The following is a 144,179-nucleotide window of genomic DNA, read 5'->3' on the forward strand; positions in this document are numbered from 1 at the left end:
GCCCAAGTCCGGTTCAAAGGTCGGGCTGGCCTACTCCCGCCCGTACGACGTCGAGGTGTCCTGCCAGCCCGTCGACTTCTTCACCGCCGCGGCCGCCGGTACGAGGATCGGCTGTGTTGCCTGACAGATTGATCGATCTATGCCTAGCTGTTTGTGTCGATATGTGAATCTCTGTAGACCTGCAGATCCATTTGTTTCGACAGCCCAAATCATATGCTATTTTAGTTCTCCAAATGAATGCTTCTGCTTTGCTACCACGAGGATCGGCTGTATTCTTCTGGTTTCCCTACATCTTCAGAATAGGATTATTAAAGAAAATTGTTCATGGAAGGGTTATTAATTGTTTGTTTCTATGGTGTACTTACTCCACCAAGAAATGCAGAGAGTTTCGGCCCGTCTAGAAGTCAGTCGAATGAGACTTCGCTATGTCTCAGTCGAATGACATCCGGACCTCCTATTTGACGCTCTTTGCATTGAACAGAAGGGTTGCCGCACAGGGGGGGCATTTGGATGCGTCCGCAAACGGGTGAGGAGAATTAGGTAATCTAGCGAGCCGAATGTATTTTATCAAGTCGTTGTACAGTAGAGAGAATATATACTGTAATGACAGGTACTACATCGAACCGATGTACTACAGCGATCAGTTCTTTTGTGTGTGTTTTCTAAATAATAAATATTTCTATAAAAGGCAAATAATTGTTTAAATTTTAAACATTTGTTGAAAATCTTTTTAAAACAATTGCAAAAACTTTTTGAAACCATGAAGTTTTTTGAAATATTAATTTTCATGGCAACACAAACATATTTTGGAATTCTAAAATATTACTGGAAATTTAATTATATTTGTGAAAACATGAACATTTTATACATGCTGAACATATTTTTTAAAAATGACATTTTCTTGAAATTCTAAACATTTTTTGAAAAGTGAATGTTTTTGTTAAAACAGGACATATTTTTTATTTCATTTTTTGTCATTCGAACATTTTTCAGAATTTCGAAACAATATCTGAAATTTCTGAAGATATGAGAAAAAAACACAAAAGAATCCGTACGTAGAAATAAAAAACGTTCTAAAATGTCCCCGTAGAGTTTTTTAGTGGTATGTGCCTAAAACAGTTTAAACTGAACTAGAGGAGCGCCTATACAGGGCAGTACGCGCCTGCAGCCACGGGAGCGCGAACCCTCTCTCTGCTCCCCCGCGCGCCCTCATGTGCCGGCCCATGTGCGGGGTGGGAAGCCCCTTGTTTTTTAGCCTTTTTTCTATTTTCAGCTTTTTTTGTTTTTAAAAATAATTAATATTTCCGAAAAAGTTACGGATTGTCCAATTATTCTTGAATTCAAAAATTGTTTACAATTTGAATTTTTTTCAGGAAATGATAAATTCTCAAGGATTCAAGAAATGTTCGCAATTTCAAAAATAATGTTCGTCTATTCAAAAAATGGTTATAATTTTAAAACATGTTCACAATTTCAAAAAATTGTTCATGATTTCAAAAACTGTTCATGATTTCAGAAAAAAAGTTCACGATTTCAAAAACAAATGTCATGATTTCAAAAAAAGAGAAATAGAACATTAAAGAAACGAGAAAAAGAAAAATGTTCACAATTTCAAAGAAATGTTCACGATTTAAAAAAATGTTCACGATTTCAAACAAATGTTCATGATTTCAGAAAAATGAGAAACAGAACATTAAAGAAAAGAGAAAAAGAAAAATGTTCACGATTTCAAAAAAATATTCGCAATTTCAAAAAAATGTTCATGATTTCAAAAAAAGAGAAACAGAACATTAAAGAAAAGAGAAAAAGAAAAATATTCACGATTTAAAAAAATGTTCATGATTTCAGAAAAAGAGAAAACAGAACATTAAAGAAAAGAGAAAAAGAAAAATATTATTCAGAAAAGGTTCAAATAAAAAGGAAATACAAAATAAAAAAGCGGTAAAAAGAAACAAGAAAAAACCGGTTCTGGGAAGGTTCTAGAACCTTCCCAAAACTGGTGGGGAGGAATCCCTATATGGGCCGGCCCAAAAAGCTGCGGACGCTCAGCGGGGGGGGGGGGGGGGGGGGGGTACGTGCCAACTCGCCAGCGGGCGACCTACGTGCCGTATAGGAACCCCGCTGGACTAGAACCTTCTAAAAAGTTCACAAAACGGGAATAATGTGCTATGCTGCTTATCAAATGGGCTAGCCCAGTTACATCCCCTTGCCTGTGTGTGTTTCAACAACGTTTTGATGCGAAGGCGAAATCCTATTTGACGCCTTCTGCGCCCGATACAGTGCTTCCAACAACCGGGCGCATAACCCCATCTCCTCCCGTCGCGTTTTTGGGCCGCCCCATTTCTGGCTTTTTCCTGTTGGAAACGGCTAAAATTTGAGCAGCCATAGGGTTCGAACCCACAAACCCTTTTGTTCGGAGTGCTCGGTGATAACCACCAGGACTTCACCTGCTTGTGTGAAACTAGTTTGTTTTCCCTTCCTTTATTTCGTTCTTCAATTCCGCTTATTCTTTTTTTCTCATCTCTTTCTATTTTTCCATGCGCGGTTTCGTAAAATTTGTGAACCTTTTTTTCTAAATTTATGAACTTTTTTCAGGTTTGAAGAACATTTTTAAAATTAGATGAATTTTTTTTAAATTCGATCAACTTTTTTGAAATTTGATGAACTTTTTTGAAATTTTTTAAAATTTGATGAACCTTTTTTGAAATTTTTTGATTTGTTTTTCAAATTTGACGTTTTAAAAAAAATCAATGAAGTTTTTTGAATTCGATGAACTTTTTTTGAGATTTGATTAACCTTTTTTAAATTGTATGAACTATTTTCAAATTCAACGACTTTTTTCAATAAATTCAATGAACTTTTTTTGAATTCGATGGACTTTTTCCATTTTTGTGAACATTGCTTTTCATTCATGGTTTATGTGAATACTTTTTCAATTTTCAATTTTATTTATTCAAATAGTTTATACTAGGTATACAATATTAGTACATGTTTAATGTTTGTACTAAATGAAAGGTCAAATAGTTCTGGTTTCATGAAAAAGTAAGCAAACAGAGGTTGGTCTAGTGGTTAACGCTTACTGTCATTCACTTGGGAGTCAGCAGTTCCAGTCCCGATCCTCCCTAATAAACGTTGCATTTCTCCTTCGTCAATTTGCTTTTTCAGCAGTTTATTGGGTCGGCCCATAAAGAGGGGCGCGTGAGTGCCAACTACACTCCCTGGCGCTTAAGGCACTGGGAGGAGCTCTCGATGCAAAGTGCGTCAAATGGGAAACACGACGACACCTATTTGGCGCATAGGACATTGTCTAGTGGGGAGTTCCTAGGCTACGCATTCTGCGTCAACTAGTCGGGCGTTCGCACAGGGGAGTTCGTTTGTGCGCTTACTGTGCCGCGATGCGCTGGTTTCTCCGTTTCTTTGTTTGGATGCGTTTCTCTGTTTTTCTCGTTCTTTGAAAACTGTTTCACGCGATGTACTGCTTCTGCTGTTTCTCTCTGTTTCTACTGTTTGTGAGAAGAAGAGTTCCAATAAAAGAGAAAGCTAATGCCAATCTCGTTTCTATTTGTGAAACTTGAGAAACAATAGTAAAAGAAGAGTTCCAAGACACCAAGATAGTGAACCTTGTTTAAAAATCCAAATGTTCAAGAAAGTACCAGTACAGGAGCAGAAAAAGAAACATACAAAAAAAACTATATGGAAATAAGTATATAAATGTTTGAGCTTCTTTACAAACTTATTCTGCAGATTTAAACCTTCTTTACAACTGAACGTAATGCAAGAAAGTATCACTAGGAAACCATGTTAAAGAAACAACAGATTAGTTTCCTCATGGTGTTCTTTTGAGTTGAAAAAAATTCTTGAATTGGGACCCTTGATAATAAAAAAGGGAAATATGTTAGTTGGTACAATGAAAAAAAATGGATGCTGCACCGACGACATGTGTATGAAGTTACCTAACTGTGTTCATATGTGGGTTCAAAAATTATTTCAACACGGTTTCATAAGTTGAAATTTTGACACATGGTTCTCTTTGTCATAGAAGTACATATATTTACAAAAGCGAACATTGTCAAAATTTGATAACAAACTTTTAAAAACACAAACATTTTTTGCGAAACCCATCAGTTTTCTTAAAATGTGAACAATTTCTAAACAAATTGAATATTTTTTGACATTGTGATTTTTTAAAAAGAAACATTATATAGAATTCCTAAACATTTTTTTAAACACGGACATTTTTCTGAAATAGTGAACAAATTTTGGAAATGCGAACATAGTTTGACATTCCTGTACATTTTCTGAAACATGAAAATCTTATGAATAAAACTCTAAACATTTTTTCATAAAGAGAACATTTTCTGAAATTCCTGAACATATTCTGAATGCATTAACATAACAAAATTTGAAAACGAGAACATTTTTTTGAAATTACTGAACATTTTTAATAATTGTGAACAAATTTTTTCAAGACACGGACATTTTTCAAGAACATTTTATGAAATTTCTAAAAAGACTTTTTCAAACATGAACATGTTATGAAATTCTGAACAAAATTTGAAAACGAGAACCTTTTTTCAAAACTACCGAACATTTTCCAAAACAGAAACTTTTTTTGAATGTGTGAACAAAATTTGAAAAGAAGAACATTTTATGAAATTTCTAAGAAGATATTTTGAAATACAAATATTTTTTAAAATTCTGACCAAAATTTGAAAACGATAACATTTTTTTTGAAATTACTGAACAAGTTTTTGAAGTTGTGAAGAAAATTTGATAACAAGAACATTTTATGCAATTTCTAAAAAGAATTTGTCAAACATGGACATTTTTTGAAATTCTTAACAATATTTTATAACGAGAACCTTTTTGATTTTTTATTTTTTAAAATAAATTGGGAGCTAATTTCGAAAAGGAGAACTAGTTATAAAGTTCTGAATAAATATTTGAAATTTTCAACAAAGGAAGAAAAAGAAAAACTATTAGGCAAAAGAAAAGAAAAGACACAGGGAAAAAACTTAAACGAATATTTTTTATAACAAAAATATTCTGAACAAATTTTGAAAAATGAGAACAAAAAAGTTGACAAACAATTTTTGTAAACATGAATTTTTTTAAACTCTGAACCTTTTTGAAAACATGAACAAATTTTAAAATCACAAACAATATTTGGAAAACTTGAACAAAATTTTAAAACTTCGAACTTTTCAGAAAACGTGAACAATTTTGAAAATTCTGAACTTTTTGAAAAACATTAACAATATTTTAAAACATAAATAAAATTTTATTTTTGAAAAAATGTAAAAAATGAACAATTTTGGAAGATGTTAAACATTTTTTAAACTTGTGATTTAAAAAAAAGGCAAACAAGAAAATATGAACCTGAAAAAGAAACAAAAAACAAAAACAAAGAAATGAAAAAAAGAAACAGAAAAAAGAAATGAAACAGGAAAACGAAAAAAAGAAGAGAAAGAAACAATCACAAAAAACCGTTAAACCGGTATAAAAACAAAAAAAACAGTTCAGAGAACCTTCTGGAAGGTTCCCAAAGCCGACTGCCTCGGTATGTGATAGTGGGCCGGCCCAGTTCTCGCGCTCGGGGGATCGCCTGTGAGAACCCTCGACAGTTTGACGCAGTTAGCGTCAGATAGGATTTTCCAATGACATTATCCATGTGTGATCGTCCTGTTTGATCGTTGGTCTTATCGCGAGAGCAACTAGTTAACGAGCGCTCCTTCGGGAGCCTCGCAACGATCAGCGCCACTTGGCGCGCTCTCAGACATTCGCCATGTGTCGCGCTCCTGGCGCTTCCTCTGGATTTTGTTTTTTCGCACACGTTTTCGGCTTGTTTCGACGTTTTAGTTTTCCCCCGGTCTTTTTTAGCTTTTCGATCAAAAAAAATTCCAAAAAAAAATTCCTGCGAAAAAACACGTTTTCTTTTTCTTTCCTTTTGCGAGAGTCGCGGTTTTGCTTCCGCGAGAGGCACGGTTTTGTTTTTGCAAGAGTCACGATCATGCCTCTCGGAAACGAAAAAAATACGTGTTTTTCTGTTTTTTTTTCTTTCGCGAGAGTCATGGTTTTGCATCCACAAGAGACACGGTTGTGCTTTAGCGAGAGTCACGGCCGTGCTCTACGAAACAAAAAAAACGCGTTTTATGTTTTTTTTCCTTTCGCGAGAGTCACGGTTTTGCTTCCGCGAGAGACACGGTTATGCTTTCGCGAGACTCACGGCCGTGCCTCTCGGAAACGAAAAAAAACACGTTTTCTGTTTTTTTTCGCGAGAGTCACGGTTTTGCTTTCGCGAGAGGCACGGTTGTGCTTTCGCGAGAGTCACGGCCGTGCCTGTTCGAAAACAAAAAAACGCGTTTTCTCTCACGTGACCTAGGTTGGAAAAGGAAAATGCCCTCCCACGTGACAAATAAAGAAAGAGAAATGGTCACGTTACAATATTACACACTGGTAGACACACAAGCTAAGAAAACCCAATAATAACTACAAGTGATAGAACGCTTGAGCTAGAAAAATAAAATGAGAAAGGGTAAATGATGGTATTTCTTTTGTGTAGACCAAGGAAAGTGGTAGAAAAAAAGGACAATCAAAAAAATAAAATGAGAAAGGGATAAATGACAGAAACTCTAATTCAAAAACGATGAAACGGTTTCTAGTCCTTTAGTAAGAAAAAAATGTTAAAATAAAAATAAAAAACAGATCCACACCACTTGTGTGGTTGTTGCGAGACTTGCAGTTGCAAGTCAAAAAAAAGAAACCAAACGTCGGTTGGGTAGGTAGACATGCAATTACAGTCGATGGCGACACTACAGTTGTGTGCCTAGTGTCAGACATGCCACTAACCCCCTCCCTCTCCCGCCACCCTGCAACATAACGAAAGGTCAGTTGTAGTCGGAATGGTGGACACGCGGTTGCAGTCGAGGATGATACTTGCAGTTGCATGTCAAACATGCAACTCCCCTTCTCCCGCCGCCGCTCTCCAACAAAACAAAGGTCAGTTGCAGTCATTTGAGTAGACATGTAGTTGCAATCAAGGGTTACATGCAACCGCCCCTCTCCCATCGCCCTTCGACGAAACAAAGGCCAGTTGCAGTGGATGGGTAGACATGCAAGTGCAGTTGGGGGTGACCCTTGCATTTGCGTACCTAGTGTCATACATGCAACTGACCCCCTCTCTCGCCGTCCTCCGACATAAAAAAAGGTCAGTTGCAGTCGTTTGAGTAGACATGCAGTTGCAGACGAGGACGACACTTGCAGTCGCATGCCTAGTGTGAGACATGCAACTGCACCCCTCACCCGGTGCCCACCGATAAAACGAAGGTCAATTCCAATCATTTGGGTAGACATGCAATTGCAGTCGAGGGCGACACTTGCAGTTGCATGCCTAGTGTCACACATGCAACTACCCCCATCCACCCTCTCACGCCGCCCTCCGACAAAACAAAGGTTAGTTGTAGTCGAGGCCGACCCACACAATTGCATGCTCTGTGTCCCATCGCCCACCAAAAAAACAAAAGCCAATTGCAGCGAGTGGGTTGGCATGCAGTTGCGGTTGAGGGCGACACTTGCAATTGCACGCCTAGTGTCACACATGCAACTAGGCCCCTCTACCACTGCCCACCGATAAAAAAAGGTCAGTTGCAGTCGGGTGGGTAGACATGCAATTAAAGTAGGGGCAACACTTAAAAGTTACGTGCCTAGTGTCAAACATGAAACTGCGCCCCCGCTTCTGCCGCCCTCCAACATAACAAGAAGGTTAGTTGCAGTCGGGGTGGGTAGACATGTAGTTGCAGTCAAGCGCGACACTTGAAGTTGCATGCCTAGTCAAGGACATGCAACTACCCCCTCTCCCGTCGGCCATCTAAAACAAATGTTAGTTGCAGTCGTTTGAGTAGAGATGCAATTGCACCCGAGGACGGCACTTGCAGTTGCAAGCCTAGTGTTAGACATGCAACTGCCTGCCTGTCCCGTCGTCCTCCGATAAAACAAAGTTAGTTGCAATCAACGGCGACACTTGCAGTTGCATGCCTAGTATCAGACAAACACTTCACCCTATCTCGCCGCCCACTACCGAAGAACACCAGCTGACCCTTCCCAAGATTGTTGTCTGCAACAAAGCTTCTCCACCATCTTCCATATGTTGCACTCTATTGAGGACCCTTGTGCAAAACAGTGTACGATCATGAATTGGCCTCAAAATGTGAGCTTCTCTCCCGTTATCGGTTGGAAGGACCACTTTCGTTGCATTTTACACCCTATTTTGTTGAAGACACACAAAAAAGAAAAAAATATATCATGAAAAATAACTTAAAAATAAGATAAGAAGGATGAAAATGAAAAAAATAGGTTTGCTGAGTTAGCGCTGCATTTTTAAACTCCCATGCATAGATGCCAAAACTGTTGCACTTACTCTTATGGTTGCAATGGTTCAAGCATACTTCATAGGCCATCTCTTGAGGCATAAAATAATAGGGATACTGACAGACATGTAACTACCCCATCCCTGATGAGACATTACATAGTTGCATGCCTAGTGGTAGACATGCAATTGCGTACCAACTACCCCCTCTCCTGATGAAACACCATATAGTTACAGTCGCATTGAAGACATACAATTGTAATCGAGGTGGGACACTTGTCGTTGCATATTTAGTGATAGAAGTGAAACTATGCTCCTCACCCTCGACAAAACACCGCTGAGTTGCGGTCGCATTGAAGACATGCAACTGTGGTAGGGAGCAAATTGAGCAACCACAAATTTCAACCCTCTCTGCCTGGAGCATTTGGACCACGAGGAATGATATGATCTTCAGGCATATTAGGCCAACCTTTGGCAGATGGAAAGCCAAGTTCATTCATGACATCACTCTGCACTCTCATAGGATGAAGGCTTCGATCAAGCCACTGCTCCTACAATGGATCAATGCTCTGCCTTAATCATGTGGCACCTTCTATTGTATATTTGTATATTTTGTTGTACATGTATAGGTAGGTTTTCTTTCCTCATAGATAGACTTTGCTAGTTTTATTTTCTTGTGAACTTTTTGGCCCAAGTTTAATAAAAGGCTGTGGGGCTGTTGCCTCACAGTGTTCAGTTAAAAAAAAACAAATTTCAAAAATAAAAACTATTTTTAATAAAAAAAATTAAAACAAAAGTAGAAAGTGTTTATTTTTTAATAAAATAGAAAATAATAATAGAATGAAAATATAGTTAAGAAAACTAATCAATGCGACAAGGAACACATGCAAAAGAAAATTAAATCTGAAATCCTCTATTTTAAAAATACCATGTCAAAGGATATGAACAAAAAAACGAAGAAAAGATATACAAAAAAATTGTTGCATACATAATATACATACCTACCTTTGAAATAAACATAATCAGCGTGTATCTCATGACAAAAATATGGGCTGCCGTGAAACTTGCAGACCAAAAAACAAACAAACAAAAAGAATGTCTTGCTAGAAGATATAATTTCTTGGAACAAGAGGATATCTTGATTCGTTAGAAATTGAACAGGTAAATAAATTTCTGGTCAAATTCTAGACATCTTAAGGTACGTGAATCTAACTGGATTTATTTCTTTGCTTCGGAACAAAACCCTGCAATCAAATAGATTTTCAATAAAACCCTCTCGTAGAAGTATTTTAACAATGTTTTCGGTATTATCTTATTTATAGTGAAACAAGTTGAGAAGAGGAAAAAAAATATGACAGAAAAAAATAGGAGAGAAAAAAAAACCCCATTGTCCATTGAGCCTGCTCTGAATAATCCCCCTTTTGCCCAGGGGAAGACCAAAGATCTTGCGCGGCAGGTCCGCCAGTATCGCAATTCTTGGCTTGGATGAATTATCGGAAGAGGATCTCAAAATATTTTCCGGAGATATTCATTTTCCTGAAGAGGCGGATAAGATATTAAAGAACAGTCTCCTCGCAAAAAAGGTCTCCTATAATATTTTGCGGCAAGCCCACCACATGTGCCTGCCCAGGCCCCTCCGACACGAGTATATAAAAAATACAAAAGCAAGCCAGCTGCCTTCAACATGGGCCGGTTTCTCATCCAACAAACAGAGCACACAGATCTTAAAGCACCAAAAAGATCCAATGGTTATGGGACTCGACTGATTTTTAGCAGCACCGTTTCTTGATTACCTGAACTTATGCATTTAGACGTACAATATCAGAAAAGAGCTTGATGTCTACTACACAACTTATTCTTGCAGACTCGTGTTGGGCCTCCAAGCGCAGAGTTTTGCAGGACAGTAGCAATTTTTCCTCAAGTGGATGACCTAAGGTTTATCAATCCGTGGGAGGCATAAGATACAGATGGTCTCTCTCAAACAACTCTGCAGTCAAATACAAGAAATCTCTTGTGTCCCCAACACACCAAATACAATGGTAAATTGTATAGATGCACTAGTTCGGCGAAGAGATGGTGGTACAAATGTAGTATGGATAGTAGATATAGGTTTTTGTAATCTGGAAACAAAAAAACAGCAAAGTAGCAAGTGATAAAATGGAGCATAACTGGTATTGCAATGCTTGAAAACCAGGCCTAGGGTTCATACTTTCACTAGTGTAATCTCTCAACAGTGCTAACATAATTGAATCATTTAACAATCCCTCAACGTTCGACAAAGAGTCACTCCAAAGTTCTTATCTAGCGGAGAACATAAGATGAAATTGTTTGTAGGGTACGAAACAACCTCAAAGTTATCCTTTCTAATCAATCCATTGAGCTATTCCTATAAGTGCCACAAACAGCCCTAGAGTTCATACTAAAATAACACCATATGATACACATGAACCAACTCTAATGTCACCAAGGTACTCCAATGTCACCACAAGTATCTGTGAGTGGATTATACGATATGCATCAAACAACTTCAGATTCATAATATTCAATCCAACATAAAGAACTTCAAAGAGTGCCCAAAGATTTATATCGGAGAAAGTACGACAAAAATGTGCATCAACCCCTATGCATAGATTTCCCAAATGTCACCTCGAAAACCCGTGAGTTGAGTGCCAAAACATACATCAAGTGAATCACTATAATACCCCATTGTCACCATGAGTATTAATATGCAAGACATACACCAAGTGTTTTCTCAAATCCAGAAAAGTATTCAATCTGATAATAGTGAAACCTCAAAGGTAAAACTCAATTCATCACAACGAGATAGAGAGGGAAAAACACCATATGATCCAACTATATTAACAAAGCTCGCGGTACATCAAGATCGTGCCAAATCAAGAACATGAGAGAGAGAGAGAGATCAAACACATAGCTACTAGTACATACCCTCAGCCCCGAGGGTGAACTACTCCCTCCCCATCATGGTGGCCGCCAAGATGATGAAGATGGCCTCTAGAGATGATTTCCCCCTCCAGCAGGGTGCCGAAATAGGGTCTCCATTGAGTTTTCGTGGATACAGAGGATTGCGGCGGCATAACTTCTCATCTAGGATTCTCTATGGGGGTTTGGGTATTTATAGGATTTTTCAGCGTTTCACATCAGGGGCCCCATGAGGGAGCGACATGCTCGGGGGGGGGGGCGCCCTAGGAGGGGGGTGTCCCCTTGGCTTGTCGTGCCCTCATGGCTCTTCTGGCCTGGCTTTGGTGCTCCGTTGGTTTCTTCTGGTCCATAAAAAATCATCATAAAATTTCAGCCGATTCTGAGAACTTTTATTTCTGCACAAAAAACAACACCACGGTAGTTCTACTGAAACAACATCAGTCCGGGTTAGTTCTAATCAAATCATGCCAAAACCATATAAAATTGTTGCAAATATGGCATGAATACTTCATAAATTATAGATACGTTGGAGACGTATCATGGACACTGATTAGAGATACCAACCGAGCTCAAGCATGTTCAAAAACTCGCTGGTTGCGTGGCGGCATTAAGCCGCTTCATCTCAAGACTTGGGGAAAAAGCCTTACCTCTGTATAAGTTGCTGAAACAAACCAAGAGTTTAAATGGACCGAGGAGGCGGCGGCGGCCCTAGAAGATATTAACGCCCTCCTTGCCACAAACCCCATCCTGGCAGCACCAGGCATGTGTGAGCCGATGATATTGTACATCTCGGCCACGAACCAGGTGGTCAGCGCAATACTTGCGGTCGAACGAGATATGGAGGGCCACAAGTTCCAAGTCCAAGAACCTGTTTATTATGTCTCCGAGGTCTTAACCCCATGCAAGGCATGCTACCCTCACTATCAAAAGATATCTTACACCATCATTATGGCATCACAAAAACTTCGACACTACTTCCAAGAGTGCTCGGTGATCGTGGCATCCGACGTTCCCTTAAGCGACATTATTAACAACCGGGATGCAACAGGGCGTATAGACAAATGGGCCATAGAGCTCCTACCTTTTGAAATAACATACCGGCCACGCCAAGCCACACTACAAAAAAACACTTCCATGATGATGCATCTTTGTCACAATAGGTCACGTTTTCTGTCATGCATGTACATCCATGATGATTTTATGACAGAATCAAGATATTCATACATGTGCTGTCGTAGAAGTGTTCCATGACAATACTCAAATTATCATCACGGAAGTGTCCACTTCCATGACGATAAATGGTGCGTCATGGAAGTACTTTCGTCAAGGGTAACCGACACGTGGCATTCACCGTAACGGGTCGCCGTTATGCTATCGGGTCAGGTTTTGGATCCGATAACCCGTTAACAGCCAAGACCAATGGTGATTTTCCACATGTAAAATTCCCATTGGCCGGGTGAACCACGTGTCAGCTCCCCGTTGGGACAAATGTCAACCGTCCAATGGACAGGACTCGCCTATGATACGTTGACATGTGGTGATTGCGGATAGAAACTGTGTTGGTATTTCCCCAAAGCGGAAGGGATGATGCAGTATAGCTATGGTAGGTATTTCCCTCAGTTATGAGGGGTTGTCAATCCCTCCTCGGGCAAAAGATATATTTGTTTGCATGATTTTGGATAAATATATCTAGCAAGAACACAAAAAATAAATAAAGAAAAAGTGCCGCAAGGTATTTTTGGGTTTTTAGAATAATAAGATCTGAAAACAAGAACGAATAAAAAGTAGATCGGAAAGCAATATGATAAAAGATAGACCCGGGGGCTGTAGATTTCAATAGTGGCTTCTCTCGAGAAAAATAGCATACGATGGGTAAACAAATTATTGTTGGGCAATTGATAGAAGATCAAATAATTATGACGATATCCATGCAATGATCATTATATAGGCATCACGTCCAAGATTAGTAGACCGAAATGGTTCTGCATCTACTACTATTACTCCACATATCGACCGCTATCCAACATGCATCTAGTGTATTAAGTTCATAGAGAAACGGAGTAATGCAATAAGAACGGTGACATGATGTAGACAAAATCTATTCATGTAGGAATAGACCCCATCTTTTTATCCTTAATAGCAATGATACATACGTGCCTTGCTGCCCCTTCTATCACTGGGAAAGGACACCGTAAGATCCAACCCATCGCAAAGCACCTCTTACCATGGCAAAAAAAATCGATCTAGTTGGCCTAACTAAACCAAAGATTCGAATAAGAAATACGAGGCTATAAGTAATCATGAATAAAAGATATCAAAGAACTCAAATAACTTTCATGGATATAAATCTGGTCATAAACTCAAACTTCATCGGATCCCAACAAACACACTGCAAAAGTCATTACATAAATAGATCTCCAAGAGACCATTGTATTGAGAATCAAGAGAGAGAGAGAGAGAGAGAGAGAAAGCCATCTAGCTACTTCCTACAGACCCATAGGTTTATGGTGGACTACTCACGCATCATCAGAGAGGCACCAATGAGGATGATGAACCCCTCTGTGATGGTGTAGATAGGATCTCGTGGTTCTAGAACTTGCGCCGGCTGGAATTGTGTTTCGACTGCTCTCCTAGGGTTTCTGGAATATTTGGGAATTTATAGGGTGAAGAGGCGGTGCGGGAGGTCACCGAGGTGGGCACAACCCATCTGGGCGCGCTTGGGCCTCCTGGCGCGCCCAGGTGTCTTGTGCACACCTCTGGTACGTCTTTGGCCCACTAGGTGTCTTCTGGTCCAGAAAAAATCTCCAAAAAGTTCCGCTGCGTTTGGAATCCGTTTGGTACTGATATTCTGCGAAGTAAAAAACAAGCAAAAAATAGCAACTGGCACTGGGCACTATGTCAACAGGTTAGTCCCAAAAAACGACATAAAGTTGCTATAAAATGATTGTAAAACATCCAAGAATGATAATATAACAACATGGAACAATCAATGATTATAGATACGTTGGAGACGTATCAGCATCCCCAAGCTTAATTCCTGCTCGTCCTCGAGTAGGTAAATGATAAAAATAGAATTTTTGATGTGGAATGTTGCCTAACATGTTCATCACATATTCTTTTCTTTTATAGCATGGATATTTGGACTTTTAGATGCTTCAAAGAAATAGTCTAGTTTTGACATGAAGATTTCAATACTCAATCTTATCAACAAGCAACCATATCTTTCAAAATATCAACACTAAAGAAAGCTATCCCTAGACCATCATGCTCCATTCACGAAGCACACTAGAATATTAGCTACACCCAATGCTCAAGTACGATCATAGTGCCCCTTAGTTGGTGCTTTATAAGAGAAGATGGAGACTCAAATAAAAATAAAAATTGCATAAAGTAAATAGATAGGCCCTACGCAGAGGGAAGTAGGGATTTGTAGAGGTGCTAGAGATCAAAGCGAAAAATAAGATATAATTTTTTTGGGTGGCATGCTTTTCCCGTCAACAAAAACGATCGAGTAGTTCCCAATACTTTCCATGCTAGATACATCATAGACAGTTCCCAAACATAAAATAAAGTTTATTCCTTTTCCACCATTCTTTCACACTCCACGGCTAGCCGTATCCACGGGTACCGTCCATACCAACACTTTCCCAAGGAATTTATTATTTGATAACATAAAGTAAATTCATTTTTCATTTTGGGTCTGGGCATCCCTATTACCTTTGCCATACTCTCGTGCAATGACAAGTGAATAAACACTCATCTTGAGAATAACGCATCTAGCATGGAAAAATATCGGCCACCCCTACCGTTTCATGAGCGGTACGAACACACAAAAGGGAACTTTATTTGAATAATAGAGTTGGCACATACAAATTTGCTTAGAACGACACGAAAATACCGCATATAGGTAGGTATGGTGGACTCATATGGCAAAACTGGGTTTAAGGATTTTGGATGCACAAGTAGTAGTTCTACTAGTACAAGTGAAGGTTAGCAAAAAGATTGAGAAGCATCCAACCAAGAAGCGAAAAATCTCATAAACGAGCATTAAGCATAACTAACACCGAATAATGCACCACTAGTAGGATGTAATTTCATTGCATAACTATTGACTTTCGTGCTTGCATAGGGAATCACAAACCTTAACACCAATATTCTTACTAAACCATAATTACTCACCAACATGACTCACATATTACTATCATCATATCTCAAAACTATTACAAAGAATCAAGTTTAATTTGTCCAATGATCTTCATGAAAGTTTTTATTATATCCCTCTTGAATATCTATCACTTTGAGATTAGTTTCATATGTTGAAATTTCTTTTGACAAGCTGAAATAGATTTAAGTGAAGAACATGAGCATAAAGACTTTCATGTCTCAAAATAATTTAAGTGAAGCATGAGAGAATTTCTTCAAAATTACTAACTCTCAAATAAATCTAAGTGTTGCATGAGAGTATTTCTCCAAAAATATTAAAGCACACCCTGCTCAAAAAGATATAAGTGAAGCACTAGAGCAATTCCATAGCTCAAAAAATTTAAGTGAAGTGTAAAGAGCAATTCTAACAAATCATAGAATAATTTGGCTTTCTCAAATAGGTGTGTCCAGCAAGGATACTTGTGACAAATTAAAAATCAAAACAAGCAAAGATTCATATAATACAAGATGCTCCAAGCAAAATTCATGATATGTGACGAATAAAAATATATGTCCAAGTAAAATACCGATGTTCGTTAGAAGAAAGAGGGGATGCCACTCGGGGCATCCCCAAGCTTAGTTGCTTGTTACTCTTTGGATATTATCTTGGGGTGCCATGGGGCATCCCCAAGCTTAGGCTCTTTCCACTCCTTATTCCTTCATCCATCGTGATCTCACCCAAAACTTGAAAACTTGAATCACACAAAACTTAACAAAACCTTCGTGAGGTCCGTTAGTATAAGAAAGCAAATCACCACTCTAAGTACTGTTGCAAACCCATTCATATTTTATTATTGCATTATACCTACTTTATTCCAACTTTACCATGACTTATACCCCCCGATACAATCCATAGATTCATCACAATAAGCACACATTGCAACGAAAACAGAATCTATCAAAAACAGAACAATATGTAGTAATGTGGACTTTAACCATACTTCTGTAACTCCAAAAATTCTGAAAAATTAGGACAATGTAGGCAATGTGTATATAAATCTTGTGTAAAAAGTTCAGAATTGTTCGTCGCTTCTGTGAATTTTAAAAATTATGCTATAGCCGCAAAAGTTTCTGTTTTCCAACAAGATCAAATCAACCATCACCCAACATGATCCCAAAGGATTTACTTGGCACAAACACTAATTAAAACATAAAAAACACAATCATAACAGTAGCATAATTGTGCAAACACTCAAGAACATAAATAAAAAGTGCAAAAATAGAAAGATATAACTGATCATAAACTCGAAGTTCATCAGATCCCAACAAATACACCACAAAAGAGTTACATCATATGGATCTCCAAGAGACCATTGTATTGAGAATCAAGAGAGAGAGAGAGATGAAGCCATCTAGCTACTAACTACGGACCCGAAGGTCTACAAAGAACTACTCACGCATCATCGGAGAGGCACCAATGGTGGTGGTGAACCCCATCCGAGATGGTGTCTAGATTGGATCGGTGGTTCTGGACTCTGCGGCGGCTGGATGAATATTTCGTTGATGCCTCTAGGGTTTTGGGATTTTTGGGGTATTTATAGAGCAAAGAGGTGGTCCGAGGGGCACCCGAGGTGGGCACAACCCACCAGGGCGCGCCTGGGCCTCCTGGCGCGCGCTGGTGGGTTGTGCCCCCTCGGGGCACCCCCAGGCACAGCCAGGGCCCGTTGTGTTCCTTCTGGCCCATAAAAATTCTCCGTAAAGTTTCGTGGCATTTGGACTCCGTCTGATATTGATTTTCTGCGATGTAGAAAACACGGAAAAAATAGGAACTGGCACTTGGCACTATGTCAATAGGTTAGTGCCAAAAAATGATATAAAATGACTATAAAATGATTATAAAACATCCAAGATTGATAATATAACAACATGGAACAATCAAAAATTATAGATACGTTGGAGACATATCATGGGTCATCAAGGCTATTTTCTGGCACCGTTGCGAGGGAGTGAAGCGCCTTTGGTAAGGAAACATTTATATTGTGTACCAAAATTTATTGTCACTTGTTACTATGGAAAACAATCCTTTGAGGGGTTTGTTCGGGGTATCTTCACCTTGACCGGAACCACAATTAGCTACCCCTCAACCTACTGCACCTACTGAAAATATTGAATATGAAATTCCTTCGGGTATGATAGAACAACTACTAGCTAATCCTTATGCAGGAGATGGAACCGAACATCCTGATATGCACTTGATATATGTAGAACAAAATTTTGGATTGTTCAAGCTTGCAGGTTTACCCAGGAATGAAGTTATGAAGAAGGTTTTCCCTTTATCTTTGAAGGGAAAAGCATTGGCATGGTATAGGCTATGCGATGATACTGGATCTTGGAATTGGAATCGATTGAAATTGGAGTTCCACCGAAAAAATTATCCTATGCATCTAGTTCATCGTGACCGGAATTATATATATAATTTTTGGCCTCGTGAAGGAGAAAGTATCGCTCTAGCTTGGGGGAGGCTTAAGTCAATGTTATATTCATGCCTCAATCATGAGCTCTCAAGAGAAATTATTATTCAGAATTTTTATGCTCGGCTTTCTTGTAATGATCAAACCATCACTGGTGCGCGTCGGTCCTAAACAAACGGTTTTTTACCCCTTTCCGCGACGACATTTGGAACCGTCGCCAAGTGAGTGTGGGCGATAGGGGGGTCCTTCCCACACGACCCAGAAACCGTCGGGGATATGCCCTCCTGGCACACATGTTCAGCAAAATGAGGTCGTGTGCGACCGACGAGCGCTCAAATACGGAAATACGTATAGTAGAGCTAAAAAAATAATTATACGCGAAATTGTTTCCGGTCAGAAGTACATCCCACACAGTCAGTCCCCGCTAAACGTTTCCGTTCGTATGCACATCCCACACAGTCGCTCCAAGGAAAACGTTTCTGTTCACAGGTACATCACACACAATTTTTCCCGTTAAATCGTTTGCGTTATTCAATGTATCACACATGGTCCATAGAAGAAACTGTGTGGCAAAGGCTGTTCATCACACACAGTTTTTATGTGGTAAACGTTTGCGCAAGGTGGCCTAACACAAACAGTTTTCAAGAGAAAGTCCTGTGTGATTGTTCATTGATCCAACACGGTTTATTCCTAGAAACTGTGTGCGTTGCCTGAGGTCATCGCCCACGGTATTTTTTCAACAACCGTTTGCAATAGCAAAACCCAATTAGCAGGCAAATTCGCCATTAGCAGGCTAATTATCCGATTATTCATAATCCATTTATTAATCTAATTGACATGTCATATTAAGCACACAATATATTTCATTTCCATATTAAGGAAGCAGAATTTCATAATTGAAATACATCAGAGTACAACATGATATAGCTTCAGCACTCAGCTACCCCATTACACAACTGCACCAGCAGCAAGTTCAATATGCAACATGTAGAACCTTTCGAAATTAGCATCATAGACAGTATATAGACAGATGCATCTCATCTGCAAAACTGCTGAAGCGGAAGGCGAATATTGAGCCTTCATTCATGTTGAAGGTCTTTGCAACTTTAGGCCAGTGCCTGTGGATGATTGACCGTCCGTCCTTCGTCCTCTTCAGGAACACTTCAATATTGAACCATGGGTGTTGTATGAAAACCTTCCTCGCCTCCTGACCATAGAGGTGGTTTGAGAGGTAATCATCAATGAACTGCTTTGGAAAGGCCTGAAAACAAGGATGTGCATAAATATCTTCTCTATATTGGAAATGGGGCAAAGGGATAAAAAAGCAAGGTATAATAGTTAGTACCATCTTGTAGTGAACTGATGTCTTCTTCATTGTGCAGACAAAGATATTGTTGTTTTTTGTCGCTAATTTCTTTATCCTAACAATCTTTTTGAGTTTCTTGATTTGATTGATATTCATGGACAACTCATTTCCCCATATGCAAAAAGGGTCGAACAGTGGATCAAAACCTCTAACAGCAGGACCTACATGTGCAAGAACAAATTGTTAAAAACCTAAATATTAGAATGGTTCCTACAATTGCACAATAATGTGCTATTAGACAATGGACCATGAACGTGCTAACCTCGATTGTAAACCTCAGTGCTTCCCATTGTTTCCCTGCAACACATATAAGGTAGTTAGTCATCAGGTTAAGTAAGGGTTCGCATGCTATCAGTAAAATATGTTGATGAAAAATAATCACATTGCAGATTCATCAGATTAATTCAAGCCACACGGAAAACCCATTTATCCAAACCAAGCATGATTAAGAACTAGGAAATATAGCACTTGTATATGTTTCTCATGTATTAAGTGCAGCCAAATTCGATTTATTCCTCACATGCACAACAATACAAAATTCTACCCACGACAATTGGACATCGCATTGCAGAATTGAAGCAAGCAGTTAACTAAACACCACAACAAATGAACCAAACATTAACTGAGCACCACATTGCACAATATAACATACTCATAATAGAAGATCAGACAGTTAACCAAATAGTTAACTACAACCAATTGTAGCAATTGTATTCATTTCTCATGTACTCCCTCCGTTCCAAAATAGATGACCCAACTTTGTACTCACTTTGTACTAAAGTTTGTACAAAGTTGAGTCATCTATTTTGGAACGGAGGGAGTATTTACTACAGCCAAATTCAATTTATTCCTCACATGGTATACAATAACATAATCCACCCACAATTTTGTAAAGATAAATTTGATTTATTTCTCACATGGAAGACAATACAAAATTGCAGCCTGAAGAATTGAACATCACATTTGCAGAATTGAACCAAACACTTAACTGTAGACGACAACTAATTAACAAAACAGTTAATAAGTGAGCACCACACTGCACGACATATAGAACATATACACTAGAGCAACATATTGCATGGTAAAATTAGATAGCACAATTCACTAGAATTTGTGAAGGAAAGGCAGGAGCAGCACACACAATGGGTAAACCGAGCATGCTTAACCGGTGTAGGTAGCAAATGGCAAGGTGCTCCTTCAAGATCTGGGGGTAGGCACGAATGGCAGCCATCGCGACCTCATCCGCGCATGCGGCCGCGATTTGCTTCTCCGCTACCAAATGCTCCTTGAGGTCCTAGCTATACTGCGTGCACCATGGCTTAGGCCGGCGCTTATTTGGTGGAGGGGTCGGTGATTTTGGTGGAATGTGTCGCGCTCGCACCGGCGGTCGGGGCATGTGGGATGTGGAAGGAGGAGGAGGATGGGGGTCGGGTGTGGATTACCTGCCTGGATAGAGGAGGCAGAGTAGTGTGAAGGAGGGTCGCCGACGAGGAGGCGGCGCTGCAAGCAAGGAGTGAAGGTTTCAACTTGGAAAGGAAGGCGGAAAGAGGGGAAATGTGGCTTTTGGTAAGGGGGAGGGGGCGGGGAGGTAGATATTTCCGCGGAAGCCGAAAATTTGGAATCGCTTCAGCGAAAAAACTGGCGCGCAAAGTGTCATCAGACACGGTCCCTTATTCAGAACTGTGTACGATATGTGGACATCACAAACGATTCAGATAGCTTAACCCGTGTGTGATGAGTTTGAACGTCAAAAGTTTTGGTTCGAATTTCCATGGTTACAGTGGTCATCCACGTCATTGCATAATTTGGGTACACAAAGGAGACTACAACACACCCACACTTCTTAATCGAGCAAGTTCAGCAATTAAACCGAGCTAGCTGACCTAAACATTACTCTAACAAATTAAAGACCGGCACTCTTAATTAAACAAAACAAAGAGTACTACTACGGCCGCTGCTCGTCGATCTCCGCCGCCGCCTCCATGTCCAGCTCGCGCCCGACGGTCTCCTAGGGAAGGGGCTCCATGGCATCCATCGCACCATACTCGGCAAGCATCTCGCCATCCGTGTCCGCCATCTCTTTGGAAAAGGTCGCCACGAGCTGGGAGTGGGCGGACACGATCTGGGCTTGGACGGGCTCCGTCGTTGCAAGGTATGCGGCGAAGGAATGGACGGCTGCTCGAACGCACTCGGCGATTGCCAGCTCTTTGGCCGTGGGTTGCCGACCGTTGTCGGAGAAGGTTCGTTCAATTTGTGCGGTGACTGCCAGGAGCTGGGCGTGGGCGGCCTCGACATGGTCGTGGGCGGCCTCCATCAGGGCTAAGGCCGCCGCTGCGGAATGGACAGCTGCTGTACCGCTCTCGCCAGTTGCTATCCCGAGGCAGATGTTGCTGCCGCCACCTATGAAGTAACAGCGGCCGTTTGGGCTGCCTTTGCCGCCTGGTCGCAGATTGCGGCCGCGCTGATGCACCTTGTTAGCACGCACATGGTGGCTGCGGCCGCACTCTCGCCGGAGTGGGACATCGAAGTTGCCCTCACGAGCGGGTCCACGTGCCCATCTTGCATCGGCAACGATTGAACAGTGAAATGTTATTTGGGGAGCGAGCTAGTGTGCTTGAGACGCCGGCTGTGGACTGTAGCCAACGCACCTTCTCGCGTAAGCCATAAGCGTACTATACACCGACGGTGCTCCAGGATATTTTGTGCTGCATCTCACACGGTTGCTGATAATAAACTGTGTGTGATCTACTTGATTTTTCATCTTGATTTGAATTCCATAATGGGGTCACAGCGGCAATGGACGGTGTTTGAATTTCTAGACCTTTTATCTGGAGTGAACATGCAACTATATGTGTGTCGTAAAAGAATTGGAATTATTCAGGGTTCGTTTGAACATTTTATACATTAAATTGGTTTTCTAGCCATTTCAGGTGAACAATTCAAATTTGAACTACATGCACATGATCCAGTGCATATAAATTGGTTGACAAATCAAATATGTGTCCTTGGGTGCATGCTTATAGGTCCCATGCAAGAAATGAGAATGAATTTCAAACACCAGGGCACCGTTGATTGCCGGCAAAACATTGAGATGCCTGGTTTCTAAATTCTAGTAAATCCAAAACTCGTTTGAAATTCATGAAACTTGGCATGCTATCATGGAGCGGCATCAACATGCCGTGGTACAAATTTTGCCCCATTTGGGGCAGGTTTGGGTACATGCTTCTCACAACAAGCATGATGGTTTTCGGTAGGGAATGTCCCACCTTTGGGGACGAAACGATATCCATTATCTCTTATTGCTTTCAAACTTTTTCTCGTGTCAACATAGAACAACAGGAGTGTTGTGTGAATTTTTGTGATTTTTGGGGGTTCGTTTGGACATTTTATGCATTAACTGAGTTTTCAATGCATTTATTGTGCACAATTCAAATTTGAACTACATGCACATGCCCCAGTGCATATAAATTGGTCAAAAAAACAAATCTGTGTCCTTGGGTGCATGCTTAGGTCCCATGCAAGAAATGGGAATGAATTTCAAACACCAGGGCACCGTTGATTGCCGGCAAAACATTGAGATGCCTGGTTTTTAAATTCTAGTAAAACCAAAACTCGTCTAGAATTCATGAAACCTGGCATGCTATCATGGAGTGGCATCAACATGTCGTGGTACAATTTTTGTCTCATTTGGGGCAGGTATGGGTATATGCTTCTCACAAACCGGAGCTTCTCACAACAAGCATGATGGTTTTCGGTAGGGAACGTCCCACCTTTGGGGACGAAACGATATCCGTTGCCTCTTATTGCTTTCTAATTTTTTTCTCATGTCAACATAGAACAACAGGAGTGTTGTGTGAATTTTTGTGATTTTTCGGGGTTCGTTTGGACACTTTTATGAATTAACTGAGTTTTCAATGCATTTATGTGCATAATTCAAATTTTAACTACATGCACATGCTCCAGTGCATATAAATTGGTCGAAAAATCAAATCTGTGTCCTTGGGTGCATGCTTAGGTCCCATGCAAGAAATGGGAATGAATTTCAAACACCAGGGCACCGTTGATTGCCGGCAAAACATTGAGATGCCTGGTTTTTAAATTCTAGAAAATCCAAAACTCGTCTGAAATTCATGAAACTTGGCATGCTATCATGGAGCGGCATCAACATGCCGTGGTACAAATTTTATCCCATTTGGGGCAGGTTTGGGTATATGCTTCTCATAACGGAGCTTCTCACAACAAGCATGATGGTTTACGGTAGGGAACGTCCCACCTTTGGGGACGAAACGATATCTATTACCTCTTATTGCTTTCAAATTTTTTTCTTGTGTCAACATAGAACAACAGGAGTGTTGTGTGAATTTTTGTGATATTTCGGGGTTCGTTTGGACATTTTTATGCATTAACTGAGTTTTCAATGCATTTATGTGCATAATTCAAATTTGAACTACATGCACATGCTCCAGTGCATATAAATTGGTTGAAAAATCAAATATGTGTCCTTGGGTGCAAGCTTAGGTCCTATGCAAGAAATGGGAATGAATTTCAAACACCAGGGCACCGTTGATTGCCGGCAAAACATTGAGATGCCTGGTTTTTAAATTCTAGTAAATCAAAAACTCGTCTGAAATTCATGAAACTTGGCATGCTATCATGGAGCGGCATCAACATGCCGTGGTAAAATTTTTGTCCCATTTGGTGTAGGTTTGGGTATATGCATCTCACAAACCGGAGCTTCTCACAACAAGCATGATGGTTTTCGGTAGGGAACGTCCCACCTTTGGGTACGAAACGATATTCGGTTGCTCTTATTGCTTTCAAATTTTTTTCTCGTGTCAACATAGAACAACAGGAGTGTTGTGTGAATTTTTGTGATTTCTCGGGATTCATTTGGACATTTTTATGAATTAACTGAGTTTTCAATGCATTTATGTGCATAATTCAAATTTGAACTACATGCACATGCTCGAGTGCATATAAATTGGTCGTAAAATCAAATCTGTGTCCTTGGGTGCATGCTTAGGTCCCATGCAAGAAATGGGAATGAATTTCAAACACCAGGGCACCGTTGATTGCCGGCAAAACATTGAGATGCCTAGTTTTTAAATTCTAGTAAATCCAAAACTCGTCTGAAATTCATGAAACTTGGCATGCTATCATGGAGCGGCATCAACATGTCGTGGTACAATTTTTGTCCCATTTGGGGCAGGTTAGGGTATATGCTTCTCACAAACCGGAGCTTCTCACAAGAAACATGATGGTTTTCGGTAGGGAACGTCCCACCATTGGGAACGAAAAATATCCATTGCCTCTCATTGCTTTCAATCTTTTTCTCGTGTCAACATAGAACAACAAGAGTGTTGTGTGCATTTTTTGATTTTTCGGGGTTCGTTTGGACATTTTTATGCATTAACTGAGTTTTCAATGCATTTATGTGCATAATTCAAATTTGAACTACATGCACATGCTCCAGTGCATATAAATTGGTTGAGAAATCAAATATGTGTCCTTGGGTGCATGCTTAGGTCGCATGCAAGAAATGGGAATGAATTTCAAACACCAGGGCACCGTTGATTGACGGCAAAACATTGTGATGCCTGGTTTTTAAATTCTAGTAAATCCAAAACTTGTCTGAAATTCATGAAACATGGCATGCTATCATGGAGCGGCATCAACATGCCGTGGTACAATTTTTGTCCCATTTGGGGCAGGTTAGGGTGTATGCTTCTCACAAACCGGAGCTTCTCACAACAAACATGATGGTTTTCGGTAGGGAACGTCCCACCTTTGGGGACGAAACAATATCCATTGCCTCTTATTGCTTTCAATCTTTTTCTTGTGTCAACATAGAACAACAAGAGTGTTGTGTGATTTTTTGTGGTTTTTCGGGGTCCGTTTGGACATTTTATGCATTAACTGAGTTTTCAATGCATTTATGTGCATAATTCAAATTTGAACTACATGCACATGCTGCAATGCATATAAATTGGTTGAAAAATCAAATCAGTGTCCTTGGGTGCATGCGTAGGTCCCATGCAAGAAATAAGAATGAATTTCAGACACCAGGGCACTGTTGATTGCCGGCAAAACATTGAGATGCCTGGTTTTTAAATTCTAGTAAATCCAAAACTCGTCTGAAATTCATGAAACTTGGCATGCTATCATGGAGCGGCATCAACATGCCGTGGTACAAATTTTATCCCATTTAGGGCAGGTTTGGGTATATGCTTCTCACAAACCGGAGCTTCTCACAACAAGCATGATGGTTTTCGGTAGGTAATGTCCCACCTTTGGGGACGAAACGATATCCATTGCCTCTTATTGCTTTCAAATTTTTTTCTCATGTCAACATAGAACAACAGGAGTGTTGTGTGAATTTTTGTGATATTTCGGGGTTCGTTTGGACATTTTTATGCATTAACTGAGTTTTCAATCTATTTATGTGCATAATTCAAATTTGAACTACGTGCACATGCTCCAGTGCATATAAATTGGTTGAAAAATCAAATATGTGTCCTTGGGTGCATGCTTAGGTCCCATGCAAGAAATGGGAATGAAGTTCAAACACCAGGGCACCGTTGATTGACAGCAAAACATTGAGATGCCTGGTTTTTAAATTCTAGTAAATCCAAAACTCGTCTGAAATTCATGAAACTTGGCATGCTATCATGGAGCGGCATCAACATGCCGTGGTACAATTTTTGTCCCATTTGGGGCAGGTTAGGGTATATGCTTCTCACAAACCGGAGCTTCTCACAACAAACATGATGGTTTTCGGTAGGGAACGTCCCACCTTTGGGGACGAAACAATATCCATTGCCTCTTATTGCTTTCAATCTTTTTCTCGTGTCAACATAGAACAACAAGAGTGTTGTGTGAATTTTTGTGATTTTTCGGGGTTCATTTGGACATTTTATGCATTAACTGAGTTTTCAATGCATTTATGTGCATAATTCAAATTTGAACTACATGCACATGCTCCAGTGCACATAAATTGGTTGAAAAATCAAATATGTGTCCTTGGGTGCATGCTTAGGTCCCATGCAAGAAATGGGAATGAATTTCAAACACCAGGGCACCGTTGATTGACAGCAAAACATTGAGATGCCTAGTTTTTAAATTCTAGTAAATCCAAAACTTGTCTGAAATTCATGAAACTTGGCATGCTATCATGGAGCGCCATCAACATGCCGTGGTACAATTTTTGTCCCATTTGGGGCATGTTAGGGTATATGCTTCTCACAAAACGGAGCTTCTCACAACAAACATGATGGTTTTCGGTAGGGAACGTCCCACCTTTGGGGACGAAACAATATCCATTGCCTCTTATTGCTTTCAATCTTTTTCTCGTGTCAACATAGAACAACAAGAGTGTTGTGTGAATTTTTGTGATTTTTCGGGGTTCATTTGGACATTTTATGCATTAACTGAGTTTTCAATGCATTTATGTGCATAATTCAAATTTGAACTACATGCACATGCTCCAATGCATATAAATTGGTTGAAAAATCAAATCAGTGTCCTTGGGTGCATGCATAGGTCCCATGCAAGAAATGAGAATGAATTTCAGAAACCAGGGCACCGTTGATTGCCGGCAAAACATTGAGATGCCTGGTTTTTAAATTCTAGTAAATCAAAAACTTGTCTGAAATTCATGAAACTTGGCAAGCTATCATGGAGCAGCATCAACATGCCGTGGTACAAATTTTGTCCCATTTGGGGCAGGTTTGGGTACATGCTTCTCACAAACCGGAGCTTCTCACAACAAGCATGATGGTTTTCGGTAGGGAACGTCCCACCTTTGGGGACGAAACGATATCCGTTGCCTCTTATTGCTTTCAAATTTTTTCTCGTGTCAACATAGAACAACAGGAGTGTTGTGTGAATTTTTGTGATTTTTCGGGGTTCGTTTGGACATTTTTATGAATTAACTGAGTTTTTAATGCATTTATGTGCATAATTCAAATTCGAACTACATGCACATGCTCCAGTGCATATAAATTTGTCGAAAAATCAAATCTGTGTCCTTGGGTGCATGCTTAGGTCCCATGCAAGAAATTGGAATGAATTTCAAACACCAGGGCACCGTTGATTGCCGGCAAAACATTGAGATGCCTGGTTTTTAAATTCTAGTAAATCCAAAACTCTTATGAAATTCATGAAACTTGGCATGCTATCATGGAGCGGCATCAACATGCCGTGGTACAAATTTGATCCCATTTGGGGCAGGTTTGGGTATATGCTTCTCACAAACCGGAGCTTCTCACAACGAACATGATGGTTTTCGGTAGGGAACGTCCCACCTTTGGGGACGAAACGATATCCGTTGCCTCTTATTGCTTTCAAATTTTTTTCTCATGTCAACATAGAACAACAGGAGTGTTGTGTGAATTTTTGTCATATTTTGGGGTTCGTTTGGACATTTTTATGCATTAACTGAGTTTTCAATGCATTTATGTGCATAATTCAAATTTGAACTACATGCACATGCTCCAATGCATATAAATTGGTTGAAAAATCAAATCAGTGTCCTTGGGTGCATGCGTAGGTCCCATGCAAGAAATGAGAATGAATTTCAGACACCAGGGCACCGTTGATTGCCGGCAAAACATTGAGATGCCTGGTTTTTAAATTCTAGTAAATCCAAAACTCGTCTGAAATTCATGAAACTTGCATGCTATCATGGAGCGGCATCAACATGCCGTGGTACAAATTTTGTCCTATTTGGGGCAGCCTTGGGTACATGCTTATCACAAACCGGAGCTTCTCACAACAAGCATGATGGTTTTCGGTAGGGAACGTCCCACCTTTGGGGACGAAATGATATCCGTTGCCTCTTATTGGTTTCAAATTTTTTTCTCGTGTCAACATAGAACAACAGGAGAGTTGTGTGAATTTTTGTGATTTTTCGGGGTTCGTTTGGACATTTTTATGAATTAACTGAGTTTTCAATGCATTTATGTGCATAATTCAAATTTGAACTACATGCACATGCTCCAGTGCAGATAAATTGGTTGAAAAATCAAATCAGTGTCCTTGGGTGCATGCGTAGGTCCCATGCAAGAAATGGGAATGAATTTCAAACACCAGGGCACCGTTGATTGACAGCAAAACATTGAGATGCCTGGTTTTTAAATTCTAGTAAATCCAAAACTCGTCTGAAATTCATGAAACTTGGCATGCTATCATGGAGCGGCATCAACATGCCGTGGTACAATTTTTGTCCCATTTGGGGCTGGTTAGGGTATATGCTTCTCACAAACCGGAGCTTCTCACAACAAACATGATGGTTTTCGGTAGGGAACGTCCCACCTTTGGGGAGTAAACAATATCCATTGCCTCTTATTGCTTTCTGAAGGAAATATGCCCTAGAGGCAATAATAAAGTATTATTTATTTCCTTATATCATGATAAATGTTTATTATTCATGCTAGAATTGTATTAACCGGAAACATAATACATGTGTGAATACATAGACAAACAGAGTGTCACTAGTATGCCTCTACTTGACTAGCTCGTTAATCAAAGATGGTTATGTTTCCTAGCCATAGACATGAGTTGTCATTTGATTAACGAGATCAGCTCATTAGGAGAATGACGTGATTGACTTGATCCATTCCGTTAGCTTAGCACCCGATCGTTTAGTAGGTTGCTATTGCTTTCTTTATGACTTATACATGTTCCTATGACTATGAGATTATGCAACTCCCGTTTACCGGAGGAACACTTTGTGTGCTACCAAACGTCACAACGTAAATGGGTGATTATAAAGGTGCTCTACAGGTGTCTCCAAAGGTACTTGTTGGGTTGGCGTATTTCGAGATTAGGATTTGTCACTCCGATTGTCGGAGAGGTATCTCTGGGCCCACTCGGTAATGCACATCACTATAAGCCTTGCAAGCATTGTGACTAATGAGTTAGTTGCGGGATGATGTATTACGGAACGAGTAAAGAGACTTGCCGGTAACGAGATTGAACTAGGTATCGAATCTCGGGCAAGTAACATACCGATGACAAAGGGAACAACGTATGTTGTTATGCGGTTTGACCGATAAAGATCTTCGTAGAATATGTGGGAACCAATATGAGCATCCAGGTTCCGCTATTGGTCATTGACCGGAGAGGTGTCTCGGTCATGTCTACATAGTTCTCGAACCCGTAGGGTCCGCACGCTTAACGTTACGATGACAGTTCTATTATGAGTTTATGTATGTTGATGTACCGAAGGAGTTCGGAGTCCCGGATGAGATCGGGGACATGACGAGGAGTCTCGAAATGGCCGAGACGTAAAGATCGATATATTGGACGACTATATTCGGACTTCGGAAAGGTTCCGAGTGATTCGGGTATTTTTCGGAGTACCGGAGAGTTACGGGAATACGTATTGGGCCTTATTGGGCCATACGGGAAAGAAGGAAAAGGGCCTCAAGGGTGGCTGCACCCCTCCCCTTGGTCTGGTCCGAATTGGACTAGGGAAGGGGGGCGCCCCCTTCCTTCCTTCTCTTTTTCCCTTCCTCTTTTCCTATTCCATATGGGAGGTGGAATCCTACTAGGACTAGGGAGTCCTAGTAGGACTCCACACTTGGTGCGCCCCCTCCTAGGGCCGGCCTCCTCCTCCCTTGCTCCTTTATATACGGGGGCAGGGGGGCACCCCAGAGACACAACAATTGATCCTTGAGATCTCTTAGCCGTGTGCGGTGGCCCCTCCACCATATTACACCTCGATAGTACCGTTGCGGAGCTTAGGCGAAGCCCTGCGTCGGTGGAACATCATCATCGTCACCACGCCGTCGTGCTGACGAAACTCTCCCTCAACACTCGGCTGGATCGGAGTTCGAGGGACGTCATCGAGCTGAACGTGCGTAGAACTCGGAGGTGCCGTGCGTTCGGTACTTGATCGGTCGGATCGTGAAGACGTACGACTACATCAACCGCGTTGTGATAACGCTTCCGCTGTCGGTCTACGAGGGTACGTGGACAACACTCTCCCCTCTCGTTGCTATGCATCACCATGATCTTGCGTGTGCGTAGGAATTTTTTTGAAATTACTACGTTCCCCAACAGTGGCATCCGAGCCTGGTTTTATGTGTTGATGCTATGCACGAGTAGAACACAAGTGAGTTGTGGGCGATATAAGTCATACTGCTTACCAGCATGTCATACTTTGGTTCAGCGGTATTGTGAGATGAAGCGGCCTGGACCGACATTACGCGTACGCTTACGCGAGACTGGTTTCACCGTTCGGAGCACTCGTTGCTTAAAGGTGACTGGCGGGTGTCTGTCTCTCTCACTTTAGTTGAACCGAGTGTGGCTACGCCCGGTCCTTGCGAAGGTTAAAACAGCACCAACTTGACAAACTATCGTTGTGGTTTTGATGCGTACGTAAGAACGGTTCTTGCTAAGCCCGTAGCAGCCACGTAAAACATGCAACAACAAAGTAGAGGACGTCTAACTTGTTTTTGCAGGGCATGTTGTGATGTGATATGGTCAAGACATGATGTGATATAATGTGTTGTATGAGATGATCATGTTTTGTAACCGAGTTATCGGCAACTGGCAGGAGCCATATGGTTGTCGCTTTATTGTATGAGATGCAATCGCCATGTAATAGTTTTACTTTATCCCTAAGCGGTAGCGATAGTCGTAAAAGCAATAAGGTGGCGAGACGACAACGATGCTACGATGGAGATCAAGGTGTCGCGCCGGTGACGTGGTGATCATGACGGTGCTTCGGAGATGGAGATCACAAGCACGGTGCTTCGGAGATGGAGATCACAAGCACAAGATGATGATGGCCATATCATATCACTTATATTGATTGCATGTGATGTTAATCCCTTATGCATCTTATCTTGCTTTGATTGACGGTAGCATTATAAGATGATCTCTCACTAAAATTTCAAGATAAAAGTGTTCTCCCTGAGTATGCACCGTTGCGAAAGTTCTTCGTGCTGAGACACCACGTGATGATCGGGTGTGATAGGCTCTACGTTCAAATACAACGGGTGCAAAACAGTTGCACACGCGGAATACTCAGGTTAAACTTGACGAGCCTAGCATATGCAGATATGGGCTCGGAACATGGAGACCGAAAGGTCGAGCGTGAATCATATAGTAGATATGATCAACATAGTGATGTTCACCATTGAAACTACTCCATCTCACGTGATGATCGGACATGGTTTAGTTGATTTGGATCACGTAATCACTTAGATGATTAGAGGGATATCTATCTAAGTGGGAGTTCTTAAGTAATATGATTAATTGAACTTAAATTTATCATGAACTTAGTCCTGATAGTATTTTTGCAAATTATGTTGTAGATCAATAGCTCGCGTTGTTGCTTCCCTGTATTTATTTTTGATATGTTCCTAGAGAAAATTATGTTGAAAGAAGTTAGTAGCAAAGATGCGGATTGGATCCGTGATCTGAGGATTATCCTCATTGCTGCACAGAAAAATTATGTCCTTGATGCACCGCTAAGTGACAGACCTATTGCAGGAGCAGATACAGACGTTATGAACGTTTGGCTAGCTCAATATGATGACTACTTGATAGTTTAGTGCACCATGCTTAACGGCTTAGAATCGGGACTTCAAAGACGTTTTGAACATCATGGACCATATGAGATGTTCCAGGAGTTGAAGTTGATATTTCAAGCAAATACCCGAGTTGAGAGATATGAAATCTCCAACAAGTTCTATAGCTAAAAGATGGAGGAGAATCGCTCAACTAGTGAGAATGTGCTCAGATTGTCTGGGTACTACAATCGCTTGAATCAAGTGGGAGTTAATCTTCCAGATAAAATAGTGATTGACAGAATTCTCTAGTCACCATCACCAAGTTAGTAGAACTTCGTGATGAACTATAGTATGCAAGGGATGACAAAAGTAATTCCCGAGCTCTTCGTGATGCTGAAATTGACAAAGGTAGAAATCAAGAAAAACATCAAGTGTTGATGGTTGACGAGACCACTAGTTTCAAGAAAAGGGCAAAGGGAAGAAGGGGAACTTCAAGAAGAACGACAAGCAAGTTGCTGCTCAAGTGAAGAAGCCTAAGTCTGGTCCTAAGCCTGAGACTAAGTGCTTCTACTGCAAAGGGACTGGTCACTGGAAGTGGAACTACCCCAACTATTTGGTGGATAAGAAGGATGGCAAAGTGAACAAAGGTATATTGGATATACATGTTATTGATGTGTACTTTACTAGTGTTTATAGCAACCCCTCGGTATTTGATACTGGTTCAGTTGCTAAGAGTAGTAACTCGAAACGGGAGTTGCAGAATAAACAGAGACTAGTAAAAAGGAGAGGTGACGATATGTGTTGGAAGTAGTTCCAAGATTGATATGATCATCATCGCACACTCCCTGTACTTTCGGATTAGTGTTGAAACTAAATAAGTGTTATTTGGTGTTTGCGTTGAGCATGAATATGATTTGATCATGTTTATTGCAATACGGTTATTCATTTCAGTTAGAGAACAATTGTTGTTCTGTTTACATGAATAAAAACCTTCTATGGTCATACACACCAACGAAAATGATTTGTTGGATCTCGATCGTAGTGATACACATATTCATAATATTGAAGCCAAAAGATGCAAAGTTAATAATGATAGTGCAACTTTTTTGTGGCACTGCCGTTTAGGTTATATTGGTGTAAAGCGCATGAAGAAACACCATACTGATGGGATTTTGGAATCAATTGATTATGAATCACTTGATGCTTGCGAACCATGCCTCATGGGCAAGATGACTAAAACGCCGTTCTCCGGAACTATGGAGAGAGCAACAGATTTGTTGGAAGTCATACATACAGATGGATGTGGTCCAATGAATATTGAGGCTCGTGGCGGATATCATTATTTTCTCACCTTCACAGATGATTTGAGCAGATATGGGTATATCTACTTAATGAAACATAAGTCTGAAACATTTGAAAAGTTCATATAATTTCAGAGTGAAGTGGAAAATCATCGTAACAAGAAAAATAAAGTGTCTACGATCTGATCGTAGAGAAGAGTATTTGAGTTACGAGTTTGGCCTTCAGTTAAAACAATGTGAAATAGTTTCACTACTCACGCCACCTGGAACACCACAGTGTAATGGTGTGTCCGAACATCGTAACCGTACTTTATTAGATATGGTGCAATATATGATGTCTCTTACCGATCTACCACTATTGTTTTGGGGTTATGCATTAGAGACAGCTACATTCACGTTAAAAAGGGTACCATCTAAATCCGTTGAGACGACATCTTATGAACTGTGGTTTGGCAAGAAACCAAAGTTGTCGTTTCTTAAAGTTTGGGGTTGCGATGCTTATGTGAAAAAGTTTCATCATGATAAGCTCAAACCCAAATCGGAGAAATGTGTCTTCATAGGATACCCAAAGGAGACAGTTGGGTACACCTTCTATCACAGATCCGAAGGCAAGACATTCGTTGCTAAGTATGGATCCTTTCTAGAGAAGGAGTTTCTCTCGAAAGAAGTGAGTGGGAGGAAAGTAGAACTTGATGAGGTAATTGTACCTGCTCCCATATTGGAAAGTAGTTCATCGCAGAAACCAGTTTCTGTGATGCCTATACCAATTAGTGAGGAAGTTAATGATGATGATCATGGAACTTCAGATCAAGTTATTACTAAACCTCGTAGGTCAACCAGAGTAAGATCCGCACCAGAGTGGTACGGTAATCCTGTTCTGGAGGTTATGTTACTAGACCATGACGAACCTACGAACTATGAAGAAGGGATGGTGAGCCTAGATTCCGCAAAATGGCTTGAGGCCATGAAATCTGAGATGAGATCCATGTATGAGAACAAAGTATGGACTTTGATTGACTTGCCCAATGATCGGTGAGCCATTGAGATTAAATGGATCTTCAAGAGGAAGACGGACGTTGATAGTAGTGTTACTATCTACAAAGCTAGAATTGTCGCAAAAGGTTTTCGACAAGTTTAAGGTGTTGACTACGATGAGAGTTTCTCACTCGTATTTATGCTTAAGTCTGTCCGAATCATGTTAGCAATTGCCGCATTTTATGAAATCTGGCAAATGGATAAACAAAACTGCATTCCTTAATGGATTTATAAAAGAAGAGTTGTATATGATGCAACCAGAAGGTTTTGTCAATCCTAAAGGTGCTAACAAAATATGCAAGCTCCAGCGATCCATCTATGGACTGGTGCAAGTATCTCGGAGTTGGAATATACGCTATGATAAGTTGATCAAAGGATATAGTTTTATACAGACTTGCGGTGAAGCCTGTATTTACAAGAAAGTGAGTGGGAGCACTACAACATTTCTGATAAGTATATGTGAATGACATATTGTTGATCGGAAATAATGTAGAATTATTCTGCAAAGCATAAAGGAGTGTTTGAAAGGAGTTTTTCAAAGAAAGACCTCGGTGAAGCTGCTTACATATTGAGCATCAAGATCTATAGAGATAGATCAATACGCTTGATAAGTTTTTTCAATGAGTACATACCTTAACAAGATTTTGAAGTGGTTCAAAATGGAACAGTCAAAGAAAGAATTTCTTGCCTGTGTTACAAGGTGTGAAATTGAGTAAGACTCAAAACCCGACCACGGCAGAAGATAGAAAAAGAATGAAAGTCATTCCCTATGCCTCGGCCATAGGTTCTATAAAGTATGCCATGTTGTGTACCAGATCTATTGTATACCCTACACTGATTTTGGCAAGGGAGTACAATAGTGATCTAGGATTAGATCACTGGACAGCGGTCAAAATTATCCTTACTGGAATAAGGATATGTTTCTCGATTATGGAAGTGACAAAAGGTTCGTCGTAAAGGGTTACGTCGATGCAAGTTTTGACACTATCTAGATGACTCTAAATCTCGGTCAAGATACATATTGAAAGAGGGAGCAATTAGCTAGAGTAGCTCCGTGCAGAGCATTGTAGACATAGAAATTTGCAAAAATACTTACGGATCTGAATGTGGCAGACCCGTTGACTAAAATTATCTCACAAGCAAAACATAATCACACCTTAGTACTCTTTTGGGTGTTAATCACATAAGCGATGTGAACTAGATTACTAACTCTAGTAAACCCTTTGAGTGTTGGTCACATGGCGATGTGAACTATGGGTGTTAATCACATGGTGATGTGAACTATTGCTGTTATATCACATGGCGATGTGAACTAGATTATTGACTCTAGTGCAAGTGGGAGACTGAAGGAAATATGCCCTAGAGGCAATAATAAAGTATTATTTATTTCCTTATATCATGATAAATGTTTATTATTCATGCTGGAATTGTATTAACCGGAAACATAATACATGTGTGAATACATAGACAAACAGAGTGTCACTAGTATGCCTCTACTTGACTAGCTCGTTAATCAAAGATGGTTATGTTTCCTAGCCATAGACATGAGTTGTCATTTAATTAACGAGATCACCTCATTAGGAGAATGACGTGATTGACTTGACCCATTCCGTTAGCTTAGCACCCGATCGTTTAGTAGGTTGCTATTGCTTTCTTTATGACTTATACATGTTCCTATGACTATGAGATTATGCAACTCCCGTTTACCGGAGGAACACTTTGTGTGCTACCAAACGTCACAACGTAAATGGGTGATTATAAAGGTGCTCTACAGGTGTCTCCAAAGGTACTTGTTGGGTTGGCGTATTTCGAGATTAGGATTTGTCACTCCGATTGTCGGAGAGGTATCTCTGGGCCCACTCGGTAATGCACATCACTATAAGCCTTGCAAGCATTGTGACTAATGAGTTAGTTGCGGGATGATGTATTACGGAACGAGTAAAGAGACTTGCCGGTAACGATATTGAACTAGGTATCGAGATACCGACGATCGAATCTCGGGCAAGTAACATACCGATGACAAAGGAAACAACGTATGTTGTTATGCGGTTTGACCGATAGAGATCTTCGTAGAATATGTGGGAATCAATATGAGCATCCAGGTTCCGCTATTGGTTATTGACCGGAGAGGTGTCTCGGTCATGTCTACATAGTTCTCGAACCCGTAGGGTCCGCACGCTTAATGTTACGATGACAGTTTTATTATGAGTTTATGTATGTTGATGTACCGAAGGAGTTCGGAGTCCCGGATGAGATCGGGGACATGACGAGGAGTCTCGAAATGGCCGAGACGTAAAGATCGATATATTGGACGACTATATTCGGACTTCGGAAAGGTTCCGAGTGATTCGGGTATTTTTCGGAGTACCGGAGAGTTACGGGAATACGTATTGGGCCTTATTGGGCCATACGGGAAAGAAGGAAAAGGGCCTCAAGGGTGGCTGCACCCCTCCCCTTGGTCTGGTCCGAATTGGTCTAGGGAAGGGGGGCGCCCCCTTCCTTCCTTCTCTTTTTCTCTTCCTCTTTTCCTATTCCATATGGGAGGTGGAATCCTACTAGGACTAGGGAGTCCTAGTAGGACTCCACACTTGGTGCGCCCCCTCCTAGGGCCGGCCTCCTCCTCCCTTGCTCCTTTATATACGGGGGCAGGGGGGCACCCCAGAGACACAACAATTGATCCTTGAGATCTCTTAGCCGTGTGCGGTGCCCCCCTCCACCATATTACACCTCGATAGTACCGTTGCGGAGCTTAGGCGAAGCCCTGCGTCGGTGGAACATCATCATCATCACCACGCCGTCGTGCTGACGAAACTCTCCCTCAACACTCGGCTGGATCGGAGTTCGAGGGACGTCATCGAGCTGAACGTGTGTAGAACTCGGAGGTGCCGTGCATTCGGTACTTGATCGGTCGGATCGTGAAGACGTACGACTACATCAACCGCGTTGTGATAACGCTTCCGCTGTCGGTCTACGAGGGTACGTGGACAACACTCTCCCCTCTCGTTGCTATGCATCACCATGATCTTGCGTGTGCGTAGGAATTTTTTTGAAATTACTACATTCCCCAACACTTTCAATCTTTTTCTCGTGTCAACATAGAACAACAAGAGTGTTATGTGATGTTTTGTGATTTTTTGGGGTTCGTTTGGACATTTTATGCATTAACTGAGTTTTCAATGCATTTATGTGCATAATTCAAATTTGAACTACATGCACATGCTCCAATGCATATAAATTGGTTGAAAAATCAAATCTGTGTCCTTGGGTGCATGCTTCGGTCCCATGCAAGAAATGGGATTGAATTTCAAACACCAGGGCACCGTTGATTGCTGGCAAAACATTGAGATGCCTGGTTTTTAAATTGTAGTAAATCCAAAACTCGTCTGAAATTCATGAAACTTGAGATGCTATGATGGAGCGGCATCACATGCCGTGGTACAAATTTTGTCCCATTTGTGGCAGGTTTGTGTCTATGCTTCTCACAACAAGCATGATGGTTGTCGGTAGGGAACGTCCCACCTTTTGGGACGGAACAATATCCATTGCCTCTTATTGCTTTCAAATTTTTTCTCGTGTCAACATAGAACAACAGGAGTGTTGTGTGAATTTTTGTGATTTTTCGGGGTTCGTTTGGACATTTTTATGCATTAACTGAGTTTTCAATGCATTTATGTGCATAATTCAAATTTGAACTACATGCACGTGCTCCAATGCATATAGATTGGTTGAAAAATCAAATCTGTGTCCTTGGGTGCATGCTTAGGTCCCATGCAAGAAATGAGAATGAATTTCAAACACCAGGGCACCGTTGTTTGCCGGCAAAACATTGAGATGCCTGGTTTTTAAATTCTAGTAAATTCAAAACTCGTCTGAAATTCATGAAACTTGGCATGCTATCATGGAGTGGCATCAACATGCCGTGGTACAATTTTTGTCCCATTTGGGGCAGGTTTGGGTATATGCTTCTCACAAACCGGAGCTTCTCACAACAAGCATGATGGTTTTCGGTAGGGAATGTCCCACCTTTGGGGACGAAACGATATCCATTGCCTCTTATTGCTTTCAAATTTTTTTCTCGTGTCAACATAGAACAACATGAGTGTTGTGTGAATTTTTTTGATTTTTCAGGGTTCGTTTGGACATTTTTATGCATTAACTGAGGTGTCAATGCATTTATGTGCATAATTCAAATTTGAACTACATGCACATGCTCCAGTGCATATAAATTGGTTGAAAAATCAAGTATGTGTCCTTGGGTGCATGCTTAGGTCCCATGCAAGAAATGGGAATGAATTTCAAACACCAGGGTACCGTTGATTGCTGGCAGAACATTGAGATGCCTGGTTTTTAAATTCTAGTAAATCCAAAATTCTGCTAACCATTCACGTGACGCCATGTGTCTTGGTTTTAATGGCTGTAGGAGGTGCCGTGTGGACAGCTGCTTGACCTTGACTGAACGGGAGGTGTGAGAGCGCCCTCCGGTGCGTAGGCTGACCGAGAGGCGTCCAAGCTGTACTCGAGTGCTCAGGCTCATCGGGAAGCGTGTGAGCTGTACGCTGCATAGGCTCACTGGGAAGCGAGCCCTTTGACTTCCATGGCCGCCCGCCTTGCTCGCATCCTCTCCATTAATGGCGCCCAAGCCGCAGTTTAATTCGCTTTTCAAATATAAAACACTCATCGCAAACAGTTTAGTTAGAACACCCGTATGCAAATCGATAGCTTCCCCAGGAAGCCAAGAGAAAATGTGCCGAGCAGGATTTCTGCAGCTCTTGATCACAAACGTTTTAGATAGAACACCCGTATGCAAAGTGAGAGCAGCGCAGGATTTGTGCATCCCTTCAACGCAAACGGTTGTTTTGGATGACCCATGTGCAACCACGTACAAACAATTTGGTAAGATTTGTCAATCCTTGTAACACTGCGATTTGTCAAAATATGAAGCTAAAAATCACTACCAGTATCTAATTTTTGCAACTAAAATTCAGTAATTAAGCATAGATTTCATTCATAGATTAAGCAGTCATTCTTAATTTATACAAACAGTTCAACTCGACAGCTGAACCGACCAAACTTTTCCCCAATTGTTGCCAACCACGTACTAAAATAGCTAGTTCAACTATATATACTAGCTAATTTTAAGTACGTTGTACAGTTCCACCACATCTATAGTCAGATGAACTGAATAAAATAGCCCCTAAATACTACTACCACTACTACTACTACGGAGGGGCTTTGTACTACTTCTGGCTGCCTCTCCTCTGCCGAGCGCGCTCAGTAAGAGGTGTGTGCGAATGATCTGTATACTCACTTATGTAATTGGATGTTTATTTCAGTTATATATATATATACATGTTATTCTACTATAGACAGAGCAATTCACACGGCTTATTAGCAGCAATCGTCTGTGTTATTATTGGTCTTCGTGCACATTTCAGATTACGAACCTGTTTGCCGCGTATCACACACATCTTGTTCAGTTGAACCGTTTCCATTGTGTTGCCTAATCACACACAGTTCATCCCAGTGAACCGTATGCTGTATATCGCACATGCCTTCATCTGGCTACCCGTTTCTTTTGTTCCTCCTCATCCCAAACAGTTAATTGAGCTGAACCGTATGCCCTGCATCGCACACGCAACTAAAATATGAACCGTGTTTGATGCATCCGTCATCCCGAACATTTTGCACCTTTTTTGACGGGTTTTTTACACCATCGTTTGCGATTATGGCATCGGACACAGTTTCGTCGAAGGGTCTCTGATCGTAGTGTCGCGTTTGGACCATCCTGCAGTAGTGCATGCTTGATACTTCTTGTGCTGGTTCTTTTATGAAGAAGACTGTCGGGGAAATGACACCTATGGGATCACAGGGAATCCCTACTACGGTTGGCGGGGCGCGGGGCTGCGCAAGGAGCAGGTCTAAAAGATCAACAGGAGGGGACTTTTACCCAGGTTCGGGCCGCAAACGATGCGTAATACCCTAGTCCTGCTTTTGTGTGTATTTGGTGTTCTTGAGTTCTTGAACTAGCTGCGGTGCATGCCCAGTCCATAAAGTCCGAATCCTTCCTCAGTACGCCTCGGGCCTCCTTTTATACGTCAAAGGGGTCGCCACAGTGGCACACAGGAGGTGGAAAGTATCTACAGTGTACAAGTTTATCTCCTGACATCATAGGACAAACGCATTTAATGCGCTGCCTATGTGTCCTCTTTATCGGGGACGGCAACAAGGCTCGTCCCGTCTGTCGCCGCCTCGCCTTGCTTCGACGCGCGTCCAAGCTAACGAGGCATGCAGCGCCACGCTGGCTGCTGTGCTGGTGCGGTGACAGAGTCTTCACGAAGATCTGCATGCCACCACGCAGGTGCTTGCTTAGTTGGCCTGGGGTCTTGCCGGGGTCTCGTGGGCGTCCCCGGCAAGGGTCTTGCCGGGGGTCTTCGTCTTCTGGTTCTTATCTAGTCTTGCAGGCCTTTGGTCTTCACAAAGATCTGCATGGCACCATGCAGGCGCCTCCTGAGCCTTGGTTCCGATGTTGTCGATGGTGTCAGGACTCTTAGGCTCAAGGGTGGCGGCTTTGCTGGTGTTGGGCAAGTTGCCCTGGCAAGGCTCTTGACCATCCCCGGCAAAGATGTTGCTGGGGGGAAATCCACCTTGTCCCTTCGCTCTTCATGCCTCTGGCTCGGGCACTGCCATTGGCAGTCTTGTACCTTTGCTTCCTCCGGCTTTGTCAAGCACGGCCGCAGGTATGGCTACAACTGCCCATGCACAAGTAAAGGGGTACAAAAAGGCCCCTACTTTTGTACACCGACAGGAGCCCCCGGGCTAGGGTGTTGGGCCAGGTCCAGAATGGTGCGTGGGCACGCATGGCAGAGTGTTAACCGCAGTAATCCCTTCGCCAGTTGCGCTTCCCCACGACCCGCATTGATCGCGTGACGCGGGGGTCGTGCGTGGAGCGGTTGCAGCACGCTTGCGTCACATTGCGGTGAATAGTAAAGAGGCGGCCTGCATCTTCCCCATAAAAGGGAAAACCGCAGGGGTGCTGCTCATTTACCCTCTGTGCCTTTTCCAATCTCGGAACCGCCGTTCCCCTCTTCTTCCTGAAGCGTGCATCGAAGCTTTCGCCTCTGCTCACCGCCGCCGCGCCCCCATTGCCCTTGATCCCTCATCCCCTCTCAGTCGCCATGGCACCCAAGACAAGCAAGGGCAAGGGAGCGGCCAAGGACGACGGGGAGAAGGAGGCGCCGGAGAGCGAGTTGGTGGAACTGCGGGCGCAGTACGTCGTCTTCACCTCGACGGTCAACGCGCTCACCCTCAAGGAGAAGTTCGGGCCCCTGTGGGGAAGGGAGACATCGGGGCACCCCGCCACGTGCATCATCCCCGCCTCCTGCGCCAAGGCCGGTCCAAATCGGTATCCTTTCTTCGTTGACTACTTCTCCTGCAGGCTCTGCCCCCTTTCTCAGATTTCTTCAACGACATCATGCACACCTATGGCTTCCACCTCCTGGACCTTACGCCGAACACCATGGCGTGCATGGCCTTCTTCGCCCATCTTTGCGAGGGCTTCGCCGGAGTGCTCCCTAGCACGGCGCTCTTCCGCCATTACTTCACCCCTCGCATCCAGCCAGGGGGTGCCATCTCTGGCTGCATCACCTAGATCCTGAGGACCCAGAGCAGGGGCACGTACCCGGAGGGCGCTCAGAAGGAGTGGTGGGAAGTGTGGCGGAGCCGGTGGTGCTGCATTGAGGAGGCAGATCCGCGGGAGTTCTGCCGGGTCCGCCGGAGGCCGCCGGTCCGCCGCAAGGACTGGGACGAGCTCGACGCTGACGACAAGAAGCTCACGGTCACCACCACCAGGATCCATCGCCTCACCTCGGCCGGGCTCACCCTCGAGATGATCGGGGCCGACTTCATCCGCCGCCGGATTGCTCCGCTGCACAATAAGGGAGGCCGGCCTGGGATTTCAGGAACGCGGCCGATATCATGAGGCTCCGTCCCGGCCTGAACCACAACTTCACGGTGCTGTAGCATGCCCATATCTGCCAGAGGCTTTTTCAGCTCAGGGTTGATGAGGTTGGCAGGGTTGAGAGGACCGGCAAGGCCGTGAAGACCGGCAAGGCCATCCCGGCCGGCAAGTCTCTCTTTGGGCTGCCAGCGGGGGTGGTCCCGTTGGCCAACAACTCTTGCCAGACCGCCATCATCGCCATGATGCCGGACTTCAACGCGCATGGCCTTGATCCAACCTGGGGTGAGTCAGAAGCAGAGCGGGTGCAGGCATTCTTCGACAACTTGTCGGAGAGGTATGTCTGTGACGAGCCACTGCTCATCCGCGACACCACCGAGGAGGAGCTGGCGTACATTACCGCCAGGGTGGAGGAGGCGGCACTTGCCGAGGAGGCCGGCAGCCTCGGCACCATGGAGGACGAGGCTGACGCGGCCGCAGAAGAGAAGGAGTTCGCCGAGTGGAGGGGTCTGCCGGGGGAGCCAGTGGCGCTGGCGCCGAGGTTCCCCTTGCTGAGGAAGCGGTCGAGGAGTCGGCCGAGGAGGAGATCGAGGCGGATGACTCCTCGGCCCCGGGGAGGAAACGCATCCTGCAGCGGGGGAGTTCCGGTGAGCCGTCCGGCCCGGCAGGACCATGCGGCAGCAATAGGCCCAGGCGCAGCCCGCGCGCGAGACGAGGGCTGCGGCAGCGAAGAAAGCCGCGGCCGCCGCCTCTTCCTCATCTAAGCGGCGCATGACCCCATCTCCTTCTCCCCCTCCCTCGGACGGCGCCCCGGAGGCCGATTTCGATCTTGGGTCCTTCAGTCCAAAAAGGAAGAGGAGGCCAGCGGAGGAGGAGGTGGAGGACATGTAAGTACTTTGCCCCTCATCATCTCCTGACCCCCTCGCCTGCGCTATCTTTCTTAACTTGATTTTATCTTCACCGGGACACGAAGACGCTGGCCTAGAGGGCGGCGAAGAGGGCCAAGGCTTCAACGGGCGACGAGCCCCCGGCGGGCGCTCCGCGCACGCCGGTGTTGGTGGTGATCAGCCCGGACAACAGCCCCCAGCGCAGGCCCCGCTCCAGCCCCCAGCGTGAGTCCGTTACTCATTCCCTATTGACGGGCATTGGGGTGTGAATTCTTGATGCTGACCTTGCCGGGGTTGCAGGAGGAGAGCGGCAACCGGAGGAGCCACTGAGGGCCACCCCCAACACGCCGCTCCCGTCGACCAAACCACCCGGAGGGGTGTTACCGGCAAGGGCATCTACCAAGCAGCCCACGCACATGGAGGAGGAGGAGGAGGCAAGTATGGGTGCTGGTGGCTCCATCCCGGCAAAGAATGTTGGCGGGGAGGGAACCGCTTCTCAGCACCGCACAGGTAAGTTGCTTGCTTTCCGTCTCTTGCTGTCTTTGCCACACGACGTTTTCTTTTTGCTTTGTTCTGAACCTTGACCTTGGCCTTGCTTCATTCTCCCTTCTGGTTTCCAGACCCTCCCTCGACGGACCAGGAGGATGTTGACACTGTTATTGAGGAGGTCGCCAGGGATGCCGAAGCCGAGGCCACCGAGATTGCTGCCGGGGAGGCGGCCACGACCGCCACTGAGGAGGCCGCCAAGGGGCCTGCCGGGGAGACCGGCAAGGCCGCTGCCGAGGAGGCCGGCGAGTCTGCTGCCGAGGAGGCCGCCAAGGAGCCTGCCGGGGAGGGGGTGGCCAACGACCAACCTTCCTCCTCCGCAGCCCCCGGCATGGGCAAGTACTTGAAGGTGGGTGATGACCTGTTCATCCGCCTCCCAGGGATGGAAGACACCAGGGCGCCGGCCGAGGGGGAGGTCTTTGACGATGAGGCTCTGGCCACTGCTGGGCTCCAGGTCGTCGACGAGCCGAGCGCCAGCAGTGGTGGTTCCCAAGAGGAGCATCTCCTTCGGGCTATGAGTGCCAACTTCCAGAAGCTCCAGGCGCTCCACCGTGCCCGCCAGGACAAGGTGAACTCCAGGACGGTAGCCGTGGACAAGGCTGAAGCAGAGTTTCAGGAGCGCGTCGCTCAAATGCAAGTCTGGTTCGGCGAGGCCCGGCAGGAACTGAAGGACGCCCAGTATCAGCTGGACGAGCGCAAGAGAGAGCTCCTCCTGAAGCAAGCTGACATTGAGAAGGCCCAGGAGGCGGCGAAGAAATAGGCCGACCAGGACGAAGCTGATCGGCGGCAGCAGCAAGCCTTGTTGGACACCCAGGAGGAAGACCTTGTTGCTCGTGAGCAGGCGCTTGCCGCCACACTTCGCGGCAAGGACGAGGAGGTCGAGAGGCTCGTCGCGCAACGGACCCAGGAGTTGGAGCAGAAGCACAAGGATGCACTTGATGTGCTGGCCCTGGACCAAACCGGCAGGGTGGAGAAGTTGGAGCTGGAGCGGGGGCAGCTGAAGAAGGAGATCTTGACGCTGACAGAGGATAGGGACACAGCTAACCGCACTCTAGCGGATTTGCAGCTTGCCGTCTCCGACAAGGCCAAGCTGGTCTCCGAGGCCAACGACTCCATCAACGATCTGAAGCTGAAACTGGACGGCTTGGAGGGGACGCTTTCGGAGGCCAGGGCCCGTGAGGAGACCCTGAACAAGGCCCTGGAGGATGAGAGGCAGCTGCGGAGCGATGACGCCGCCGCCCACAAGGACTACGTGAACAGCGTAAACCTCTAGATCGGCCGCCTCGTCGTCATCGCAGGGAAGCTCACCACGCAGCTAGCCATCATGGGCATGCCGGACGTTAGGTTCTCCCAGGAGGCGAATGTAAGCCCCAACGCTAGGTTGACCTTGTTCTTCGAGCGCATCCTCGACGCCTTGGAGCAGCTCCGCTCCAATCGAGCAGCTTATCTGGCCAATGAGGCTCGGAGGCTCTGCCGGGGCGCCCTGACCAAGGTGCTCATGAAGGTGGCGTTCTGGAACCCTAGAGTCGACTTCGCCAACGCGCTGGAGAGCTTGCCGGAGGATGCGGACCTTATGGCGCTCGAAGAGCGTATCGAGCCCATCATCAGCTGCGTTGATGGAGTCAAGAGGGTGGAAGGCCAGCGCCGGGACTAGGCACCCCGTTTCTCATCGTCGCTGTGAGTTCATGACCAAGACAATTTTATCTTAAGTTAGAACTGCAACAACTATTAATGTAATATAACTTTGCAGTATTCTGAAATAGTATGCGCTATCTTCCTGTTTGATCTTTCTTTGTATGTATGCACCCTACGCTTAGTTGGATAGGTTTGCCGGTGCGTAAAGTCGTGCTATGGCACTTTGAGGAAAGGATCCTTAGCAGCCTGCCGGGGGGCGCTTGCTGCCGGGCAAGCCACCTTGCCGTTCTCGGTGTATCCGCTTGGACTGTTGAGCGGACTTGAAATAGAACAAGGGCGCTGCCAATAGCGGAAAGGTTCCTTTGCGTGCAGGTTTTCCATACAAGGAGCAGAATCCTTCGAGGAAGATAGCCTTATATAAAGGAAGTTGCTCAAGGTTTCACGTGACTTAGCTTTTCGTTGATACGCGGATGGTTGTTGCGGCTGCAGATGACACCACTCGCCTGGCTGATGGCACCAGAGTGATGGAGGTGGCTTCAACCTCCTCCGCCACCAGCATCTGCCCTATCGCTCGCCCATACTGGCGCGGTCAGACCGGCTCCAGACGAGCCAGCCGCTGGGGCCGCCTTCATCTTTGGAGCCATCGCGACGAAGGAGTTGCTGCGCTAACTTCTAGACCAGATTTTCACAACCTCACGCCCCCTACCTGGCGTGCCAAAGATGTCGGGGAAACGACACCTATGGGATCATAGGGAATCCCTACTATGGTTGGCGGGGCGCGGGGCTGCGCAAAGAGCAGGTCTAAAAGATCAGCACGAGGGGATTTTTACCCAGGTTCGGGCTGCAAACGATGCGTAATACCCTAGTCCTGGTTTTGTATGTATTTGGTGTTCTTGAGTTCTTGTCACATCCCTAGTTCTGGTACGACCTAGACTAGCTGGTCATGTGTGCATCATGTTTAAATTTCAATAAATTTGAATTGGGGACATGTGAAAGCCTCAGAAATCATTTCTGAAAATGGCCAAGATAAAAATTGCTTCAAATAAGTCCAAGAAAATGTTCTTGTGAATCTCTGGAAATATTGGCAAGGGATAAAATTCAAACCAATATTTTGGGCCTTTGAATTAATCCAATAAATATTTGAATTGGATCTATATTTATTATATAATAAATATATGTTCAATAATTCTGAAAATTGTTGTGTGGCTTTGGATAAGACCACTTAGCTTACACAATTATTTTCATGAAGTTTCAAATTGATTTGGTATTTAGATCAAATCAAAACAAACAGCAGAAAATTAGAAAACAGAAAAAGGAAAGGTTTAGAAAGAAAGAGAGGGAATACCTGGCGCTTACCTGGCCGGCCTGGCTCTGTAGCAGCCCACCAGGCCCATCTGCCAATCGTCTCCCACCTCTCGCTAGTGGGCAGGAGGGCACGTGCTCGCCACGCGCCAGCACACGCGCGAGGCCACCTCCTGCTTCTGCCGACGCAGGAGAGGCTCCAGAAGCCGCCACGCGCCACCCCGGTCCCTCTCGCCCGCCGCTCGTCCTCATCCCCTCCTCTGTCTCGCTCTCCTCCCCACAGCCGAGTGCTGCCGTCGCCACCGACGCCGTTCGCCGCGGCCACAGCCACCGCCTCACCTCCCCGACGCATCCCAAAGCTCTGCCTCGACCTACTCTTCCCCCTCACCGCGCCAAGCGACGCCGGGAGCCCTACAGTGACGCCCTCGCCGTCGTCTTCTTCCTCCGAGCTCCGGAGATCGGCTTCGTCATTTCGCCCGCACCGGACCGCCCCCGAGCCCACTGACCGTCGCTGTGTGTTCTCTGTGAGCCCCCGCATCTTTTCCCCCTCCTCCCCTGCTCACGACCGTGCGGTAGCCGCCGTCTCCATGAGCTCCGAAGCTCGCCGCTGCCATACCTCATCGCCGCTGTGGGCTGAGCTCGAACCACTCGCGGCCATGCACCTAAACGTGCTCCTGGTGCCTCCAGGAGGCCAAAGTAGCCACCAGATGCCCCCCTAGCGCCTCGTAGCCCCGTGCCCGCATGCGCCCGTACTCCGGCTCGCCGCCACCGCCGCTACACGCCACCCCACCACCTACCGCTGCCACCACTTGATGCGCGCCACTGCGTGCGTTTGAACGCAATAGACCGCGGCCAAAATGATGGCCTGTGGCTCATTTCCGAGCCCCTCCGCCGCGTCTGTCGTCACCGGCGTCGAGCCGCCGGCGAGTTGACCTCGTTTGACCTGGGGTTTGACTCCCCTGGGTCAACGACCGGTGGGCCCAGGCCCCTGCTTAATTAGTGTTAGATTTAATTAGTGCTAATTAACTTAGTTAACCCACTGACTCGCCGACATGTGGGCCCAGCCCTGCTGACATTTTAGTTAGTGTTAGCTTAGCGCTAATTAACTCAGTTAATTAACTGAGTCACTGACCAGCGGGCCCCACTGGTCAGGTTTGACCTGGACCGGGTCAGTTGACCTGCTGAGGTCAGCATGACGCAATGCTGATGCAGTAATAGGCTTTTCTGGATTTATTCTTATTCACGTAATTTCAGAAAATAGTGCTAACTTCTAAAAATCATAGAAAATAATCTATAACTCAGAATGGAATAAATTATATATGGAAAATTATCAAAAAAATCCAATCTATCCATCTGTACTAGTTTCATGCATGTTTAAACAAGTTAACTTGCTGTTTAGTGCAAAACATGATAAAGCACTATTTAAGATCACAAATGAGTTTGAACTTTGAATCTTTGGTTCAAGATAGCTCAAACCCATCTGGTTGTAGTTGCATTAGCCCAACACACTCATTTTACCATGTAATGATCATGCATATTATTGTGCATTGCATTGATTGTGTTTCTTTCTCTGTTGCCGGTATTTGTCGCCTCTCGATAGACGTGGTTTCGACGATGAGATCGATGACACCGATGAAGAACTATACTATCTTCAGAAGTGCCAGGCAAGCAAAACCCCCTTATTCATTCCGATACAATCCCACACTCTCGCTCCTGCTCTCTTTTACCGCATTAGGACAACATCGATTCAACTGTTACATGCTGCGGTAGTTGAACCCCTTTCCTCTGCATGACCTGTCATTGCCACAGTAAATAGATGAAACCCACTAGCATGAGTAGGAATTGTTTCAGCCCTGATGTGCCTACTCATTCATGCTTGTTTTTCATGCCTGCTACTGCTTAGAGTTGAGTCAGGTCTGATTCATCGGGGATGAATTGGAGGTGTGTGAACATGTCTTACTGTTGAGAGCTAAGTGTGTGAACACGATTTGGTAAAGGTAGCGGTGAGAGGCCATGTAGGAGTACATGGTGGGTTGTCTCATTGAAACTGTCCTCAGGAACTGAGTTCTTTGTTTGTGATCCATGAATAGCTACTACCACACATTGGGATCCTTAATTGACTCTCTCGACTTCTTAACAACCCTTGTCCTCTGTCCAGGAGTTGCAAGTAGTTTCTGGTATTTGTAGTATGCCGGAGGCCGTGCGCAGCGCTGACCCGCGGGGTGGGCTGTGATGCAGTAGGCACGTGGCACGGTGTACCGGGCGCCCGTTTGGTGTCTCGGGAGCCCTGCTCACATCATTCGGGGCCGTATGTGGAAACTTCGGCCGGACTCCCTGCGGATGGAACCTGAATAGGCGATAAACCTGGACTAGAGACTTGAGTGTTTAGGTAGGCCGTGGCCGACACCCTCGCCAGGCTTCCGCTTGAAGGTTGCCAAGATACATGACGTGTACATGGTGGTAAGTGGCGAGAGCGTGTGTGAAGAAGTACACCCCTGCAGGGTTAACATCATCTATTCGAATAGTCGTGTCCGCGGTAAAGGACTTCTGGGTTGCCTATACAGTTCATAGACAAGTGAAAGTGGATCCTCTAAAACTCGCAAGATAAGCGTGAGTGCTATGGATGGCCTTCTCGTAGGGAGACGGGAGCGGATCCATAGTGGTGTATTGATATGGTGAATATGTGGACTCGTGTGCGCCACCTCAAAAGAGTTACTTGCAGTCGTAGTTCAGGATAGCCACCGAGTCAAAGCTGGCTTGCTGCAGTCAAACTCCACCCCCCTTTATTGATACCGATGCATATGTAGTTAGTTCTGATGTAAGTCTTGCTGGGTACATTTGTACTCACGTTTGCCTATTTTATGTTTTTATAGAGAGACGTCAGTCTCGCTAGTAGTTCCGCGTGGACTTCGACGTTTAGCTTGTTACCTCAGCTACGATCTTGTGCCCTCTGCAGGGTCTTGTAGATTGTCAGGCTTCTCAACCTTCTTCATTTGTAGTTGTCTGTACTCAGACAAGTTAAGCTTCCGCATGTGGTTGTTGTTTGTATGCTCTGTATGTTGGGGTCATGAGACCCATGTTTGTAATACTTGGCTCCTCGGAGCCTAATGAATAAATACTTGAGTCGTAGAGTTATGTTGTGATGCCATGTTGTATTTACACATATCGAGCATATTGTGTGTATGATTGAAATGCTTGGTATGTGTGGGATCCGACAACCTAGTTGTTTTTCCTTGGTAGCCTCTCTTATGGGAAAATGTAGTCTTGTGCTTCCATGAGCCATAGTAGTCCGCTACAGCCCGGTTCACCGGAGTCCTGCTAGCCCAGCACTACTGCTCCAGAACACTTGACTGGCCGGCATGTGATTCACTTCGTTCATGTGTCTGTCCCTTCGGAGAAATGTCATGCGGTGACATCCGGAGTCCTGCCTAGCCTGCTACAGCCCCGTTCACCGGAGTCCTGTTAGCCCAGTGCTACAGCCCGGATTCGCACGCTGCTGACCGACATGCTCGATGTTGATTCATGTATGCCTGTCCCCGTAAGTTAGTGCCACTTTGGGTTCACGACTAGTCATGTCGGCCCAGGTTCTCTGTCATATGGATGCTAGCGACACTATCATATACGTGAGCCAAAAGGCGCAAACGGTCCCGGGCCATGGTAAGGCGACATCCGTGGGAATACCGTGTGTGAGGCCGCAAAGTGATATGAGGTGTTACCGGCTAGATCGATGTGACTTGGAATCGGGTCCTGACAGCGTTGGTATCAGAGCCTGACTGCCTGTACGATTACCAAGCCAAACTGGTCGAAGTTGTGTCTAGAAATGCTTTAGTTATATAAGGGAATTGATTGTGGATGGGAACGTAAGGCTCTTTTTACTCCTTTACCTTATGGCCTTCTGATCTGAGTCATCCTCTTCTCTTCTACGGCGATTAAGAACTAGGCTTCTCATCTTTCTATCAGGATCACGTGTTACTAATCCGTAGACTCGTAGGATTGTTGGTCTCAAGCCTCAGTTCAGTTTCTACTACTTTCATGTGTTGACAGTTGATTTCGGAACCTTGATATTGTGATTCTGAGTGGTTATGCCACCATTTTTGCAGAATGTCCCAAATCTTTTTGAGCATTTACAGCCGTTATGTTGTCCGAGTTATCCCAGGTCTCTAAATAGTCTGATGCATTTGCAAATCCTTCCTCCCAGTTCCCGATGTCCTTTTGGGCCAGATTAAGCGCACTAAACGGTCTGTTGAGGTACTCCATTGCCTTGACATATATGTTGGAGCTAGTATTATGACCCTAGGCATCCTAGAGAACCACCCAGTAATCTAGCAATGCTTTATATTCCTAGTGTGATGATTCTGGCCACCATTCTCGAAAGCATCCCATGATGCCATTTAGTAGTAGGTATTCTACTCCTGGGTTCTTGACCTAAGATTCACTCTACTTACCTCGTGTTGATACTGTTGCTCGTACCTTTAGGATATTAGTAACCTTTGCGATAGTCCTCGAGGTCCGTGGTATTTCCTTCTTCCAAATACCATGAACTGCTTATGGCAGAAGTTCTTTTGAACCAAAAGATCACAACCAGAGTGCTCTTGATGAGTTCTCCATACTATATTGTGAATCTGCCAGTTCCATCCTTTCCGCATGGGTTATCCGGAAGAAATGTTGAGCTTCGCTCGACATACTAATCTATGCATCCACAACTTAGAAAAACATATGTTCCTTTGAGTTGTCCCTCTTTAGTTGTATTCCGGCCCTCGTGTATCAATTGATAGTTAGGAGTAGTCATGCATTCGAGTTCATCGATGCCTATTATTCTTGTGGTCTGTCAAGCCATTCTATTCTGGAATGACTAGGAGAAACAAACTCCAGTACCTTGTACACTTCGAGGATTGGGTCAAAGTAGTTGTATCCCGCAGTTCAAAATGCCAATCTAGCTTTTGTTCTGTTCTACCCTGGAGTATTACCATCTTATGTCAAGAATGTCATGAGAATTGCACCACCTCTTATGAATTCTTGACGCGGTGATACTTCTTACCATCATTGTTCATTCCTCGGTTCCCGTGTTATTGTAACCGGAACACCGACAAGTGAATCATGATGTGTGAAATCAATACTCCTAGCAACTAGTTGCTTGGTAGTAAATGGACAATATTCTCATTCTTAGCATGTTGGTTATTAAATCATCATCCTAAGATTGATCGTGCAACCTAGCTCTTATTTCTGGTGCACTCTTCGATCCATGAGTTAGGATTGTGTCAATCCCTCACTCTTTTGATCATATCATCTTGCCCTGAAAAGCAAGGATGTTCTCGAGCTTAGTAACATATCGGTGATTCGTGATTTTCCGAATATCCTCTCGGAAGTATTACCAGGTTGTCCCCTGACTGTTATGTTGAGCTCGTGATCAAGTTGGTTTTCATCTAAACCAGCCATTCTCCAAGAATCGGTGTTGGATACCCCTGAGCTAGTTGGTTAAGCTAAACAACAACTTGGAGAGTTGGAAGATAAAAGCTTTATCCGACTTAGTTCATTCCAAAGGGATAACTCTTTGTATATGTGTGTTGAAGAAAGATGGTATTTTCATTGATTGATCATCGTGATCAATTCTTGGATCTATTGTCTTGTCCAAACTTTGACTTGATTATGGGCTATCGTCAAGTCAAATCAGAACCAACGATGCTCGTAATGTTGTCTTACTCGTGGTTGACCCCTCGAGCATACACCATTGTATCTTTTGGTCTGACCAATACTATCACGTTGTTCACATAATGGTGGAAGTCCAGTGATATGGAAATTCCGATGAGTTGCTATTGATCCCATCAGCAGCATTTTGTCTCCCCCATGATTCATGTTGAACATTAACGTAGTGTTGAAAACTTTGGAAGAAATGCCTTCGTGTTCCGTTCATGAAGCTTATGCTTGGATGGATGAAGTGACTTCGTCGAATTCATGTGCATTTGGTGCAAGTTGCCGCCGTGAGTTCGAGAAAGTTTGTTTTTGCTTACTCTGGAATCATCCCAAGTCAGTCATGCATGTGCGAAGTATTCTATGGTCTGATAGACTGATCATCTTCATTCCATATGAATTACCTACCACACTAAGCCACTGATTGATTTGTTCAAGTAGAAGTAGTTCCTTCTTAAGAGCATGCCTTATGCAAGGACTTGAATATCCCCGACTATGGTTCCCCACCTGAACTCGGTAGTGTTTTGTTGTAAGACTACCATGTGGTCATGCTTGTCTGGGCCAATGTGTTCACATGTGTGTAGCAGAACCAGCTCATGTTTTGGAGCTTGCTATTGCAGTTCATTTCCCGAGAATCTCGCAACATCGTCTTGTCGATTTGTGTTACAAACTTTCTTTTCCAAACATGATGTCTGAAATATCATGTTGCCAACCGGATCTGAATCTCAGGCAGATATGATGGTTGGAACATTCCCAACATTTGCATCTTGTTCCCAGCTTGCACCCCATCATGCCAATTTTCCATGGGCCGCCCTTCTCAGCAGTTGCTGTCCAAGATCATCTTCAAAAGTGAACTTACCATCAGTCCCATTCATTTCCGATGATAAGAAAAAATCATCCATTTCGTTGTCTTCAACAAAGTAGTCCACATCATCCATTCTAGCCTGAGTGTGCCGTTCTTCCGAACTCCTTCAAACGGTCGTTTGTGAATTTCCTTAGGCTAGTATAGAGAGTTCCAATGATCTCTGTATCAAAAGTAATTCTTTTTGCCACTTAAGGGAATAATTTTACGAGTCACCTCTCCCAAGGTGCCCCGTTATGGGATCATGGTAATTGTTTCCTCGCTACTTTGAAACCCTCGTCAAATTGTTTCTTCTGTCCCTCCTGATGCATGTTTTGCCTCTCAGCTCCAGAGATGTTTCTACATCTCATTCTGTGAGTTGATCCTGCGATCATTAAGATGATCCTAAGCAGCTCAAACCTCAAGAAGATCGATTCTTCTAAAATTCTCCATTTCTTCTCGTTGTCATGTTGGATGTAGTTCTCAAAGCAAGACGTCGAGATCAAGGTGATGCAATGAATCAACATCCTCGAGAAAGACATCTGGATCGTGAAGATTGTATTAGTTTGTGTCCCCTCTGTCTTCTTACCTCACGTCTTGAATCTCGGGACGAGATTCTTGTTTAGTGGGGGTGAGCTGTCACATCCCTAGTTCTGGTATGACCTAGACTAGCTGGTCATGTGTCCATCATGTTTAAATTTCGATAAATTTGAATTGGGGACATGTGAAAGCCTCAGAAATCATTTCTGAAAATGACCAAGATAAAAATTGCTTCAAATAAGTCCAAGAAAATGTTCCTGTGAATCTCTGGAAATATTGGCAAGGGATAAAATTCAAACCAATATTTTCAGAATCTCAGAAACAATTATTTTGGGCCTTTGAATTAATCCAATAAATATTTGAATTGGATCTATATTTATTATATAATAAATATATGTTCAATAATTCTGGAAATTGTTGTGTGGCTTTGGATAAGACCACTTAGCTTACACAATTATTTTCATGAAGTTTCAAATTGATTTGGTATTTAGATCAAATCAAAACAAACAACAGAAAATTAGAAAACATAAAACAGAAAGGTTTAGAAAGAGAGAGAGGGAATACCTGGCGCTTACCTGGCCGGCCTGGCTCTGTAGCAGCCGACCAGGCCCATCTGCGAATCGTCTCCCACCTCTTGCCAGTGGGCAGGAGGGTGCGTGCTCGCCGCGCCCCAGCACACGCGCGAGGCCACCTCCTGCTTCTGCCGATGCAGGAGAGGCTCCAGAAGCCGCCACGCGCCACCCCGGTCCCTCTCGCCCGCCACTCGTCCTCATCCACAACCGAGCGCTGCCATCGCCACCGACGCCGTTCGCCGCGGCCACAGCCACCGCCTCACCTCCCCGACGCATCCCAAAGCTCCGCCTCGACCTACTCTTCCCCCTCACCGCGCCAAGCGACGCCGGGAGCCCTGCAGTGACGCCCTCCCGTCGTCTTCCTCCTCCAGATGCCGGAGATCGGCTTCGTCGTTTCGCCCGCACCAGACCGCCCCCGAGCCCACTGACCGTATCTGCGTGTTCTCTGTGAGCCCCTGCATCTTTTCCCCCTCCTCCCCTGCTCACGACCGTGCGGTAGCCGCCGTCTCCGTGAGCTCCGAAGCTCGCCGCCGCCATACCTCATCGCCGCCGTGGGCTGAGCTCGAACCGCTCGCGGCCGTGCACCTAAACGTGCTCCTAGTGCCTCCAGGAGGCCAAAGCACCCACCAGATGGCCCCCTAGCGCCTCGTAGCCCCGTGCCCGCATGCGCCCGCACTCCGGTCGCCGCCCGGCTCGCCGCCACCGCCGCTACATGCCACCCTAGCACCTACCGCTGCCACCACTTGATGCGCGCCACTGCATGCGTTCGAACGCAATAGACCGCGGCTAAAATGATGCCCTGTGGCTCATTTCCGAGCCCCTCCGCCGCGCCTGTCGTCGCCGGCGTCGAGCCGCCGGCGAGTTGACCTCGTTTGACCTGGGGTTTGAGCCCTGATGTGCCTACTCATTCATGCTTGTTTGTCATGCCTGCTACTGCTTAGAGTTGAGTCAGGTCTGATTCATCGGGGATGAATTGGAGGTGTGTGAACATGTCTTACTGTTGAGAGCTAAGTGTGTGAACACGATTTGGTAAAGGTAGCGGTGAGAGGCCATGTAGGAGTACATGGTGGGTTGTCTCATTGAAACCGTCCTCAGGAACTGAGTTCTGTGTTTGTGATCCATGAACAGCTACTACCACACATTGGGATACTTAATTGACTCTCTCGACTTCTTAACCACCCTTGTCCTCTGTCCAGGAGTTGCAAGTAGTTTCTGGTGTTTGTAGTATGCTGGAGGTCGTGCACAGCGCTGACCCGCGGGGTGGGCTGTGATACGGTAGGCACGTGACACGGTGTACCGGGCGCCCGTTTGGTGTCTCGGGAGCCCTGCTCACATCTTTCGGGGCCGTATGTGGAAACTTTGGCCGGACTCCCTGCGGATGGAAGCTGAATAGGCGATAAACCTGGACTATAGATGTGAGTGTTTAGGTAGGCCGTGGCCGACACCCTCGCCAGGCTTCCGCTTGAAGGTTGCCGAGATACATGACATGTACATGGCGGTAAGTGGCGAGAGCGTGTGTGAAGAAGTACACCCCTGCAGGGTTAACATCATCTATTCGAATAGCCATGTCCGCGGTAAAGGACTTCTGGGTTGCCTGTACAGTTCATAGACAAGTGAAAGTGGATACTCTAAAACTCGCAAGATAAGTGTGAGTGCTATGGATGGCCTTCTCGTAGGGAGACGGGAGCGGATCCATAGTGGTGTATTGATATGGTGAATATGTGGACTCGTGTGCGCCACCTCAAAAGAGTTACTTGCAGTCGTAGTTCAGGATAGCCACCGAGTCAAAGCTGGCTTGCTGCAGTCAAACTCCACCACCCCCCTTTATTGATACCGATGCATATGTAGTTAGTTCTGATGTAAGTCTTGCTGGGTACATTTGTACTCACGTTTGCCTATTTTATGTTTTTGCAGAGAGACGTCAGTCTTGCTGGTAGTTCCGCGTGGACTTCGACGTTTAGCTTGTTACCTCAGCTACCATCTTGTGCCCTCGGCAGGGTCTTGTAGATAGTCAGGCTTCTCAGCCTTCTTCATTTGTAGTTGTCTGTACTCAGACAAGTTAAGCTTCCGCATGTGCTTGTTGTTTGTATGCTCTGTATGTTGGGGTCATGAGACCCATGTTTGTAATACTTGGCTCCTTGGAGTCTAATGAATAAATACTTGAGTCGTAGAGTTATGTTGTGATGCCATGTTGTATTTACACATATCGAGCATATTGTGAGTATGATTGAAATGCTTGGTATGTGTGGGATCCGACAACCTAGTTGTTTATCCTTGGTAGCCTCTCTTATGGGGAAATGTAGTCTTGTGCTTCCATGAACCATAGTAGTCCGCTACAGCCCGGTTCACCGGAGTCCTGCTAGCCCAGCACTACTGCTTCGGAACACTTGACTGGCCGGCATGTGATTCACTTCGTTCTTGTGTCTGTCCCTTCGGGGAAATGTCATGCGGTGACATCCGGAGTCCTGCCTAGCCTGCTATAGCCCGGTTCACCGGAGTCCTGTTAGCCCAGTGCTACAGCCCGGATTCGCACGCTGCTGACCGACATGCTCGATGTTGATTCATGTATGCCTGTCCCCGTAAGTTAGTGCCACTTTGGGTTCACGACTAGTCATGTCGGCCCGGGTTCTCTATCATATGTATGCTAGCGACACTATCATATACATGAGCCAAAAGGCACAAACGGTCCTGGGCCATGGTAAGGCGACACCCGTGGGAATACCATGCGTGAGGCCGCAAAGTGATATGAGGTGTTACCGGCTAGATCGATGTGACTTGGAATCGGGGTCTTGACAGTTCTTGAACTAGCTGCGCTGCATGCCTAGTCGAAAAAGTCCGAATCCTTCCTTAGTACGCCTCGGGCCTCCTTTTATACGTCAAAGGGGTCGCCACAGTGGCACACAGGAGGTGGAAAGTATCTATAGTGTACAAGTTTATCTCCTAACATCATAGGACAAACGCATTTAATGCGCCGCCTATGTGTCCTCTTGCTTTATCGAGGACGACAACAAGGCTCGTCCCATCCGTCGCCACCTCGCCTTGCTTCGACACGCGTCCAAGCTGACAAGGCATGCAGCGCCACGCTGGCTGGTTGGCTGCTGTGCTGGTGCGGTGAAAGAGTCTTTCCGAAGATCTGCATGCCACCACGCAGGTGCTTGCTTAGTTGGCCTGGAAGCCGCATGCTGCCACGCAGGCGCTCGCCTAGTTAGCGAGCTGATTGCCGTGTTGGAATGACAGAGGGGTAGCGGAGCCTTGGTAGGTGTGGGCCTGGCTGTGGACCTACAGATGTCCCCGGCAAGGGTCTTGCCGGGGTCTCGTGGGCGTCCCCGACAAGGGTCTTGCCGGGGGTCTTCGTCTTCTGGTTCTTATCTAGTCTTGCAGGCCTTTGGTCTTCACAAAGATCTGCATGCCACCATGCAGGCGCCTCTTGAGCCTTGGTTCCGATGTTGTCGATGGTGTCAGGACTCTTAGGCTCAAGGGTGGCGGCTTTGCTGGTGTTGGGCCAGTTGCCCCGGCAAGGCTCTTGCCGGGGCTGCGTAGACCATCCCCGGCAAGGATGTTGCCGGGGGAAATCGACCTTGTCCCTTCGCTCTTCATGCCTCTGGCTCGGGCACTGCCATTTGCAGTCTCGTACCGTTGCTTCCTCATGCTTTGTCAAGCACGGCCGCATGTATGGCTAGAACTGCCCATGCACAAGTAAAGGGGTACAAAAAGGCGCCTACTTCTGTACACCGACAAAGACTATTGAATTCCGGTGGGATCTTTTGGAAAGAATTAAACGCAACTCTGAAGATTGGGAACTCGACGAAGGTAAAGAGTCAGGTATTAAGCTTAAGTATGATTGTGTTAAATCTTTTATGGATACCAATGCTTTTCAAAAGTTTAGCACTAAATATGGACCTGACTCTGAGATAGTAGCCTCTTTCTGTGAATCATTTGCTACTCATGTTGATCTCCCTAAAGAGAAGTGGTTTAAATATCAGCCACCTATTAAAGAAGAAATTAAAGAACCGTACCAGTTAAAGAAGAAACTATAATTTATAATGTTGATCCCGTTGTTCCTTCCGCTTATATTGAAAAACCACCTTTCCATGTTAGGATAAAGGAACATGCTAAAGTTTCAACTGTGGTTAACAAAAGCTATATTAGAACACCTAAACCTGATGAACAAATTAAAGTAGAACCTAGTATTGCTATGGTTAAAGATCTCTTGGGAGAAGATATAGATGGGCATGTTATTTACTTCTATGAAGAAGCTGCTAGAATTGCCAAACCTGATAAAAAAGATAAACATAGACCTATTGTTGGCATGCCCGTCATCTCAGTTAAACTAGGAGATCACTGTTATCATGGTTTATGACATAGGTGCTAGTGTGAGTGCTATTCCTTACACCTTATATCAAGAAATTATGAATGACATAGCACCCGCAGAGATAGAAGACATAGATGTTACTATTAAACTTGCTAATAGAGACACTGCATCACCAATTGGGATTGTTGATGTTGAAGTCTTGTGTGGGAAAATAAAATACCCTACTGTTTTTCTTGTTCTTGGTTCCCCACAAGATGACTTTTGTCCCATTATCTTTGGTAGACATTTCTTGAACACCGTTAATGCTAAAATAGATTGTGAGAAACAAACTGTCGGTGCTAGTTTTGGTGATGAGTCTCATGAGTTTAATTTTTCCAAGTTTAGTAGAAAACTTCATGAAAGAGAATTGCCTAGTAAAGATGAATTAATTGGTCTTGCTTCCACTGCCGTGCCTCCTATCGACCCACTAGAACAATATTTGCTAGACCATGAAAATGATTTACATATGCATGAAAAAAATGAAATAGATAAGATTTTCTTTGAACAACGTCCTCTACTTAAACACAATTTGCCTATTGAAACTCTAGGAGGTCCTCCTCCACCTAAAGGTGATCCTGTGTTTGAATTAAAACAATTGCCAGACACTTTGAAATATGCTTATCTTGATGAAAAGAAGATATATTCTGTTATTATTAGTGCTAACCTTTCAGAACATGAAGAAGAAAGATTATTAAAAGTTCTAAGGAAGCACCGAGCTGCTATTGGATATACTCTTGATGATTTAAAGGGCATTAGTCCAAATCTATGTCAGCACAAAATTAATATGGAACCTGATGCTAAATCCGTTGTTGATCACCAACGTCGGTTAAATTCGAAGATGAAACAAGTGGTAAGAACGGAAATATTAAAACTTCTGGAAGCAGGTATAATCTATCCTATAGCTGATAGTAGATGGGTAAGTCCTGTTCATTGTGTCCCTAAGAAAGGAGGTATAACTGTTGTTCCTAATGATAAGAATGAACTTATTCCACAAAGAATTGTTACAGGCTATAGAATGGTAATTGATTTTAGAAAATTAAACAAAGCAACTAGAAAAGATCATTACCCTTTTCCTTTTATTGATCAAATGCTGGAAAGATTATCTAAGCACACACATTTTTGCTTCCTTGATGGATATTCTGGTTTTTCACAAATACCTGTTTCTCAACCTAATCAAGAAAAGACCACTTTTACTTGTCCCTTTGGAACTTATGCTTATAGACGTATGCCTTTTGGTTTATGTAATGCAGCTCCTACCTTTCAAAGATGTATGACTGCTATATTCTTTGACTTCTCTGACAAGTTTGTTGAGGTTTTCATGGATGACTTCTCTTTTTATGGGAAGTCTTTTGATGATTGTTTAAGCAATCTTGATCGAGTTTTGCAGATATGTGAACAAACAAATCTTGTCTTGAATTGGGAGAAGTGCCACTTTATGGTTAATGAAGGTGTTGTCTTGGGTCATAAATTTCTGAAAGAGGTATTGAAGTGGACAAAGCTAAGGTTGATGCAATTGATAAAATGCCATGTCCTAAAGATATCAAAGGTATTCGTAGTTTCCTAGGTCATGCTGGTTTTTATAGGAGATTTATCAAAGACTTTTCTAAAATTTCTAGGCCTCTTACGAGTCTTTTGCAAAAGGATATTCCTTTTGTTTTTGATGATGATTGTTTAGAAGCCTTTGAAACACTCAGGAAAGCCTTAATTTTTGCACTTATTGTTCAACCACCTGATTGGAACTTGCCTTTTGAAATTATGTGTGATGCTAGTAATTATGCTGTTGGTGCTGTTCTAGGACAAAGACTTGATGAGAAATTGAATGTTATTCATTATGCTAGTAAAACTCTAGACAATGCTCAAAGAAATTATGCTACTACTGAAAAAGAATTCTTAGCAGTGGTGTTTGCTTGTGATAAATTTAGACCTTATATTGTTGATTCTAAAGTAATTGTTCACACCGATCATGCTGCTATTAAATATCTTATGGAAAAGAAAGATGCTATACCTAGACTTATTCGATGGGTTCTCTTGCTACAAGAATTTGATTTACAGATCACTGATAGAAAAGGAGCTAAGAACCCCGTAGCTGATAATTTATCTAGGCTTGAAAATTTGCCTGATGACCCACTACCTATTTATGATAGTTTTCCTGATGAGCAGTTAGCTGCAATAAATGTTGCTCATAGTACTCCTTGGTATGCTGACTATGCTAATTACATTGTTGCTAAATATTTACCACCTAGCTTTACTTACCAAGAAAAGAAAAAATTCTTCTATGTTTAAGACATTACTTTTGGGATGACCCACATCTTTATAAAGAAGGAGTAGATGGTATTATTAGACATTGTGTACCTGAGCATGAACAAGGACAAATCCTACGGAAGTGTTACTCCGAAGGTTATGGAGGACATCATGCTGGAGATAGAACTGCTCACAAGGTATTGCAATCTAGATTTTATTGGCCATCTCTCTTCAAGGATGCCCGTAAGTTCGTCTTATCTTGTGATGAATGTCAAAGAATGGGTAATATCGGCAAGCGTCAAGAAATGCCTATGAACTATTCACTTGTTGTTGAACCATTTGATGATTGGGGATTTGATTACATGGGAACTTTTCCTTCCTCTAATGGGTATACACATATTTTGGTTGCTGTTGATTATTTTACTAAATGGGTAGAAGCTATTCCAACTAGTAGTGCTGATCACAACACCTCAATTCTATACCTACTATTAAAGGGAATAGATATTCTTGGTTTGGTTCCACTTTATTTCGTCCCGTTTTGAGTTTTTTTTTAAAAAGGTTACCCACAACATTATTAGGTACACATGACACGTATAGCCATGATCACGTACTAGAAAAAAAAGTACTAGGCATGTCCCTACGTCCGGACTCTAAAACACCTATAGCCATGGTCATGTATACATATACTAGGAAAAAAAAGATGTACTAACCACATCCGGACTCTAAACGTAAAAGGGAAAGTACAAACGTATGTATACAAGGAATAGCAAACCGAAGACAATTCTTCACTCAGTCAAAAAGGGGTAAGGCACATGATAACATTATCTGTGCTACAATGGATGTCCTCTCTTGAATTGGCTGTTCACAAAGCCAACTATTTCACGATAGACTTCCACTTTTTCCCCCCGGATAGACTTTCAACATAAAAAATATGGTCTATTGATCTTAATTTTACGCCCCCGCGAAAAAAAGATCTTGATTTTTATGGTTGAGACTAAAAGATAGAAATCCGAAAAAAAGATTAAAAAATAGAAAAAGTTACGCATAACTATAGTTATGTACACATGAATTTAAGTTAGCACATACAATCTATACCTACTATTAAAGGGAAAGACATTTTTGATTTGGTTCCGCTTTGTTTCGTTCCGTTTTGAGTATTTTTTTGAAACTACCAGCAACTGCTGGCTTTTTATATTATGAGGCAGAGCAATATTTACAAGGCCGTACGCACGGTCTGAAGGAAGAAGTTCAGAGAAAAAAGGCCCTAGAGAACATAGTGGGCAGGGTGCTCTCTCACGTCGGAACCCCAAAGGGGTGCTGCATGCATCTTGCTCCTGCCAGTCTCCATGATTCCAAGGATCCCCGAACTGCCTGGAGGATGGCCAAGGGCGCGGCTATCTTCTTATGGAACACTCTGCGCTTGCGTTCGAGCCAAAGCTCCCATGAGATGAGTATGGTGAGAGACCAGACACGTTTCTGATGCTCAACAGATGTGGCGTTGAGGACATGAGACCAGAATGTCTCCGAGCGGTTGCTATCCGGCCAAGTGTTCGGTGCAAGGGCGGCGCAGCCGTACTCGCCGGCCGCAGTGCTACAGATCCGCCGCGCCTCCGGGCAGTGCCATAATAGGTGAACTGAGGTATCTGGGTTGCGAACACATAGCGATGATGAAAATTGAAAATGTAGAGATGGCACTTGGACATGATCCTCTCCTCCCTGTCCTCCTCTCTCTCTCTTTCTCTCTCTCTCTCTGCATGATGTGTAATGGCACATGCAGCAACAATTCACACCAGTTTTGAGTATTTTTACGTGCACTATTTTTTAGTTTTGTCCGTTTGTGACAAACATATGTACAAACAAAGAAAACCAGGACAATATGAACAAAACCAGGACGTACCTTTAAAGAAAACTTAACTGAAACAAAAGCGAAGTGGCCGGCCACACGTCGTAACCTGACCCAAAAAATATACATGGGAGTCCGAACTAGCTACGAGCTGCAGGGCGCCGGCTAGCTTGATTCTTTCCCAGCTAAACACATGAGTACATGTCAAGCAGGCTGGTGGATCGATCCGGCGGCGACTACATGGCTCGATTAATTGCTCCCTGTGAACTTGCACGTGATTCAACTAACAGGTGCACAACCCTAGCTTCAATGAGTCAAGTTAGTCTTTTATTAATAGCTGCTTGATTTGTTTTCTTTTCTGCTCTTCCTATCTGAGCGTCCATGCATCAGGTTTACATAGCTAAACTGACTACACAATAACTAACTGTTCTATAAGGAGGAGAAAATGAGGTATTTTCATATTCCTACAATTCCCTTTTTTCACCGGCTCATGTATTTCTATGTGACATGATATGAATTTTGCATAACCCGAAACGTGCTAGAGAAATATTTTGCAAGGATTGGAATCCTCTCAGTGCAATGCAGATTAGCATGCATATTACCTTTCTTTGTTCATCTTCAAGGAGAATTGCTTTTTTTTGTTCATCTTCAAGGTCAAAATCATATTATTATTTTCATCGTGCTTTCAGGAAAACTGATACTTATTTATGCTAATTTGCATATCTTGGTATATGCAAAGGAGTAACTGAACAACTACCCGTGCGCGCTCACATTGATCAGTCAAGGTTAACTTTTCTATAGTATTGATTGTTGAATCGTCATGCAAAGTAGCCTTCTGCAAAGATGGTGAAAGTACCCAGTTTTTATTCATCTGGGAATAATTGATGTGTATCATAAATCAAATTATCGCTTATGTTTTAGGCCGTATTTAGGCTTAAATCATCACTTGCTTACTGGGATAGGAGAGTGAGGTGATTTTTTCTCCCGTTGCAACGTACAAACATATTTAGATGGCACTTTCAGATGTTATTATGCCATGATGACAGTAGTTTCGATGGACAATAGGCACAATAATTTCTCTCCCGTTGCAATGCACGGGCATATGTGCTAGTAAAATGCTGAAGGATGTTATTTTCCCAAGGTTTGGAGTCCCTAGATATTTAATGAATGATGGTGGTTCACACTTTATTCACGGTGCTTTTCGTAAAATGCTTGCCAAGTATGATGTTAACCATAGAATTGCATCACCTTATCATCCTCAGTCTAGTGGTCAAGTTGAACTTAGCAATAGAGAAATAAAATTAATCTCGCAAAAGACTGTCAATAGGTCCAGGAAGAATTGGCCTAAGAAACTAGATGATGCACTTTGGGCTTATAGAACAGCATATAAAAATCCTATGGGTATGTCTCCTTACAAAATGGTTTATGGAAAAGCTTGTCATTTGCCTCTTGAGTTAGAACATAAAGCATATGATCAAAGAGCTCAACTATGATTTCAAACTTGCTGGTGAAAAGAGGTTATTTGATATTAGTTCATTAGATGAATGGAGAACCCAAGCTTATGAAAATGCAAAATTATTCAAAAAAAGTTAATAGATGGCATGAAAAGAGAACCCAAAAGCGTGAGTTTAAAGTCGGAGAATATGTTCTTTTGTACAACTCTCGTTTCAGATTCTTTGCACGAAAACTCCTCTCAAAATGGGAAGGCCCCTATGTTATCGAGGAGGTTTATCGGTCTGGAGCCATCAAAATAAATAATGCCGAAGGTACTAACCCGAAGGTTGTCAATGGGCAACGAATAAAACATTATATCTCAGGTACGCCCATTAATGTTGAAAGTAATATTATCCAAACTTTGACACTAGAAGAACACATAAAAGAGTCCTTCCGGAACAATCCAGAATCGTGAAAATAAGGAGGTACGTGATACGGTAAGTAAACGGACTCCGAAAAATCCGCAAAAATATTTTTTGTCAGTTTTGGAATATTTAGAAAAATAGGAAAATAAGAAACTTCCAAGAAGCGTACCCTGGTGGGCACAAGACACCAGGGCGCGCCAGGCTGGCGCACCCAGGTGGGTTGTGCCCACCTGGGACACCTTCCGGACTCCGTTTTTCTACAGGTTGCTTGTTTCCCAAGATAAAAAATCTATATATACTCCCCGAACCTGTTGATCACCGTATCGCGGAGAAATCCTCTGTTCTCTTTCCTTGCTGTTTTTGGTCAGATTTATCAAGCCAGGCATCATGTCTTCCTCCTCCTCCAACAACATGGAAGAAGATGCTTGGTTGATGAAGATCGAGCTGAAGAGGGAGGAGCCCACGGGCGCCGTCAAGGGATACAAGGGCAAGAAGGCTACCATAGATCCACCCTCGGTGGCAGAACAAGCATGCACTACCGGCAGAGGAGGAGGAAGAAGATATCCTTAAGCCTTACCTTACTCACCTTATCCTGCTGAGATTGAAGCCTTTCGCATCATTGAAATAGTTCGCATACAAAATAAGTATCTTACTCGCGAAAATATTCTGCATCAAGAGCATATCATCCATCTCCGGAGCGTCATCCGTTGATTGGAGAATCTCTTGATCCTTAAGGACGGGATCGCTTCATCACCACCATCATCTTCTTCATCACCAAAGGAGCATTGAGTATTGGGTATGGGCACTCCCCTTGGCTTCCACCAAGCTTGGGGGAGGTGCCCCGGTATCGTATCATCCCACTATCCTCTTGCCTTTACTTATTTTAGTTCGATCTTTTTCTTTAGATGAATAAAAGTTTAGTTCGATCTTTTCTTGTTTGTGAGTTTGCTTAGTGATCTATCCTTGTAATCGTGTGCAAGTTATATAATAAAGTTAGTTTGAGTTTTTGCTTTCTTTACTTTCATGTTGCAAATAAAAAGAAAGGTAATAAGGAAGAAAAAGAGAAAGGAAATAGATAAAAAGAAAGGAAATAAATCAAGAAGATCATATACTAATCTTATGGTAGGTGATGACACCACATAAGGAAACGTATAAGTAGAAAATTTTATTAGAGATTGACAAACATAGCATTAGTCAATGATGCAACTCATGAAAGAATTAATAAGGGAAGAGAAGATGCACATATAAATATACTATCCTAGAAATCTTTTGTGATTGTGAGCCCTCATCAAAATATTATATGCCAAAAATGTTGACGTTGGACAAGGAAGACAACTTAATGGTTTATGTTTGTTTATATTCACATAGAAGTCATATTGTCATAGATCCTTTAACATGTGGTGCTTGCCCCTATCTTTGCTAGCCAAAAATTCCTCACTAAGTAGAGATACTACTTATACATCCAAAAACCCTTAAACCCAAATCTTATTTTCAAGTGTCCACCATACCTACCTAGGGATTGAGCAAAATCCCTCAAGTAAGTTGTCATCGGTGCAAAAAGGCAATAAAAATTGCTTCTAAATGTGTGAGATCATTTAGTGTAAGAGAAAATTGAGCGTTGCACGAACTTGTGATGGTGGAGAATAAAATCGACAGACTGCATAATAAAGGTTGCTATCACAAGGGGCAATGCAACGTTACATTCTTTTGCACTAAGGGGTTGAGCATACAAACAAATAAGCGCATGGCAACCTCTGCTTCCCTCTGCGAAGGGCCTATCTTTTACTTTTATGTATTTACTTTTATGCAAAAAGTCAAAGTTTCCTTCTATTCCTTTTTATTTTTCTCCTTTGGCAAGCATCATGTGGTGAGGAAAGATCTAGGCACATATGTCCAGTTGAATATAGATAGCACGAGTTATTATTGTTGACATCACCCTTGAGGTGAATACATTGGGAGGCGAAACTATAAGCCCCTATCTTTCTATGTGTCCGGTTGAAATATTTTGCTCATGTGTACGTGGTGAGTGTTAGCAATCATAGAAGACTATATGATGGTTGAGTATGTGGAGTTGCCTAAAGGCTCCGATACGTGACCCTTCCTGAAAAGATGATGAATTGTAGTTGCAAAGTTGACTGAGAACATAGTTTGTTGGTTTCTAATAGAGTTTTTGCTTTATACTTCAATAGTGTGATGAATTGTCACTTATTCATGAGAAGTCTATGATAAAAGTGCTATGATAAAAGCTTTATGTTTATTGTTGCTGTTATAATAATGAGCATGATGCTTCTATGTCCGTATTTTGTTTTTATCGACACCTCTCTCTCAAAGCATGTGGACATGTTTTCGATTTCGGTTTTTGCTTGAGGACAAGCGAGGTCTAAGCTTGGGGGAGTTGATACATCCATTTTGCATCATGTTTTCTTACTGTTATTTATGATGTTTTTATCCATAATAATGCTTTTTGGAGTAATTCTAATGCATTTTCTCTCATAATATGCAAGGTATACACAAAGAGGGAGAATTCCGGCAGCTGGAAATCTGGACCTGAAAAAGCTACGTCAGGCTACCTATTCTGCACAACTCCAAATGAGCTGAAACTTCACGAGGAATTTTTATGGAATATTTGAGAATTATTGGAGCAAATAACTACTAGAGGGGCCCCACCAAGTGGGCACAACCCACCTGTGCGTGCCAGGGAGCCCAGGCATGCCCTAGTGGGTTGTGCTCACCCAGGCCCACCTCCGGTGCCCATCTTCTGGTATATAGGTCATTTTTTACCTAGAAAAAAAATAAGGAGAGGACTTTCGGGACAGAGCGCCGCCGTCTCGAGGCGGAACTTGGGCAGGAGCACTTTTGCCCTCCGGTGGAGTGATTCCGCCAGGGGAACTTCCCTCCGGAGGGGGAAATCATCATCATCATCACCAACAACTCTCCCATCTTGGGGAGGGCAATCTCCATCAACATCTTCAACAGCACCATCTCATCTCAAACCCTAGTTGATCTCTTGCGTTCAATCTTGTTACCGGAACTATAGATTGGTGCTTGTGGGTGACTAGTAGTGATTACATCTTGTAGTTGATTACTATATGGTTTATTTGGTGGAAGATTATATGTTCAGATCCAATATGCTATTTAATACCCCTCTGATCTTGAGCATGATTATTATTTGTGAGTAGTTACTTTTGTCCTTGAGGTCACGGGATGCTTGCGGGAGGGTTAATCATAAGTAGGAGGTTTGTTCAAGTAAGAACAACACCTAAGCACCGGTCCACCCACATATCAAATTATCAAAGTAGCGAACACGAATCGAACGAACATGATGAAAGGGACTAGATGAAATTCTCGTGTACCCTCAAGAACGCTTTGCTTATCATAAGAGACCTTTTGGCCTGTCCTTTGCCTCAAAAGGATTGGGCTATCTAGCTGCACTTTTGTTACTACTATCATTACTTGCTCGTTACAAATTATCTTGCTATCAAACTACTCTGCTACTTACAATTTCAGCACTTGCAGACATTACCTTACTGAAAACCACTTGTAATTTCCTTATGCTCCTCATTGGATTCGACACTCTTACTTACCGAAAAGAGCTACAATTGATCCCCTATACTTGTGGGTCATCAATAACACGTGAATCTATGCACTATGCCTAGCTAGGGGCATAAAACGATAGCGCTTGTTGGGAGGCAACCCAATGAATAAAATTTATTTTTGCCTTTTTCTTTCTGTTTTTGACTGTTTGCACAATTAGGCTACTGTTATGATTGTGTGTATGTTTTAATTAGTGATAGTGCCAAGTAAAGCCTTTAGAATCATGTTGGGTGATAGTTGACTTGATCTTGTTGGAAAACAGAAACTTTTGCGTCCAGTAAAATAATTTTCATAATTCACAGACGCGACTAAAAATTCTGAATTTTTTACACAAGATTGATATACAAATTTCCCACGTTGTCCTAAGTTTTCTGAATTTTTGGAGTTACGGAAGTATAGAAAGTTTCCAGATTACTACAGACTGTTCTGTTTTTGACAGATTTTGTTTTCTTTGTGTTGTGTGTTTATTTTGATGAATCTATGGTTTGTATTGGAGGGTATAAGCCATGGTAAAGTTGAAATACAGTAGATATAATGCGAAAATAAAATATGAATGGGTTTGCAACAGTACTTAGAATAGTGATTTGCTTTCTTATACTAATGGATCTCACGAAGGTTTTGTTAAGTTTCTTGTGATTGAAGTTTTGATGTTTTGGGTGACATCACGATGGATGAAGGTATAAGGAGTAGCAAGAGCCTAACCTTGGGGATGCCCCATGGCACCCCGAGATAATATTCAAGGCTGAACAAGCAACTAAGCTTGGGGATGCCCTGAGAGGTGTAGGAGATATGCCCTAGAGGCAATAATAAATGTTATTGATTATCTCCTTGTTCATAATTATGTTTATGTTCCATGCTATAACTGCTGTGGTTCCCGAGCCCGTATATCCATAAAGGCTCTGGGGAGAACCCATATGCACGTGTGGAATAATAAACGGTAAAATGTATTCCTAGTCGCGCCTCTAAGACTAGCTCAAGTGTTGCATGATGATTATGTTTTCCCAATCATGGGCATGTCTATGTCAAGCAACTTTGAGGGCACAATGTCAGGAAGGACATTTGTGTTGAATCGACCCGAATTGATGTTATGCTATGAGATACATTCGTCACAAGTTAATGGTTTATAACACAGAGATAGTTAATGTTTGCATAATTCCTTAGACCATGAGAGTATCGAGTTTCTTCATGCTTGCTTCATGAACTTTGGGGTTTGTTAAACGTCATCCGTAACTGGATGGCTATTACGGCGGCTTACGGGTTCATGGGAAAGTATGTTAAGTAACTTGATAGCTCGAGATTGGGATTTGCTCCTCCGACGATGGAGAGATATACTCGGGCCCACTCGGTGTTACGGTGTCCATCATCGTCTGGCCAGACACTTTGTGATTTGATCACGGGGATGCCGGAACACGAAACGAGAAAAGAGAACAAAACCGGTAACGAGGTAACTTGCATAGTGGACAAAGTGTTGGCCCACGGGGATGCAATAAATCTCACCTCAGGTGTTTGTGATATATCGTGAAGCAACAGGAATAGCTCACCTCAACTGGAGGTTCACTCGAATATTTATTCGTGTGGGTATAGGGGTCAATATGGGTGTCCACGGCTCCGATGTTGATCATTGATCGGAAGGGGTTCCGGGTCATGTCTATACTTCACCGAACCTATAGGGTCACACGCTTAAGGGTCATCTATCTGCTGAATACGAGACAGGGAGTCTGAGAGAAAATCACCGAAAAAGTTTCGGACACCGAAAAGTTTCGGACAGCGGAATCGTACCGCTGAGAGAGGTCATCGGATAAGTTTCGATGATACCGAAAAGTTGTTTCGGGATACACCATTAAGTCAAATTAGTTTCGGCACATGCCTGATAATTCTTGGAGGATGCCAGAATCATTCTGGAAGCTTTTTGGAATTTTCTGAGATAAAAACCGGAAATGTTCCGGAGCTGCCGGAGCCACTTCAGATGCGTTTCGCAGATGAAAATCACTAAAACCGGAATTGTTTCGGAACGCGTTGAAAATCATTTTAGTGGGTACTGGAAATGTTCTTAGCCCACATAAATATTTTCAGTTCGATCAGACGCTGAAAAATGTCGTCGTGAATAGTGAAAATCAGCTTTATGGTTACTTTATGGAAAGCCACCTTTTGGGGCTTTGCTCCAAAAGATCTTGGGGATGACATGGATGGATAGGAGCCATTTTTTGGGCCCCTCATGGGGGTGTGGCCGGCCACATGGGGTATCCCCCCTTGGGGACCCTCTTGTTCCTTGGTTTCACTCCTAGGTCCTTGTGGAAGGACTTCATTCATGTGCATTTTGGGTTTTTTGTGAAACTACCCTACCCCCTTGGGATTTCCTATAAATAGAGGTGGAGGGGCAGCCCTCCACACTCATCCCTTGCTCTCATACACATGCCATGCATTATCTGGCTTCTTCTCTCCCTCCCACGAAAAGAGTTTCGTAGAGCCGTAAGGCTGTCTGGGTTCCGGCAGGAACTAGTTCTGGACGGCGAAGCCCTGCCGGATAGATGACACCGTATGTGTGCAACTCTGTAGAGAGATCGTAGTTTCGGTCTTAGTTCGTGAGTGCCTCCCGAAGGGCTGTCCGTGTGACCGTCCGAGTTTCGAAGGTCCTCCCGAAGGGCTGTCCGAGTGACCGTTCGAGTTTCGAAGGTCCTCCCGAAGGGCTGTCCGCGACACCGTCCGGGGGGGCTGTTCGACCGCCTCCCGGAGGGCTGTCTGAGGAGCAGATGAGGGTATACATCCTCGCGGTTGGGAGGTTGTAAATCCTAGCTGCGGGGATCTGCACCGCCGATCGTCATCGACTCTACTTCCCGCTGCGCTACGAGTCGGTAACGAATAAGATCAAACCATGTATGCAGTCTCCATAGTGGTCCTGGGCTGGTGCGTAGGTCGGAAATTTTTTGTTTTCTGTCGCGTTCCCCTACAGTGGCATCAAGAGCCGTGCTATGCGTAGATGCAGGTTTCGATCTAGAATACATGGAGATGTATGGGTATTGCATAATATAATTAGGTAGTAGATGAGATCTATTGCTGAAAATTATTTATGCGGGTGACAGATGAAATCTGTTACCCGAGGTTCTTGTTGCTTCCCTAGAATTTGCGTTTGCTCAATCTCGAGACAGCATGGTGGAATTTGACAAAGTTCTGGCAATCCGTGATCCTGATTGATCATGGAAGTGCTATCAGTTCTTTGGGTTCTGCCGTAGTCAAAAGAAAGATGAAATTCGCAGATGAAAGGGCATTGCAGATATTATCTGCACGGGGGTCATGCGTATGACGAAGTTTAGTATGGGGCTCGAGATTTAATTATCTCGTGTTTCATACACCCCGAGATGTTAATGTAGCAACTTGAATAATCATACTTGATGATAAAATGTTGGTAGCTGCGGTTTAAGTCAAAACCTTAGAAGCCACGTAAAATAAATTTTTGCATAAACCTATTAGAGGCGTCTAACTTGGTTATGCAGGATGTGCATATGATGTGGTATAGCAGTGCTCATACTAATTCGATTATGTATGAGATGACTATATGATGTAATTTGATTAACATGACCTGCGTGTCATGATTCGGCATGATGGTTGGAGCCATATGATTGCACTTTAATGACCTACGTGTCAACCTTGTTGTAATGCATTATTTTGTTAGCTATAGAGATAGCAATATTATCTGGTGCATCGACAAGGTGGTGGCAATCTTCGCGAAGGTGAACACCGACGCGAATGCCGAAGACGAAGAAATGAAAGACTTCTCCGTCAGAAAGGGCTATACCATATCATGCTATTATGAATTGCCTGAGACGTTTATCCCTTATGATGCACCCTTCTTGATTGCGCGGTAGTCGCTTTTATTAGGGTGATCTCTCACTTAAAATACCAAGTAGTTAGTGTTCTCCCAAGTGTAGCACCGTCACGGCACCTATCTTTTCGGGGTGCGCCGTGTCACACGGGTACGAACGATTAGAGAAGTGTGAGGCGGGTGAGTTGAGACCTCGCAGCGAGATCACTTGGTTGTCTTGACGTTCAGGCATGACCGTCATGAGCTCGGAACACACGCATTGAAAGATGAACAAGAGTCACATAGAGATGTGATTGGCAAGTTGGCCTACCGGTTGAGATTTTTCGTCATCAGTGGTGTTACACCAATGGCGAACAATTGAAATGTGGGTCTTGTATCACTCACAATCAATTTTGAGAGATATTGATTTGAGTGGGAGCGCACTATTGAATTAACATGTTTAATTCTCAGTGCAATTAATTATGAACACTGTCTAAGTGTTTCTTGCAAAATAGTTGTAGAATAATGGCTCGCGTTTCCACCTTCCCTATTAAAATTGAATAGCTGTTAAATATCTGGTTAAAACTTTACGATTGGTAACGTAATATGAGGATTGTCCTCAAAAGTGCCGAGAAGGACTTTGTCCTGTCGCATGCTTTCCGTATCCTCCCGCTAATGCTATGGATCATGTGACTCTCGTCCTTCGATCCAAAAGCTATAATTCCGTTTCAGTCAAGTGCAATATGTTTGCTTCCATGAAACCCAAACTTCGAAAGTTGGGATAGTTATATGATATTCATGGAACTGGAAATTATTTTCAGATACAAACAAAGCAATGTTTGTTTGCAAGTATTAGTAAAAGTGTTTACTATGCATTTGACTGTTGGGAAAGGGATCCAGAAGAACGCCTGTCATATAATGAAAGGTGAATAAAACAACAACTTAAGGAGAAAGGAAGTGTCCAAAGGTGTTAGTATGACTTACACGCCTAGGAAGTCTGGGGCTAATGCCACTCTTAAGTTGGGTGCTTCTTCTGAGAGTAGGAGAAATACTAAAAGTTAAACTGCTAGAAGTATAAAGGCAAAAGGAAAGAAGACTGGAATATCCAGCTCATGTATGAATGTCATACAAGTTTTTGATGTATAGAAGGCTGGTCAAAGATATAGTTCTTGCGAATTATGGTTAAACATGTTAATCACTAATTCTTGGGTATTGTGAGTTCATCACAAAAATGCCCGCTCGATTGCATTCTGTTGCAACTCGATGTCAGAACTACTATGGCCTGAAAGACTAGCTAGAAATGAGGTTAAGGTATACACAGGGAACATAGTAAATGTTACTATACCTTCCATCGGTGTATTGCCGTCTGTATTTATTTTCATAATTCATTTAGAGTTTTACAAACTCTAGCCCATTGCATAAGGTATCTTGCAAGAAGGTTGTTCATAAGAGAACCTTTTATGTTCGATGTTATGAATAACACAAGGGCCATACTTTCATTATGAATGAGATGTATGTTATGAATATTGATAATAATACAATACCTCTGGGTTTACTTTCATAATTCATTTTAGAGTTTCATACACTCTAGCCCATTGCACAATGTTTGTTGCAAAAGAGTTGTTCATAAAAACAACAATTGTTGTTAAGTATTATGAATAACATGAAGGGTCATGCTTCCATCCAAGATGGGACGTATGTTATGAATATTGAGGGTAATATGATACATCCATAACACTGACGCTAAATGTCGCAAGACTAAAAGAATACCACACAAGTGTGGCACTACATTTGGTCACATTGGAGAAACCCGCATGGAAAATTCCATTATGATGGATTTTGAAGTCTTTTTGATTTTGAATCATCTGACACTTGCAACTTTCCTCCGAAAAGTGAAGTGACTAAAATACCGTTCATAGGCCCTAAGGAACGAACAACAAACTTATTAGTGATCATACATTTGATGTGTGTAGTCCAATAAGTGTTGTTAGTGGTGGATTTATTTATCTTCAGAAATGACTCAAGTAGATATATGGATATTTACTTGATGAGACGTAAGTCTGGATCTTTTGAAATCATTCGAAAGGTTTTCAAAAATGAAGTAGAAGTTATTGTAACAAGAAAATTATGTTTCTGCAATTTGATTGCACAAAGGAATATTTGAGTTACATGTTTAGCAAATGTCTGATGAGTTGTGAAAGGGGTTTCATAACTTGCACCTCCCGGAACACCACTGCAAGTGAAAAGTCCGTGGAGATGTAATCTAACCATTTATGACATGGTAAGGTCAAAGATGACATAAATAAATTTTCCATTATCCTTTTTAAAGTGATGCTTTAGAGACTGCGGCTTTTACACTGAAAAGAGCTACATCGGGTCTGTTGAAATGAAGCCATGGTATGGTACGCCCAACTATGTTGTATCTTTTCTTAACATTTGGAATATGGGGCTTGTGTAAAAGGTTACAAACCTATTCCAAATCAGACAAGTGCTACTTTGTAGGTTATCCCAAGTCATTGAGTATTCCTCCCTCAGTATACCGAGGCAAATAGGTTTGCCACAAACAACGGTATGCTTTTAAAGAGAATGGTTCTTTCTAAAAGGTGAGTGGGAGAATAGTGCAACTCGACGAGATAAACAGTATCTTCATCAGATCAAAGGAAAGAGACCTTGGAAGTAATTCCAGAGTTTCCTACTGCGACTGATACAGAAGTCTCTACAATAAAATGTATGAACTTCGGTCGAACTTGCAGCTCAACCACGTAGGCAAGGCTCGTGCAAACCTCTCAGGTGTGCAAACGAGATATTGTTGTTAGACAACATTATACCTACGATACACAAGGAAGCGTTGATGGGCCCTGACTCCAGAATTGGCTAAATGCCAATACAACCCGAGTTAGTTTCCATATAAGTGATTCAAGATTAAAACCTTGATACACCTTTCGGAAGACTTAGAGTCTAACGAATATTTATGGAACTTAAAACTAATACGGATAAAAATGTTTTATCCATAAAGCTCGACTTGTTGAAATAACAAGTTCAAGAGTTGACTACGATGAGGTTGTTTTCATCGTAGCGATGCTTAAAGTCGGTTCGGGTTGAACTAGCAATTAATACATATTTCAATCATGAGATATGAAACATGGATGATAAAAGGATTTCCATCTGATGGAAATGAAAGCTAGGACTTGTATATGATACAGTCCAAAGTAATTTGTCGATCCAGAGGATGCTAGTAGGTATGCAAACTTCAGAGTTCCAGCAATGGACAGAAGAGAGCAAAATGGAGTTGGAATCTTCGTGTTTTGATGAAATGGTCAAAGGGGTTTTGACTTCATCAATGGGTAACGAAGATGCTTGAAATTCAAGAAAGTAAGTGGGAGCGTAATAATATTTCTAAAAACCTTATGTGCTTGGCACATTGGTAATTGGAAATAAATTTCTTGACACAAATTAGGACTTCATTTGAAAATAGTTTTTCGACGAAGTGCTTAGGCTAAATAGCCTCAATATTAGGCATGATGATCTATGGAGATAGATTTACCTAATGGGGCTAAGCAATGAATACATATTGACAAGATGCTAAAACCTTTTAGCATTTAAAACGCCAAGGAGTGATTCTTGCCAAAGTCACATGGAAAGAGTTTTTACAAGACTCGGTGTCCCAAAACACTGATGAGTAAAATACATGATGCAGATTCCACACACTTTTGTGTTTGGATTAATCATGTAGTCCATGGTATGTAAAATAACCAGATATGTCCGATACTCCCAAGGTGTTGCGAGTATGGATACCAAAGTGATCAAATTACTGATCATGGGACAACAGTGAAAGATGTCACAGAGTACTAGAGTAAGTACTGATGACATGGTTTTCTCGCAAGCAGGGATCATGAAGAGTTCGTTGTAAAATGTTACATCGATACAGTCTTCATCTTTTCTCCATGCGATTTTCGATTTAAATTAAGGGTTTTGTGTAACACACAATGTGGTGGCACAGTTAGTTGGAATTTGTTCAAACTAGTTACTGTCGCGAATTCTATAACAAGGGCTATGTATGTTGACGCTTTAGAAGCGACAAAGAAGATGTTGAATCATATAGTTCATTCATGAACTTAGTATAGTTCCAAGATGGCTTTTGACAATGGGACACTACTGCAGGTAGTTGCTCCATAACTCAGTCTGAGGAATCCAGGTTCGACCTGTGATTCACATACATACAAAGCCAAGTCCACACAAAATATGAATTTTGTGAAAACGCGAGGACATGCAAAGATACACACGGAACTGAAGTCGTCAGATCCGTTGGACATCAGGCTATACCCCAAGCGAAGCATATTTACACCGGTGTGCCACAGGTGTGAAGTGCATTAGCATAAGCTAGATTATTGTCTCTAGTGCAAGTGGGAGTCTGTAGGAGATATGCCCTAGAGGCAATAATAAATGTTATTGATTATCTCCTTGTTCATAATTATGTTTATGTTCCATGCTATAACTGCTGTGGTTCCCGAGCCCGTATATCCATAAAGGCTCTGGGGAGAACCCATATGCACGTGTGGAATAATAAACGGTAAAATGTATTCCTAGTCGCGCCTCTAAGACTAGCTCAAGTGTTGCATGATGATTATGTTTTCCCAATCATGGGCATGTCTATGTCAAGCAACTTTGAGGGCACAATGTCAGGAAGGACATTTGTGTTGAATCGACCCGAATTGATGTTATGCTATGAGATACATTCGTCACAAGTTAATGGTTTATAACACAGAGATAGTTAATGTTTGCATAATTCCTTAGACCATGAGAGTATCGAGTTTCTTCATGCTTGCTTCATGAACTTTGGGGTTTGTTAAACGTCATCCGTAACTGGATGGCTATTACGGCGGCTTACGGGTTCATGGGAAAGTATGTTAAGTAACTTGATAGCTCGAGATTGGGATTTGCTCCTCCGACGATGGAGAGATATACTCGGGCCCACTCGGTGTTACGGTGTCCATCATCGTCTGGCCAGACACTTTGTGATTTGATCACGGGGATGCCGGAACACGAAACGAGAAAAGAGAACAAAACCGGTAACGAGGTAACTTGCATAGTGGACAAAGTGTTGGCCCACGGGGATGCAATAAATCTCACCTCAGGTGTTTGTGATATATCGTGAAGCAACAGGAATAGCTCACCTCAACTGGAGGTTCACTCGAATATTTATTCGTGTGGGTATAGGGGTCAATATGGGTGTCCACGGCTCCGATGTTGATCATTGATCGGAAGGGGTTCCGGGTCATGTCTATACTTCACCGAACCTATAGGGTCACACGCTTAAGGGTCATCTATCTGCTGAATACGAGACAGGGAGTCTGAGAGAAAATCACCGAAAAAGTTTCGGACACCGAAAAGTTTCGGACAGCGGAATCGTACCGCTGAGAGAGGTCATCGGATAAGTTTCGATGATACCGAAAAGTTGTTTCGGGATACACCATTAAGTCAAATTAGTTTCGGCACATGCCTGATAATTCTTGGAGGATGCCAGAATCATTCTGGAAGCTTTTTGGAATTTTCTGAGATAAAAACCGGAAATGTTCCGGAGCTGCCGGAGCCACTTCAGATGCGTTTCGCAGATGAAAATCACTAAAACCGGAATTGTTTCGGAACGCGTTGAAAATCATTTTAGTGGGTACTGGAAATGTTCTTAGCCCACATAAATATTTTCAGTTCGATCAGACGCTGAAAAATGTCGTCGTGAATAGTGAAAATCAGCTTTATGGTTACTTTATGGAAAGCCACCTTTTGGGGCTTTGCTCCAAAAGATCTTGGGGATGACATGGATGGATAGGAGCCATTTTTTGGGCCCCTCATGGGGGTGTGGCCGGCCACATGGGGTATCCCCCCTTGGGGACCCTCTTGTTCCTTGGTTTCACTCCTAGGTCCTTGTGGAAGGACTTCATTCATGTGCATTTTGGGTTTTTTGTGAAACTACCCTACCCCCTTGGGATTTCCTATAAATAGAGGTGGAGGGGCAGCCCTCCACACTCATCCCTTGCTCTCATACACATGCCATGCATTATCTGGCTTCTTCTCTCCCTCCCACGAAAAGAGTTTCGTAGAGCCGTAAGGCTGTCTGGGTTCCGGCAGGAACTAGTTCTGGACGGCGAAGCCCTGCCGGATAGATGACACCGTATGTGTGCAACTCTGTAGAGAGATCGTAGTTTCGGTCTTAGTTCGTGAGTGCCTCCCGAAGGGCTGTCCGTGTGACCGTCCGAGTTTCGAAGGTCCTCCCGAAGGGCTGTCCGAGTGACCGTTCGAGTTTCGAAGGTCCTCCCGAAGGGCTGTCCGCGACACCGTCCGGGGGGGCTGTTCGACCGCCTCCCGGAGGGCTGTCTGAGGAGCAGATGAGGGTATACATCCTCGCGGTTGGGAGGTTGTAAATCCTAGCTGCGGGGATCTGCACCGCCGATCGTCATCGACTCTACTTCCCGCTGCGCTACGAGTCGGTAACGAATAAGATCAAACCATGTATGCAGTCTCCATAGTGGTCCTGGGCTGGTGCGTAGGTCGGAAATTTTTTGTTTTCTGTCGCGTTCCCCTACAAGAGGCATCCCCTCTTTCTTCTAACGACCATCGGTATTTTACTTAAAGCTAATTTTTTATTCGTCAGATATCATTAGTTTTGCTTGGAGCGTCTTGTATTATATGAGTCTTTGCTTGTTTTTCTTTTTAGTTTGTCACAAGTATCCTTGCTGGATACGCCTATTTGAGAGAGCCAAAATAATGCTTCGATTTGTTAGACTTGCTCTTTATGCTTCACTAAAAAATTTGAGCTAATGAACTGCTCTAGTGCTTCACTTATATCTTTTTGAGCACGGTGTGCTTTAACAATTTTGAAGAAATGCTCTCATGCTTCACTTAGATTTATTTGAGAGTTAGTAATTTTGAAGAAATTCTCTCATGCTTCACTTATATTATTTTGAGAGTTGAAAAAATTTTATGCTCATGTTCTTCACTTATACTTGTTTGAGCTTGTCAAAAAGCAATTGCAACATATAAAAGTAGTCCCAAACTGATAGATATTCAAGAGGGATATAATAAAAACTTTCATGAAGATCATTGGACAAAATAAACTTGATTCCTTGTAATAGTTTTGAGATATGATGATAGTAATATGTGAGTCATGTTGATGAGTAATTATGCTTTAGTAAGAATATTGATGTTAAGGTTTGTGATTCCCTAAGCAAGCACGAAAGCCAATAGTTTTGCAATGACATTACATCCTACTTGTGGTGCATTATTCAGTGTTAGTTATGCTTAATGCCCACTCATGTGATTTTTCGTCTCTTGGTTGGATGCTTCTCAATCTTTTGCTAGCCTTCACTTGTACTAAGTAGGAGTACTACTTGTGCATCCAAAATACTTAAACCATTTTTGTCATATGAGTCCACCATACCTACCTATATGCGTTATTCCCGTGTCGTTCTAAGCAAATTTGTATGTGCCATCTCTAAATTTCCAAAATAAATTTCCTTTTTGTGTGCTCGTACCGCTCATGAAGTGGCAGGGGGTGGCCAATATTTTCCATGCTAGATGTGTTATTCTCAAGATGAGTGTTTATTCACTTGTCATTGCACGAGAGTACAACAAAGGTATTAGGGATGCCCAGTCTCGAAATGAAAAAGAAATTTACTTTATGTTGTCAAATACTAAATTCCTTGGGAAGTGTTGGTATGGAGGGCACCCATGGATACGGCTAGCCATGGATTATGAAAGAATGGTGGAAAAAGGAATAAACTTTATTTTATGTTTGGGAACCGCCTATGATATATCTAGCATGGAAAGTGTTGGGAATTACTCGGTCGTTTTCGTTGATAGGAAAAGCATACCACCCAAGATATTTTATCTCTTGTTTTTTTTCGCTTTGAGCTCTAGCACCTCTACAAATCCCTACTTCCCTCTGCGAAGGGCCTTTCTATTTACTTTATGCAATTTCTATTTTATTTGAGTCTCTATCTTCTCTTATAAAGCACCAACTAAGGGGCACTATGATCGTACTTGAGAATTGGATGTAGCTAATATGCGAGTGTGTTTCATGAATGGATCAATGATTGAGCATGATAGGCTAGGGATAGCTTTCTTTAGTGTTCGTATTTTGAAAGACATGCTAGCTTGTTGATATGCTTGAGTATTGAAATCTTCATGTCAAAACTAGACTATTGCTTTGAACCATATAAAAGTCCATATGTCCGTGCTACAAAACAAAAGAATGTGATGAACATGATAGGCACCATTCCACAAAATTCTGTTTTTATCATTTACTTACTCGAGAACGAGCAGGAATTAAGCTTGGGGATGCTGATACGTCTCCAACGTATCTATAATTTCTTATTGTTCCATGTTGTTATATTATCATTCTTGGATGTTTTACAATCATTTTATAGCAACTTTATATCATATTTGGGACTAACCTATTGAAATAGTGCCCAGTGCTAGTTGCCGTTTTTTGCTTGTTTTTACGTCACAGAATATCAGTACCAAACGGAGTCCAAATGCAGTGAAACTATTTGGAGAATTTTTATGGACTAGAACAAACAAGCTGGGCCAAAGAAGTGCCAGAGGGGTGCCCCGAGGGGGGCACAACCACCTAGGCGCGCCTGGGGGCCCAGGCGCGCGCTGGTGGGTTGTGCCCACCTCGGTGGCCTCCCGCACCGGCTCTTTGCTCTATAAATACCCCGAAAATCCAAAAACCCTAAGGGAGTCGACGAAACACAATCCCGGCCGCCGCAAGTTCTAGAACCACCAGATCCAATCTAGACACCATCACGGAGGGGTTCATCATCCTCATTGTTGCCTCTCTGATGATGCGTGTGTAGTTCATTGTAGCACCTACGGGTCCGTAGGCAGTAGCATGATGGGTTCTTCTCTCTTTTTGATTCTCAATACAATGGTCTCTTGGAGATCTATTTGATGTAACTCTTTTTGCAGTGTGTTTGTTGGGATCCGATGAACTTTGAGTTTATGATCAGATTTATTTATCCATGAAAGTTATTTGAGTTTCTTTGATCTCTGATATGCATGATTACTTATAGCCTCGTATTTCTTCTTTGAATCTTTGGTTTAGTTAGGCCAACTAGATCGATTTTTCTTGCCATGGGAAGAGGTGCCTTGTGATGGGTTCGATCGTACGGTGTTCTTTCCTAGTGACAGAAGGGGCAGCAAGACACGTATGTATCATTGCTATTAAGGATAACAAGATGGGGGCTATTCCTACATGAATAGATCTCGTCTACATCATGTCATCATTCTTATTGCATTACTCCCTTTCTCCATGAACTTAATACACTAGATGCATGTTGGATAGCGGTCGATGTGTGGAGTAATAGTAGTAGATGCAGGCAGGAGTCAGTCTACTAATCTTGTACATGATGCCTATATAATGATCATTGCCTGGATATCGTCATAATTATTTGTGGTTCTATCAATTGCCCAACAATAATTTGTTTACCCGCCGTATGCTATTTTCTCGAGAGAAGCCACTAGTGAAATCTATGGCCCCCGGGTGTATTTTCTCATCGTATATTTTTACATCTGCATTGACATTTGCTTTTTCCTTCATTTGCATCTTTTATTTTCAGATCTATATTATCAAAAACCAAAAAATACCTTACTACACTTTTTTGTTACTTATTTTATTTCGTGTTTTATCAAGATCTATTTATCCAATCTATCACAATTTCTGGCACCGTTACCCGTAGAGGGATTGACAACCCCTCATAAGCGTCGGGTTGCAAGTATTTGTTCTTTGTGTGCAGGTACCGTTTAGATAGTGTTGCTTGGTTCTCCTACTGGTTCGATAACCTTGGTTTCATAACTGAGGGAAATACTTACCGTAGCTGTACAGCATCATCCCTTCCTCTTTGGGAAATACCGACGTGGATACGAGCTATCAGTCACTTTGCCGAACGGTATCATTGAGACAGTTTGGTCATGGGATCACTACAAACTCCCTCCGGATTTTCTGGATATGCTTCATAGGGTTTATGATACCAGAGCTTTGCGAGTGGTCAACGATTTCTCCTTTCAAACACTGCAATGACAATACCAAAAGTTTGAATTTGCCATAGTCATGATTTTACCCTTCTCACATGTATGCATGTTTATAGGATTTCTTTACATGCGTAGATGCTGAGAATGATCGCGCAAATGTGGTGGTTGAGAATATTTCCAAGAAACTAGTCCATGACATGCACTATGAGGAGTGCGTCCGGTTAGTGGTGAAGTATCACGTGGACTATCTCAACCAGAAGATTTCCAAAAAGGAGGCTCGAGGGAAGCATCTTTCACGGCACAATTACTTCAAGGCAAGTAACGATGGATGCTTGCTATTCCCTACATTACCGTAAATTAGATTCCTTACTAAGATGTATTTGTTTACTTATTATAGGTTATTCCTCGGCGGTGCACCGACAAACGTCCGTGTTGGGAGAAGATCGTCGAACGGTGGATAGATCCAGGGTGGCAGGATGAATACAGGGTAATAGCTGAACGGCGTAAGTTGATGGGTTGTCCAGGACACCGTCAAGGCAACCTCACCATCCCAGGTGTCATCTCCAAACATGTAGGCAACACCATCCTTTTTTTCATCATGTTCTCTTTCATTTTTGTGAGCATTCCCTTGATTGTTTGGATCGCTTTCTTTTGCAGAAAGAAGATACTAGCAAGGATATCTCTTACTTCAAGGCCTAGACCATCAAATGTACCAAAGACGACAAGGACAAGGAACCTCTCCACTCGGAGAGGGACTGGATCAGCTCTAAATCCCGGTCAGATAGGGAGAACTACACCAAAAATTGAAGGAGACGTACGGGCAAGAGGCTGATCCTCACGTGCTGCCGTTTGACCCTCTTGTGGCCATTGCCGTGGCAGGCGGTAGACTGAATGGCCGGATGGTGGTTCACCTTGATTCTGTCATAACTTCCTCCCTTCCGAGAGTCAACACGCTCCATGCTATGAGTACTGGCTCTACTCCTACCATAGAGTGTCACATACCACATACCGTGGCTATTATTGAGGATATTCAGGTCATTGCTTCTTCATTGATCCTTCATGGTCCTGCATGTTTGCATTTCAACACGAATGACATTTGCATTGCCATATTGTAGACTCGGCTGAGTGACACCTAGAAAGAACGAGATGAAGACCGGGCTAAGCTGAAGGCACAAGATGATCTAGTGAAGTCTTTACAACATATGGTGGCCAATCTTTATTCTATGCAAGGCAAACCAGTGCCAGAGATGCCACCGACGCCAGAGTGGAACGTTGTGAGTTTCGTTCGAACTAGTTCTATCACCATTTTCGGCATTACCATATGCATTCATCTTATTGGGTCAATCCATCACAGCTCAATCCATCCCAAGGGTCGAACAATGTTCCGGTAGTTCCACCTCAAGTTGGTGGAGTTGGGAAAGCAAACGGAATGATGCCTTCCGATGTTGATGTTACCACTTCACACGCCTCGCGCGCCTCAGTTTCAAACCACCATATTTTTTATTTTTTCTTCAAATTCATGTAAACAACACACCAAAGAACAAAAGAGATGGCACTGTAAATTGTGCAACAAATCACGGTAAAAAGGGTTGAGCCAATAACCATGCTGACAAATCTGTATAACCCAACATACATAGTTTAATTGCAGCCTAATACGCTGGAAATCACTCAAATCAGGGGCACCACGAGCTCCATCCACTATTGGAATCAGCTAATTTGCCATCTGCCAGCTCTTTGCCGTCTGCTAGCTGACGGCAAAGAAGCTGTTTGCCATCAGCTACCCAAAAGCAGACGGCAAAGAAAGGGCAGACGGCAAAGAAGCTCTTTGCCATCTGCCAGCTCTTTGCCGTCCGCCAGCAGACGGCAAATAATCTTTGCCGTCCGCTGGCGGACGGCAAAGAGTGAGGTGGCCCCCACCCCCCGCCCGTTTGGGAAAAACTTAACGGGCCACCTCTTTGCCGTCCGCTAGCAGACGACAAAGAGGCAAAAAAGCGGACGGCAAAGAGGGGCGGACGGCAAAGAGCTCACTACCTAACGGCCCGTACCCCCCGCCCGTTACTCACTTCTTCTCTCCCTCGCCGTTTCTCTCCTCCCACCCCGCCGCCGCCGCCGCCCCGTCGCCCCCGCCGCCCCGGCTCGCCGCCGCCCCGGGGCCCCGTCGCCCCCATCGCCCCGTCGCCACCCCCGCCCCGGCCCCCCGCCGCCCCGTCACCCCCGCCGCCCCGGGGCCCCGTCGCCCCCACCGCCCCGTCGCCCCCACGCCCCGGCCCCCCGCCGCCCCAGGCCCGGCCCCCCGCCGCCCCAGGCTGCCTCCTCCATCGCCCCGCCCCCCTCCTTCACCGGCCTCCTCCACCCCCCAGGTGAGCCCCCTTTTTTCTGTTTTTTTTCCTTTTTAGTTTTAGTTTTAGTTTAGATTTAGTTTTAGTTGTAGTTTTAGGTTCAGTTTTAGTTTTAGGTTTAGTTTTAGGTTTAGTTTAGTCTGAGGAAAGAAGAAGAAGAAAAAAGAGGAGAGGAGGAGAAGAAGAAGAGGAAAAAGGAAAGGAAGAAGAAGAAGAGGAGGAGGAGAAGAAAAAAGAAGAAGAGGAAGAAGAAGAAGAAAAAAGAGGAGAGGAGGAGAAGAAGAAGAGGAAAAAGGAAAGGAAGAAGAAGAAGAGGAGGAGGAGAAGAAAAAAGAAGAAGAGGAAGAAGAAGAAGAAAAAAGAGGAGAGGAGGAGAAGAAGAAGAGGAAAAAGGAAAGGAAGAAGAAGAAGAGGAGGAGGAGAAGAAAAAAGAAGAAGAGGAAGAAAAGGAAGAATAGGAAGAAGAAGAAAAGGAAAAAAGAGGAAAAAAACCCCGACCCGACACGGCACCCCGACCCCGACCCGGCACCCCGACACGACACCCCGACCCCTAGACCCCGACCCCGACACCCCGACCCCAACCCCGACCCCGACACCCCGACCCCGACCTGGCACCCCGACCCGACACCCCGACCCCGAGACGGCACCCCGACCCGACACCCCGACCCGACACCCCGACCCGGCACCCCGACCCGACACCCCGACCCGGCACCCCGACCTGACACCCCAACCCCGAGATCCCGACCCCGAGCCTGACTCGACACCCCGACCCCGACACCGACACGGCACCCCGACCCCGACCCGGCACCCCGACCCGACACCCCGACCCCGAGACCCCGACCCCGATCCTGAAGCCCATTCTGGCCATTCTGAAGATGTCAAAAAATCGACCTCGTTCTCCGGACACCGTTCGGGTAGGAGCAAAGGCCCCGTTCGAAAATGAGTTTATTTTCATTCTATCTATTTTCCTAATATTATTTAATATTTTAATGCTTTATTTTTATTTATTTTGTTTCATTTTTATAATTTTTTCAATTCAACATTACTTCTGTTTTAATTTTTTTAAGAGAACAATTTCATTGTTTTTTATACTATTATTTATTGTCCACCTTTGTTTCGTTTTTATTTCCTTTCCTAATTTTTAGAATTTTTTTATTTCTAAGTTTAACTCATTTCTGTTTTTAAAATTTATTTTCATTCTATTTTGCTAATATTATTTAGCTGTCCTCTTTTTTTCTTTTTTATTTTCTATCCTAATTTTCAAACTTTTTTTGCAAACATAATAGTATTAATTCGAAAATTCAATTTGCAAACAACATTAGGAAAATAATTAAACATTACTAAACGTTATTTCGAAAATAACCTAAACTAAACTACTCATCCTCGACGCCGCCAAAGTCCATCTCGTCGTAGAGCCCGTCGCTGTCGTCGCCGTTGTCGCTGCTGCTATCGTCCAGGTCCACCACCGGCGCAGCCATCGAGTCGGCCACAACGGCGTGGTAGCCGGGGAAGTCCGGCGGGTCCTCTGGGTGGACGGCGACCGGGGCGAGCTGCATGTACTCCTGCACGAGGGGTGGCGGCATCGGCGCGTTCTCCGACTCCCGGATCGCCGTCAGGTAGCTCGGCATGTCCTCCGGGTCGCCGGCCTCCGCCGCCAGCCGCCTGTACTCGGCCAGCAACGCCGGCTCAGGTTCCGGCGCCGGCTCTGGCGGAGGGGCGCAGCTGGACGACCCGGCGCCGTCCCGCGCGCGTGTGCGACGGTCGCCGCTGCCGAGGCGGTCAGCGCCGCTGTCACCGTCGAGGGGCCAGCGCCGCGCCGGCGGCCGCCTGCACGCGGTACGGCGCGACGCCGGCGGAGCGGGCACGGCGCCGGCGGCCGCCTGCACGCGGTACGGCGCGACGACCTCCTCGAAGGTGCGCCCGTCCCAGAGCTGATGCCGCCGCGCGCGGTTGTGTTTCGTCGGCGGGCGCGGGCCGGTGTACGCGTGGAGGCGGCGCAGGTGGTCGTCGGCGAGGCGGTCCGCCCAGCCGGGGTTGTTGGGGGCGTACTGGGGGTCGGTGAGTTCCTCCGGCGAGAGGCGCGCCCTGTACAGGCCGGTGGCGCGGGCGAAGAGGTGGGTGCCGACCTCGGGGACCGGCGCCACCGGCACGCCGTCGACGCTCAGGCGCCACCTCGCCGGGAGGCGCACGTCGGGAGCGGCGGGGATGACGAAGTGGGCGAGCTCCTCCGCCTCCTCGAGGGTCAAGGTGGAGCGGGCCATCACCGGCGAGAGGGAGAGGTAGGGCGCAAGAGGGGCGATGCCGGCGGCAGGGGGAGAAGGAGAGGGAAGGCGAGGGGCGGTGTGAGAGCCACGGCGGGGCGAGGCTCTTTTTATAGGCGTGGTGGGAGGGGTGGGTGCCGGTGATGAATGCCGGGCCAGCCGAGCGGTCAAGGGCGCAGAAGGCCAGGCGGCGGCGTGCGAATCGGCGCCGGCGATTAATGCGGGGCCAGCCGAGCGGTCAAGGGCGCAGAAGGCCAGGCGGCGGTGTGCGAATCGGCGCCGGCGATTAATGCCGAGCTGTCAAGGGCGCAGGAGGCCAGGCGTCGGCGTGCGCGGGCGGTCAAGCGGTGGCGTGCGCAGGCGGGCGTCGGGCGGTGGCGTGTGAATCGGCGCCGCCCGCGGACCGCCGCCGCCGACGGGACGTCTCACTGCGCCGGCGCCGATGGCAAAAAGCCATCAGCGGCAGACGGCAAAGAACCTGCCATCTAGTGACGTGTAGATGACATCATACGGCGGACGGCAAAGACCATAGAAATTTTGCCGTCAGCGGCGGACGGCAAAGGCCTGCCGTTAGCCACTTAACGGACTGACAGCGCAATTATTGCCGTCCGCTCTCTTTGCCGTCCGCCGCAGACGGCAAAGAGCCTTTGCCGTCCACCGCCAGGAAGCGGACGGCAAAGCAGCTGTTTACCGTAGCCTACTTTGCCGGAGCCTTTTGCCGTCCGCGGCTGACGGCAAAGGCCTTTGCCGTCCGCTGTTCGAGCCTTTGCCGTCCGCCGTGGCAGACGGCAAAATAGCTGTTTCCTGTAGTGATCTACTCGCATCACTAGTAGAAACACAAGCCTTTGATCCGGAGCATTAGTCCCGGTCGGGTTTGGGCTCGGGACTAATGTGATCATTATTCCCGGTCCCAATGGCTGGGAGCGGACGGGGTCACGACCACCTTTAGTCCAGGTTCATTTGTGACCTCTAGTCCTGGTGGGTGATACCAACCGGGACGAAAGGGGTGGTGGCAGGCTGGCGTCAGGCTGGGGCCCCTGCGAGCCCCTTTAGTCCCGGTTGGTATCACCCACCAGAACTAGACATAGACCTTTGGTCCCGGATTGTGTCACCAACCGGGACTACATATATCCCTATATAAACCCCTGCTTAGTCCAGCCCGAGTCCAAACTTTCTCCTTTCTCTCCTCTCTGTTTTCTTCCCCTAGCTCGAGCTCATCCTCCATTTTTGCCAAGATTTGTCAAGATTTAAGGCACCCCATCTATCCAAGTGTTTAAAAGGTTAGCAACTTTGTCCTTTCATCTCTCATTGTTAGTTTAGCTCGTTTCATGCTCTATAATTATAGTCATTTGTGAGTTTTAGTTTGAGAGTAATTATGTGGGAGTTTATTTGATTTATATGCAACTTGAGCTTAAATTAACATCTTAGTTTGCATATGTGTAGGTGTGGTTTACCTAGTGCCTTCCCGTCCCCGTCCTCACCGTCGTCGATTGCCCGCACCGTCCCGTCACCGGCACCACCTTGGTGAGGCTCTTATTCTTATCCTTTACGTGGAAAAAAAAATCTTATTTGTATGATTTAGATAGTTCCTTGTATAATTTTCTTACTTGTATGATTGTTTGTTATATGTAGTGCCATGGTTTTGATATCCATCCCCGCCGGCCCTTGTCCGGTTTATGATTTAGATCTGGTTTTTTATCTTTTATAACAATTTGTTGCATTTCGTGTTTATGACAATTATGCCCATCAAGTTGACATAGATATTTTTATCTAGGAGGTATGTGAACTGGATATCGATGCTCAAGAATACACCACCGTGATTTTGATGCTCGACGGGTAATTTCAATCAGTAACGCACTATATCGGCCTCTTTCGTTGATTTCCTGATATCAAGTAATTAATAACTCCTTTATTCATTTTCTTTGTCGGCCAGGGTTTGGAATCGGTTCATCAAAGAGGTTGTCGGTGAATGTAAATCGAAGCTGTCATGGCGACGGATCAAGGTAATTAAGTAGTACTAGCTAGGCCACACACCTATTTAATTCCAGTATCAATACCATTATCATGCTTGATTATTATCTGATTGAATCCTATTCTCGCAAAGCGCATGAGGCAGGAATAGGGGACTAATTTATGTGCATACTACGTTTGCGAGAATATTCGCATGACGACCGAATGGCACAGAGATGCAAGACAAGTTCAGGTACGTAAACACTATTCACATTTTTTGTCATGATCTAATATATATATATACACACAACTAATTAATATATTCATATTGATGTCCTTCTTCCAAGATGGTGCAGATGCGGGATAGGCTTATACCAGAGAACCGCATATGAGCAATTCAAGAGGAATTGGCGGTATTTTTGCTTAAGGAGGTCATATCTGATAGAGGAGAATACCATTGCACCTAATCCCTGCATGTAATGATCTGCAAATTGTTGGAGAAATTGTACATACCAAATTGTATGTGTATATATATATATATATATATGTGCGTGCGTGTGTGTGTGCATGGTCGTACGAGAAATTATATTATAAATGCATAACGTGTACAGTATGTACTAGCATAAAATATGTTTGAAATAAAAAAGATTTGAATGAAAGACACGAAATGAAAAAGAAAAATAAACCATAAACCCTAAACCCCTAAACCCTTAGTCCCAGTTGGTGCCACCAACAGGGACTAAAGGTCCCCAGGCCCCGGCGCGCACTACCGGCCAGATGGAAGGTCTTTAGTCCTGGGTCGTCGCCAACCGGGACTAAACGGTAGGGGGCCTTTAGTCCCGATTTATTTGTCTCGGTTGGTGACCCGGGACTAAAGGCCCTTCCCAACCGGGACTAAAGGTCGTTCCTCTACTAGTGCATGAAGACAAAATTTGCACACACACGCTTGATTTCACCGAGAATTGCAACAAACCGGAAAGATAACTACTCCAGTTTCCCCATGCAGATAGCGCACCTAGGGTTGTCCTGTTTCAGCACCTATTCCTTGACACATGGCGGGTGAAAGACATGGCCGCATTGCAGCACGGCAACGTCTTCGCCGGCGGCAAAGTCTTCAAGGCAGATGGAGCAAGTGGTGTACACCATGTCCGAGTCATGCAGGACTCCTCCCGGGGGTAAGACCATAGTGGAGAGCTTCAGGCGAGTCGCGGTCATGGTGACCCATGGGCGCAGATACTTGTAAACCACACCTACACATATGCAAACTAAGAAGTTAATTTGTGCTCAGATTACATATAAATCAAATAAACTCCTGCATAATTACTCCCAAACTAAAACCAACAAATCACTATTTGAACCAAGACTAAAGGGGGCCATCCCCCCCCCCCCCCCCCCCCCCCCCCCCCCCGCGCTCCTAACCGTTGGAACCGGGACTAATGCTCACATTAGTCACGGGCCCAAACCCGGCCGGGACTAATGCTCTGGATCAAAGGTTTGTTTTCTACTGGTGAAGAGGACCACGAGGAACAACGTTGCCGTCCCCCGAAGACGCTTCCGATCAGCTGTGCCTCCTCCATCAGATCGGCGCCGCCTGCTGGCGTTGGAACCGGGCGCATGGTGTCGTGCTCGTGCTTCCTGCAGAAAACAAAACAACACGAGCCCATGTCCATGTGAGTGAAAGACAGATCGAGAGCGAGAACAGGAGAGAGAGAGAGAGATCATATGTGCAGAGGAAGAGGGATTAGCTTTTTTTGAAAGAAAATTCAAGCTTTATTCATTAGAAATAATCATTACATCGTTTATGAGGATTGGTACAATTGCATTATGTGGTTCCTCAAACCAATCAAAAATGAAAGAAAATCTAGCAAATTAGGCAAGTTCATGAGCAACTTTATTTGCTTCTCTATTACAATGCTCGAATCTAGAAATAGGAAAAATCACAAGCTAAGTGAAAGCAGTCATCAAAAATTGCAGCTGCTGCCCCGGCGATCGTCCTCCTTCGTTCACGGTATCGATCACCTCCATATTATCTGAGTTAGTAATTATGCGATTGCAGCTGGTCCTTTGCCCAGGCAATAGATCGAATTTTAAAGCCAAAGCTACATCCATCAACATATCTGCACACCAGTTGATCTTACCATTCCCCCCATCGATGAACCTACCTTTATCATCTTTTAAGACCGCCCCCATCATACCCCTAAGAAGGACATGGTCAAAAGAAGCATCAACGTTACATTTAACAAACCCCCTCGGGGGCTAGACCATCCTCCTCTTTTCATGGAAGCCTTCGGCAAGGAGGCATTAACAAAATTGGTAGTGAGAGCACGTATCCCCATGGATATCTGTTGTGCATTCTAAGTAGTCTCATTGTGTACCAATTTGCGCCTTTCCCACCATAAGTACCAGGTGATATGGCAATCATGTCACGCACATTTTGAGTGCCCATAGAACATAGCTCCTGATCTGGTAATGAAAGTAAATATTCCAAGACCACCTCACTCGCATAGTCTATTTTATAAGCTCTATCGATAATATCGTCCATCCCTAGTCTTCTCCAGACTTCTTTTGCTCTGTCACATAGAAACAACAGATGCTTTGTGCCTTCTGGCCTAGATGAGCAGGAAGGACACTCAGGCGAGACTTTCACATGTCTATTAGCTAGGTTAACATGACACGGAAGAGTGCCATGAAGTGTACGCCAAATAAATATTTTAACCTTTGTTGGACAAGAAAGTTTCCAAATCCTCCCCCAAATAGGATTGACCATGGTACGTGCCATCCCGTTGGTATGTCGTAACTTGTTACCATGTTGGTGGTCCCATTCCACAAAATAAGCAGACCAAACGGAAAAAATTCCATTTTTTGTGAAATTCCAAGCTACAAAATCTGGCATATCATGTTGTGATATAGGGATCGCAAGCACTCGCTGAACATCAATAGGCCATAGAGTCTGTCTGAGAAGATCTTCATCCCAACTATTTAGGATTGGATCAATCAAATCTACTACCTTCCGTAGTAACTGGCCTCCCTTAGGGGTCACAATTTTACGGTTTGCACAATTTGGAATCCATGTGTCCTCTCAAATGTCAATATTCTGCCCATTTCCCACTCGCCAAATATGACCATGCTTCAGGGAGCTCACACCTGCCATAATACTTTGCCAGGTAAAGGAAGAACCATTCTTTAGGGCAGTGTTCAATAATCACCATTGGGATAGTATTTGACTCTCAAAATGGTAGCACATAGAGAATCCGAATTCTCGATAAGACGCCAAGCCTGTTTAGCAAGCATAGCCAAATTGAAACAATGGATATCCTGAAAGCCCATTCCTCCTTGGTTCTTGGATACACACATTTTCCACCAAGCCATCCAGTGCATCATCCTTTGGTTGTCCTCGTCTCCCAACCAGAAATGCGCCATCGCGTCAATAATTCCTATTCTGAGTGTAGCGGTGCAAGTGCCACCCCGACCGCCCTTTATATATAACTCCTCTTGAAGATTGAACGGGTGATGGTTAGTGAGATTCGCCATTTATTTGCCAGGTCTGAAATTTATTCTTCTTCTTCATTTTTTGATGGTCCAACCAGTAGAGATCCAACGGCTCACACACAGAACAAAAAATAAAAAATCTTGGTTACTACACTATGGTGCTTACAAGTTGCATACATGACCGATCATCGACGACCGGCTGTCACCGTGCTTCCCCTGACAAAAGGGCTGCTGAGAGACCACATTATTTACTCTTAATTATTGTTCATCACCATCAGCAAAATGCCAAACGATAGACAAAAACATATTAAGAAATCCATCAAGGGAAACATGACAAGCTTTCTGACGAAGGCTTTCCGATTTGAGACTGCACTACCGTGCCGTGTCAAGTTCATGCTCTGCACTCAGGCAATTGTATAATTTTTGTCGTTTATCACAAGCAGGAAAGGCTTCCAATAGAAACTTCAAAGCTGGCATTGGACGACTCGACAGGAAAGCTGGAATCTTATAGTACCATAATCCGCACTGAGAAAGATAAGACACACACGCTAATAACATCCAATATCGGTTCAACCAATGCCGCCATCGGTTCCAATATTAGGAACAGAAAAAAAAAAGAGCACTCATGCTAATAACACACACAGTCTATTGTTTTTTGATGAGTAAATCTAGTTAACTAAGTTGCATTGCATAGATTATACATAAGTTGAAGTAGTGCTCACATTCCAAGACAAAAAATGTTGTCGATACATGAGAAGACATGACAAGATATGCTTACCTTACACTATTGACATCAAGGATGCATAACAAGGTAATTCTCTACCTACATCATTCCAGTAAGAAATGTTCATGCTTCTTGGTAAAGTCAGACACTGGAAAGAAAGGAGCTTAAGATAGATAATTTAACTGAGTTTGCCTCTTTGTTGTACTTGGCGGGAGGTGGGGAATTAAGCAGAGAGACAGAGAGAGATACAACTCACCATCATATCAAACATTGACACGAAAGGACCATCAGAAGCCTCTCCATTTTTGCTACAAGGTCTATACATCACGTTGGTCCCGATGAATGTCGATGACGACACTCTGTCCGCTGTCGTGGCTGTCATGGGCTGCAGGGTGGAAGGGTTCCCCCAGACCTGGGATCCCCCTGTCATGCCACAAGCTTTCACTGGCGGATTTCCACTTCATCATTGCCAAAGTGGACCGGTACCTGGCTGGCTGGCGCGCACGCCTCCTCTCCCCGGTCGGGCAGCTGGTTCTCATCAACGCCGTCCTGGATGCTATCCCGTCCTATGCTATGGGCGCGCTCAAACTTCCCCCACAGGTGGTCAGTGCACTGGACTCCCTCCGCCACGCTTTCCTGTGGAACGCAGTCGAACGTGTGTCCGGTGCGCATTGCCTCGTGGCTTGGGACCGAGTGTGCCGAGCCAGGGAGGAGGGTGGCCTTGGGTCCGGGACCTCACCACTCAAAACGACTCGCTCCTCCTGAAAATTCTGCACCGACTGCACCCTGTCCCCCTACCCCGGTGGGTGTCCTGGGTCTGGAGCTCTCTTGGCGAGCGCCTCCTGCTCGACGTGCGTGGCTCAACGCTCGCCGGCGAGCATTGGGCGTGTCTTCGAAGTCTCATGCCTCTCTATCGCTCACTCTCCCGAGTTATCGTGGGGGACGGGCGGGCGACGGCCTTCCGGGGGGATCACCGACTCCCCTGAGGGCCCATCCGTGGCGCTTTCCCTACGCTAGCTTCCCATGCAACGTGCTCCGAGACGTCTGTTTGGGCGATCCACACCCACGGCCTCGATGCGGTCCTCGTGCCGCGGCTGCCCGGGAGCGCCTCCTCCTGCTCCCGCTCATTGGGCGGGTGGGGGAGGACGCGGGCATCGCAGACCTCCAATCCCTGGTGCTGTGTGGGAAGAAGGAGGAGAAGCTCGTCTCGAACGCAGCCTATAAACTTCTTCGCCTTGGTGGCGAGGTCGTCGAGAACGCTGCCTTCCTTTGGAGCTTGCCGGTGCTGTCTAGGGCCAGGTTCTTCACTTGGGTGCCGGCGCTTGGTCGAGTTCACACCCATGACAACCTGCTGAAGAAACACATTGTGGAGCCGCGTGACGCCGGCTGCTTGGTGTGCAGGGCTGCCCTAGAGACGCCTGACCACCTGATCTTTGGTTGCTCCTTCGCGCTTGCATTCTAGGACACCCTGCGCCTCTCCACCTCGGGGGCCGCGGTGCGCGGGCTGCACCTCTTTGATGTCTGTGGAGCTGTCGGTGCCGCGTCGCCACAAACATTCGTGCAGCTCTGCTGTTGGCACCTGTGGAAGCGGAGGAATGTTGTGGTGTTCAGGCGGGAGTCCCCCTCTCTGGCTGCTACTCTGAAGGCCTCCCGCGATGACGCCGTCCTCTGGCGTAGCCGTTTCCGTCCTGATGATCGTGGGCACGTTGATGTGTGGCTCCATGTCTTGCATATGTAAAAATGTGATAATGTAGTTCAGGTCCTGTTCTCTTCCCTCCGCTCTGCCGCTGACCCGGTGGTTGTACTGATGTATTAACTTGCTGGCTCAATATATATTCAGGTGGGGGAGTTCTCTCCCCCCCATTGAAAATTAAAAAAAACTGAAAGACTCAAGGTATGTCCGATATAACTTATCTCTAAATTTATTCATACTTTTCTGGTACTTGCATGGACAATTTTACATATTTCTAAGACAAGTTTCTTGCATGGGTGTTGTAATGATGTATACATATTCTAGTGGCTTCACACTAAATATGTCTGACATGAACTTAGATTTGCAAGAAACTGAGCTCACAGCGTGCGTATGAAAAAAGAATCCTAGAAGATGGCCTGAGTTGGCAGCGTGCCACGATGTGTGCAACTTAGAACCTCACCGCCAAAACGTGCCATGGTAGCCTATGTACATGCCGCTGGGCCGGCGGTTCGTGCCACTTTTGTGTCATTTGTTGTACCACTTATGTTTTAATACAACCCCTTAAACACATCAACCGGCAAGATTTGTTCATACCTCTTTATAATAAAGAGTATGACGATTATTTAAAAAAAATGTTGCAGCGCTGTCGGCCTGGAAGCACGATCACCTATGGGGAATGGCTGATCCTTTGTTGTTCGCCGAGGGGATGGTCACATTACACAAAGAGCAGAAGCAGCAGGGACAACACTACGATGGGCAGCTCTCCTTTACCCAGGTTCAGGCCGCTTTATAGCGCAAAACCCTACTCCTGCTATGATGGATTGATCTGGAGGAACAGGAAGACGCGGCAAGCTCAAGCCCAACAAGTGTGCCTCGGGGAGAGCGACGCGTGCATACAAGTGTTGATGGATCCGAAAGTGCGGACCCTTTGCTAGGTTGCCTCGGGCCTCCTTTTATAGTTCAAGGGGTGACCACAGTGGCAAAACAGTCATTGGGTACGATTAGATAGCTAATAGTTTTATCATACCTAACTCTGGCAGTTAGGACAAAGCATATTAAATGCACTGCTAGGTGTCATGCTGAGGTTGAAGCCCGGCAAGCCTGCCACACCGATTATTTGCCTTCTCTTCATTATCGTGACACGCCATCTGGACGGGTGTCAATAAAGTTAATCTCCTTCCCAGCAGGCCGCCACGTACTCTCTGAGATCCACCTAACCACTTGGGAACTCAACACCGCACCGATTAGTGACTTGCGTGCGATGACGTGGAGCGGTGGCATCTTGGCGGGGATCTGCCGATCGTGGAGCTTGTCGGGGTGAACTGACCTTGGTCCTAGGCATAGCCTTGATCCTGCCGGGCTCGCCTGCCCGGCGCGGGAAGCTTTTCTAGGGAGTTCTCTTGATCACTTTGATCTTCTTAATGCTCTCCTTGATCTCACAAAGAGCGGTTTCTTTGGCTTGTCTTGGGTCATGTCTTGATGATTGGTGTATAATCGTCAGCACGCATGTGCACAAGTCGGACGGCAAACACAAAATGTTCATTTGTCAAAGCCCTAGATCAGTATTTGTTTGTCTTTGCTTGATCATCATGTCATCATGTTTAAATTCAAATAAATTTGAATTGGGGATGTTCAAACCCTAGCACCAAATGAATTCAAATAGGTCCAAATAAAATCATTTTCAATGACACAAAATGCCCTTAAAAAATGTTCATAATTTAGGGAAAGGGGTCAAAACCTTATTCAGAGATTATGCCCATTTTCAGCATTTGTGGCCTTTGATTTAATTCATTACTTATTTGAATTGGAGCTATTAAATGCTATAAAATAAATTGTGGCTCCAATAATTCTGAAGCTTTGTGTGAGACCCTGGAATAATTCATTTGGCACCCACAAAGAGTTTCAGCATTTACAAAGTTGATTTGGTTCAGTAACCAAATTCAAAACAAACCTGCAAAATAGAAAAACAGAAGAAAATTAGAACTAGAGAGAGAGAGAGAGAACTAACCTGGCCTTACCTGGCGGCCCAGCTTCGCGGCCCAGCCCACCAGGGGCACTCCCATCTTCTTCCCTGTGCCAGCGCATGAAGCAGCTCGGTGGTGAGCGCCGTCACGCACCTGGCCACCTCCTGCCTGCTAGCTTGCTGCTGGAGACAGCCCCGAGTGCCACGCACTCCCCCTCGACCCCCTGCACCTCTCCCCTCTCTCCCAGGACCCCCTGCCCCTCCTCTGCTCTCTTCCCGCAGCGCCACCGTCGCCGCCGCTCGCTGTTGTCGTGGCCAGTGCCACTGCCTCGCCTCGCAGCCGTGTCTAGGAGCTCCCGCTCGACGGCCTCGACCTCTCCGTCGTCTCGCGCAACGCCAGACGCCTCGAGGCACCTTCCCCGACCCCTTCTTCCTCCTCGGGTCGTCGGAGATCCCCTCGCCGCCCTGCTTCGCTTCGGTTCCTCCCCGGGCCCGCCGTCTGCGTTGCCGCGACCGCTGTGAGCCACTGACCGTCCTCCCCCTCTCCTTGCTCGCTATCGTACGTCATAGCCACCGCACTGCTCGCACCCACACGCGCCGCTGCCTGCGCTCGCCGCCGACGCGACTTCGGTGACCAATGATCCGCCCGGCGCGTCCAACCCACTCATCGCATCACGTAGCGCCCCGCTATCCCATCGCCTCGCTCGTTTGCGCACCACAACGCTAATCCCGCGCGCACCCGAGCTCTGGCCACCACAGCCGAGCTCCCCGCCGTCACCTCCGGCCACCACAGGCTCGGCTGGCGCCACCACCTGACGCGCGCTGGTCTGGGCTCTCGAAAGAGCCCAGCCACACTGCGAACAGGGCACCACAGCCCGTGCCCGAGTGCTCCGCCGTGTGTGCTGCTGCCGACGGCTAAACGCCGGTGTTTTAACCCCGGTTGACCAGGGGTTGGACCTCCCCTGGGTCAATGACATGTGGGCCCCACCCGGCTAATTAACTTAGGTTTAAACTTAATTAGTTTAACATAGGTTAGTGCTAATTAAACTAGGTTAGTTTAGTTAGCCACTGACACGCGGGTCCCACCGGTCAGGTTTGACCTAGACCACCCAGTTGACCTGCTGACGTCACAGTGACGTAATGGTGATGCAATAAACCTTTTCTGGATATTTAATAAATCAGAAATGATTTATTTATTTCAGAAAACGTCCTAAACTTCAAAAAATCACCGTAAATCAACAAGAACTCCAAATGAAAAGACTTATATATGAAAAATGATCAAAAAAATTGAATCTATCTACTGGTTTCATGCATGAAAAAGCAACTTAACCTTGCTGTATAGATCAAAACATGATAATGCACTTTATAAATTGATAACTTGTGTTTGAATTTGAACCCTTGGTTCAAATTGACTCAAACCCTTATGTTCTTAGTTGCATTAGCTCAACACACTCATTTTGCCATGACATGACTATGCATCATATTTTGCATTGCATTGATTGTATTTCCTCTCTGTTGCCGGCATTTGTTCCCCCTTAGTAGACGTGGTTCCGAAGAAGTGATCGATGGCACCGATGAAGAGCTATTACTATCTTCAGAAGTGCCAGGCAAGCAAAACCCCCTTGATCACTCCGATACAATCCCACTCTCTCGCTGCTGCTCTCTTTACTGCATTAGGACAACAACGTTTCAACTGTTACATGCTACGGTAGTTGAACCCCTTTCCTCTGCAAGACCTGCCTTTGCCACAGTAAATAGTTGAAATCCACTAGCATGAGTAGGATTTGTTTGAGCCATGATGTGCCTACCCATTCATGCTTGCTTGTTATGCCTGCTATGCTTAGAGTTGTGTCAGGTTTGATTCATCAGGGATGGATTGGAATGGTGTGAACATGTCCTACTGTTGAGAGCTAAGTGTGAATACGATTTGGTAAAGGTAGCGGTGAGAGGCCATGTAGGAGTACATGGTGGGTTGTCTCATTGAAACCGTCCTCAGGAACTGAGTTATGTGTTCGTGATCCAAGAACAACTACTACCACACATTGGGCCCTGAAATATGACCCCACTCGACTTATTAACCCCCCTGTCCTCTGTCCAGGAGTTGCAAGTAGTTTCTGGTGTTTGTAGTATACTGGAGGCCGTGCACGGCGCTGAGCCTAGGGGTGGGCTGTGATGTAGTAGGTACGTGGCCCGGTGTACCGAAACGCCCGTTTGGTGCCCCGGGAACCCTGTTCACATCATTTGGGACCGCTGAGGACACCCCAGCCGGATCTCCTTGCGGATGGAACCCGAATAGGCGATAAACCTGGACTAAGGACTTGTGTGGTTAGTCAGGTCGTGGTCTACACCCACGTCGGCTTTTGCTTGAAGTCTGCCGAGCACATGTCGTGTGCAGACGCTAAGTGGTGGAAACATGTGTGAAGAAGTACACCCCTGCAAGGTTATAAGCGATCTATTCGAATAGCCACGTCCGCGGTAATGGACTACTGGGTTGCTTATACAGTTCATAGACAAGTGAAAGTGGATACTCTAAAATGCGCAAGATAAGCGTGAGTGCTATGGATGGCTTTCTCGTAGGGAGACGGGAGCAGATCCATAGTGGTGTATTGATATGGTGAATATGTGGACTCGTGTGCGCCACCTCAAAAGAGTTACTTGCAGTCGTAGTACATGATAGCCACTGAGTCAAAGCTAGCTTGTTGCAGTTAAACTCCACCACCCCTTTGTTGATACTGATGCATATGTAGCTAGTTCTGATGTAAGTCTTGCTGGGTACATTTGTACTCATGTTTGCTTAATTTATGTTTTGCAGAGAGACCTCAGTCTCACTAGTAGTTCCATGTGGACTTCGACATTTAGCTTGTTACCTCAGCTACGATCTTGTACCCTTGGGAGGGTCTTGTAGATAGTCAGGCTTCTCAACCTTTTTCATTTGTAGTTGTCTGCACTCAGACATGTTATGCTTGTGTTACCTGTATGCTCTGTATGTTGGGTCATGTGACCCATGATCGTAATTCTTACTATGTATGACTCTTCGGAGCCTTCTGAATAAATACTTTGAGGCATAGAGTTTTGCTGTGATGCCATGTTGTATTTGCACATATCGAGCATATTGTGTGTATGATTTTGAAATGCTTGGTATGTGTGGGATCCGACAATCTAGTTGTTTATTCTTGGTAGCCTCTCTTATGGGGAAATATCTACTAGTGCTTCCACTAGGCCATGGTAGCTTGCTACTGCTCCGGAACACTTAGGCTGGCGAGCATGTGTCCTTCTTCGTTCCTGTGTCTGTCCCTTGGGGGAAATGTCACGCGTTGTTCCTTTAAGTCCCTGTAGCTTGCTACAACTTCGGTTCATACGTTGATGATCGACACGTTCGTTGCTGGGTCATGTATGCCTGTCCCTGTAAGTTAGTGCCACTTTGGGTTTATGACTACTCATTTCGGTCCAGGTTCTCTGTCATATGGATGCTAGCGACACTATCATGTACGTGAGCCAAAAGGCGCAAACGGCCCCGGGCCAGGTAAGGTGGCACCCGTGGGGATACCGTGTGTGAGGCCGCAAAGTGATATGATGTGTTACGTGCTAGATCGATGTGACTTAGGATCGGGGTCCTGACATCGTTAGACCAATAGGAGCCCCCGGGCCTGGTCCACACGTGTCGTTGGGCATCATTGGAGTAGGCCCAAATAATTGCACAGGCGTCCGTATCGACCTTGCTGGGGTTGATGCTTATATTTTTGAGATCTTCTTTGCTTCTTCATTATCTTGGGCTTGTCCTTGATCCCAAGTATCCCAAGGTTTCTTCGACGCCCAAACGACGCGCTCCATTCGTTGAGACAGGCTAAGAGCGCCCACGTTCATGGGAGTCCATTCAAGACCTTCGCGCGTGATCCGGGGGTAACTGTCATTTTATCTTCACCTCACCCACTACGCCCGTCGTTTCTGCCACGCGCGCCGCATGCATTCCGCGGGGTTGGTGGTGGACGCGCAGGGTGCGGGAACGTGTGCTTTGGCAGAACACACAGCGCCCCGGATTGGTGCAGCGGGGCGGCCCTCGAATCTGGACGCCATCAGGAGCGCACGGAGGCCGGATTGGAGGAGTGGGGCGGTTGCCCTGGCGCTATGGAGAGCCAGCCCCCCCTCCATCCCACTATAATAGAGAGATGTGAGGGGGTAGCCATGCTCAGCCATCACCTCTTCCCTCTCTTCCTTTTCCATTTTCCCCATGGTGAGGGGATGGGGTCGAACCCAGGCTTCGGCGGTGGCGACAAGAGTCTCTTCTCACCACCGTGATCCTTCTTCCACTACCACGGTGGGAGCGGAACCCAGTGCTCAAGGTGGAGTTGCGGGGCATGGTCGAGGTCGATGCGGTGCCCGTGGCCAGGGTGGACGAGGCGGCGCACACGTCGTCCCTCCGCCAGCAGCTCCAACTCAAACAGAAGGCCACACTGGGGATACCGCGCTAGAGTTCATCGTCAAGCTGCGTGATCCTCCCCTTAGCCGCCCGCGGCTGCATCACCCTTTCGCTAGGGTGATGGAGGTCGATCAGCCGCCAAGGCTTCAACTACGCATGAGGGGGTGCTGCAATGCCGCTGTGTGGGCGAACCTCGATTTTCCCGCTCCGCACGTCATGCTCCTCAGGCGTGGCTGATAAACTTATGCACGTGTCCATTATCTGGCGGATAGGCACGTCCTCCGCTTCAAGTTGGTGGAGGCTGATCTGCTCTCCATCAAGGTCTTCGGGCACTCAGGTGCTCGTTTAGGGTGCTGTGCGGAGAGCTCGAGTGATGACGAAAGCTCCTCTCAGAGCGAGGGAGGATGACGACAGCGAGTCCCCGGTTGCCAAGCGTGAAGGTGACGACCCAGACTCTAGATGAATGCCAGCCGCACCGTCACCATCAGCTAGGCGCTGACAGCACCATCATCTGCAGCCTGGCCCCGGCAGAGCGATTTGCCGGGGGTGCTCTTCTTGGACGTCACTGCCACCTCTAGCTGGACCCCGACAGGCTGCCTCGTGGACTCCGGCTTCTTCTTCTCTGCCAGTGTCCCTGTCTTATCGCATTCCTCTGGTCCTGCCGGGGTGACCAGGGCATCACCTAGCCGCTCCCCAGTCCTTTCGGCTCCGTCTTCGCTCTCCCCGCTGGGGCGTCGCCCTCCAGATCTTGTCAGGCTGCGTCCCGCGTGTCTTGATGGGGCCAGGTTGGGCTTCTGCCCAGGCGCTCCTAGGAGGAGAGGGATAAGAAAGGCATTACGGGGCACTTATCCTTTTTCAAATCAAAAGATGTAGGCGCTTGCCAAACTTTAATGAAAATTATGTAATCCTTCGCTCGTGCTAGCACTTGTATGATCTGTACTTGTTTGTTCACGTAAATTTGGAAAAAGAGCTTGCCGGATGTTTTGTGTATGTATTTAAACATACTGAAGGACGACCCTTCGATACTCCTGAGTAAACAAAATTTTCCGGCAAGACATCTTTGCCGGTCTTCGATACTGCTACTGCTAGAACCACGTTTAATAAAAATGGGCCAACGAGCATGAACAAAGGCCAGCTCCTCGCTAACCTCCCTCCCATATGTCACTATGACTAAACTTGCTGACTGGACTCGAGTCAAGGATAGGAGCACAAATGGTAGGCGGCTAGGTCTCCTTACGTACAAGTCTCTCATACTAAAGTATAGCATGGATTGATGGAATGTAATGAATGGTATGCATCTTCTTTTGATGTCGTTCTTATCATTTCAGATAAGGAAAGATTGCGGGGGCCAGTGTATGGCCTTGCATTCATCCTCCTTCCCAAGAAACTTCCTTGACGAAACTTCTCTATTGTCATAAAATAAGAGAAAATGAGATAACACATGTCTCCTTACTGCCTGTCAGTTGCCTTTCTCAAGGACTATCATAATCATGATAAGGTCATATTTAAGCAAATATGAATGCATGCATGCAAGTTTTGCGAAAAAGAGCACTTCGTTTTATTCAACTATGCACAGGGTCTTCGCTTGGCTTTGTACAAAGGGTTACAAGTCCTGCGGACTATGCTTGTACAAAACAGGTTGCTGGGGCAAGGCCCGACAACCGCGCCTTATGGGTAGAACTTGCGAAGATTCTCAATATTCCATGAGTTCTGCATAGGGATGCCATCTTTGGTCTCCAGATGGACTGCGTCGGGTCTGGTGACACATACTACCCGGTAAGGGCCTTCCCTCTTCCGTGTCGACTTGTTTGCACCCTTGGCGGACTGAACACGCCTAAGGACAAGGTCACCTTCCTCAAGGCTCCGGGCATCACTACAAAAAAAGATACACTTCCGTGATGATACGTGTTTGTCACAGTAGGTCACATTTTCTGTCATGCATGTACATCCATGACAAATTTATGACAGAATCAAGATAGTCATACCTGTGCTGTCGTAGAAGTGTTCCATGACATTACCAAAATTATCATCACGGAAGTGTCCACTTTCATGACGATAAATCGCGCGTTACAGAAGTGCTTTCGTCAAGGGTGACCGACAAGTGGCATCCACCGTAACGGAATGCTATTAAGCTATCGGGTCCGGTTTTGGATCCGATAACCTTTTAACAGCCCCGACCAATGGGGATTTTCCACGTGTAAAATCATCATTGGCTGGAGGAAACACGTGTTGCCTCACCATTGGGACAGATGTCATCCACTCATTGGACATGAGGCACCTATGATAGGTCGACACGTGGCACGGCCCCACAGTGGCCTATTCCGGTGAAAAAGGCCGGCCCAGTAAAAAATAGCAGGCCGGCCCATATAAGGCCTCCTTGTGTCAGGTCCATTTAAGCCCACGGCCCATAGGCGATGTGCCAATTCGGCCCGTCAACGACCCGTTAAAGATTTGACACATTGCAGCACATCGTCAGTTCGAGCCCGTTAACAGCCCGCTATATATTTGGGCTCAATATCGGCCCGATGAGATTTTGGCCTGTTAAATGCCCATTTAGTGGATGGGCCAATTTTCATGATGCACATCTTTCGGCCTTTTAGCGACCCATTTAAATATTGGGCTAATTTCCGGCCCGGTGTGTCTTTCAGCCTGTTGACGACCCATAAATTAGTTGGGCCATTTGTAGTCGGACCTGAGTTTCAGCCTTTTAGCGACCCATTTATGTGTTGGGCCAATTTCCGGCCCGGTGTGTCTTTCAGCCTGGTGACGGCCCATATATCTGTTGGGCCATTTGTAGTCTGACCTGAGTTTTGGCCTTTTAGTGACCCATTTAAGTGTTGGGCCAATTCCCGGCCCTGTGTGCCATTCAGCCTGTTAACGGACCATAAATGAATTGGGCCATTTGTAGTCGGACCTGAGTTTTGGCCTTTTAATGGCCCATGCCCTCCACGGTCCAATACCAGCCCGGTTTCTCTTTCGGCCTGCTAAAGGCCCACAACACAGTTGGACCATTTACAATACGACCTGACTTTCGGCCTCTTAGCGGCCCATGCTCTTCATGGTCCAATACAAGCCCGTTATCTCTTTTGGCCTGCTAAAGGCCCACACTATAGTTGGGCCATATGTAGCCCGAACTTAGTAATGGCTTGTTAACGGCCCGTGAAATCAATTGGGCCCACCTGTTGCCCACTTTGATGTCAGCCTGTTAACGACCCGGGAGTTAAGAGGGCCGACAATTAACTTTCGGTCTGGTAACGGCCCATTAACTTAATGGGCCCACTAAAGTTCGTACATGTCTTTAGGCCAAATTAGATAATTTGAGCCCATTACGATGAGCAATTATGCACAGTACCAAAACCGATCAAGCAAAGGTACGACATACAGGGAAAAACGTTGCACATCCAAAATATATTACAGGAAATTACATCCACTGGGCAATCAAAGATTGATGCCAGTGCAAATAAATGAACAAAACCTAACAATTTACAACGTCACAATCTGCAACCTCAGCACGGATGACGCCCATAAGCATCTGGGCAAGTTCTTGCTGCTTTGCTACACTATCTCTGAAAACATTGATCAGTTGTTGTGTCGCATGACTCTGCACCTCTGATTCCTCCACCATTTCCATCATTCCTTCAGCCATTAATTGGTTCACAAACATACATTTTTTCCATTGCATTTGAGACAGAGGATACTGAATAGATTCAGATGGTGATTTTGGCAGGCTTGTATTATTGATAGTGGAGAGTGTCTCGACCACTGCATCATAACATAAATTAGGAGGGGAACCAAACAGATTAATCATGAGTTATTGGCATATTACCTGGCCTAGATTTATTGGAAAGAAACAATGGGGTTGCCTTGCTGTTTTCAGAGTTTGTCTTCTTATCTTCAGCAGCCTGCACCAAATTAAGACACTAGCATTGCTATCATTGGCCAAGTTAGATAATAGGAAAGCAACATTGGCACAACGAACGTTTGGGCAACTAGCCAACAGCAAATTAACACAATATGGCACAGCTATCATCAGCCAGGTAAGGTAATACGAAAGCAACATTGACACAATGAATGAATGGCAACCAGAGCAGCACTACAATTAAGTAATGTGCATGATATGAGATAGCACACTCATGCAGCTCAGTATGCAAAACTACCAGGCAGTTTTCTTTACAAAAATCAACATTGGCGCCTTTAACATTTTGCTACAACTAATTTTAGATCAGACAAAGGTTGGATTCACGCCGATTAACAAAATACATGCTGATGTAAAAATATAGTGATATACAACAGGTACTTACATCAGCATTGGAGCACAGAGAATTCCCGCAAGATATTTTCCTCAAATACAATGCCAATGAAGGAAAGCTTATATCATTTAACCTTATTTTCTAAAAGAGAGATGGGTAAGAAACATGTAGAAAATATGATCAGAATGCTATAAAATTTCATGATGCGAGGATACGCACACGCTTCTTAGAATGGAGTTGGCATTCTTTTGCTGGATTGGAGCGGACTAGTTCTTTGGCCATTAGAATCTGCTTATTATCAGTGGGAGTTGGGTTTCTCTGTGCTGGAGCAGTATCTATGAAAAATGGAGTTGGTTTATTATCTCCTGGCGTTTGGATCTTTTGCAAAGACCTGGTTTGTAACCCTTCAGATTCTAACATAGCCGTCTTCCCCTTGCATGCCTTATATAGAAGAATGGTGCTTCAATTATAAAACATGCTACAGCAGAGATGGAATAGTTACTGAAGAATAGAAAGGCATGACATATTGACATGTATTCCCTCCATCCAAAAATAAACGGATGGGTCTAGGCGTATTTCAGTTCTAGATACATCCAGTTTTATCCATTTCTGCGACATGTAATCCGGACGGAGGGAGTATGATGTAAGAGCTAGGGATACGACATGACAACACAGTAAAAAAACACTGAAAACCCACTGCAGAACCAAAGTAATCAAACCCACTGATATGAGATAGTGCACTCATGCAGCTCAAGATGCAAAACTACCAGGCAGTTTTCCTTACAAAAATCAACATTGTGGCCTTTAATCATACATTTTGCTACAACTAAATTTAGATCAGATAAAGGTTGGATTCACGCCGATTAACAAAATACATGCTGATATAAAAATGTAGTGATATATAACAGGTACTTACATCTACAGTCAAGTACAGAGAATTCCTGCAAGAATCTTTCCTCACAGACGATACCAGTGCAGATATTCTTCTATCTGTTAAGCTTATTTTCTAAAAGAGAGATGGGTAAGAAACATGTAGAAAATATGATCAGCATGCTATAAAATTTCATGATGCAAGGATACGCACACGCTTCTTAGAATGGAGTTGACATATTTTTGCTGGACTGGAGCGGACTAGTTCATTGGCCACTGGAATCTGCTTATTATCAGTAGGAGTTGGGTTACTCTGTGCTGGAGCAGTATCTATAAAAACTGGAGTTGGTTTATTATCTCGTGGCGTTTGGATCTTTTGCAAAGACCTGGTTTGTAACCCTTCAGATTCTAACATAGTCGTCTTCCCCTTGCATGCCTTGTATAGAAGAATGGTGCTTCAATTATAAAACATGCTACAACAGAGAGATGGAATAGGTACTGAAGAATAGAAAGGCATGACATATTGACAAGTATTCCCTCCATCCGGAAAAAAATGGATGGGTCTAGGCGTATTTCAGTTCTAGATACATCCTTTTTTATCCATTTCGGCAACATGTAATCCGGACGGAGGGAGTATGGTGTAAGAGCTAGGGATACGACAGGACAACACAGTAAAAAAACACTAGTTGAATGTAAAATTGTATGCTAGCGGAATACGTACAAAAAAAACTAAGGCAACATACACGTGTATGATTGGGAAACTAAGATGGCATTGCAACATAGCACTAGAACAGCACTTCAATCTAAAAAAACATGGTATGGTAGACAGATGAAGTACATAATGATGAATAACAATGCATAAGATATTCAGAAGCATGATGTCCAAATTAAGCAGATGTCATTGCGATAGAGTAGAATGACAGTACTTGAATTTGAAAACATGTTATCATGAATGGAATAGGTACTAAAAAACAGGAAGGCATGACATATTTACATGCATGATCAGCATGCTAAGCACATGGCATTGCAACAGAGTAGATACACTCCAGGACATTATATGCATGTTGTACCCATATCACGGGCCAAGTTAGAGCAAGGACCTTGTGGGGTGAAGAAGATTCAACATCTTTCTGCAAGTCTTCTGAAGAACTGCCATTACATGTTCCATCATATTGGGTATCATTGACATCAAGTTTATTGGCCTTTACATTGCTCCGTGAGGTTCTTGTGGATATATCAATGTGTGCAATTATATCTGACATGCATGGAAGACAACTAGTAGTTAGATTTATGTAATGAGTGCCTGTAGCAGACGGCATAAATAGTATGACTGGGGTTAACTAGCAGCAACATGTCTCAAAAACTAAAGGGAGAACACATATGAAAGCTACATAATATGTATCGTTTGTACTCGAGATTAACTAGATGGCACACAAAAGTATTAAAGAACAACATAGGTAATACTAGAAGTGGTATAATACAATCACCAGACTGTGGGATAGCATTGGCTGATGGATGATAACTATGGAACAACGTTACCTAAAGAACAAGTATCTTAGCTGAGCTATGGAATAGCGTTAACTCCTGAACAAGACCCGTAAGAGATCAGCATGAATATACAGTGAAATGTGATAATATATTTTCCATGCTTAGATGAATAACAAATCCATAAATGTTGCACACAAGTAAGATGAGGGTACAACCTATCTGGCCGCCATCCATAGGAGTGAGCATCATGTGCTGACTTGTCGATGGCCCTGTAGTTGTTGTGGCTATCCATGTCGGGCACGCGCATTCGATGCAGGGAACTGTTGAGTGGGGACTATAGCTCCCTTCTGGTGTATGCTTCCCTTGTTGGAGCAGCTGCGGTGAGTCAGAAGACGGTGTGGCTGAAGATGCAGATAACGCATAATGTTAAGAACGACACATCTCTTTGATCTGAAGAAATACACTAAGAGATCAACAGCAAGGTACGAGAGTGGTCACACATCTGTTGACTGAGACTAAATTGAGGTCACACGATTTTATTTTATTTTGATATTGTCCGATCTACGCCGGATGGCTTGATGGCCGTCTTGTGCCTCCCGGCTGACACTGTTAGGAATCTTCCCCGAAGAGCCAGCGACCAACGGCAGAGCAGCTTGCCTCCGCCGTCCGTGGCCCCGGCCAAAATCCTGCTCCCCGCCCCACCGCACTGCTGTGGTTGCGCCATCCCCGGGCCAATCCACAAAGACTCCCCATCATCCAGATCCGGTGGCAGCAGTACCTTGAACCCACGCAACTCTAAGATAGCTATCTAAGCGCTGCTTCCGCGGCGAACTTGCGGCCCCGCACCCTTACGTTAGACACCAGCCAACCGGCAGCCTAGGAGCTCCGCCACCTCGAGGGGTGCTGCTTCCCATTGGGAATCGATTGGCCCAGAATAAAAATTCAGACAACTGACACCTAAATAAAGTGATTTGAGATGAGGGTGCGACGTATCTGGCGGCATGGTGAAGTAGGCAGGTCCAGCTGCAGAGTCGGTGAGGCCGGCACGGTTGCGGTGGCCACCGGCGGCAGGGAAACAGCGATGTCGCGACGGTCGACGGCTACGGGGAAGCAGCGCCGGGACTCTGGACGGATCCAAAGTTGGAGCCGCTCCGGTGCCGTGAACAACGGCGGGGGCGAGTCGGCTCCGGTACGGTTCACGCGGCCGTCGTCGAGGCAACTCTAGCAGCACGGAGTAAGAGGCACACGGCCCAGTGCACGACGGCAAATGGACAGCGTCTCCGGCATTAGGGAGGATGGCGGCTGTGAAATTGGTGCGGTGGGGGCACCATGGAGGAGGGGCTGAGGTTTCGTGGCTCGGGAGAAGGTAGTTTCCGGGGAGAAGGTGATTTGGTGCCCACGAGGTATGAATGGGGGGGGGATTGGGAGGGGAGTGGAACCATGTTTTACGGACGCATTTGTCTGAAATGTGAGGGGGAGTTACAGTTCTACCCCTGCCTTTAGGCTTCTTGGCTTGGGTCTGTGTACTGAGGGTCGGGGATAGTAGAGTAACTTTGCTTCTCCCCAAATAGTGGGCGGGAGCGATTCCGGGCGAGGAGGGCGTGTTTTGAAATATAGTGGGCGCGAGCGATTTCGGGCGAGGAGAGCATGTTTTGAAATAGTGGGCGTGAGCTATTTTGGGCAAGGAGAGCGTGTTTTGCCGACCATGGTTTATGAATTATTCGGCACATGTCATTTCGGCCGAGGAGAAGGCGCGCTTGGATGAAGTTACGAACCTACCCTCGATGCACAACGGGCCAATTAATGTGCCTCCCACATAGGACGGTAATTTTGCGTCTCCCATTTATTTGCTCGGGCAAATTCCACCGAGCAGAGGATGTTTAACGGTTCATTCAAAATTTGGGAGAACGAGCATCCACGTCTACCTTACCAAGTCGATTCGAATCAAATTTAGAAATATTAGCTTGCCATTTCTTTTTTAGATGTAGAGATGATGCTCGGGAGTAATGTGTTTTTACATGCTCGTTGCTAGCGATTTACTATATGACAAATAGTTGACCCACTCAAAAACGGGGATCAAACCCAAAATGAAATATCTCGATTCAATGAAATAGCTCGTTCACCAGGTCAAAATAGTGAACTAAATCTAAAATTGAACACCTCAATCGAATAGCATGTTGTACAGTATTATAGTACTCCATGAACATGTTGAAAGTCAAATTAATGAACTTGTTTGATATACGCATATATCCGTTCATGTGTGGATTGCAGACAACATGTTCTCCAATTTAAATATTTGAATGCAAGTTTATATCGAAACATGGTTTATATCAGTCTATGATGCATAAAACGTGATCTCCCCCTCTCCCGGACTCCTGCTCTCTCTCTCTCTCTCTCTCTCTCAGACAATCTTCAATTCTGTCGCACGCATCCAACACAAAAACCTTGTTGGTCCTCTCTCTTTCTCTCCATCTCTCTCTCTTTGTGTGTGTGCGTGGGGGGGGGGGGTCTTTCTAGTTCGCATGCATATATACTCCATCTATAGGTCTCTCTCGCACACTATGTATGATTCTCTAGTACAAGCTAGATATCTTAGGTGCACTCATCGTACACACACAAATTCCTTGGCTCGTTGCCCGTAACTCTCTCACGCACCACTCTGTCGTCTCGGAGCTCTTCCCCCTCTCTCTCAAACTCTCCATCTACCCGGGTCACACATACACATGCATATCTCACTCGCACTCGATAGGCCCATCTAAAAGTCTATCTCCCTCCCTCGTTCTCTCTCCATCTCACACGCACGCACACACAATCTCATGCCTAGCTAGCCAAGTATGATGGTCTCTCACTCAATTGTAGGCACACGTAGTCCCCCTTATATGTATATGACCAGCTAATCTTTGTCTCCATCACAAACATGTGCATGGTCTATCTCGATTTCTCTCGGGGCATCTTTCTACCACGCATGCACCTCCCTCGATCTCCCACCCATATAGTCCCCCCACGATCTCGAGGGGGTCTCTCTATCACAAACACACCCTCTCGCCCTCCCCATGCGTCCATGTTCTCCATGTGTCCCTCTCGACCTTAGTTCCTTGTTGGCCAGACCTCTATTGGACATGTGCTATAGGGGTGTCTCTCTCCGTTGCAAACAATCACACACTAGCTATCTTCGTGTATCTCCTCGCCTCGCTTTTCTATCTCGGAGATGCATGCGTGATATGTTCTCCTAAGAAATGAAAAACCACACACTCTCTCTCTAATTTATCGTTTGTTGTCACTTTCTCTTTCACACACATACTCTTTTTGCACACTTACTCATTCTCCTTCACACGCACTTGATCCCTCTCGACTTAGGCACTCTCCTTGGTCCATAGCATATTGGTTTATTGAAAAGTCAAACATCACAAAGTTTGACCATGTACGTGGAGAAAAACAATTACATCTGGAACAACAAACATATACCATTAGATTCACCATGAGATGTAGTTTCGTATGATGTATCTTTGGTATTGAAGATATAAATAACATTTGTGTAAACCTGATCAAATTTTCCAAAGTTTGACTTCTAAAAAAATTACATGCACTGCATTATCGAGCGGATGGAATATCTCTTTCCCCCTCTCAGCTATCTGACGCACCACTCAGCCTTATCGGGGCTCCTCAATCTCTCTCAAACTTTATATCTCCCTAGTTCACACATACACATGTCTCGCTCGCGCTATACATATAGACCCATCCAACACTCTCCGCCCTTGTTCTCTCTCTATGTGACACACACCCCCCTAATAAGTACCATAATCCCTCACTCCATCATAGGCGCAAGCATTCCCCCCCTAAGTATGATTATCTCTCACTAGCCATCAGGAACACACGTATTGTCTCCTTCCATCCAAACGTGTATCTCGATATCTCTCAGGGTATCTTCTATCGCGCACACACCTTGTCACTTGATCTCCCACCCATGTAGTCCCATCACGATCTTCAGGGGATCTCTCTATGACAAACATACACTCTCTCCTCCCCATGTCTGCATTTTCTGCGTACGTCTCTCTCGACCTCTCTCCCTTGTTTGTCAGACCCCTCTTGGCCACGTGCTAGGGGTCTTGCTCTCTCGGTTGCAAACAACCACACACTATCTCCTCACTCTCGGTTGCAAACAACCACACACTATCTCATCACCTTGCTTCCGTTGTCAAAGATGCATGTGTGATATGTTTGCATAAGACACACACGTTTTTTCTCGACTTTTATCGAGTGTTGTCCATGTCTCTTTCACACATGCACACACACTTTTTTCACTCACTCTTTCTATTCCACTCTCTCTCTCTCTAGTTAGGGACTCTCTCACGTTCATAAGCATATGGATGTTTTGAAAAGTCAAACCTCAGAAAAGTTTGACCAGGTATATGTGGAGAAAAACATTTACATCTAGAAAGATCATTAGATTCATCACAACATGTACTTACTTCATACTATCATTTATCTTTGGTATTGTAGATATAAGTATTTGTTTATAAACTTGGTCAAAGTTTCAATAGTTTGACTTAAAAAAATGTTGGAACTACATTATCGAACGGAGGGAGTAGCTCTTTCTCTCTCTCCCTGCTATCTCTCACGGGCCTCCCCTGTCACACGAACACTCTACACCAACGGATTATACGCTCACTGTGTCAGCGTATAGCTCCGTATATTGTTTAGTTGACCGGTCAACCAGTCCACATGCTGCCTTGTCAGCTCGTGTTCTGTATCTTCGTGTGCTGGCCCATGTGGGAGTGGGTGAAAATAAGTAAACTAGAGGCCCATCTAACACGCGGTGAAGTAAACAAAGTTGAAACCACTCGGGGTAGCACCCCGCACGCTAGTAAATTGAGGGCGCATTGCGGACACACTTCTTCCGCATGGAGGACGCACTTGCGCACAATTCACCACTGCGCGGCGGCATGCACAGAAGGACGCACTCGCGCACACCCAGCACACAACACACGCTAGCACACGCTAGCACATGTGTACACCGGCGTCGCCGCCAGTTGAGATGGACGGCGAGGCAGCCAACAAAGCGGAGGCGGCTCGAGCCAAAACCGCATCTGGCGAGCCTGGACTTCATCAGCAGCCTCCCCGACGACATGCTGCTCGTCATCATCGGCCTCCTCCCCACCAAAACTGCCGTGCGGACCGCCCTGCTCTCCCGTCGGTGGCGCCCCCTCTGGGATGGGGATTGCAAACGCATGGCCGCAGTCTCGAAGATCCTTTCATCGCACCCTGGGCCAGCCAGACGCCTTGACATCCGCATCTTCAGTACCAACTGCAATGTTCAACCCAAGTTCAACGAGTGGTTCTTATCCCCCACCCTAGATCAGCTCGAGGAGCTCAGCTTTGAAGCTGGATGATGTCGCTCTCTACCGCTATCCGCGCTCCGCCTCGCGCCAATGCTGCGCCGCGCCAGCTTCAGCTCCTACTATCTTCTCCAGATTAATGCCGCGCCCGCCCTTCTTCTCCCTCAACTCAAGCAGCTCGACCTCTTCAACATTGTCATCTCGAAGAAGGCTATGGAGCACCTGCTCCGCAGCTGTACTGTGCTCGAGTACCTTCGTCTTGAGCAGATCCACGGGTTCATTAGCCTCCACATCGCCTCGACAAATCTCTGATAGATTTATGTGTCTTGCTGGCCCCGCAACAAGACATCAATTGGGAAGAGATCACTCTGGCTGTTCCACATTATGGTCATTGAGAATGCGCCTTTCCTTGAGAGATTGCTTGTATCGGATCTAGAAGGTCCAACAAAAATCAGGGTCATTGACGCGCCGAAATTGACAGCGTTGGTGCATTCGTCTGCCAAATTCTCCGAACTCTTTATTGGATCCGTAATCGTTCAGGTACATCAATCATATTCTTCTCCATCTTCTTGAAATTCACATTTTTAAATTTCTTCTTGATGTATTTACGACCGACTTCCAGAAAATGATTCCCACAAGCTTGACCCAGTCTATGCGCACAGTGAAGATCTTGGCAATAAAATCTAGCGGCCCCAATCTGGATCAAGTTTTTGGATTCCTTACATGCTTTCCGTGCACGGAGAAGCTACTCATCGAGGTGAAACTTGTTTCCTATTAGTAAACAGTAATCACAACATAGCTCAAATTTTTCGTAATTTTCCCAAATTACGATGATAAGTGTAGTGTTCAAAACTGCATCTACGCACTACACCGAAAGAAATGTTCTTAGTATTTTTTCTCACGTGATCACCTGCATCATTTTTTGTTGTACTACTATAGTAGCCTGGGCTAGTCATAGTGGAAAGTAACTTAGACTACTCCAGTAACTCTATGGTTACCCTAAGAGCAAGTACTACCACCGTCCTGGTTTACTCTTCCTATTTTGTAGTATCAAAATTTGACCATAGATTTAACTGACAAAATGTTAATGCATGTCACTAAGAACTATATCATTGGATTCGTATTTGAACATAATTTCAAATGGTGTAATTTTTAGTGACATGCATTGGCATTTTCTTACATAAATATATGGCCAAAATTTTATACTAAATAAGAGGTAGTACAAAAGTGGGCTATAACGGCCCTCCACTATGTAGGCCAAAACACGTGCCAAATTCACTTGTGATGCATTTGGCATCGATGCCCCTCCATTGCTCACCTGGTGCCCCAATCTGGATCACCTACTTTGCTCCGGTGCCAAATTAACTCACGCAATGAAAAAACACTTGCGTGAGAGAGAGAGAGAGAGAGAGAGAGGACTGAGGCAATAAAAAAACACTTGTTTGGGAGAGTGAGAGGCTAGTGTAGTTAGTTTGATTGATTTGTTTATACATGTGGGTCTGTGTGCACAGGGGTGCCAACTCTCTCACATCGCGAGAGCGGTGCCAAAATCTTTTGATTTGACATCGATGCGTATTATGTGGCATACTTTTGCGAAATATGGCATCGGCCACATAGTGGAAGGCAACAAATGCCCAAGATCTTCACGTACTCCTAGGTAAATGAGAGGAAAGAGAGAGAGAGAGAGAGTGAAAAAATATCACTAGCCAGCCAACCCTATCGTATGAATGATATTGGTACCTCTTGATGACACAACAATCTTATACATCCAGCTGCTCTAATATGTTCTCTTCTTTTGCAGATAAAAAAGACCCGAAAGTGAAAAATGTGCTGCACTATAACAATCTCATCGAATGCCTTGATCTCCATCTTACAGAAATTGATTTGATCGACTATCCAGGCAGCACATCTGAGATTAAATTGGTCAGGTTCTTTGTTCTGGAGGCAAGTGTGCTTGGCGTTCTCTGGCGCAACAATGAATGGCGTGCTGATCACAGCAAGCGTCTAAGCCTAAATGACAAAGTCTCCGCAGAAGCTGAATTTGTTTTGAAACATCAAGTGGCCAGAGACTCGAAAACTTATTTGCCCATTAGTGACTTGTCAGGGCGGTGGATTTTAGTTTGTACGATAATGTTGCATCCACCTAAAGTAACGAAAGTTCTTACGTAAACTTCCTAGTAATTCCCTCTTTGTAGGTGCAGCATTACTCCTAACATTTGTAATATCAGTTTGAAACTTGTAATATTGCCGTGTCCTATTCCTGCGTTTTCAAAATCCTGCGAATCAAACAGGTCCTAAGTTGGTGATGATGTTGTGCCTGCCATCTTTCACCAATAGCCGTCGGATCTAGATCTGACGCATACAAACCAAACTTCTCCAGTTTTGCAAAAAGATGCCCGCACTTGTTCCCTATTTACAAACAACTCCTTGTCTCTCACAATCAGCCTTATCTCCTCCCCACCACATCTAGAAGGCCATGGAAAAATCTGGCGCGATGGCCACTGCCGGCGGCGTCCACCCCCCAATCTTGGTGTTCCGTGCAATGCACGGGCATCTACGCATGGGAAACTATGTCGAACACGCCTAGTTGTAAGAAGGCTAGGTCTACAGCCATGATGATAGTGACTACAGACGGTGAGGCTGACTATGGTATGCCAAACACGGTGCCTATACTCAGGTGTCATCTCCGGCGTAGGGTCTTGTCACTTCAGTGTGAGGAGCAGCACGTAATAATTTGACCAACGGGTAGTACATTGCTACTACATTGGTAGTACTGCTACTACTAGTACTAGCACCACCGTCTGGATTTAGTAGTACTACTACGTCCATCTGGATTTAGTATTTGACTAGCAATATCTAGTAATGCATGTCACAAAAAATGTACTACTCCCTCTGCAAATAAATACCTGGTGTGTTGTTTTATTCCTATCGGCGACATAACTTAATGCCTTTTTGATACTTAATAGGATTACATGCAATGAACTAACCGCTGCATGTGATGTTTGGTAGTCTCAAGTCATTGAAAGCATGCACGGGCACAGAGGGGGACGCGGCTTCATTGACTTACTACACCTGCCTTTGGGAGTATGACACGTGGGCCCAACGGGTGGCTGGCCAACCTGTCATACAGCCAAAGGCAGGTGCAGTAGAGGGGCGAGGAGTAGATGGCCAACACGCACGTGAATTCAACACAGTCTGCACTTCTCATATAAAGGCTCCCGCCAGTCCAATCTACGAAATCCTACGCACCTACGCACCCAAGGGCAAGAGTGATCACTCCAATCGCAAGATCAGTTGACTAGAAGCTAGACCCATGGAGGCGATGAGCCCGAGCATCAGCCGGCTGTGCCAGATGGTCCACGACGCCGGCCTGCGGCCCGGCCCCGAGGAATGTCTCCAGGTAGTGCTTGAGGCCGCCAGGGCGAGGGGCCGCTTGGACGGCAGCTTCGCCTCCTTGTTCGACGAGGTCCTCGTCGGCTTCCTCGACAAGTTCACCTTCGTCAAGAAGCTCGCGAACGACCTTAACGTACGCCTCCAGCCCACGCGCCCAGGCTCTGCGATGCCTGCCACCCTCAACGGCCTCTATGGTGACAATCTCTGCGACGCACTGGTGGCCCTGCGACTGCCCGCCGTCGCGCTGGAGAATGTCCACCTCGAGGTCGCGCTCGCCGCGCAGCGCCTGGCGCAGCAAGACACCATCGACATAATCACCCACGTCTACGCGCAAATCATCCACAAGGACTACTACATGCAAGAGGAGGACGATAGGACGCTGGCCTTCTTGGACCGCAGGGCAACCTTGGACGGCATTGTTCAGAAGCACGTTGAGCTTGCCGCCAATGCCGCTGCTCCTCACACGTTGGTTGGTGACCCGGTGCACTAGGGCGTGAGGACGTCGTTGATGGATCCATATGTATCTTTATCTTTCCGTCAAATCCATGCAGTAGTATATGGCACTACTAGTAATTATATTACCTTTCGCATCAACTTCATAATTTTCCTACGTACTCCATGCATGAACTGTGCCAGAACCAAACCTCTCATTACTCTAGGGAAAATCGTTATTTCTATCTATCGGTCACGCCATGGAGCAGAACCAAATTTTACAAGTTACAAGTTCAAAAGGAAAAGCCTGCCGTGTTCGTGTCGCACCCCCACACGGTTGGTCCGGCACGCCGCTCAAGGGGGAATGCGTGTTGTGTTGCATTTTCACTTACAAGTGGGACCGCAGTTGAGCAAACCGACTATCGGCAAACCCCCACCCCGCCCACCGCGCGATGGCTAAGAAAACGGGAGGGAGTAGAGATGGCTGTTGCACGGACTCCAAGAAAATTGGTGTCGGATGGGACTCGTGTGGGTGGCATGTGCCGTATGCTAGACATGAATGCTAGTTATGGCCCATTCCACCCCACTATATCGAGGTGCTGGTTACATAGAACAAATTTCCTAGGGTCAGTGCTCAGCCCTCCTCTATCTCTCTTCTCAGCCAGCCAGCAGACGCGCGGAGCCCATCGTATGTTTGCTCATATGCGGTCCCACATGTCAGTGAAAACGCAAGGGGACCCACTGAACCTGCACATCTTTCACCTCGACGTGCTGGTGATGAAAAACAAATCCAATAAAGATCTTCGGTGGCCGCTTTTGGAGTTACTCAAGAGTAGTAAGATTCTATTTACAGTTTAACCCAAGATGCACATCACGTGGCTTCAACTACCACTGTATTTTCTTGCATGACACGACCTGGATGCTGGATGTCCCACGTGTCAGCAAAAGGAGGAAGAACTCGACCAAATCTTTGGTTGTGCTCTCGTATTAGACTAGTTGTGCTAACTTAAAATTTTATTGTGTAGAATGGATGCAAGTTTTGGTATTGGGAAGAAGAGTACAACGATATATTGATAGAGCGCAATTTAGTAGATGTTCTAGCACTTTTAGCTAGCATAGAGGCTAGAGATGAGACTAGTGCACTTGTTGATAGAATAGAGGCTAGACACGTCTACTTCTTTACACTCGAAGAAAAAAGAAGGACGCAGGATCGAGCCTCCGTAGATCAACAATGAATGTATCGAGAAGGCACTAATCCAACTTACAGGAGCAGTTATGGAAGTTGGATATCTTCTAAATGTATTCTTGTGGTTCTTGTCAAAATTTTGGTGATGTATTTCCATGTACCAAAAAATCAATGATGAAAAAAAGATATGTGTTTGCAAAGAAAAATGTACGCGGCCGGGATGCGTCCGCGTGTTCGGCGCACGGCCACCGCATCCGAGAAATGGCCCGTCCACAACCCCATTGCCCTACCCAAACGGACAGAATCCGGGGAAAACGGAGGTCCGTTTGGGGTCATGCGTTGGAGTTGGCCTTACAAGTGGGACCGCAGTTGAGGAAACCGACTATCGGCAAACCCCCACCTCGCCCGCCGCGCGATGGCTGAGTTAGAGAAACGATGAGGTTGAAGAGATTGTTGTAGCACGGACTCCAACAAATATGGTGTCAGATGGAAGTCATGCTGGTGGCGTGTGCCGTACTCCTGGACGTGAATGCTTGTTCTGGCCCATGCCACCCTACTACTCCTACTACTTATAGTAGTAGTATCGAGGATTTGAGGTGTTGGTTACGTACGGCGAACACATTAACATATGGCCCACCTCACGCTGTGGCCAAATTTCCTGGAGTCTGTGCTAGGTTAAAAAGTGTTCTTTGTGAGGATGGGTGGCTGGTCTCAAGTTTAAAACTTGTTGTATTACGTACATAGACGTAGAGATAGTGCAACATGTGAAGCTAGTACAAATAGTGTACTATTGTTGATTGGCCTCATCCAGTAACCTGTTGCAATGCACGTACAATTATGTATTCAGAATTATTTTTTTGCCTCGTCGCAGCACCCACTCAGAGAAGCGACTCGAAAGCCATTCATAAATTTAGTAAGTTTATCACAGGCATATCATTTTATTACCAACAAGAGGTCATCAACCCACAATGACAAAGAGGATACATTATAAATACTAAAGTTTTCATCACACAACAAATAACAAGCAATGAAATGAACTTCAACTCAATCAATCCTCGGCGTTGGAAACGCTTGCTTTGAACCACAAGTGATTCTCTGGGAAGGGCCAGGTACTGTCAATCTCGAGACCAACGCAGGACTGATCATCCAGGCTGAAGCGGCCTACTATATCACGACCAGGGTAGGGAACCACCGCAATGTCCGACGTATAGATAAAATTGCTTCTCATAAATGGTAGTAACATTGTGTCAACAGCAGTTGGATCGCCTTTCACCATCATTGGATAGTTTTGTCCAAGGAACAGCGAGTTTGCTCCAAGACTATCAATACTGTACCAGGGAGAAGGTGTTGGCGCTAGCACACTAGTATCCATCCCGAATACCATGCAACGGGTGTTGGAATAGGTCCGGAGAGTGCGACCATGGGAGACAACACCTGCTCCCTCAGTAGTAACATTAGCAGTGGGCTGTATACAGACAAGAAGTGGTGATCCATTGGTATTAGTTGCCAGCCGCCAGTGAGCATATGGGCCCTGCTCATCCTCATGCTCGTGATCATCACCATCGTCATCTCCCCCTTGGTTATAATTTTTTTCAAGTATAGGTGGTGGAATGTTCACAGGACCTTGAAAACACAAGAAGAAGGTTAATTAGTAGAGAAGGGAAACTTGCTAACTCGCATGCATGTGGATGAAACAATTATAATTATGATGGAAGACAAACGTACTGAAACTATGAGGATCACATGCAAAAACAGTGCCACGAGTGGTGGCAGCAAACACAAGACCATCGTATTCAATTGCATCACAGTACACATCCGTGTATAGAAACTGATTTTTGAGACCAGTCGAACCACGAAGGACAGCAACAAACTTGTCGAAGATAGCAAAACTTGATAGTTCTTGTAATTCCAAGAGCGGTTGGGAACTCGAGAAATAGCTATCTTCCGTAGACGACAGTCACCATGATCATATTTGAACTTATGTAGATCATCTGTGTGCTCAACCTCAGGGCACTCGGAGATTTTTGGAAGTGGAATCCGCTGACAAGTGTACACATTCACAAGTTACCACTCGCAATTGTACCCAATATAAACAACCCGATCTCCATTTGCGCCTGCCCAAGCCTTGCCCTCAAGCGATGGCATCTTAACATCATACGTATCATTATCAAGCGGCATCAACTTGCACAAGGCGAGGCTTCCCTCGTCCCCGCGCCAGTCAGCAGGGCCACGGCGAAGAAGATAGGGCAGATCAAACCGCTCCTGGACCCTTGGGTTCCTTGTAATGATGTTATTAGTTGAGTCGAGAATGTTCTTGAACGAACCTGCCATGCTAGCCGAGGTGATGACGTCGCACCGATCAATGAGTTCCCCCACCACGTCATCTTTCAGATCGGGGCAAGAATAACGGGGTCGTTTCTGGCTTGTTCTCTCCATGGAGAAGACGATCGAACAATGGCAGAAGGAAGGGTGAAGGCAAATGGAGGAGGGAGGAAGAGCGTGCGACAGCAGTTCCAAATCGAGAGGGAAAGGCGAAGAGTCGGTGGATGGTTCCAGTTTGCCACGGTACACGAAGAGGCGCCCCGGCCTACACATCCTTTCAGAAATTGTACAAAAGGACTCGCCGTCGTCTCACTGACATGTTGGAACGGGACCACATGTCAATGAAACATGGTGTTTTAATTTCTCGTGCAAAATGCAATCTGGCCACGTTGGCCCGAGGTGCCGCATGAGTTATCGACCTTTATTTTTTTAACATACAATCTGAGTGGATAGCTCCTGTGGTTATCACATGAGCGCATATATAGGTGGGCTAGGTGGGCAGGCGGCAACAATCTAGGTGCTAAAAGAGTTGATCTCGAAAAAAGAGTTGATCCAATGCTTGGTTTTGTTTGGATTTTCCAACTATGACCATTGGATAGACTGAATCAATGGCTTACGTTCAAAGTTATTCTCATACTATAGAATGGTATAGGAATGTGGAGAGATTTGGTTGATTTTATATCGCTGAATAATATAAAATATTATGAGTGCAGATGCTCCACCCCGAGGTTTGTAGCTCCTTCTCGGTCGTCGGGAATCTATGTTATTCCACTCTTTCGTTTAAGACATGAGCTTTGTTCATCCTTTTGCCGGCACGCGGGACATCTATATGCCTCCATTTTACAAAATCATACTATATGCCTCCATGGCACGCGGGAGATCTAGCATCAAGGTGGCGTGTCATGCAAGAAAATGGAGATATGCAGTGCGTAAGTGAGTCGTGCACTTCGATGGCACCTAGTACTACGCAATATTTTTTCTCCTCGATGGCACGTGAATAGTGCACGTACTCAATGACAGAGAACGAGATGGTAGCCATGGACATGGTCGGCCCTTTTTGAAGAGAGTACTAATAAATACGTAACTTTGTTGTGTCTTGTCAACTCGCAGAACGACGAGAAGCTTGCTTACTACGCCTTCTCGCTCGTCAATGCGTGCGCGGTGGCTCGCAGCATGAGGAGAAACTTTTGCTTACAAGCGGTGGACGTGCAGTAATTCATTTGGTGTCAGATTGCCAGAAGTAGTACCATCATTATTGTTCGACTTCCGGAAGAGGAGAAGAGCCAAGCGCAAGGTCACCTACTAACCACAGTACTACTATAGCCAAAGCGGGTCCACCTTTTTAGAGCATGGTTAATTAATATAGGCGGCTCTTGCAGCGGCACATCATTTAGAGCAAGTACTCTCTTCGTAGGATCAAAGGAAGTGAAACAAAAGTTGGAGCGGATGCTAGATTGCCAATTAAAACATGATTACATAGGAAAAAAATCCTATAGCATTCTATCCTATGAATCAAATGACCAATGTAGGAAAATTATGAGGGGGGTCTCTCCAACAGTGTTCCTCGGATCGCACCTAGCATCACGGTGGTCGAACTTGGAGTCATTCATCTGGTACACGTGGCATCTCAGATCTGGTACTCCAATATTAGGTTGGCTCTATGTGATGTGGCAACTTCATATACTAACCGGATGCTGGCTATACTACTACGGTACTCACACTCCAAGAAGTGACTCGAAAACCATTCTTAAATTGAGTCTATGACACGCATTTGCAAATGTACCATTCATTACATACAACAAGTCATCAACACACAACGACAACGATGATACATGTTGGATTATAGATTATTTCCAACAAAACATTCTAGTAAATACTGAAGTTTTCATCACACAACAAATAACAACTAATGAAATGAATTTCAACTCAACCAATCCTTGGCGTTGGAAACGCTTGCTTTGAACCATAGGTCCTCTGGGAAGGGCCAGCTATTGTCAATATCGAGAGCAACGCATGACTGATCATCCAGGCTGAAGCGGCATATATCAGGAGCATGGTAGGGAACCACCGCAGTGTCCGAGGTATAGATACAATTGCTTCTCATAAATGGTAGTAACGTTGTGTCAACAGCAGCTGGATCGCCTTTAACCATCATTGGATAGTTTGGTCCAAGGAAGAGCGAGTTTGCTCCAAGATTATCAATACTGTACCAGGGAGAAGGTGTTGGCGCTAGCACACCAGTATCCATCCTGGATACCCTGCAACGGGTGTTGGAATAGGTCCGGAGAGGGCGACCATGGGAGACAATACGTGCTCGCTCAGTAGTAACAATCTCAGTGCACTGTATACAGACAAGAAGAGGTGATCCATCGGAATTAGTTGCCAGCCGCCACTGAGTATATAAGTCCTGCTCGTCCTCATGATCGTGATCATCACCATCGTCATCTCCCCCTTGGATATGAAAATTTTCAAGTATAGGTGGTGGAATTTTCACAGGACCTTGGAAACACAAGAAGGATGTTAATTAGTAAAGGGAAACTTGCTAACCCGCATGCATGTGGATGAAACAATTATAATTACAGTGGAAGACAAACGTACCGAAACAACGAGGATCCCATGCAAAAACAATGCCACGAGTGGTGGAAGCAAACACAAGATCCTCGTATTTAATTGCATCATAGTACTCATCATCCGTGTACAGAAACTGATTTTTGAGCAATATCCATGGACGAACCGTGGAATCAGTAACGACGGCAACAAGTGAAAGTGCGTTATATCGACTAGACGGGGGTGAATAGGCGATTTTTATGAATTCTTCACTGAGGAATTTGTGGGTGAGGAAATTACTTAGCGAAGAACTACTTGCAGCGGAATAAGTACTCAGAAGTAAACATAACAGAATACAAGCATGGTCATCATGATGAAATGAAGACAAGCACAGAGTACAGAAAGCGTAAACACAGGATAACACAAGGTGAAGTCAAACAGACTGAAGAAATTGAACTGAGGAAATTGAGAAAGTCTTCAGTCAAAGTCTTCAAACACAGATATGAACAAGTACAAAACACAGTTATGAGGAAATGAAAGAATTGAGGAAATAGAACTGGTAAGCTCGGTGAAGACAATGAGTTGGTAGACCAGTTCCAACTGCTGTCTCAGTTGTACATCTGGTTGGAGCAGCTAGGTATTTAAACCTGAGGACACACAGTCCCGGACACCCAGTCCTGAACACACAGTCCAGGACACCTAGTCCTCAACGTATTCTCCTTGAGCTAAGGTCACACAGACCTCGCCCAATCACTCGTGGTAAGTCTTCAGGTGACTTCCGAACCTTCACAAACTCGGTCACTCGGCGATCCACAATTCCTCTTGGATGCTCTAGACCATGACGCCTAACCGTCTGGAAGAAGCACAGTCTTCAAAGGTAACAAGCATCGGATCCACGCAGGATCAATCTCTTCAGTGATGCTCAATCACTTTGGGTTTGTAGGTGTTTGGGTTTGGGTTTTCCTCACTTGATGATTTTCGCTCAAAGTCCTCGGAGGATGGGATGCTCTCAAATGACAAGTGTCAGTTTCTCTCGGAGCAGCCAACCCGCTAGTGGTTGTAGGGGCGGCTATTTATAGCCTAGGGAGCAGCCCGATATGATAAGACATAAATGCCCTTCAATGATATGACCGTTAGGTGGGTAGATATTTTGGGACAGCTGGCGCATAGCACAGCAACGGTCGGAAATTTGAGTATCAAATTCCTCAGGGCTATCATGTTCCTCACTGTGTAGGCAATCCACACTGGCGAATTCCTAACTCCTCAGTTAGAACAAATTCCTCAGAGACCAGAAGAACTTCGTCTCTGTCACTGAAGAATATGACTGAACTGTATGGGATTTCCAATGGCTTCACTCGAAGGGATTGGTAGGTGTAGGATTTTGAGTTGAGCATCACACGGAAATTTTTCCTTAGTATTTCCTCGACCCCCTTTAACAGTACGGTGTTTCCTATGACTCAAGAAAGAGAAAATGAAACTACAAAAACAAAAGTCTTCACGCTTCATGTTCCTCAAATGAATACCAAGTCTTCAAGGTCACACCAATTTCTTCACTTTCAAAGTCTTCAGAAAGTCTTCAGAAATCCAAAGTCTTCAGTCGAAGAACTTCATTTTTAGGGGTCGACTTTCTCTGTAAATATCAAACTCCTCATAGACTTATAGACCTATGTACACTCATAAACACATTGGTCCCTTAACCTATAAGTCTTCAATACACCAAAATCACTAAGGGGCACTAGATGCACTTACAATCTCCCCCTTTTTGGTGATTGATGACAATATAGGTTAAGTTTTCAACGGGGATAAACATATGAAGTGTAATACTGATATTCAGGAATTTGATCGCAAGATATTGAAGAACCCCCCCTGAAGATGTGCATAGTGAGGAATTTGCTTTTGAAGCAATGCACACTTGAAGAGTTGAATCATGGAGATCTCCCCTATATCTTGTAATTCATACACGCATTTGACATAATATATGAAGAATTTGAAATGCATGATGAAATATGGTGACTGATGTAATCCAGCATGCGTGCAATAACATTAACGAGGAATAAGCATGCAGAAGAAACAACAAAAGTATCAGGCCACCATAGAGTTTTAAGTTTACAACTCGATCCAACAAAGTCATCAGAAGAACGAGAGTTGTAACTTAGAAAAAAAATTCCCATATAATAGACCCGCTTGAAGACTAACTCAAATTTCTCCTCCTTTGTCATCGAATGACCAAAAGGATCGAAAATGAGGACTAACGCCCCCAAAGAATATCAAGGTGATGAAGGAGCGCCAGCGCTTGTTGGGGTCGTTTGTTGATGTAGGGCCTGCCGCAGTGTCGTACAAGTCTTCATGCTCATCAGTTTCGCGTGATGAAGAATAGGAGCTGGCCACCAAGGACGGAACCTTGACCTTCTTGTATTTCTTTGGTGGAGGAGCAGACCAGTCAAAACCCTCCTTGAGACCCATTTTCTTCAGATCTTTTGTGCTATAAATGTGAGACAGAACAGCCCAGGTACGGTTGAAGGTTTCATGGAGGTAGTAATGGTTTTTCTTCTCTGCGTTGTGGGTAGCAGTCATATTGTGAAGAATTGAACCAAACTGACGCTTGACCCATTTGTGATTGCGATCAACCTTCTGGTGAAGACTGAGGAGAAGCTCACGGTCAGTCATCACCCTGGGAGTTGTGCCTTGAGGATTTGGCTTGGTTGCATTGGCGGCAGAGTCATGGGTGGCAGAGTCATCATTGGTGGAGTAGGATGCAGCCTTGCGAAATTGACCATCCAATGGACGAATGCCTTCATCAATAACAGCAGTAGCCTTGCCCTTTTCATCAGCTGAGGAAAATGTCCATTTGAGGACTTCAATCGGGGGCAAGTAGCTGCAATGGTTCAGTGTATCAGCTTTGTAGTTGAGTGAAGACTTTGTTCTGATGAATGTCATAATCCACGGAGCATAAGGCTTCAACTCAAACGGTGACATTGCGACATTGGCCAGAGTCCTCACGAAGAAATCGTGGAAGTTGACGGGAACGCCATGAATGATATTGAAAAGAAGATTCTTCATGATGCCAACGACTTCTTCTTCATTCGAGTCGTGGCCCTTGATAGGACTCAATGTCTTCGTCAAAATGCGATAGACAGTCCGAGGCACATATAACAATTCCTTCACAAGGAATTTTGTTCTTGGGGCCTGACATGGCTTCAATGGCTTGATCAGCACTTGCATATAGTGATCTGTAAGCTCAGGTTCAATGTAGACGCAATGAGCAGCTTCAAGGGGAGGACTGAGAGGAAAATCACGAAGCAATTCAGTAGCTGGTGCCTTGTAGTGAGTATTTTCAGACATCCAGTCCAACACCCATGAATTCACATCTTCAGAGTCTCCGGTGATGTGCAGAGTTGCATAAAATTGAAGAATGAGCTCTTCATTCCAATCACATATATCAGTGCAGAATTTTAACAGCCTAGTGTCGTGAAGAACATTGAGGACTGGCACGAAGCACGGCGGAGATTCCATATCCACGTGAGGAATGTGCTCATGATCAAAGACTTTGTCTTTGTTGAACAGCACCGAGGAATAAAAATTTGCGTGGGTGGCAGTCCAGAAACGCCTCTTCCTAATGCAAGAAGAGTCATAGGGGTTTGTAATCAGTGAAGAATACGTGCTCGCCGAAGAAATCATTAGCCTTGAATTTTTGCTTCCTTGAGAATGGATCCTTTGGTTTGGGCAGAGGAGTGTCAGTCAGTTGCATTACAACCTCAGGAATCGCAATCTCAGGTTCTTCAGGCTGAGGAATTTCTGGTTCCTCTTCAGTGGCAGCCTGGGTCTTCAATTTTTCATTTTTATTTTCTTCAGCACTAGTGGCTGGAATTTCTTCATGAACAGATGCAGAGGGTTGATTTCCTTCAGAGCCCATTTGAACAGTTTGTGCAGGGGACTGAGGGATTTGCTGTAAAGGTGTGAAGAGTGGAGAGTTGGGGTGCTGACTTCCCCAAAAGTCATCATTCATCACTGGTGTGGTACAGCCAATGTCCATGTCTTCATCTTCTATTTCTTCAATGCCGGCCTCTTCAGCAGTAAACTAAGGCATAGGCGAGGAAACGGCTGGAGTAGAAGGGATTTCATCGACTTCAATTTCTTCATCCATTTGCTCTGACGAAGCAGCAGAAGGATTTTCTTCATCAGATCTGCTAGGGATCACATATTCTTCATCAAAAGGAGCAAGGTCCTTTGATGGCATGGTTGAGATCGGAATAGCATCAATGGGGTTTGCAACTGAGCTGGTCAATTTCTTCATCTTCTTCGGAGCTGAAGAATCTGATGAGGCTGATGCTTTCCTTTTCTTCACTGCTGCACGTTCTGTAGCCTTGGTCTTCTTCACATCTGATGCAGATGGAAGGATTAGAGTTGGGGTAGGTGCAAGAGGAGCAGAGGAATGTGGTTGATTTTCTTCAGGCACAACTGATGCAGTTGCCCTGACCTCTTCATTTTCTTCAGGCGCACCACTAGTGGATGCCTTGGCTATTTCATCAGCGGCTGGAATGCAGTCATCAGCCCTGGAACTCACATTTTCTTCAGCAGCCTGAATGTCATCAGCGGTGCTGGCATGTTCTTCAGTTGGCTGAGCAGATGCTTCAGCCTGAGGAATTTCTTGTTGCGATGGGGCTACAACATTTGAGGTGAACTTCTCAGTCAGTTTAACAAACCTGACCTTGGTGCCTTTCCAATCAGCATAGTAAGTGTTGAAATCATCGCTGAGGACTTTGATTTTAGACTGGATCTTCATAAGTTCATCAGTTGTCATAGAGACAACGTTGTTCTTCAGGAATTTCTCCTTCCTGTACTGCGCTTTCTTGATCTGCCTGGCCTTCTCAAATTTCCATTTCTCTTCTTGGATGAAGGCAGTCAGCATATGATTTTGGCCAGGAGTCAGCTTGAAGTTAGGCATAGGAGTGTTTGGGTCCTTGTGCCAGAGATCAATGTAATCGAGGATCAACTTTGGATCCAAAAGCAGAGGCACATTTGTGCCCTTGGCTCTAGCGGCCCTGACTTGCCTATCTCTAATGATTTCAGCAAGTTCTTCATCATCAGCTTCGTCTTCTTCAGACGGCACTTGGAAGGCGACCTGCTTCTTGTGATGACTTGGGCGAGAGCCTCGTCCAGCAGTGGTCTTTGTCTTCAGCAGAGAGGGTCCTGTTGAAGAATTTGGAGCAGCTGAGGAACTAGCTGAAGCTCCTGAGGCAATAGAGATGCCTGTAGTCCTTTGGCACGTGGCAAGATGCACAGGTGCTGAGGATTTGGTCGGAGCAGCTGAGGACTTATGCGGAGGAGTTGAGGATTTTGGAGGAGCAGGAGCAGCGTGAGGAATTGGCCGTGAGGGCTTTGAGGATTCTGGCCGTGAGGGCATTGAAGGTGAAGCACTTGGCTTACGCGCAGGCTTCTTTGACATGGATATTTTTGGCTTGACAGAGGCCTCAGCGGCAGCAGCAGCAGCAGAGTCTTCATTGAATTTCCTCACTGCTTCTCTGGCTTGTCTAGCCAGCTTGGCCTGGCGCCTGGCCCATTCATCAGGATAATCCTCACCACGCTTGAGGCTGGTGAGATCAGCTTCTTGGCCTGGTGCCAACGGAGGTCTTGGGCATGGAGGATTGAGTGCGAATTTCTTCATGTACTTGGGAGTCACATACCTGTACTCCCTCCACTCTCTTGCCCATCTCCTCTCTATCTTCTGAATGCGCACCTTGCGCTGAGTTTTATCTTCCTCAGGGGGTGTGCAGTACCCAGCATAGATGTCCTCGGGGATTTCAAATGCAGTGTTGACCTCAGGCCTCTTTCCTCCTTTCTGTGGCTTCTTTCCATCAGCCATTTTCTTCAGATGAGGAATTTGAACAATTGAATTCTCTGAAGAAGTATGCAACTTTTCTTCGAGGAACGCTGCAAATGAGTTAAGTTGATGAGAACCTAGAGATTCAGCAGCGGACATGAGTACCTATGAATAGAGTATACTTGCGAGGAATTTGGAGAGGTCATATGCGTTCTCAGAAGGTTTTTCAAAAAGAACAAATTTGAGGAATTTTACCAGATGAGTCTTGAAGAATTTCACTAAGCTTTCTTTGTCTTAGGTTCCAGAGTTGTATAGATCGAAGATCCACACAATTGAGGAATCTTGAAGAAAAATTATTGCTTAGAGAAACGAATCAAGAACAGATGACATGTGAGGTGTTTAGTGTGTGAAGAATTTGAAGAATAAACACCTTTGAAGATTTTGTAGAAATCATTTGAATCAAAGAGGGCAGTAAAAGTAACTTTTAATTACCCTGAACGAAGAACACGACGAACTGGGATGTGGAGATGTGAAGTTTGTCAGTGCGGGTCTTCCACGCCCTAACTTGGCGGAGGAAGACGGCTACGGCGGCAGCGGAGTGAAGATTTCCGCGGCCGGCGCGAGTACGGCGGCGACGAGGTCGAGGCAGTGAAGCTCTTCCTCACCGGTGACGATGAAGTAGTGGCGGCGCTAGGGTTTGAGAAGCTCAAGCTGGAGAGAGGTCGAGCGGAGTACAGGAAGTGAGGAAGGGGAGAGGGGGTATTTATAGCCACGGTGAAAAACTGTTCGCCCGAAGATTTTGGACGAACGTGCCCCTGACCCTTCTCATTCGTTTGACATGTGTCACCCACGTACTGAGAAGTGGAGATCGTGTTAGATCGTGGGTGAATAGATAAGTATTTCGTGGGAAGCGGAACGGTTTGAGCGGCAAAACCGAAAATTTTGGATAAGATAAGTTTTAACGTTCCGTTCACAAATTTTCAGCTGACAAGGACACAGTGAAGATTTTGAACGAGTTTCAAATAGAACGCATATGAAGAATTTGTGAAAAGATTGGGTTGAGTTTAGCATAGAGGGGAAAGGGTCCGATCACATTCACTTAGCAGAAAAAGCAACTTGAAGAAATAACAATAAGTGAATGCTGTAGAGGACATAAACTCATATATATATATATATATAGCCAATGAAGAAAGACGACGGAAACGGTGAAGACAATGCAAAGTTGAAGAAAATGAACAACTGAGGAATTTCACTGAGGAAAAACTCAAATTGAAGATTTTGAACTTTTGGTGGTGGCGTGACCCACCGTATAAAACTGATGATTTCAGACACCGCGTACAATTGTCGTAGGGTTCTGAGAATCAAATTCTTCATTAATTTCTTCACACTTAGAGTGTTATTCTTCATTGATTGAAGAAAAACGTTTCTTCATGTGTTGCACATCTAAGTCATCAATTTTGCATAAGTGTTAGGATGAGTGTCCTTTTCAAAGAACATTCGAAGATTCTAAGATATTTAGCTCACACTGCAACTTGCTAAATCTCTTCTCATCCAAGGGTTTTGTGAAGATATCGGCTAGCTGTTCTTCATTCTTCACATGCTCAATAGAAATGTCGCCCTTCAACACATGATCGCGAAGAAAATGATGACAAATCTGAATGTGCTTTGTCTTCGAGTGCTGAACTGGGTTGTGAGCAATCTTGATGGCACTCTCATTGTCACAGAAGAGAGGCACATTCTTCACGTTGGCGCCGTAGTCCTTGAGAGTTTGCTTCATCCACAGCAATTGAGCACAACAAGAACCAACAGCAATGTACTCAGCTTCAGCAGTAGATAGTGATACGCAGTTCTGTTTCTTCGAGGACCAACAGACCAAAGATCGTCCGAGGGAATGACATGTACCAGATGTTGACTTGTGGTCCACACGATCACCAGCATAGTCAGAGTCAGAATATCCAATGAGATCAAAAGCTGAGCCCTTGGGGTACAATAATCCAAGTGTTGGTGTGTGAGCTAGATATCGAAGAATATGCTTCATAGCCTTATGGTGTGATTCCTTCGGTGTAGCTTGAAATCGGGCACACATGCAAACACTAAGCATAATATCTGGCCTAGATGCACATAAATACAATAAAGAACCAATCATGGAGCGGTATACCTTTTGATCGAAGTCAATACCATTTTCATCAGTGCACAGATGGCCATTTGTGGGCATCGGAATTTTGACGCCTTTGCAGTCTTGCATGCCGAATTTCCTCAGTACATCCTTGAGGTATTTCTCCTGAGATATGAATATGCCATTGCGCTGTTGACGAATTTGAAGACCTAAGAAGAATTTCAATTCTCCCATCATAGACATTTGATATTCTTCACTCATCATATAGGCAAATTCATCACGATAACGTTGGTCAGTACAGCCAAAGATAATATCATCAACATATATTTGGCACACAAACAGTTCATCATCATAAGATTTAGTGAAAAGAGTAAGGTCGAGTGAACCGGGTTTGAAGCCTTTCTTCATGAGGAATTCCTTCAAAGTATCATACCACGCCCGAGGGGCCTGCTTGAGGCCATAGAGGGCCTTATTGAGTCTGAAGACTTTGTCAGGATGCTTTGGATCTTCAAAACCTGTGTGTAGCCTTGAGCTACAAGCCGTGCCTTATTCCTCACCACAAGGCCATTTTCATCTTGCTTGTTGCGGTAGATCCACTTTGTGCCAATGATATTGTGCTTGCAAGGATCTGGACGTTTAACCAGTTACCAGACATTGTTGAGCTCGAATTGATGTAATTCTTCTTGCATGGCCTGAATCCACTCAGGCTCCAGAAATGCTTCATCTACCTTAGTGGGCTCTGTGATAGAGACAAAAGCATAGTGCCCACAAAAGTTAGATAAATGTGAAGCTTTTGCGCGTGTGAGAGGACCTGCTGCTTTAATGTCATCGATGATCTTTTCAACTTGCACTTCTTTTGCAACGCGAGGATGAGCTGGTTGTCGTCGAGGAATTTGATAAGCATTTTCTTCAGCATTTTCTTCAGGTGCATTAGCTCGACGTTCTTCACGTTCTGGAATGAATTCTTCAGCAGATTCTTCGGTAGGAATGACATCCTCAGTAGCCTTGAACTTGATAGTTTTCTCAGGTGCTGGTTCATCTATCACAGAGGGTAGGTGCTCTCTTTGCGAGCCATTAGTTTCATCGAACCGCAGATCTACAGTTTCAACAACCTTGTGAAGAACTTTGTTGAAGACTCTGTAGGTGTGCGAGTCTTTTCCGTAACCAAGCATAAAACCTTCATGTGCTTTCGGTGCAAATTTAGCATTGTGATGAGGATCTCTAATCCAACATTTAGCACCGAAGACTTTGAAATAACTCACATTGGGTTTCTTGTCAGTGAGGAGTTCATAGGCAGTCTTCTTGAAGAATTTGTGAAGATATACCCTGTTGATGATGTGGCACGCAGTATAAATTGCCTCAATCCAGAAGTGACGAGGCGTCTTGTACTCATCAAGAATAGTGCGAGCCATCTCGACAAGAGTTCTGTTCTTGCGCTCCACGACGCCATTCTACTAAGGAGTGTAAGGAGCAGATAACTCATGAGTAATACCAAGTTCATCAAGATAGTCATCAAGACCAGAATTCTTGAACTCAGTTCCATTGTCACTTCTGATGTGCTTGATCTTCACACCAAAGTTGGTTGAACCCTCGAGGAAAATCGTTTGAAGACTTCCTGCACTTCATGTTTGTAAGTGACAATATGTACCCATGTGTAACGAGAGTAATCATCAACAATAACAAAGCCATAGAGAGATGCATCATTTGTGACTGCTGAGTAATGGTTAGGACCGAAGAGATCCATGTGAAGAAATTCGAATGGTCGAGTAGTGGTCATGATAGTCTTCTCTGGATGCTTAGCCTTTGTCATCTTTCTAGCTTCACAGGCTCCGCATAAGTGATCCTTGAGGAATTTGACATTCTCAATGCCAATGACATGCTTCTTCTTCGCAAGCGTGTGCAAATTCCTCATGCCTGCATGACCAAGTCGTCGATGCCATAGCCAGCCTTCTAAAGCTTTTGCAAGTAGGCACATGGCTGGTTGCGGTCCTGTAGAGAAATCAACAATATACAAGTCTCCTCTCCTAAAGCCTTCGAAGACTTTGGAATTGTCAGCTTCCATAACCACAACACAACGATACTTGCCAAAGACAACAACCATATCAAGATCACAAAGCATTGAGACAGACATAAGGTTGTATCCTAAGGACTCGACAAGCATGACTTTGTCCATGTGTCGATCCTTTGTGATCGCAACCTTATCTAGACCCAATATCTGACTTTTTCCTTTGTCAGCGAAGATGATATGCTTCAGATGCGATGGTGATAAGGGAGCATCCATCAATAGATTCTTGTCACCAGTCATGTGATTTGTACATCCACTATCGAGGACCCACTCAGTGGCTTTGGGTTGATCATCCTGCAGATGAATTGGTGCAGCTTACGAACTTCATATACTTCATCAGTGAAGAATATGACATCACAATTCATCAGACCAATTTCATCAAGCAATGCAACAGTTAAAACAGTATGAGGACGTGAGAAATGAAAGTTCATTTCTTCATGATTAGCCTGCGTCCTTTCAGGCACTTTTCAGGTCTCCAGCAAATTCTTTAGACGTTTGAGCACGTCTGGAGACCTGACCCTGCATCAGAGATTAGTCCTTTTTCTTCACCACCCACATCTGAAGGGGTGGCAAAGAGTTCATCACTCTGCGAGCTCCATACGAGAAATGTGACATAGACGCCAATCCATTTTGTTTCACATAAGAGGAGTTAGGGTAAGCATATGAATAAGCAGAGAAATTCTTCGAGGACTTATGAACATAATGATTAGAAGAATAATGCTGATATTCATAGCCCTTAGCTCTTCCCTGCGAAACAAAGTTGTTAGCACGATGTTGTTCATATGAGGACTTTGATCCTTTTGAGGAATATGATCCACGTGAGGAATTCGATCCGTATGAGGACTTGGATCCATATGAAGAATTTGGTCCATACGAAGAATTTGATCTGGGGTTCCTTTTCTTCACAGGTGGTGTCATGAGGACATTCACCTGAAGACTTTCAAGGCACCTTTTGGGAACCCAGATTTTCTTCATAGGGGAACCGTTCCTGCAGTTAGTGCCAACATATCTAGCAAATACTTCACCATTCTAATTTTTGAACAGTTTATAGTTGGAGTCAAATGACTCATTAGAGGAATGAGAAGATTCACATGTAAAGCCAGATAGATTAGATGGATCAACTGGAGGTCCCTTTGCAGCAACCCATGAGGTTTTGGGGTACTACTCAGGCTTCCAATATGTACCATCAGCATTGAGTTTCCTCTCAAAGGCAATACCCTCTTTCCCAGGGTTCCTGTTGAGGATCTGCTTTTTAAGCACATCACGAAGAGTATGATGCCCTTTGTGGCTTTTGTACATGCCTGTCATGTACAATTCCTTCAGCCCTGCATCGTCAGTGATACTAGCAATATCCTCAGATGAGGAATTAGTGATAGCAGAGATAGTTGAAGAATTTGTAGCATTAGAAGCATTTGAACATTCAGGTGAAGAATTAGCAGATTAACGTTCAATGCATTTCAAACATGGAGGAACAAATTCTTCCTGAGCAGCGCTTATTTGTTGAGCAAGTAATGAATCGCGCTCCTTCTGAAGATCTTCATAACTCACTCTTAGGTTTTCAAGATCTTACTTTCTCTGAAGAAATTCATAAGAAAGCTTCTCATGATCAGATAAGAGAGTGTTATGATGACCTTGAAGGTTGTCAAATCTAGACTGAAGTCTTTTAAGATTTTCAGTCAAGGTTTTAGTGCGATCCATTTCTTCACCCAACATATCATCACTATTATCTAGCATGTTTTGAACCTTTTCCAAGGCCTTTTGTTGTTTAGTGGCAATATAAACAAGCTTGGTATAGCTAGGTCCAAAATCATCATCAGATTCATCATCACTAGACTCGGATGAGGAACATTCGGTTACCTTGGCACCTTTCGCCATGACGCATGGTGTAGAAGATGATGGTTTAGGTTCAAAAGTCATCGTTTTGAGTGATTCCTTGAAGTCCTCAAACCAGGGATCATGACAAGTTCGATGTCCTTCATAGACGTTAGAGATTCGATCCCAGATAAGCTTCACATTGCAAAGATGCATAATGCGCCCGAATTCATCTCTGGATAGGCAGGAACAGAAGATATCCTTCGCCATGATGTCAAATCGAGTGTACTTGCGAATATCAACAGTGTCCGCCATCTTGCATAGATCGGTAAGACCAATCTCAGTGATGGTCCACAGCTCGCTGTTCATTGCCATGAGGCGTTTCCTCATCATGGCCTTCCACTTGGGATAATCATGACCGTCAAAGATGGGGCATGTCACTTTCTTCATACCTGCGGTCGACATAACTAAAACTCCAGGCGGTTAAACCAAAATCACACAGAACAAGGGAGTACCTTGCTCTGATACCAATTGAAAGTGCGTTATATCGACTAGAGGGGGGTGAATAGGCGATTTTTATGAATTCTTCAATAAGGAATTTGCGGGTGAGGAAATTCCTTGGCAAAGAACTACTTGCAACGGAATAAGTATTCAGAAGTAAATATAACAGAATACAAGCATGGTCATCATGATGAAATGAAGACAAGCACAGAGTACAGAAAGCGTAAACACAGGATAACACAAGATGAAGACAAACAGACTGAAGAAATTGAACTCAAGAAATTGAGAAAGTCTTAAGTCAAAGTCTTCAAACACAGATATGAACAAGTGCACAACATAGTTATGAGGAAATGAAAGAGTTGAGGAAATAGAACCAGTAAGCTCGGTGACGACAATGATTTGGTAGACCAGTTCCAACTGCTGTCTCAGTTGTACATCTGGTTGGAGCGGCTAGGTATTTAAACCCGAGGACACACAGTCCCGGACACCCAGTCCTGAACACACAGTCCAGGACACCTAGTCCTCACCGTATTGTCCTTGAGCTAAGGTCACACAGACCTCGCCCAATCACTCGTGGTAAGTCTTCAGGTGACTTCCGAACCTTCACAAACTCGGTCACTCGGCGATCCACAATTCCTCTTGGATGCTCTAGACCATGACGCCTAACCGTCTAGAAGAAGCACAGTCTTCAAAGGTAACAAGCGTCGGATCCACGCAGGATCAATCTCTTCAGTTATGCTCAATCACTTTAGGTTTGTAGGTGTTTGGGTTTGGGTTTTCCTCACTTGATGAGTTTCGCTCAAAGTCCTCGGAGGATGGGATGCTCTCAAATGATAAGTGTCAGTTTCTCTCAGAGCAGCCAACCAGCTAGTGGTTGTAGGGGGCGGCTATTTATAGGCTAGGGAGCAGCCCGACATGATAAGACATAAATGCCCTTCAATGATATGACCGTTAGGTGGGTAGATATTTTGGGACAGCTGGCGCATAGCACAGCAACGGTCGGAAATTTGAGTATCAAATTCCTCAGGGCTATCATGTTCCTCACTGTGTAGGCAATCCACACTGGCGAATTCCTAACTCCTCATTCAGAACAAATTCCTCAGAGACCAGAAGAACTTCGTCTCTGTCACTGAAGAATATGACTGAACTGTATGAGATTTCCAACGGATTCACTCGAAGGGATCGGTAGGTGTAGGATTTTGAGTTGAGCATCACATGGAAATTTTTCCTTAGTATTTCCTCGACCCCCTGTAACAGTACGGTGTTTCCTATGACTCGAGAAAGATAAAATGAAACTACGAAAACAAAAGTCTTCACGCTTCATGTTCCTCAAATGAATACCAAGGCTTCAAGGTCACACCAATTTCTTCACTTTCAAAGTCTTCAGAAATCCAAAGTCTTCAGTTGAAGAACTTCATTTTTAGGGGTCGACTTTCTCTGTAAATATCAAACTCCTCATAGACTTATAGACCTGTGTACACTCATAAACAGATTAGTCCCTTAACCTATAAGTCTTCAATACACCAAAATCACTAAGGGGCACTAGATGCACTTACAACAAGCTTGTTGAATATAGCAACAACTTCATAGTTCTCGTAATTCCAAGAGCGGTTGGGAACTCGACAAATTGCTATCTTCCGTAGACGACAGCCACCATGACCGTATTTGAATGTACGTAGATCATCTGTGTGCTCAACCTCAGGGCACTCTGAGATTTTTGGAAGTGGAATCCGCTGACGAGTGTACACATTCACAAGTTCCCACTCGCAATTGTAACCAATATAAACAACCCAATCTCCATTTGCACCAGCCCAGGCCTTACCCTTAAGCGATGGCATCTTGACATCACACGTATCATTATCAAGCGGCATCAACTTGCACAAGGCGAGGCCTCCGTCGTCCGCGCCCATGCGAACAGGCTTATAGCGAAGAAGATATGGGAGATCAAACCGCTCCTGGACCCTTGGGTTCCTTGTAATGATGTTATTAGTTGAGTCGAGAATGTTCTTGAACGAACCTGCCATGCTAGCCGAGGTGATGAAGTCGCACCGATCAATGAATTCCCCCACCATGTCATCTTTCAGATCGGGGCAAGAATAACGGGGTCGTTTCCGGCTTGTTCCCTCCATGGAGAAGACGATCGAACAATGGCAAAAGGAAGGGTGAAGGCAAATGGAGGAGGGAGGAAGAGCGTGCGACAGCAGTTCCAAATCGAGAGGGAAAGGCGAAGAGCCGGCGGATGGTTGCCAGTTTGCCACGGTACACGAAGAGGCACCCCGGCCTACACGTCCTTTCAAAAAATTTACAAAAGGACTCACCGTCGTCTCACTAACATGTTGGAAGGGGACCACATGTCAACGAAACATGGTGTGTAATTTCTCGTGCAAAATGCGATCTGGTCGCGTTGGCCCGAAGTGCCGTATTATTTCTCGACTTTCCTTTTTTAATGGCGTGCCGTTTAGTTTTGAAGCACGACTAACTGGTACTGTTTGCAGAGAAAATATAAACTACTCTACCACTACTCCACCTCTAGTACTAGTAGTATAAAAAAGATATATAGGCTGGAGCTTCAGAGCTTTCTTGCTAAGGGCTGCCCACTTGCTTCTCACACTATCACCCTCTCTCTAGATCTAAAAAAGGCGGCCTCTCTCTCCCTCCTCACCGGTGGTCACAGATCCGCCGGGGAAGAAAAGGACGTGCAGTGGTGACGCACTCGTCGTCGGCGAGCGAGGTCACGCACTGACGACAAGGCCATCCTCTCTGACCTAGCGCCCACGCGGGATGGCCTCCGTCCCCAAGCTTGCTGTCGTAGTGCATGCGGAGGACGACGACCACGAGCGAAGCAACTTCCCGCCGACCCTCAGGTATGCTACCTCTTTTCAAACCATACCCTTGTTCTATTGCCCCATCTGCCACGTCGCTGCATGTGGATCTTTTTCCACTCCACCATCTTCCCAATTTGCTATCCTCTGCTCTGCTGGTCACGCAGACGAAAACCTTAATTTGCACTATTAAAGGAAACCCTACTTCATGCAGACTAATCCATGTCTGGGTTGAATAAGGAAAGGAAGGGAGACTGTACTGTCCAAGAGAGTAGGCATTGAACCCGCATTTAGGTTGAAAAGGGGAAAATCAGTAGCTAAGGAACGAGTCTCGTGTCTCTTGGTTGAAGAAGGGTAGAAAGGCATGACAACACAATAGAGAATGGCTAGGTCGATCAGTTTGTTGTCCTCACATAGGAAAAAGGTGGCTAAACATAACAAAAATGGGACGTAAGCCACATATGCTGCCTGGATATTTGTTGCTCTGGGAAACCATACCTCCCTCACCACTCTATGCGTCCATGGAGGTACATCGTACTGGTGCGCCCACTGTCCGAATGGGCCTCCCATGCTCTTATTGTCACTTTTTTCTGTTAGTATAACGCCAGCAGTCAAGTCAAGCAATGCTACTGCTAAAGTGATGCCACATTTAACTAATGCCGCACTCAGTCTAATGCCACCGATAAATTTAAGCAATGCCATTTAATGTCACTGGATTATTCCAGGGTTAGCTGTTGATTGTGGATGTATTAAAGATTTTTCAGCTAAGGCATTCTAATGATGTTGCACAGCCAGTATACCAACGATGAAACTTGTTACTACCTTCAGATTTTTGCACTGTTAATGCTTATAGATTACATACCTCACTTTCATGAGATAAGTTAAATTTTTTGTACAATGTCACCAAAATTCCAAGGCGCTGATGTCATTTTATTTTGGTTAAACTGCACAAAAAATTATGAAGACAAGAGGAAAGGTCAAGAGTGGGCACCTCCTCCTCCGGCTGTTCTCTTGATTCGTTCAATCAAGTTTTTATGTTTGATCGATTATCAAGATTGGGATAGCAATTTTTAAGGTCCCCCCGAGTTCGAAATGATATTTACCTTGGAGGTACATGGTTTGCAATTTTTTTAGTTAATAATGCTAGTTACCTTCAGACTTTCGTATCTGGATTAATGCTCATGCACAGCTAGTATACCAATGCTGAAACGTGTTACCTTTACATTTTGTGTTGTTAATTCTTATAGAAATCTTCCAGTGCCAGAGTTTATTGAAATCTATTCAGTAAAACCATTGTACTGTACCCTGTAATAAAATAACTACTCTACCGTTGCACTAGCCACTGGATTAGTGTATATTTGTAGTATTTGAAATTTTGAATGGTGTTGCATTAGCGTATGGACATAAATAAAGTGTGGCAAGCTTTCCCAGATATGTGCTCAAGAAAACTACTACCTGTTTTTCTAAATACTAGACGTTTACTGAACCGCGAAAACGTCTTATATTAAGGAACTGAAGGTGTAGAGTTCACTCAAATTATCCCGGTAAAGCTAGTCACACCTTTGGTAAAATTAATGTTCATTATGTTATCGTAGGAGGTCTGTAAGTTTGTCTCTAATGCCTGTCGACAACATACCTGACATCATGATGTAATGTTAAGTCATTTCCTTTTGTATAGTGTCATTGAATTGTCAAGGCGGTGATGTCATTTTATTTTAGTTGAACTGCACAAAATATGCTTAAAAGAAGAGGAAAGGTTAGGAATCGATCATTCTTTCGGAAAGAACTATATATGCCTTTCTAACATCAGCCGATGTTGCCTTATTTATTCCTTCAAACAGGTGGTTAGAAACAGCCTTGCTACCTTTTCCCATTAAGAAATTGGATTGCTTATATTTGTGAGTCTATGCTTCAACTAGTGCCACTTTTATAGTAATCACACTTTCAATATCTATGCAAACAGGGATGCTCAATTTTAGTGGAACTGCACAAAAAGTCCAACTGGTTTAACATTAGGAGCATGTTTTCTTCCAAACCTTTATATCCAATTGGTGGCACTATTAGCTGTTCATTAAGAAGGTACATGGTTTGCTACTATCTTGCTACTCTTTTTGTACTGTCATTAGATACTAATACTAATGGTTTGCATGTGAATTTATTGGCAGGGTGGACCTACATTGGAGGTGCAGGACATGATTCAATCATTGGATGCTCAATTTCGGTTGTATCAATTTCACCTCTTCCATCACTGCAAACATGGATATCCTTGGTCTGATGAAAAATAGGCGCTATATTTCTGCTCTGAACAAGCAAATCAATTCAGTATGAAATTTTCTAGGGAAAAACATGACTGTATCAAATTGTCAAGTGCAAAACATGACAGATGCTAAGAGGAAGAGACATGTTTAAACCGAAAATACAAGCTGGGGTATATGTTTACTAGCCGCTTGATATTTGTGCAGACAGATATGTCTGCCCGTTGCTATTTGGCAAACACACAAAGTGACCGCAATTTTGGTTGAACTGCACAAGAGAATAGTATAGTCACTGCATGCAGTGCCATTTGAAAATAGACACAGAAAGATTGGATAGTCACTTCATGGACTGCAGAAAAGTAGTACTGTACTATTTATTGGTCAACACTAGGTGCTTCATTGCTTTGGTCTGATTATACAATGGGCATCATTTTGCCTAAGTTAAATTTTGTATTCCGAAAATAGTCTCGCCGTGTGATCGAGAGAAGACCAAATCATATTGTAGTGGATGTTCCTCCATCATGTGTGGTTCATTCTCATGGTTCCAGCTGTTGGTGAAACCACTTACGTTTGCAAGAGGAATTGTAGACTTCACAAACAAATTTGTCTTTCAGTCCATAATGAATGTTGGCCAAGAGAAGCATCCATGTTAGTAGGAAGAACATATATTTTTTCTAGATCTTTGCTTTTGGAGCTACATATTTGTATATGATCTGTGAATCATTGAGATGCATTAACATGTTGATCTTATGTATGGGAATCATACTAGTTGGTTTTAGTTGTGGCTGATCTTTGCTTTTGGAGCTACATATTTGTATATGATCTGTGAATCATTGAGATGCATTAATAGTTCCTTATATCTGTTCGCTCAGTGTTTACAAGTTACTGATCGATCACTAGCTAGCCTACTAATGCGCTCCTAGCAGTTTTAGTTGCGACGCAAGATCCGAAGTGGCAGTTTTTTGAATAAAAATGCCTACCTCTGAAGAAACTGACAAGCTGCTCTAAAGAAAATGCCATGCGAATCTGAAGAAACTGCCAGTGAAAACATTCGCAAATGCCTTATCTCCCAGCTAAAGTTCATCAACTAATGCCCTCGGCTGCGACTCGTTGCATGCTGCTCCGCGTACTGGCTGCAAGCGGTTTTGAGTGCCTGCATGTAGCCGGCCATAATTAAGGCAGCTAACTGATGTGAAAAAAGATGCGCTTTAATTGTTGCAGGCCTTTTAAATCCGTGGAATCATTATTGACAAGGAGGGAGATGATTCGAGTGCACTCGTTTGACCGTCATGACGGCTGCGACCCAGCACGGACGGGACGGGACGGCACAGTCAGAATTTCAGTTTCTCTAGTTTTCCACGGCAAGCTGGCGCGCTAAGCCATGTCTGCTTAATTATGCATTGAATTTCGATTACCGTCGCGCTACCTTCCGCCTATAAGTACTGTTTCCCGGCCTTCTATGGTGGCACCGTGACCCAACTCGCCCTATCCTCATAAGCCCCCACCGGCCCGATGTCGCTTTCCACTTATCCTCGCTCTCGCCACGTCCGCCATGCCGCCGCCCGTCCGCGATAGGCGAGGCCGGAGGCAGTCGCCACTGGAACTAGTGTTCGGTTTTCACCGGAAGGCAAACGGAGGGAGGAGGCATTCTATCGGTCTTTAGATGGCAATGTGGAGATCGAGGACTTGTTGGAGCGCGACCGCCGGGCAGAGGAGCAGGAGTTGTTGGAGCGCGACCGCTTGGCGGAGGAGCAGCGTATCGCCGATTTGTGCTGCCAGCGGGACATGGAGCAGCAGCGCACCGACGCTCTAAGTCGCGAGCAGAGCGCCCGCAACTGGGCCGACTACATGGAGGCCGGCGCCCAGCAAATAGCCCTGGAGGCTGTTCGGCATGCACGCGTCCGCGACACTGATTTTTACTACCAGCTCGTCAAGTGGGTTTCCCGCTTAGAAGCCAAAGCTTCGGTGGACCATGCCGGCATGGAAAGGGCCAACGTGCGTGAGCAACGCGCCCTATCGCACCTCTGGCAAGTCCGAGGCGAGGCGGAGGACGCCGGTGCTGGCGTTTAGCGTGTACCGTAGATGGCGGCCGGCATCGTCTAGTTAGCTAAGAGTAAGTTAGTACTTGTACGCTACTAGAGTATTAGTGGGAGTAGATAGTTAACTTGGCTATGATGGTTGTCAACGTGGAAGTTCAGTACTCTATATGTGGATGAGACCTGTTACTTTGCTCTGAATGTTGAACTTTCCGTTTGAACGTATGGAATGGGCTGTTATTTTTTTAAATGGGTTGTATTTGTCCTCCACGGGTTTAGAGGCTGACTTGTGGGCCTACCAAGTTGACGCGTACACAATCAGGAGATGATTGTACGTGGAGAGGATGACAGCAGGGACCCGCCAAGGTCATGGCAGTACGCAAGCAAGTGCCTCCTTATTTCAAGCCAATAAAAAATGGCTCCTCCTAATGGATTTATGATATCTGGGTCCCATGCCATTGTCAACGTAGTCAATAAACGAGAGAATTGCACAACGAGCGGCTGACACCAGGGACCCAGCAACTCGCCCAGTTATTTTTGTTTCGGGTTAATTTGATAAATGCCACTCCAAATCGGGTGTTTCCGAGAAATGGCACTGCAATTTCCAAACTTTGAAAGATGCCATTTCCAGTGGCATTTTTCGAAGTCTGGAGTGCCGTTTTTCAAAGTTTGCAAATTGCAGTGGCATTTTCCAAAGTTTGCAAAAATTGCAGTGGCATTTTTCAAAGTTTGGAAATTGCAGTGACATTTTTATGAATAGCCATAATTGGGGTGGCATTTATCTAATTTGTTTTTGAGACGGAAGCAGGGTGTCAACTGGGCTGTGCGGGGCACTCTAGCTTGTCTAGACAACCTTCTCTTTTATGTTTACCACAGACCAGCCCAGTAGTTATTTTTTCTTTCTGAAAATGGCTAGCCCAGTTTTTTTGTGATTTGCCAAGTAAGTCTCTCTGTCAGGACTGTTGGGCTGTAAATCTTTCAAGACGAGGAGAGGTTCATTCGGCTGGACGAGAAAATGGCCTATCAGTAATGAGAAATGGGTTGTACATTTTTAAAACACATCAAACCGGCAATTAGTTTCAAATTTATTTTTTTCATTTCGAGATTTTAAATTGCATTAATTTTTATGCATGGACAATTTGTTGGATTTTCTATTGATATACATTTATTTTTAAAATCAGTTTGAATGAGACTCGAAATTTTGGGATTAAAAACAGTTCGGACCGCACCGAAATATGCAAAATTACGAATAATTTTTTAACCGTGACCACAATATGGGCTGTAATGCTAACAAAAAGAATATGGGTGCCAAAAAAACCATAAGAATTAGCAAATGGGCTGTAAATTATTAGAAATAATGGCAGATGGGTTGTATGTTGTTTTCCACAGATTTGAGGCTTTCCTAAAAAAAGGTTGACGCACAAGCAGTGACTGTTGGATGTCCATCCAAAGGTCGTCGTGCTTCTTCAATCTCTGCTCTTCCTGCTCCAGCCGCTCAAACAAGCGCCGGCGGGACTGCCTGCTCCCTCCTGCCTGCGGCCGGCTGTGCTGCCACGCAGGCCTCACCGCCCCACCGTACTCCCATCGATGGCCTAGCCATCCCTCTACTCACCCACACCTGCTGTTATTCTCCGGCGACGGCAGACGAACCAATAAACCCTCGTACAGTCGTACTCCCCTCCGCGTGGGAAACAACTGCCGAGTCTTCCCTGCTTCCGTGTTGTTCCCTTCCTAGGCCTCATTGTCGTCCACCGCCCTGGTGCTCTTGGCGTGGCCTGGTCAACGATAGACATGCATCTGAAGTGGACTATACAGGGAGAGGCTGACAGCTGGGTCCATGGCCGCACGCAAGGAAATGCCTCCTTATTACACGCAAAATAATGATTCCTCCACCTGACATCCGGGACCCACCGAAAGGGCCTCTGTATTTCTTGAAAAAAACATTACCACCGCTGACAGCTCAGACCCACCAGCTATATCTTCGCACGCAAGAAAGTGCATCCTTATTACGCACAAAAAAATGAATACTCCCCCTGCTAGTTGGGACCCAGTATAGTGGCAGGCAGACTTGTGGGCCTACTAAGTTGACGGGGATGGAGGGCTTTGTCAACTTAGTCAATATGCGTGATTCTAGCTCCAGTGATCGTACGATGTACATCCAACGGCCGTACGTAGTGCTTCTTCAACCTCTGGTCTTCTTGCTCCAGCCGCCCAAACCAGCGCCGGTCGTGCCTCGTGCTCCTGCCTCCCGTGGCCGGCTGCGATACG

The sequence above is a fragment of the Aegilops tauschii genome, chromosome 7, assembly GCF_002575655.3.
Source record: "Aegilops tauschii subsp. strangulata cultivar AL8/78 chromosome 7, Aet v6.0, whole genome shotgun sequence".
Lineage (NCBI taxonomy): Eukaryota > Viridiplantae > Streptophyta > Magnoliopsida > Poales > Poaceae > Aegilops > Aegilops tauschii.